The 142,941-nt window shown below is 41.5% G+C and overlaps 8 protein-coding genes and 2 long non-coding RNA genes across 18 annotated transcripts in view; 3 read left to right on the top strand and 7 right to left on the bottom strand.

Moving 5' to 3' along the window:
- The window catches only part of tbx6 (T-box transcription factor 6), a 6,705-nt gene extending 6,006 nt beyond the window's left edge, over positions 1–699 (top strand). The window contains exon 8 of the mRNA XM_077000734.1: positions 1–699. This exon is cut by the window's left edge and continues 1,146 nt beyond it. Within this exon, the coding sequence (XP_076856849.1) occupies positions 1–454 (454 nt within the window). The 3' untranslated portion in view covers positions 455–699.
- Positions 700–705: 6 nt separating this feature from the next.
- prodh2 (proline dehydrogenase 2) lies at positions 706–6,372 on the bottom strand. The gene is made up of 11 exons (XM_077000735.1): positions 5,738–6,372; positions 5,255–5,635; positions 4,838–5,028; positions 4,358–4,484; positions 4,141–4,212; positions 3,947–4,027; positions 3,717–3,860; positions 3,472–3,638; positions 3,270–3,380; positions 2,975–3,063; positions 706–2,860 (listed from the first exon to the last, which is right to left on the bottom strand). Exons 2-11 carry the CDS (start codon positions 5,513–5,515, stop codon positions 2,679–2,681), a joined length of 1,425 nt encoding a protein of 474 aa, XP_076856850.1. The 5' UTR covers positions 5,516–5,635; positions 5,738–6,372; the 3' UTR covers positions 706–2,678.
- A 796-nt stretch (positions 6,373–7,168) lies between these two features.
- On the bottom strand, positions 7,169–19,197 carry eif3c (eukaryotic translation initiation factor 3, subunit C). Its single transcript, XM_077000733.1, has 22 exons — positions 19,040–19,197; positions 18,462–18,580; positions 18,308–18,373; positions 17,939–18,128; positions 17,641–17,766; positions 17,495–17,546; positions 17,226–17,350; positions 15,296–15,423; positions 13,024–13,272; positions 12,691–12,832; positions 12,434–12,559; positions 12,250–12,343; positions 11,640–11,827; positions 10,104–10,328; positions 9,709–9,900; positions 9,287–9,458; positions 8,916–9,075; positions 8,658–8,723; positions 8,471–8,558; positions 8,210–8,375; positions 7,891–7,932; positions 7,169–7,574 (listed from the first exon to the last, which is right to left on the bottom strand). The coding sequence occupies exons 2-22, from the start codon at positions 18,560–18,562 to the stop codon at positions 7,498–7,500; spliced, it is 2,775 nt and encodes a 924-aa protein (XP_076856848.1). The 5' UTR covers positions 18,563–18,580; positions 19,040–19,197; the 3' UTR covers positions 7,169–7,497.
- Positions 19,198–19,653: 456 nt separating this feature from the next.
- Positions 19,654–25,849, bottom strand: ppp4cb (protein phosphatase 4, catalytic subunit b). Its single transcript, XM_077000736.1, has 9 exons — positions 25,693–25,849; positions 24,228–24,486; positions 23,986–24,037; positions 22,666–22,716; positions 22,350–22,451; positions 21,718–21,891; positions 21,400–21,526; positions 20,812–21,001; positions 19,654–20,579 (listed from the first exon to the last, which is right to left on the bottom strand). Exons 2-9 carry the CDS (start codon positions 24,323–24,325, stop codon positions 20,450–20,452), a joined length of 924 nt encoding a protein of 307 aa, XP_076856851.1. The 5' UTR covers positions 24,326–24,486; positions 25,693–25,849; the 3' UTR covers positions 19,654–20,449.
- On the bottom strand, positions 25,693–46,882 carry LOC143510883 (uncharacterized). Of its 3 annotated transcripts, XM_077000732.1 has the most exons (15): positions 46,648–46,882; positions 43,759–44,055; positions 42,913–43,212; positions 42,399–42,704; positions 42,037–42,147; positions 41,621–41,782; positions 37,588–37,884; positions 34,993–35,043; positions 34,633–34,890; positions 34,128–34,460; positions 33,642–33,896; positions 33,098–33,379; positions 32,900–32,913; positions 31,361–31,466; positions 30,138–30,331 (listed from the first exon to the last, which is right to left on the bottom strand). In XM_077000732.1, exons 1-15 carry the CDS (start codon positions 46,697–46,699, stop codon positions 30,279–30,281), a joined length of 2,877 nt encoding a protein of 958 aa, XP_076856847.1. In that variant the 5' UTR covers positions 46,700–46,882; the 3' UTR covers positions 30,138–30,278. The 3 variants fall into 3 exon arrangements, with proteins under 3 accessions (XP_076856846.1, XP_076856845.1, XP_076856847.1); XM_077000731.1 differs by lacking the exons at positions 33,642–33,896; positions 34,128–34,460; positions 34,633–34,890; ... (6 more) ...; positions 43,759–44,055; positions 46,648–46,882 and adding exons at positions 25,693–26,160; positions 26,312–26,397; positions 26,562–26,650; positions 27,205–27,412 and having other exon boundaries at positions 27,506–30,331; positions 33,098–33,191; XM_077000730.1 differs by lacking the exons at positions 32,900–32,913; positions 33,098–33,379; positions 33,642–33,896; ... (8 more) ...; positions 43,759–44,055; positions 46,648–46,882 and adding exons at positions 25,693–26,160; positions 26,312–26,397; positions 26,562–26,650; positions 27,205–27,412; positions 31,582–32,355 and having other exon boundaries at positions 27,506–30,331.
- A 15,345-nt stretch (positions 46,883–62,227) lies between these two features.
- aldoab (aldolase a, fructose-bisphosphate, b) lies at positions 62,228–66,150 on the bottom strand. The gene is made up of 7 exons (XM_077000729.1): positions 65,991–66,150; positions 64,324–64,442; positions 63,763–64,029; positions 63,495–63,655; positions 63,130–63,388; positions 62,794–62,993; positions 62,228–62,632 (listed from the first exon to the last, which is right to left on the bottom strand). The coding sequence occupies exons 2-7, from the start codon at positions 64,433–64,435 to the stop codon at positions 62,537–62,539; spliced, it is 1,095 nt and encodes a 364-aa protein (XP_076856844.1). The 5' UTR covers positions 64,436–64,442; positions 65,991–66,150; the 3' UTR covers positions 62,228–62,536.
- Positions 66,151–70,700: 4,550 nt separating this feature from the next.
- LOC143509793 (uncharacterized) lies at positions 70,701–71,952 on the bottom strand. The gene is made up of 4 exons (XR_013129779.1): positions 71,559–71,952; positions 71,110–71,413; positions 70,909–71,034; positions 70,701–70,799 (listed from the first exon to the last, which is right to left on the bottom strand). It is a non-coding gene; the product is annotated as an uncharacterized LOC143509793 (long non-coding RNA).
- Positions 71,953–84,510: 12,558 nt separating this feature from the next.
- LOC143510880 (integrin alpha-X-like) lies at positions 84,511–123,817 on the top strand. Of its 2 annotated transcripts, XM_077000727.1 has the most exons (30): positions 84,511–84,681; positions 87,725–87,833; positions 88,442–88,545; positions 88,685–88,755; positions 88,990–89,101; positions 89,198–89,331; positions 91,902–92,035; positions 92,251–92,404; positions 92,567–92,717; positions 92,803–92,876; positions 96,308–96,428; positions 97,173–97,306; positions 97,534–97,680; positions 97,804–98,010; positions 98,104–98,237; positions 98,351–98,496; positions 103,382–103,530; positions 106,348–106,479; positions 106,689–106,762; positions 106,958–107,099; positions 109,336–109,434; positions 113,047–113,126; positions 113,574–113,660; positions 113,978–114,056; positions 114,160–114,255; positions 115,102–115,182; positions 115,309–115,419; positions 115,723–115,827; positions 123,259–123,369; positions 123,480–123,817. In XM_077000727.1, the coding sequence occupies exons 1-30, from the start codon at positions 84,642–84,644 to the stop codon at positions 123,591–123,593; spliced, it is 3,432 nt and encodes a 1,143-aa protein (XP_076856842.1). In that variant the 5' UTR covers positions 84,511–84,641; the 3' UTR covers positions 123,594–123,817. The 2 variants fall into 2 exon arrangements, with proteins under 2 accessions (XP_076856842.1, XP_076856843.1); XM_077000728.1 differs by lacking the exons at positions 84,511–84,681; positions 87,725–87,833; positions 88,442–88,545; ... (1 more) ...; positions 88,990–89,101; positions 89,198–89,331 and adding an exon at positions 91,204–91,706 and having other exon boundaries at positions 123,480–123,815.
- On the bottom strand, positions 88,818–91,069 carry LOC143510881 (uncharacterized). Its single transcript, XR_013130100.1, has 2 exons — positions 89,947–91,069; positions 88,818–89,209 (listed from the first exon to the last, which is right to left on the bottom strand). It is a non-coding gene; the product is annotated as an uncharacterized LOC143510881 (long non-coding RNA).
- Positions 123,818–131,500: 7,683 nt separating the features above from the next.
- LOC143510878 (uncharacterized) lies at positions 131,501–140,013 on the top strand. Of its 6 annotated transcripts, XM_077000719.1 has the most exons (21): positions 131,501–131,806; positions 131,961–132,323; positions 134,967–135,057; positions 135,173–135,369; positions 135,683–135,754; positions 135,828–136,061; positions 136,178–136,255; positions 136,329–136,445; positions 136,600–136,758; positions 136,833–137,109; positions 137,276–137,403; positions 137,482–137,601; positions 137,703–137,750; positions 137,841–137,921; positions 138,037–138,293; positions 138,805–138,865; positions 138,987–139,037; positions 139,129–139,173; positions 139,251–139,315; positions 139,413–139,566; positions 139,674–140,013. In XM_077000719.1, the coding sequence occupies exons 6-21, from the start codon at positions 135,987–135,989 to the stop codon at positions 139,944–139,946; spliced, it is 1,989 nt and encodes a 662-aa protein (XP_076856834.1). In that variant the 5' UTR covers positions 131,501–131,806; positions 131,961–132,323; positions 134,967–135,057; positions 135,173–135,369; positions 135,683–135,754; positions 135,828–135,986; the 3' UTR covers positions 139,947–140,013. The 6 variants fall into 6 exon arrangements, with proteins under 6 accessions (XP_076856834.1, XP_076856833.1, XP_076856832.1 ...); XM_077000718.1 differs by having other exon boundaries at positions 135,173–135,754; XM_077000723.1 differs by having other exon boundaries at positions 131,503–131,806; positions 135,173–136,061; positions 138,037–138,117; positions 138,205–138,293.
- Positions 140,014–142,941: the final 2,928 nt, after the last annotated feature.

Below are 142,941 nucleotides of genomic sequence, written 5' to 3'. Positions count from 1 at the left end.
ATCCTCTTTCTCCCATGTCCCTCCCCAGTGTGCCAACCCTTCTCAAAACCCATCACAGCATTTCACTCACATACAGGCTTCTGCAGCTTCCCATCTTCCACATTCTGCCCTCCAAAACCATCCCATTCCCCAAGGCCCATCCCATGCACATTATTCTGCAACCTCCACCAATGCTTACCCTCCTGTTGCTCCATCAGAGATAGGGTCTTTTTCTCAGATTAACCCAGCTGCCCCCTATATACCAGATGTGGTATTGCACCCTCCCCTTCTGCCCATTGATCATTCCACTCCACCCACCCTCTATAACCCTTTTCCTTCCTATCCTCTACGGCTCTGCCAGGACCCCAGATCTTCTTTCCATTTACCGCTCAGACATATTTTTAGACAGAACCAACATGTACACTCGAACAGTCAGGGGTCCTATCTTGACCTTGGAGGAAGAGCTACATTCTGAAGAGGCTTTCAGATCTGTTTAATCGTTTGAAGTATGCATGCATTTTTTAATGCAAAAAAGCACTGAATTTTTTAAGTAGTAGAAATTCTTCATGGTGTCTGCAAATCTGTAAAAACCTCAACTGATCCCAGTCTTAACTCTTTGATTGTTTGATTTTTGATAAATTCAACAATTGTAATTGAGTATGACAAAGTTGTTTATAATCTAGGATTTATGTGGAAAATGGCTAGCGCCACAAAAAAGAAAGTGTGTAGTTTACAAATAAAGTTTATTGTACCGTTCCTTTTTGATTCCTTTTTCATGGCACGGAAGTTGAAGTTGCATTGCAATGGCCTTTCTATTCATACCCAACAGCACAATCTAAATACAACCCAATTTCAAACAAAATATAAATGCCCTAATAATGTTCTCTACTTTTATAAACTCAATTCATTATGAAGAAATTACCATTTTGCACTTATTACATCCATGTTATTATTGTAACTTCAACTTCATTGTAAGATAAAGTGTGTGCAATGTCAGAGGAAGTGAGAAACATGTTGAGGGTAGACAGTCCTTAGTATTCTGACATATACCAACATTCATTAACTAATTTTGGAGACTGTGTGAATCTAGATTGAATTTCACAAAGCAGAAATGAAATATTAACTCAAGAAAATTAAACTTACACCAAATCCATTCACAAAGCAAAATATGGCACATGAATATACTAAATAAGTCATAATTCTTTGACTTTTACCTTGTTCATTTTGCTCATATATGGAATTCACAGCACTCTCTCACATCTTCCATGTTTTAATAATGTGTTTTGTATGTAATAATGCCTATTTTTGTTATTCTGCTGCATGCAAACTACGTGCCCATTTGTTCAATGACAGGTGTTCGATTGGGGTGAACTGGGGGCAGTAGGCGGGTCATTAAACACCTCCTCCTCTCATCATCCAGAGGAGAGAAAAGGGGGGATGAGGTAAACAAAACCATAGGTAGTAAATACTCCTAAGTTTTAAATGACTTAAAACACTTTTGTAGAACCCCAAACACTGAGGTCTGTTATGCTTCATCTTAAAAGTATAATGTATTTCACCGTTTAACTTATTGCAAAGGTTCATATGAAAAGGAAGGAAAATAAGCATGCAGGGTAGGATGCTTAAATCACATGATAGTTTGCAAAGAAAATGGATGTAGTTTTAGTCATTTGGTAAAACATTTGTTAAAGTATAATTTTTTTTCTCCACATTCACTTTCATTTTAGCTCAGTCAGCTTTGAGCCCTAAACTAAATGACAATGGTACTGGCAGTAAGATTAATTAAGAATGAGATTATTCCTATACACGCCCTGATTTGTTTTTAGATTTCAACAACAACACTGGAAATACAGACTCGATGATATGAACAAACAAACTAAACATTACATAGGCTTAGACAGAGAATAACCAGAACTAGAACAGGAACATGACTCAATGACTAAACAAATCAAACTAGAGCTAAACACAAGATACATGCAATTACAGGAAACACAAAGATGTCTGACAACCAGGGAGACTAGTAGGGGTATTCATGGTTGGAAACACAGAGCAAGGAACAGTACAAGAAACCTAGGAATAAAGAAGTATCACATAAGCAGAACCATAAACAAACCATGAACTACAATCATCCATCATTGATCCGCAAGCAATCACTGAAAAACAGAAGGTGCATATACTCAAGCTAATCTAACAGAATAAACTAGGAACACCTGAATGTAATAGCCATGGGTGGAGACACAAACAATAAAGGCGTGGCAAAGTAAACTGACAACAGAAGCACATGGAAAACTAAGATAAAGTCATGACAGGGAGATAATGGATGGGCTAAAGAGAACACCAAACAAGATTGCCAGGTGGGGCGGAGCCAGACGTGACACAATACATTAGTTTGTTTTTCAGGTCACCCACTGTCCTGGCATTCAAGTATAACTTTCTTATCTTTTAATAAATGCATGTTTTTTACTATGGCTAATCCATTTTAAAGGAATGGTCAGAACTAAACCAAAGGTTATTGGGAAAATTTCCTGTACTTAGATCAGAATGGAATTACTGTTGTATTAAAACAAACTTAAGGGCCATTGGTGAATTGTTGGCCATGGTAATTGACCATAGACTACAGATACAATAGAGATTATCTTGGTAAATATTTCTTTAATATTCACAAGGCCAATTCTCAATGTACAGAACTCTCTCTGTTTCTACTTGGATCCGGCGAACTTCTCTCGAATCCTGCGCCAGAGCTCTTGTCGTAGCAGATCTCTCTCCTTACGGATGCCCTGGAGTACACTACGGTTCTCCTGCGCACGGCGTGCCAGGTATGGCAGTGTGTCGTCCACCGAGCCGTACGGCACAGACTTGTACACTAAGAAACCTTGCTGGGCTGGGGAGGGACAGTGTGGACGAACAGAGACAGAGAGATGATACGGATTAGATCAGCATGTCTGGCACACCTGAACCTGAGGAAGTAGACATGAAAGTTTTAGGAGGATTTTACCGAGAGTGAGAGACACGTGGTCACACATCCCCAGCAGCTGGCCAAAACACACTGAGCCCCCATCTTGACTGATTCCTAACTGGACCATTCTGAAAAAGAGACGTGTGCTGTTTTTCATGCACTAATAACAGGGATTATTATGTGACATTAAAAATGCACAGAAGCAATACATATACTTTACTAATACATATACATATACTAATTTAAAATGTAATCGTTCCATCTTATGTCAGGTCATCAAGGACAGGTTAACAGCCCAACAGCTACAGTATTATATATGCTCATAGTGACATACTGTGTTATAGCCATCCTAACAGACTCTTCATTGTGAGTTGCGACAATGATCTTGTACCGGTCTGGATTTTGGGATATGAGATTCAGCAAAATTTCCAGAGAGCCATTGTAGCTGCAGGTAAATGCGCAAAACATGAATATGAAAAATTGTTACATGCAAGTAATTCCTGGATTCTCCTACTCTGACTTCATGATGCTGTCACCTTTTATTTGTGTGCTCCCAGCTTTGGTGGATGGGGTCAGGTCTGCCTTCTTTGTCAGCCAGCTTCCTCTCCTTGTCCATGTAGGCACCTCGGACAAGTTTAATGCCGAGACAGAAAGATTCATCCACAGAAAGGCGGATAGCATTGAGCAAGAGGTCTCTTGATTTCTGGAGGAAGGAGAGAAAGCTCACACCTGCACTTACTCATGATGTATCAAACATAACCAAAACTTGCCAAAAACGAACTTTTAGGTAGCACTGATAAGTGTTCCAGATCCAGGCATCCTCTTGATTGAACTTCTTCATCATTGCCATGGTGATGAGCGAGAGTGCAGGATTCATGTATGTGTACTCAGCATCCACTAGAACTCTCACTTTGTTAATACTGGCCTGGAAACCCACAAAAAGTTTATTTGAATTCTAGTATATTAGCTGATGTAAGAAGTTTTTGATACTGTTTTTGATAAGTTTTCTACCTGTCCTATTTGATTTAGCCTGCGTAGGCCATGCAGAAAGTGCATGTTTTCACTCTCACTGAGGCCAGGAAATGTAACCACCTGTTGGCAAGACACCCCGTCATGCAGCACCAACAAACCTGAATGTTTTTTGATGTTGACAATGTCTCATGAATACTGTATGAATCATAATAATAATAAAATCCTGGTGCTACCTCATTATCCATAGCTCTAACCAAGAGGTTAAGATCAAACTCTTGTTTCTTCAACAAGGAGGTCAGTTTCACCTAAAGAAAAGGCAGTACAGAGCCAATTCAGTTATTTGGGCCGACAATGTGTATTAATAACAGCATTATTGCAGCTTGAACATTTATGGGTGTTTTTGCTAACTTTGATAACAGTGCCATTTGGCTTGGTATATCCATCACTTACACAAAGCTCCGGACTGACCAGTGCTGTGACCTTCAGCTGCATCATGGGATCTTTGCTCCAAGAATTGCTGTGGGACATGCGCACACATTCCAACATGGATGCCAAGTTGTCATCATACCTTTGCTCTCTGTTGACATTGTAACATTAGAAGTTAAAGAATCAGCTGTATGTCAGTTGTGTTCATTATTCTTCCCTGGATACCTACCAGAAACATCTCATGTTCTGCTTTGCACTAGCCCTAATCCTAGCAAACTCCAAGTCAGTAGAGTGTCAGGGAAATTAAATGGTTGAAAATGTTATGTTTTAGCTTAATTTTCTAAAATACACCTTATTGTTCAAACTCACTTTATGAAATTCTTCCTTTTGTGCTTTACAAAATTCCGTGGCTGCTACTTTATTTTCTTGGAAGACCCATAATCTTATAACAAAATATTAGAGAACAGACAGAAGCTTTCTAGACTGGGTTTCTGAATGGTCTACCCAGTGCTCTCTCCGAGGTCCTCCTCAATGGGTACAGCCAACATAGGCTGAAGTCCCAGCAAGCTCATCTTCCTCATGGACTTGGCAATCTCAGGCTCTGTTTCTCCTGCCACAAACTGTGCATACACAACAGGGCGAAGGATCATGCTGAAGCCTCTCTTTCCAAGGATGGTCCGTGCAAAAGTCATGAGCTGTGAGATGTATCAACGAAAATATACATAAACAATTATTTTCATTTTAACAAAAGTTAAACACATCAGTTTACTTTTAGACAAGTATATGGCCCTACATCTACTACAAATATTACAGTGCATTTGTCTTTCCAAGTGACCTTTCTGAGGAAGAGGCAGGTACCTCACTATAGCGGTATCTGTGCCTACAAAACATTTATGTCACATCCGAGTAAATGAATCTTACCTTGCCAAAGTTATTGACCAGCACAGGAAAAGAGCATAGCCTGAAAACGCTGAGTGCTCGTACAAGCTCCCACAAGCTCTTTGCCTGGAATGCCCGTGGATCCTCAAATGTCAGGGGGGTAAGCAGAACTGAGGACCTGAGATCCTGACTCTTGAGTGGGCCAAATCCCGGGCGGTTTGATGTCAGTTTTCGAGGGGCTGTAACCATCAAATGCAAGGACAGGAAGTGGCGTATCCTTTGTGGCTGGAGAACTGAAGACATCCTTGGATCATGTGTTGACTTTTTTTTATGTTTTTTATGTTGGCAAGGTGGCTTCAAACTATTCCAGTTAAGTATTGATCTTGAGTAGATAGGTAGCCGTGTCTTCTCTTTCTCTCTCACCTGTAAGTCAGTATGTAAGTTTAGAAATGAAAACAGTACGACTCCCAGTACAGTATTTCTTATTAACACAATGGTATAAATCTGTTTCATCACAAACTTTACCTGAAGGTTACGCTTGAATCATCTTGCTTGAATCATTTTATATACATGTCTCATATTTTGAAGTGAATCCTTTGCCCTGACTACACTTGTCAAGCAAGTGAATGTGCAATGAAAGAAAAAAATTAAGATGCCAAGATTTTGGACTATGACTGTAGGACTGTGTTGGGTTTTGGGGTTAATTACTGACAAACAGATTGAACTTTGGGTCAGTTCTTAGGGGCGAACACCTCTAGGAATAAACATAGCGTTCACAGTTCTCCAAAACTATGAAAGTCAAGGTGGAGAATAATTAAGAGACAGGAAGCTTATGTTCTTGCATTAGGATTAATAGCACAGTGAGATGACACATTCCTCCCTATAAGAATGTGAAAAGCCATGGACAGAAATTAATAAAGGGGAAAGAAAGAGCAGTACAGTGCAGCTGAGCCATTCTACTGGATGGTTAGAAGGGGTCAGTGACCTGTCCAACAAATAGACTTTGTTCACAAACTGACCCTTCAAGCAAACTAGAGGCCAACAATTAACACACCACATGTAATTTGCATCACAACTTAAAACTGATCATGCTGTGGAATCAGACTTGAATGGCAAGTCCCATAGCTCTTTGATCTAGATATTAGATCAGCTATTATGCTGAATGTTTACTTTTCACACACGTTCTGCAATAAACTACAGTAACTAGATTCTAATATTTCCATAACATCCTGCAAGTCATTCTTTTTAAGCATGCTTCCAGTTTTGGGAGTTGTATCAGGACCTCTTGGTTAACTCATACATCTAATAGACTTATGGGACATCCACATGAGTTTGGGGACATGTGAAAAGATTTGTTGTACATGACTTATGAGTTAACTTTTGAATAGTGCAGTTTCATGCGCTTTAGAATGTAATCATCTACCATGTGTGTACATCACAAACGTGATGTTGTAATATGCTAAATTAAATGGTCTTAAACCATAATTTGCTAATAGGTAATATTGAAGACATCTGAGTGACCCAAAATTATGGAGAATGCTGTTAAAAAAAATCCATTTCAGAAAAATATTTTTACTTGTACATGTGGCCAAGTCACATGCATTACTTAAAAAACATTGTAAGTTGTAATCTGAAGCTATAAGCATGTTGAGGACAGCACAGATCACATTACACTTACATCACTACTTGTAACAAAAAATTCTAGAACAAAAACTTGATTTGATAGGACTGGCTGCAGATACTGATTCAAGTCTGGTTTCTGTATTTAAATACATGTCTAGGTGTTGTATAGACAGAGTTGAAGTGTTTATATACTACTGCAGTATTCTTACACATCTGGGGGTTATATAGATGTGTAAGGGGTATATATACGTTGAAATGTTTATGTACAACTGCAATATTTATTTTGGCGGGAACAGTACTCCACCAACCTGTTGAAGTCTGACAGACACCAGCTTCATCAAACGAATGTTTATTGTTTCATCAAGTTAAACATCTCAAAATCAAGCCACCTTTAACAAGTCTGCCCAACGTCTACGACAAAACCAGCTCCTCCTGTTAATTGACTTCAAACACCTCAACCTCTACTATAAAAAAGAATTATGGAGAAACAACTTCTGTTGATAGGTCCGGATAATAATGTTAGCGCAAGCTATGGAACTTCAAAATATGTTCTGGTACACATGGCTGATTAGCGGTGTTGGATGGTAGAACTGCATGAAGGAGCCAAGTTCTGGTCTTGGAATGAAAGCCAGCCCTCCTCCGACTGGGCGACTGTGCTAGCCTCAGTAATTGCTTTGATTCTGGGACCTGTAGCCTCCCCGCTGGTAGCCCTGTTTCTGCTGATAGCCACCTTTTTGATCTGAGAGTGACAAAAAAATGGAAGGGGAATGCAAGGGGAGATGAAAGAACAGAAAAGAAGGCAAAGTGGCAGTTAGGAATCTGATATGTCTCAAGACCGATTAAGTTCAGCATTCACTGTTCAGCGTACACTTTTAGTATACATAATTATCAACAGACTTCAGAATTACATTAAATCAATGCTACATCAAGTCTTGCCAACATAAAAAAAATGAAATATGTCAATACAGTATTGCTAGTTAAGATACTAGTTAGTGATTATGAGATTAATCAGGTAATTAACTAGACATGCTGTGTAATTTCATCAACAAGCCTACCTCTCTGATAGCCTTGCTTTTGTTGGTAGCCACCTTTCTGATCTGGAGGACGATGACAACAACAAAAATGTGATTAATCCTCCTCATAGTTGTGCCCTGTAATCCCAGCTAAAATATACAAGTGCTTGGAGCTCTAAATTAAACCAGCACTTAAAAGGTGAGACAGCATAGATAGCTACGCAATTGCTATGGTTTATAATATCACAACCAATATGAGATTCAAACTTCCCAGTCGAGTACCAATACGAGAGGTTTGTTTGGCAGCTTCTCTTGCCAATATCACTACACTGTAGACTCAAAGGTCTAGAGGGCTGGTCACCTCTGTTGAAGTAGCCTCCGTAAACGCCCTGCTTGAGGTCAAACACTCGCTCGTTGTTCTCCACCAGGCCACCCAGCTTCTCGGCCAGCTGCAGGGCCATGTTCTGCAGGGACGTGGGCTCTGTCCTGTGCATCACTACCGTCTGGGTTGGCTGATCCAGAGATGCCTGCAAGACAACAATCGGAGCTTTACTGCTTACCTGTAATTTAGTCTCACGTGTGTCCAGCAACAACCAAAACTATCTAGGAATTTTGCTTTTACCATTAGCTCCTCGTTGATGATCATCTTGCTGATGATGCTGTGTACTGTTGGTAACTCCAACTCAAACATCTCAGATAGAGTCTCCATACTGTGGGAAGTAATGAACAAGTATGTGATCGTCCCAGGGGGCCTCAAGATCAAACTATCAAGACAAACACAGGTGATCTGCATTTGCTGGTAGTGGTACCTGATGGAGTCATACACACTGCTGTAGGTGAACAGGTAGGTACGCAGAGACTCCTCTTGAATCTTCCTGCAAATCCATAAGACAATGCATTCAATCAACAAAAGGAAAAACCACATAGCTTTAAAGTGTACCGACTAAACAGAGAGCAGGAAGCAGATCGAACTTTCATACAGCAGTAGCTTGGCCACTACTAGTTTCCCCAAAGCAATAAGAACACTAGTGTCACAAGTATTGTGTTTAGGATGGACGGATGCGAACCTGACGAGCATCTCTCTGACTCTCTGTGCCTCGGGAAACAGGTCCCACACCTTGCTGTTCATTTTCTCGTTAATAATGAAGGAGTGGCACGTGCGCCAGTCGCCCATCTTCATGGCCTTGCTGGCTGCCACCACGTGCTCCCGCATGCTTTCAGGGGGACCTGCAGGAGCGCAGAGAACAGATCTGCAGTTAGTGTTTGCTGAAGGTTAGAGAAGATAGCATTCTAACAAGCTTTGAACGTCTAGATGACCGCGGTTCAAATAACTCCAAAAAGAGTCCGTAAACATACGGCATCGAGTAACAGACTATGAAATGTTCAGACGTCCACACCTACACCCTTCAACAGATGTCGGACCCCTGTGAGCACTCACCCAGAAGCGGCTGTCTCTCACCCACCCGGAGCTGGTGGTGGAACTGCTTGCTAATCATCCTTCGGCGGGCATCAAACTCATGGGCTGCCATGTAGGGGATCTCCAGTAACATGGCTGACACCAGGTACACGCACTCCAGCAGCTCCAAGTTGATGTGCATATGGAAGGGTACCTAGGATTGAAACACCAAGATCATGCAACTGTATCTACAGTGCTTTTCTGAGCTTTGCTTTTGAGCTAGAAAAACTCCACAGTAACTCTTGGCCCACCGAGTACATAACGCATATCGAGACCACCATCCCCTCATACCCCAAAACCGGACACAAGCATTCTTTACTGCATTCTTCTTTTTCAACAAACGTGAACATATGTACACGTGCTGATCTTTCCTTTGTGTGACCTACAGCACTGATGGTCCATACCTGCCGTCTCTTCTCGATCTTCTCCTGCTCAGCGTTCCTCTCCTGCATGTTCCTCATGAGCAGGCCCTGGCCCAGGAGCTCTTTGGCTCTGCCACTTGACTGGATGTCCAGCAGAGCGTTGTGGGCATCTTTGATCATGCCCTGACGAAACGCACAGATGCCCAACTGTACCATGGTCCTATTGTACAGGATCTGAAGGATGGCGACAAACACAGGATCACACAACTAAGCACCTCTCCTAACACGCATAGAAACTAGCTTCTCTTTACACCACAGGAAAGGTTTCTTTAAGTTACATCAAACTGCTTTTTAGTTTTTATACTTTTATTTATTTCAGTGGTGTAGTCCAGTTACACACTGTAGTAAGTATTTTCACAGCATGTGTATGTTCGCACCTGCACAGGTGGGTCAGCATGCTGAATGTTATCCTGCAGGTGACTCATGAGCATGAGGTCACGGGCCTGGTACCAGCGGCTGTGCAGAGCATGGTGATAAATGTGACACAGGATGGCACAGGTGCGGATACGGTCAGTGCGGTCCTTGGCGTAAATGAACTTGCACAGGCGGTCCATGATGATGGCGCTGTCCTCCCCCTCGCTCTCCTCTTGGTCCTGCTCAGACTGTTTGGAAGGGAGCGAGATAATTCAGCTACACTGCAAGTAACAGTTAAAACAGCTAAGTGGCAGGTGTGGAAAAATGTTGCAATGTAAGAATGCATTCCAAAGCAGAAGTTGTCGAATAACTAAATGTAAATCAATGAACAAAACAAATCTGGAGAAAAATAAATAATATTTATTATAATTTGACCATGTGATCATGCTTAAGCTGGATAGCAGTCATAAAAGACAACCCTGACCACGGTGAAGTACCTGAAATGCTGCTAGAAGATGTAAATGCAGCACTATGGATGATCATCACTGAGAACAAGCTCATATGTCAGAGCAAGAGTGATGCCCAACACGTTTGGCTACAAAATGAACATAAAGGAAGTGTCTTCCATGGAGATCGTGGATGGTAGTAAAGAGACTGGGAGAGAAGTCAGACAGAATAAGAACTGCAGAAAGGCTTGAAGAAGGTACCTGAAGTACCACAAGATGTCCGTACCAGAGTCCTTACACACTGTGTGGTTGGACGGTTACAACAAGAAGGAAGTCTGCTAGAAATGAGGGTCATGTCGTAGTACCAGAAGGTAAAATAATATAATGTTAAGGACAGCCACGAGTACCCTGGAACGCCACAGGAAAATGGGGCTCATGAAGAGGCCGCAAAGAAAGTTAAATACCTACAAAGAGTGAGGCCAGCCCTGACAAGTCAGTTGAATGGGAACAAGAGCGTAGGTTGCCAACACCTACACCAATCACCAGATACCCTGCTGGCATAATAAGCTGGCCATTGGAGGAGACAGAAGACATGAGCATCAGAACAACTATCCAGGACGAATCAACCACAATCCAAAAGCTTGCTGTTAAGGTGATCCCAAGTGATGAAGTGATGAGAGAAACACTTTGAGTTGCATATATGTATGAAAGGTGCTATACAAATAAAAATTATTATTAGTAGTAGAACCGCAGTACATTCTGTGTCGTTCAAGAAAAGCTAAAGAAATATCAAGACCTGAGACAAGAGCTGGAAAATATGTGGAAGGTAAAAGCGACAGTGGTTCCTGTGATTACTTGAGTACTACGGAACATGACCGCAAAATGGGAGAATGGCCTCGGCAGACCCCAGGAACAACATCCGAGATCTCTGTTCAGAAGTGTGGGAACGGCTAAGATACTGTGCAAGAACCCTCAAGCTCCCAGGCCTCTTGTTGAAGACGCCAGCTTGAAGGAAAAGACCTCGCAGTTGAGGCAAGTGTCCCCCGAGGAATGAACGAATGAGGAACAACTCCTAGTTCAACCCACGGATCTTCACCAGACAGCCCTGCTCACCTTGCTCTCTCCCTGCAGGCCCAGCATGCGCCGGTGGGCTTTGTAGTCAAACTTGTAGTAGGTGTGCATGATGCGGCGCAGGTAGACCCTGCAGATCTCCTCCGTGCTGCCTTTGTTCTCCAGGTACTGCAGCAGACGGTCGATGATGCCACACACACGACCCTCGTCCTTCAGATTGTCTACGTACTCTGGAATGGCAAATGGTCAACAACAGTGTTGGTAATCCCCGAGGAATGGGCTGGCATCACTGGTTTAAATGCATCTCCCTCAGTTCATCAATGGATCAGCGATAACCTTATGAAACCGGTCACGTGGTACGACCCACTGTCGACCCACCCATTTAATCTCTAAAAAAAGGATTAAATATCTTTGCTGACAATCTAACAACCGCAAACTTATCAAATGAACATAAACTAAATATCATAAATCATTAATATTTCTATTAAGCCACACCTGCATGAAAATATATAATACAAACAGTAAATAGTAAGTTAATGTTTTTAATATGAATTGCAAATTCTATTGCTCTGCTTCATGAGAAATTTGCTAGTAGTGTTTGGCTTTCAACTCATCAGAATGGCAAGTGTGATATCCCCTGTAAAATGCTCACCCTGGGAATGTGGGTCTGTGTTCTGCATGATCTTTGTGAACTCCTCATCCATCCTTTCCACCAAGGTGAGGATACAGCCTCGAACGCGGAAAGGCTGCAACAAAATCAGATGTAAGATTAGGAACATGAACTGTAACAAGAGCTTCTCAGAAAGGTCCTTGAAGACACATACATAGTTCCTGACCTGTTCAGAGATGTTGAGGCTCTCGCTGTCCTCAGCGATATTCTCACCAATAAAGATGTTACTATTGTCAAACAGGATGTCCAGAAGTTCATCAATACAATCCAGACATTTCTTCCACATTTCCGGCTGAAAGAGTGGTAGAAAGTGGAAGCAAGGAAGGAATCCAAGGAATATGAGCAAGTGAATAAAAATTTTATGCGACTACCATTCTGCTAAAATAAGTGTTTTTCCTGAAAACTTATGTGAATGAAACAAACCTTCATGAAGGCAGCCAGATTTGGGTTATAGTCATACAAAGAGGCTATGATGTTGAACTTGATCTTGACCGTGATGCCTTGTCCTAGGTTATTTTCCTCAGAAATTGCAGCAAGAGCGTGCAGGAGTTCGATTTGTGCAGCTCTGACACACACACAAACACACACTTTTAAGATAAGTGATACGAGTCATGCTTTTAGACTAAAAAACATCTGCTGTCATAACACTGGTGATTGCTAGTCAATGTAATAAACTGTTTTCTAACCTTTGTTTAAACCTTCAGGTCAATGAAGTCTACTACCTGCTACACAGAGTTGTATATGGCGAGGACATACCTGTCTGTGCCCTTCTTTCCTCGAGCCTGCAAGATCTCATTCAGCTTCTTCACCACCACGGCAGTGTTGATCTCCGTGCCCTTGGCGAACATCTTGGGCTTCTCTTTGACCATGGGCACCCCACCCTTCACCTCGCTCCACCCGCCTTCGTCGCCCTCGGCATCCTCCTCTGCATCCTCCTCCGCACGCTCCTTTGCCTTGGTCTTCTTGGGGCGTCTGCTGCTGGCCTGTCTGTCTATATCCTGGGTCCTGAGACAGGGAGGTGAAGCCCTTACAATGGCATTCCCCGAGTGTGGCCGGCGTGGCCAGACGTGAGCCCTACCAGACGCTTCATGCTGCAGATGCCAGTATCTCTGCTTTAAGTGAGTTTCAGGGATGACCAAAGTAGTCTACAGGGTTAGTACAAAATCCCATGTAGAAGCATAACAGAATACTATAATGATAGCATGAATCCTTAATACATGATAGTAGGCCTGTGTTGAAAAAATCGATTTTCCGATTCAGAATCGATTCGCATATGATGATCTGATTATCGATTCGTACGTCCAAAGATCGATTTTTTAGTGAACTTTTACCCCCGCCTCGTCACCGAATTCACGCAGGCGTGCTCGGTCTAACTAACTGTAAAACGGCTTGGCGTCGGACAGTGCCGGTAACGACGATAGTCAAATCGGAAATCTAAAAACAGAAGGGCAGTTTATCCAGTGTCAGTGACTATTTACAGTTAGTCCGTGTCACTGACCATTTACCCAGTGTTTTTACAGTTTAAAAAAAGTTTAAAATGTTCTTGTAACATTGGGCGCAAGGCGATGGACGAGACAGAATCCTTTGCACTTTCCAAATCGTTACGTTTATTACATTTACCGAAGCGCAGACAGCGCACATAAAACACGTTTACATAGAACATGTGTGACTCAAACAACGACGAGCACAGGACGCTGCGCGAGCGCAAATTAAATAGACAAACCACATCAACCCCACGTGATTACAAGACGAGCCACAGGTGAAGACTATCACAAGACGCACCCGCACCCACGGAGATACACCGACGTAGACGATTAGACGCAGATGACGTTAACACGTCCAAAACGGAGGGGTCGGGGACCGTAACGTGAGAGTTCTGTTCTTATATTCTCACTTTAAAGAAAAATACACGTTTACATTTTATACTTTCAGTTTATTAAGTGTGAGCACTTTTAAAATAAAAATGCATTTGGTAGCAACAGCTTTTGAGTGAATTCTTAATTATTTCAATCCAGGGTATCTGCACATTTTTAAATCTCAAATTCAATGACTTTTAAGACCTTTTTAATACCTCTCACAAGAAAAAATAATACTATTACTGGGGATGCTGGTGTGTTCCACATCGTTGACGGTGAGGGGGTGGCGAACGAAAATTGTTGACCGGGGGGGGTGTGGTTGGCGAACGAAAATTGTTGACGTTGTTGAGGCCGTATACTCCAATGCTAGGAATCTAGCACTAGGACCCTGAAGCGGTTTTTTCCTGCATTAGCGCTAGATTCGGCAAAGTTCACATTGCGCCAGAACAACTGAACAACACACACTTATAATAATTTAATGCCTCCCCTCATAAAATTCCAGACATTTTAAGACCTTTTTAGGCCTTGAATATGGAAAACTAAATTTAAGACATTTTAAGACTTTTTAAGGACCCGCGGGTACCCTGCAATTATAATAATAATGCACTGGTAATATAATAATAATAATAATAATGCACCAGTAGGAGCCCACTGTTGCAGATATAGACACCTCAAAGATGTCCTCTGTTTATTGTCCTGGATTACCTTTCTTGAAGGTAGATTTAAGATGACCCTTTTCAGCCATGAGTAACTACCAACTACCAGTAACTATTTGCTGATTAATATCGATATAATACTAGTTTTAACATGTTGCTTCTGTACACAGTCAGGAAACAGCTCAAATACATTTTTAATAACACTAAACCCCAAATTGGATCGAATTGGATCGAATCGATTAAATCGGATTAAATCGAAAAAAATTGATTCTTAATCTTCAGAATCGGAATCGGATCGATTCTTGGAATTTGAATCAATACCCAGACCTACATGATAGCATGAATCCTTAATACGACAGGGTTAAAGCAATACCCACAGAACACCAAATTTGCATATTGCCATCTTCTGCAACGTCAATACTGCACAAGCCACAACTGTGTAAACGATTTAAAGATCATGTATTGTGTAACCCTGGGTTAGACCTGAACATTAAACCATGCACGCACTGTACTAACTTTTTGAGGAAGGCTACAGCAAGGGACGCGGTGTTGCCTTCATTGTCCTCACTCTCGCTGCCACTGTCCATCGAGTCTGAGCCCCAATCCTCATCATCATCGTCATCGTCACTCTCGGACTCATCCTCCTATGCCAAAGCAGAAACAATGAGTCTGTCAAACACGAACACCCACCAATGGTAGTCCATTTCTCCTCTTCATTCTACATTTCAGACTGCTACTTGTGCACTACACATGTGATTTAGACAGAACTTTACTGATCATGATGTAAGCTACAGTGCTACAGTGGCAGAAACAAACATGCAAACATCAGTGTGAGAAGACAGTGCAGGCCCGTCTGGGCACGGCAGACATATTGCTTGCTACTTTAATGACTGCAGCACGCACACTAATCCAGCAGAGTGGCGGAAACAGTCTGAGCAGCTCTCCTAATGCTATGTTGCATCATTGAATAGGAGCAAAATGGCATGAATTCACAAATAATATAATTTAATATAATATGGCCAATACTAGGTTTTACTGTGTTATCAGCACAGAACAGTGTTATTATAACATGAATTAAGTGCTTATTTAGCTAGCAGTCTAATCTAACGAGCTTAAGTGACAGCTCATTCCTAATACATAGAGTTCAATATGACGTCGGTCCACCCTTTGCAGCTAGAACAGCTTCAACTCTTCTGGGAAGGTTGTCCACAAGGTTTAGGAGTGTGTTTATGGGGATTTTTGACCATTCTTCCAGAAGCGCATTTGTGAGGTCAAATACTGATGTTGGACGAGAAGGCCTGAGTCTCAGTCTCTGCTCTAATTCATCAAAGGTGTTCTATCAGGTTGAGGTCAGGACTCTGTGCAGGCCAGTCAAGCTCTTCCACACCAGACTCTGCCATCCATGTCTTTATGGACCTTGCTTGATCATGTTGGAAGAGGAAGGGTCCAGCTCCAAAAGGTACAAAACGTCTTGGTATGTTGAAGCATTCAGAGTTCCTTTCACTGGAACTAATGGACCAAGCCCAGCTCCTGAAAAAGAACCCCACACCATAATCCCCTCTTCCAAACTTTACACTTGGCACAATGCAGTCAGACAAGTATCGTTCTCCTGGCAACCACCAAACCCAGACTCCTCCATCAGATTGCCAGATGGAGAAGTGTGATTCGTCACTCCAGAGAACACACCTCCACCGCTCTAGAGTCCAATGGCAGCGTGCTTTACACCACTGCATCCAACGCTTTGCATTGCACTTGGTGATGTATGGCTTGGGTGCAGCTGCTCGGCCATGGAAACCCATTCCATGAAGCTCTCTGTGCACTGTCCTTGAGCTAATCTGAAGGCCACATGAAGTTTGGATGTCTAGTGATTGACCCTGCAGAAAGTTGGCGACCTCTTTGCATTATGCACTTTAGCATCCGCAGACCCTGCTCCGCCTGTTTATGTGGCCTACCACTTCATGGCTGAGTTGCTGTTATTCCAAACAGTTCCATTTTCTTATAATACAGCTGGCAGTTGATTGTGGAATAATTTGGAACGAGGAAACTTCATGATTGGATTTGTTGCACAGGTGGCATCTTATCACAGTTCCAAGTTGGAATTCAGCGACCCATTCTTTCACAAATGTCTGCATGCCTAGGTGCTTAATTTTAAATACGCTTGTGGCCACGGAAGTGATTGGAACACCAGATTCCGTTAATTTGGATGGGTGAGCAAATACTTTTGGCAATATTCAAAATAAAATGTGAGCTAATAATAATAATAATCAGATTAAATAATCTCTCGTGTCATATCTCTCCGGCCTCTCCATTTCCTGGGTATAATGTCTACATCTATATAAATGATGGTGGTAAATGATGTGTTATGGTTAACACTTATTTTGTGTGTGTGTGTTTTTAAAGCATATATAAGGTGCTGAATAAGTTATTATAAGTACTGGGAACTCACAGCTGCTCCTTTCAGGAACTTGCTGGCTTCTGTAGCAGGTTCAGCTGCAGGCTTCTTCTTCATGAAGCTCTTTGCAGTGATGGCACCATCACCACCTGCCTCTCCCTCACTCTCAGAAGACGAACCTTAACATCACAGCCAGCACCAATCAGCCACAATCAAAATATTCATCACATTCATCACATTCATTATGCAATAAAGATTAGGACTAAATGTCCGTTTTCATCAAGTGATTCTTATATTTAATCCTGAATAAACCCAGAGCGTACCAGACTCTGCTTCTTCCTTCTCTTCCTCTTCATCTGCGGACTGTTCTGGGTTCTAAAAAGGCACGTGTGAGAGAAGAATACTTCAGTATTACCCTGTTTCCATAGTTTCCTATGGGTGTTTTAGTCGGGTACAGATCGGGACTGACCTCCTTGTAGTTGGAGATATCAGACTCGAAGTCACGGTTGTATTTGCGGATCTTCTGGCGTAAGGTGCTCAGGGCTTTAGCGTTGTTTTTGTTCATTTTCTTCTTACCCTCTTTGTCTTCCCATAGCTGTCAAAGAAAATTTGTACATGAAAATGCCATTTCCAAACACAAGTTTATAAATGTATCATAAAAGCTCAAAGACCTTTTAGCAACAACCTACGTTAAAGGCCTCTCATTTGCTTTTCTGAAGTGTTAAACAAAACACAGTATTTGAGTGAACTAATTTCATTGCACGTACTTGGTTTAGGTAGTCTTCCAGGTCTGCAAGAAGGCGAATATAAAACTGGGGAACCCCCTCTTTGTCCACTATTGCTTTACTCTTGAGGAATGCTCGACATAACTGCTCAAACTCTTCCAGACATTTTGACATGTCTCTGATCTTCATGGCATTGCGGATGGTTTTGATAAAGTTTGTCAGCTCTTCAAACCTAAGGAAAAGACAAAACCAAATGGTTTTATATTAACATTTCAAGTATGAAACACTGACACTGCTAATTTATAGTTTATATATATATATATATATATATATATATATATATATATATATATATATATATATATATATACACTTGTTCAAAAATTAAGTAGAAGACCAAAATCTCTTCACCTTTTATCTTTGGCACTACGTACAACTCTCTTAGTATCTTCCTCATCGTCACTAAGCAAGAGAGCCCTAAAGAAAAGACAAAAATAAGCACATATAAAATATGTTTGAGCACATGTTTCCGGCAAGAACAAAAACATAAAACCAGACTACTGACTGCTTATTGAAAGTAGTCCCGGCTGCTTTAGGGGTGATCTCATCGGCGGATGAGGACTCCTCCGACTCGCTGTCGGATCCGGTGGCGAAAAAACGAGACATCCCAGGTAGTTGCTGACACTGCAGATGGTGAGTAAATTCATACAAACAATAAGAAGCCAAACAATTCTTCTAAAATCACAGCGTCCGCTCATTTTATCCAGTTAAAAATTAAACCCTCGTCAGTTTCGTAGCTACAACGTCACCTCGCGTCACTGCAACGTCGTGGCTTTAACAGTAGACGGTATGTTAACCAGTGCCATCGCTAGCTATATTACCACCCATCTAACGGTCAAGAAACTGGTCGTGTGTTAACGTCCAGCTAACAACAGCAAAAGAGTGACCACAAAGAAACAGCCATCTTCGTGTCGTTGTGTCCGCTTGAGCGAATAGCGGCGCAGCTACGACGTGACTGTGCGGAGGGGACGCCAGGCGGCTACGCGGCTAGCTCCCTGTCGCCTTCTCCTGGGCACAACGGCAGAACTCACCAATAATCAGCCCGTTTATAACAAAACGTTAAAAGCTGTAACGTGCTCCTACCTGTTATCCAAGAAAAATAACTGATTCTTGTATTATGAGGCTGTTAAGATCCAGATTGCCAGTATTTGTCACCACAAGCTCCAGCGTGCGTCCAAGCCTTTTCGGCTACTTCCGGCGAGAGGGTCGTGTGCGCGCGCACATACCGCCACTGTGGTGCGAACTACTGCCCCCTACTGCCATGGAGTGCGAACTACTGCCCCCTACTGCCATGGAGTGCGAACTACTGCCCCCTACTGCCGTGGAGTGCGAACTACTGCCGTGGAGTGCGCGCGCACGTACATGTAGGGCGGAATACCTGGCGGAATACCTCAACTTTGTCTTTCACTAATGTCAAACGTGACAACAAAAATTCAAATTTTTAAGCTTTGAAAAAGCTAACTTCTTTAAAAGCGCGTTTACACTGGTGAAAAACGGTAGACAGTATGTTTTCAGAATGTAGACCATCACCACCAATTTCCTTATAATCTGTTATTTACACAATAGGTATTTACATGCAGTTAACAATTAAACATCTACAAAATTTCTACTGTTTTCATACCATTGTGATTAGAATATTGTCAAACTGCTATTGCAGCTTTAACATGAAAGCTACATATATACACTACATTTAAGCAGCATACAGCGTTATATTCATACAAAAGTACAGTTTATTGTCACAAATAATAATAAAAATCAACATTTAGACCTATTGATAGAACAGTCAGAAGGAAAAAGCATGTCTAAAAAGACTGGTTTTGTGAGCCGTGTTCTAATTCTTTCCAGTGTAGCTGTTAATCACTGCATTGGTTGCTGGGCAATCTCCGCAGTAATTCCTTCACAAAGTCAAAATCTGTAAGACTATGACTTGAGGGTAGAATAAAAGGGTGTATAAACTATAAAGTGGAAATGTCTCATTTTTCTACACATTTAAAACATAAGGAAATAGAGTATGAAATGATCATTAAAAAAAAGGTAATGCAATAGCCTTTCTTTAAGCCTGCTGTTTAACATAGTTGCAGTGTCTGATCAGATTGTGAAACACTGTACACCAGCTTTCAGAGTCTGCCCAGAATCCATCTTTGCCTCCCTTTCCATAGCACTGTCAACTGCCCATAGTGTCATTCACATCAGTTAGAAATGCTAACAGCTACAGCGAAACTATGAGAGCGGGTGATTTCACAGCAGTTCAAGGGACTAAGACGCCAAGTTGGTGTGTGTTGCGAGAGCACGAAGTCCAGAGGACTGGCAAAGAGTGAATGTGTAGATACAGGGGCCAAAAACAAAGTAGACAAAATCATAATGATACAGAGTTTAGGGGAAGCAGAGTCAGTTAAGACAGCAGGGCAGGGAAAGGGGGACATAGAAATACAAGTAGATACAGGACTCCACTTCCTGCAGAACGTCGATTTGTTTGCTAAGGTCACAGCAGGCTCACAGGAAGTAGTCGGCCACTGGCTTTTTGGAGGGAATGCCTCGTGTTTCCTGTGGAGCAGCTTCAAAAATGATGAACTCTTTCTGGAGGTGCTCATCCAATTCCAAGATGGCTGCCACATTACCACACCTGAGCAAATAGAGAAGATGTCCTAAATAAGCTACCGCATTCAGAATAACCACCTGTACAAATTTAAAAATAACATTTCCTAGCAATTCAGAACAAAATGTGTTTTCTGAAGTTCCAGAGTCAGCAGTTGAGACACTGGTCCATGAAACTAAACCAGAGTAATAGCCTGTCATGAGAGCAAGTAAAATGTGTCAATATTGATGGTTAATTAGGATCTACTTCATTCACACACCTATAGCAATAGTTGGGAGCAGACCACACAGTGAGCACGGTTTCATTGAAGTGCCACTTGTAGCCCTCCATGACGAGTTGATGGGCTCTGCAGATCATATCGATGTCATTGGCAGCATTGAACTGGGCCACAACGTCACTGCCGAAGAGGTAGCCAGCTCCCCTTGGACTAACACCCCATCCTGTGGTATCTACCATTACAAACACAGAGAATTGTTTATCAAATCAGGCTTAAGCCGACAATAAAATGTCAAATGCTCATTCAGTCTGATTGATCCAAGCCTTAAACAGCTGTAGTGTTCCACTACCATGATCTAGTACCATTTTATTAGAAAACAACTGAAGACTTCTTCACTGGAATGTAATTTACATTCAAAATCCTATCCTTGAAAGAAGTAAATGGCTGTGGTGTTACTATGGGGAAGAGGAAGCCAGTAAATTTCTGTAGCAAATTGATGGCCTTTTTAATCATTGTTTCCAGCCACTTTGCTGTAATCTCACAAGGGTGCTGACAGATTAACCTGCAACCTAAACACAAAATGAATAAATAGAAGAAAACACCCCACACTAATGAATGAGTATTGGCTACCTTCAGGGTCAGACCATAACAGATCACACATGGGCCCGTCGTGTGGCACCTCCTGCTTCCTATCAATAGTCCTGATCTGGTCAAGCGTCTGTATGGAGGGGGAGAGGCCACCGTGGACGCAGAAAATCTTTGAAGGGAAATCACACATACACAAATACACAGAGTCAAAAGACCGCATAACTTATCATTGTCCGCTCTGATATCTGGCCCATTTTTGAACAGATGGAGCATATAAACACACATGTATGAACTGAACAATCTTACAATTATAACCTACACTAATTATGAGGTTTATTAAACTTTAGCAGAGCAACTGACCTTGCCGTCGATGATGGCAGAAAGAGACAGGTAGTCGAAGATCTCAGTGCAGTACCTCCACACGGTGACTGAGCCGTATTTCCTCAGACACTCATCATAGAAGCCATACACTTGTGTGATTTGCCTAGATTCATGGTTCCCCCTAATCAGTGTGATTCTGTCTGGGTAACGCACCTAAAATTAGAGGTGAGCAAACTTTAAAGTGGAACATGCACTCAACAATGCAAAATGAATACATTTTTGTGTGGGCTAAAAAACGCACAAAATATTTCTAGTTCACCAACAGCCTTCATTACAAGAATACTGTTTGCTAATCTTTCCCATACAAAAGGAGCCCACCCTTTGTATGCATGCCACTGAGCTGAGAGAGCTGAAGTCCTACTCTTTCTATTACAGCCTGGTCACAGCTTATGTAAGACTCAAGTTGACAAGTTAATGCATTCCTAATGAACACAAAGTTGATCACAACTACTTCCAGGGATCAACAACTCATGTGTAAGGGTCATAAAAGTGACCAAGTAAACAGTTTGTATATGATAAATGTAGAAATACTGTTTGTGTAATAAATGTGTGCTTTAAATATATTTCTCTAGGAAAATCAAGAATAGAGTACAAGTACAGTGACTATGTACCTTAAGAGCAAGAAGCAACAGGAAGGTCTCCACACTGTAGAAACCTCTGTCCACAAAGTCTCCCATGAAGAGGTAGTTTGTTTCAGGCACGTCACCACCCACCTTTGAAAACAAAAAAACACTACAACTACTACCCCAAACACTAGTACTATTGTTTGTAGACTAAGCAAGCACAAAAATTACTTTGGAAACCCTCCAAACATAGAAATCTGACTTGGTACACAAGACTACCAGTAATGTCAATACCTTCTGGTATATAAATGCAGAACAACACATTAAGGTCAGAATGGCACTTGAGTGTAAACTCAAAACTCACTCTGAAAAGCTCCTTCAGGTCATAAAACTGTCCATGGATATCGCCGCACACCTATAAGAGAAATGCATGTCAAGCTTCAACACATATGCGACGCTGGAATCATTCCTTATTCTGTCTGTGCTGAGTACAGTTCCAGAGTGGTGTGTGTGGAAGTCTAGACTATGTTCCAGATTGATGTGGTTTGACGGGTTGAATTCTAGAGTGATTCAGTATATAGTTTTGCAGAACCTCAACCTATAGCCAGTCTCTGTGCCCAGTGCTGTAGATCATCACACATACTGTGATCCTGAAAGGGCTTGTATGCCTTTAATGGTGTTGTCTACTTATTTTTTGCCGTTTTCTATGTTTAATTTGTATGTAGCCTACAGTAGAAAATCATTTTAAAGGGCAGGGAATGAAAATGTGTTTGGGCATAGCTGTTATGTAGGCCTACTGTTAAGGCCTGTATGATATCTAGACAGATAAACCTGACCAATCCTGAGGCAAATTGAGAGACTTGAAATGAAAATGTATAAAAGATAAAAGCAGTTTAAAGTGATGGGAAATTAACTAAATGTTTATATGGGAAATATTAACAGGGAAGTATAAACAAAAATAGATGACTCAAGGGATAGATCTAAAATGACTTCATGTTTTACATTAATTGGTAGCTGTGACTAAGAGTCTACAAAGTAGACTAATATTGTTGCACACTGTGCCTCAGTAAGTTTACAACATTAACAGGCTTTTAGGGACAGGGGCACTGTTCTCGGCAGTAAAACCACTCAAATTCCACATCTCCTTTATCTGCCACTCAAAGTCCAGCTGCAATCAGCTGTGAATTTTTTGGTCTAGCACAGCAGCAGTATGACAAATCTTTGACTAGTCAGTGTTAGTTCTGCCTCTAGTCAGACGAAAGTCTTATAGTTAGGTCATTAATGTGCTGGACCAGCTGCAGCTGGTGAATGTAGCCAACCAGTTCTGCACAAAAACACATTTCCATTTTAAAACATGGGCTAAATACTAAAAACCATGTGAGTGGATTTGTTTTTGCTTCCCAGCAAATATTAGTTAAATGATATTTCATACAATAATATTGATTCAGATGATATAATTTCACAACACTTAGATATCACAACCCTAACCCTAGATTGTAAAAAACATAGCATTATGACTCAGTATTGGTACCAGTGAACAACCAACATTATTGGCACAGCTATATTAATATAACCCAAAGGGCAGTTGTTCACTGTATACAGCATTTACCAGGCCCACCTTCCCAAAAGTGGTGTTAAAACCTTAAATCTCATCTAAACAAACCCAATGACAAACATTACTTACTGTAACTGGTGAGTCCACTCTCTGCACGTTACTCTCCTCCACAAGAATCTCTCTAGAACACAAATAAGAACCACTAATCAAGACGGATTCAAATGGGTCACTACCATCCTTACTGAATACAGAACTCCAACGCTGAACAAAGTTCAGAGACCATTCCCAGCCATTAACTCAACTTTGCCAAGGGCCTTTTAAATGCTCGCTTGTTAACCATGCAAGAACACTGTGGGTTAGGTGTTTATTACCTGGCTTTGGCACACAATGCTTTGACCTCATTCTCCTTGATGAGCTCACACCTCCTTAGCTGGTCGATCTGTCGGTCCAGATCACTGATGTCACCCATGATAAATTTCAGAAAAGAGGTCCGACCTAAGCCTGTTACTACTGGCACAGTCTCTCTCAGTGCTTCACACACACACACTCATGCACACACACACACCACACACTCACACAGACTAACTGGAGAAGCAGCTGGGATGGCAGGGCGACTGCACGTAAAGACACCTGTCAAACAGAAAAAAAACAACGCTGAGCTACTTCGTTATGGGATACATGTAATCTTAATTGTATAAGAACATCGCAGGGTACTGACTGGTAATATAATACTGACAGTATATTTATAAGAAACAACACTGTTACAAAAACAAACCGGCACGTAACGTAAAAACGTCAATAAAAGTGTTAGTGTACACTATAACAAGGCACAAGTCGGAATTCGGCTTCAAAGACGCCCCCAGATTGAAGAATTTAATACAGCCAGCCAACTAATAGCTACTCACTGAGGAGAATCCAAGACATTTTTAACTGCGGGTCGTCTTTAAAAGAAAGCGACTGAACGATTTTTAAGCACATACAAACAAAAAACACCATTTTGTCAAGTTATCTGATTGAGCAGATCTATACAGGAGAACTTTACACAGAGATAAAGCGACCGAGTGCTTTTCAACCCGCTCTTGGTTCTTGGTGGTCTGGCAAAACAATCTAGCTACCCAGGCAGATAACTCGACCCCGTAAAACTCGTATAAATATGATCCCAACACACTCACCGAGTGAAAAGCACAACGGAAAGACTGTGTGAACCGGGGCTCTCGCCGGTTCTAGCGGGTTTCGTTAGAGAGCTAGCCAGCTAATCCCACCAACTCCACTCCAGCTAGCGGAACCACTCTCACCCAGACGCCAAGCAGGAAAATGGCAAGTTTCAACTCATTTTTTTGTTTGTTCTAAACCCAAAAAGGAGTCGTGTAATTAGACATAACGGAAAACACACCGATCACGCCAAATATCAAGGCTGTTAACGAGGCTAGTTAGCCTGCCGTGCGCCGCGCTAGCGCGTTACCAACGTGACGGGGAGGGGGGGGTGACGGGGAAGGGGGGGGGGGTTGAATTAGCTAGAAAGCTACATAACTTTTCCGAAGTCGTGTGGATTCGGATTATTACTAACCGCACAATATCTCAATTAATATGTGTGCCTTTGGGCAAATATTTCGACTAATACTAACCCTATCCGCGTAGCTATGCGGTTAACTGGCGAACAATAACGCCGATGATGGTTGGACAGGTAGCCGCCTAGCCAGTGTGATATTAGCTTAGCGCTTAGCTCAAGGGCCTCTGCGTTTTGGATGGCAGTAACACACAAACCTTAAGCTAGTTGTCGGCACCGAACTCGGCACAATTACAATAAAACCCACGAAAATAACTAAAGTCGTTTACCTGAAGCACTCGAGTCGAAAAAGAAAACCCAAATTATGAAGCCGGACTAACTTAAGATTCGTTTTCCTTTCACCCGGCTCGTCGTTGTGTTCCTCCAACACCATGGACCGGGGCTTAGCGCCTCCCTTTGACTCATCACCCGACACTCGCACGGACTGCTACCATTCCTGAGAGTGCAAGTACCGAACGGAGACGCTTCCGCCGCCTGAAGGCCGACATAATAACAGTCCCATTTATTGGAGAAAATCGTCCATATTTTTTTTTATCAGCACATGTATTTATTTACATAAATTAATATTAATGACAATTTAACACATTCATTGTAGCAGATGAAAAAAGAAAATTGTAGAAAGTAGAAAAAATGATAGAAATAGAATTTCTCTTTGGGGCAAATCCCTTCATTCTTTTTCATTCTTGTTCTTTTTTAGTTTATTCTTCAGTTCCAGCATCATCTGTTGGTTGCCCATCCTACAAATGTGAAGACATGTACAAGAGAACAAAAAAAATCATTTGTGGAGAAAAGGTGTGTATTTGGTCTGGTTTTAAACAGTGATGTACAACCTGAGCACTTTGTTCATGCAAATTATAAATAGGGAGAGTAATGCAACATTGGCTGTACCCAGGGTGTCTTGCCGGTGTTGACTTTGGTTTGTCATGCAGTTTATCTTGCTTTGCATAACACTCTGCTGGATCTGTGCCAAATTTCTGCAGGGTAGCAAGATAGTGCTGATAAACCATAACTGAACAAGTACTTGTAATTCAGGGGTGTGTTATTGTTATATATTCATGCAGTTCAGTCACTGTTTGTATACATGCCATACATTTTTTATATGAAACATTTAGTGGTTCAGTCATTTGTTGTCCTGTACCTGTGACGTCACACACTGTGCCTCCTCCCCATGCTTCATCTTTCTGCCAGCTTCAGTTTGTCTCAGTGCAGGAAGACCAGAACCAAGACCTGAATGACAATGACAGGCACACAGCTGACACAACGACAATTACTTAAAGCTACAAACGACCGATATTCTCAACTAGAATATCAACTAGACTTTATTGGTCCTGAAGGAAATTAGGGTCTCTCAGTAGCATGTAAGTGCGATGGATATATATATATATACAGTAGAAAGATGCACACAGTATAAAATATAGAAAATGCAATAGAAAGTATAATAGAAAAAAAGTAATAAGTGGAACGATATCCGAGCAGCCAGATGTATACACAGATGAACTAGACAATGGATATATTTTTAGGTATATACACCATCCATACAGACTATGGATTTAAGATTAAGATACTAAGATACTAAGTAGTCATTAAATATAAATGCTACAATGGTAAAGTGGCACAGTACAATAATACAGTAAGGTATATAAAGTGACGGTATTACCAAAAATACAGACAAGAGTGACTGATGACACAGTTAAAATGAAAAATACGCACATATTTAAAATCTACTATAATAATCCTTTGATTCATTAAAGTTTTCCTTCACATTTCATTTTCTAGCTTACCAGGCAGTTTGAATCCAAGTACTCCTTTGCCTGGTGATACCCCTTCTGTTGGACTCTTTCTCAGAGGCCTGGGCCCTGGAGGACAAGGGGGAGTCAGTGGCTCTACTGATGTCATGTTTATGAGTGTTCGAGGGTCTTTAGGTGGTCGAATCAGGGGGTTTTTCACAGCTATTTTTGATTTCTGTGCTGTGAAATCCAACGTTGAGACCTTTAACAGCAAGAACAGACAATTTTAAATTCAACATAATTTTCCAAAAATAATCAGGAATTGTTCCATATAAGGTCATCATAAACATTTCACCTGTGCAAATAGAAGATCTGTCACTGCCCAGTCCTTTGACTCAGATGGTTCCTCCTTCTCCTCTCCTCTTTCTATTTTTTCAAACCCTCTCTTCAGTCCAGGTCGGTTTCTTTTTTGAAAGTTCTCATTATTGTCATCAACTTTGTCTTCATGATCTTTTTTGTCAAGAAGTGTTGTGTCCGATACAGATGCTTGTTTATGGGGCATATTGCTTTTTCCTTCTTCAGTAAGCTGTACATTAAGTTCTATCTCACAACTTGTATACTGAGCCATTTTTTCCACTTCAAACTGCCTACAAGCCTCACTTCCAGTATCCACAGTTTCTCCTTGTAAATCTTTCATATACTCCTCTATGTCATTTAGTAATTCAATCATCTCACATTCTGTTTCTGTTATCCTATCATCTGGAGATTCTATTTGTCTGGATAAGTCACTCTGCATCTCTATAGATTCCTTTGTCAGGCCACTCATTACTTCCTCCAATACTTCCATGGCCTTTATTTCATATGGTAATCCAGATGTCGTTTCCATGGTGCTATCTTCTTCCAGGTCTTTCTGTGAATTCCTCCACATTTCCAGGGTTTTTAGTGGTGATTCCCAGTCTGGCAGGTCTAAAGTCTCAGAAGATCCATGCTTTGACCCATAGGATTCAGTTTTACTAGATTTATCTTGTGCCATGCACTCACTATAATTTTGTTCATCTCTTAATATGTTCAGAGTCTTGGACATATCATGCAAAACTGGAGCCTGCGCCTTAGCTGATGTTTCAGATGTGGCCTCTGTGGTTGCTATAAATGATTCACTTTCTGTTTTTGAAGTGTCAGTTTCGAATTCAGCTTGTTGACCTTTTTCTTCGGTTGTGACAGGCTTGCATGCATCTGCTACTTCATTGTGTTTAACAAGCAGTAATTTCTGTTCTATAGACACAGTCTTTGTTTCAACAATCAGCTCAGTTGTTGAACCAACACTCATTTCAACGGAGCACTGTGTTTTATCCAGTTCCTGCAGTGAAGGGCTTAACATTTCATCAGTAGACTTAATTGCAGTTTCATCTGGTTGCCCTACAAAATTACACTCCGGCCCCCTTAGGTCTTTTAACATTTCAGAAAATGGTGCTTCAAGTAGCCCACTTTCATTTATTTTTCCATTAGCTGGTTCTTCTTTTCCAGGGTCTTGCTCAAGTGAGCATTGGTATACAGTTTCCTGTATAGTCTCTTCTCGATCTGTGAAGTGCTCATGTAAGATTGTCTCTACCATTGCTGATTTCATTACATCCTCTGATGAAACTTCTGCTTTGGTGTCCTGTTTACATTTTGACTTAAGATCTTCAGTTTGGTTTTGGTGTCCAGCTTCCACCTCTGTTGTTGCAATGACGGACTCAATGCTTTGAATAATCCCCACTTCTAATCTTTGTGAACCACTAATACAGTCTGTGTCCTCTAGCTGCATCACTTCTGTTTTTAGGGTTGTCTCTGATAGGTTTGTTACTTCTATATCTTCTTTGAGTTGTTTTAATTGAACTGTTTCCATTGTATTAGTATCGAGACCCGAAGTAATGTCTGCAAATGTCTGCAATGTCGCTTTTTTTAGTCCCATATTGCTGCAGGGTTCCGTTTCCTTTGTGTTTATGTCTGCATTTTCCATCTGTGCTGCCCCAAACTCCATTAGTTCACATGCCACCTCAATTTTGTTGTCATTATGTTCAGTTTCAGCTTCATGTTTCTTTGACCCATAGACTTCCTGTTTGTCAAATATTTCAGTACCTGTAAATTTGCATAGCTGTTGAGCTACAGAGGCTGTGAGGTCTTTGACTTGTCCAAGCTTTATTTTTCCCATGGTTGCTTGTTCTGTTTCCATATTGGTGATGGCTTGACTTTCTGCCTTATTTGTACTCACTTCCTCCTTGTATATTACTTCTTTATTTGTGGGAGTATTTAAAAGGTTTCCAGTGTCACTTTTTGGATGGATTAGCAAGGATAAATCCTCATCTTCCATTTGTGATTTGTGATTCTTGTCTTCATTATTAGATTTTTCTACATTTTTATACTGATTATTAGCATAATCTATTGCATTTTCCACTGAGGCTTCGTTGGTGTATTCTTTATCTCCTTTATGACACCCGTTTACCTGTTCATGTTCAAAACCTTGATCAACATCCTCACCGTCTGTTCTTTCTATTCCACCTACAACACACTCCCTCATGTAATCAGATATTTCCTTTTCTGAATTTCCTCTCTGTTCCGGATTGTTCCCAAGCACATTAGCATCTACACCTGGGTTCTCGCCTCCAGAACCCTCACATTCTTGGCACTCTGTGTTTACATTAGTGATCACAGATGGACTAACTTCATGGTCTTGTTTCACCAAATCTGTGCTCAATATTATTTTGGCCTCGTGATTAATATTCACGTTGTAGTCCAGAGTTTCATTACACCTCAGCTCCTCTACTCTTCTCTCTGCGTTCTCTGAACTTCGGTCTTCAGTGCTCCTTGCAGTACTACTGCAGGTGTGTTTGCTTGTGCCACTATCTTCATCATGGTCACCATCACCACCAGCATGCCCTTTCATGCTGACCTCCCACTGGGCAGCAGCGGTACGCACTCTTACCCCAGAATGCTGTAAACCTGCCACCTCTCTCATCTTCCTTTCATGTTGGTTCCATGTTTTTGTCTCACTTCTTTCTATTTCCTCTTCCTTTTCTTTTAACTCTCTGTAGCTCTTGTTGATTGTCCCGATCACAGGCTCTCTCTCAGAGTGTGTGTTTGGATTCGGTTCATTTGTGACTTCTGGTCTGAGATATCTTCCCACAGCCCCTGTAAGGTAACCCTGTGTAAGCACAACGTTGAAACAAATTGGTCAGTATGTAAAAGTAATTGTTATAGAATGTGGTCTTACTTCAGTGTGAGCAAGAGAAAGAACTGATTAAAAATGTAATGTAGCATTTATGTTGAAAAACACATAAAATGTATAATATTCAGGAATCATTTTTCAAAAGGATAATCTACTCTGCATTGGTTTTCAGGTACAATTCCCATGATAAAATGGACACGCACAGAACAGGAAGGTGGTGTCTGTATATTTACAGTGCTCTTTGGCTCAGCCTCTGTGGAACACTGCAACAGGAGATGCCATCATCTTAGAAAAGTGTGCCAAACCCTCTTCATAGGATTTTTCACATGACATGAGTGTCATGCATTAATATTTTATAATACAACAGCAAAATGATATTCTTCAATGCCTTATTTAGATTAGAATAGACCTGTTAGCAGTTGTAACCAGCAGTTACAGAAATGTGTTTCCAAGCTGAGTCAGAGACATTCTGACAGGACTGATATTATTAGCAGTAGTATAAGACTATAGATAGCTCTGGGAGTTATATACAGGCTGCTAAAATGAAAAACATTTTTTTTCTAGCTTTACCTCACCATGAAGACCAGGAACCAGGAGTACCACTCCTGCTGTACAGATCTTTAACCATATGCTACATGAAAACCTCTCAACAACAATGTTGGGAAACAATTGACTGGCCGGTGTAAGTTTTCATGGTTTTCTAGTTATCTCACTGAAACCACAGACATCCGATTGTCCAGAGTAATGAAAAAGGCAGTGTAATTTGTTACAATTACCAAATAACGGAAGCACTTATGAAAATGGTCATAGCCTAAATAAATGAAAGCTGTACCCCTAAATATGTGCTTCCCAGTCAAGTTTACCATTAATCTATCCTTGATCTGATTCCGTGAGATAGCGTAAGCACTTAATATGTAGGGCCGATATACACAGTCTGAAAATATTTGATAGCCTATATAAATAGTAGGAAACACATACAAACTGCAAACACATATGTGCACTCACCCAAACAGTCCACACAGTTCGCCCAATACGCGTCAATGAACTTTCGGATTCTTCCATCGCTGATTAAGTTCAAAATCAACGTGCAGGTTAGATACCGCACTGCGAACTGTTCAAAGGGTAGAGTAAACTACTAATTAAGCTCAATAGCGTGTAGTTTCAAGTCAAATACGTAAAAATATCGAGTATATAAGTAGAAGTAAAGTAGCCGTTTATGCGTTCACCGTCGATGAACTGGTCAAATTTGCGCAGGTTGTAGTTCTCCAGTTCCTGATCGTGACACATCACATTGGGTATTTTTAAAGGAACAAGTAGAACGGTCAGTGGTTTGAAGACGCACCCACTGGAGAGTAGAGGACGAGTGTTTGTGGCTTAAAAAACGTAGACACCTACAAGACCTGTTGCTTCCGACCACGTACCACTTTGTTGAGCTCTTTTCTAAAAACAAAGTTATTGCACCACGGAGCTGCATGTGATCTATTTCCCGTAACGTTATTATTATTGTTATGAAATGTAAAAATGTGAATCGTTTGGACAGAGAAACATAGTGTGTGACGTTTTGTAAATTGTACACATTCTCTCTGACAAAGACAAGTATATATATTTTATATATTAAATATATTTTAATCAACAATGCACATGTTTCTAATTCTGGTGAAGTAAGGGTGTTAGCAGGGCTCTCAAGTCTCACGCATTGAGCGTGTGACACACGCATTTGACCGTCTTCACACGCTCACACGCCACACTTCCGATTTCATACGGCGAGAAAAAAAAATCTAGTTTATTTACCTCCGATCCATATCTATGTCGCCCTCCACTGGCGATCGATCGCGATATACAAACCCAAATATATGAACTTAATGTGTCTAGTTCAATTTTATTAAAATGAATTGTGTGAACTATATTGTGTTGCATCTGTAAGTGGAACACTTTTGGCTGGCTAAATCAATCATTTGCCCTTAACTTCATCAAACATGAATTTCACACGTACAGACAGAAGGTTAGAATGGCCACAGCAGATCATGACCAAGGAAGATCACACAGCATCTGCAGAGTGATCAGGTGATCTGTAATCTGAGGCATAATGCGATTTTCATGCTTTGCAATATAGATGTATTTATAGACACACATAAAGCTGATATTTTGAATGTCATTAATTTCACATCTGGAGTGCTTCCACTATTTGACATTACTGTACAGATACCCAGGACTACACATACCAAAAAGGGAGAAGCATAAAACAGTGACACAAATGCCAGTGGATGCCTTCAGCATGTTCTTACATGCTCCTGTCTTGTAGGTGCTTATTTGAAGCATATAATATGTTATAACATTCAAGATTTAAACCAACAACCTTCCAGGGGTTTCCGATGCATTTACTCCCTTTCCTTTGTAAGACAAGTGAAATTAATCACATTTTATTGACAATGAAATGAAACTGATTAATGCTGACATCCTCTCTGTTTTGGATAAGTGATGTAAGTTTTAGGTAACATTTTTATATAAATAAACAATAGCCAATGAATGATGTTAGGACTGTACCTCGTCCCCAGGCTCTGTAAGAAAATGAAAAACCATGAATTATACAGGGACATGCTGAAAATATAGATAGAAAATATATAAATAGAAAGCATGGTTAATTTGTAGACCATAATATATGCAGAAATATGTTGACAATATGTGTGAAAGTGATGCATCATATTAGGAGATTGTGTATTGGTGTATTGGTGTGCTTGTTACCTGTCCAGGTGCGGTAAATGGGCAGACTCAGGGCGGGATGGGCAATCTCCACGGCAACTCTCAGACGCTCTTTTCCCCCACGCCTCCCGTTTTTCTTCTTGCTCACTGTGTTTATATAGGAAGGCTGAAGCTCCTCTACAGGACCAGTTCTGGGCTCACACATGGTGTCTGAGGGCTGTGACGTGTTCCCTGCAGCCCATCTTATGTCCTTTTCCCATCTGTTTTCACTGCTGCTGGTGGTTCTGTCCACAGCTTCATTTTCTAATACAGGAAGCTGAGAACCTGGGATAGAAAACAAAGCTTTTGTTTTTTTTTCTTTTCCACTACATTGTACTATGAAACACGATCTGTTATTAAATATTCCCTGATATAATAATAAATAACATAATACATTGCTCATGTGTAAGCTGCTGCTAACATTTGAGAAAAAAAAAATGGCCCTCTGTTACTAATACTTGGAGTATTGTTTACAGACCACGTTGTCACTGTCAAACACTGTCAATTATTAAGAGTTATTTATTTATTATTCTCATTGCTTACTTACAGTGCAGAGGTTTATTTCTGTCAGGCTCACTTCCTGGTTCAGGAGATATTGCCACAGCACAGATGCTTAGCAGCCCTTTCTGGCCTTCTCCACCAGCCTGCTCCATCTCTCTGGAGACAAGCAGAGAAAGGGTGGTGCTCCCGGCAGCCCACAGCAGCTTGGGGTGTGGCACCCCTCCTGATAGGTACAAGGAGAACACGCCCACACCGTCATCCCTCCAGTCCACGCACAGGGAGAGGGGAACCAAAGGAGCCACTGCATGGTAAGAGGATGAAAGGAAAAAATATTTAGCTGTTTATTATTCATTATCAGAATGTTTATTGATTTCATTTTTTTATTATTTTCCAAACATAATACATACATGCCATGCAGTGAAGTATATATGTATCTTTGTATCACATGCAATAGTTACATAAATCACCACTACTTTTTCTATTTCTATCTTTTGCGGCCATATGACACAATGAGATTGTAAGACTGTAGTACCGAAGTGTGTGTTCCTCCACACTCTCTCCAGGGGCTCCAGGACAGAGCAGTGCTCCACCTTACACACAACCTCCTCAGCTTTCTCCACATCTTTTACCACAGCTGTAGCCTTGAACATCCTCGGGGAGGTCTGAAGTGGCCCCCACACTTCTCCCGCCCCTATGACCACATCCTCCCCTCCGCTTTCGTTTTTGCCTCTTTTCAGCCACTTGACTGTGATGTCCGGTGGGTAAAATCCCGTGATCTCACAGACTAAGTTCAGTGGCTGCTGCAGGGTGGCTGAAGGGGAGACAGTGCCCATGATTTCAGATACGATGGGCTTCTTTATGAATCCTAGGAAGATGGTAAAGCATTATTAATAAATCTTTCATTCACATACATTTTATTTCAGTATTAAATGTCAGTCAGTGCTTCTCTGCGCCTATTTACATGCAATCTAACACTTATCTTGCAGATCATGTTTTACTTCCTGCCCTGCAGCTTCAACACTGTCTTGTCTTCTTACCTACGGTCTTTCGCGTCACAGGCTGTTTCAGTGACATGTGATGGACAGTGACCCACACAGTGGTCTTCCCCCTCTCCAGCTCAACCATGGGCAGCCTGCACTGGCTCATAGCTGAGAAGAAGCCCTGGGCATCAGGCCGTGGGGCAGACAGGGCTAGGGGGGCGGCCAGGGGGCTCAGCTCACCCCCCTCACAGAACCAACGGAATGTGATGACGTCTGGGTGGAAGTGCGATGCCGATACAGTGAGTGTAACGATCCCTGGGGGGTGGAATTTTTATTACTGACCTGACAGTTAGTGCGTGTGCATGTCTGTTATACAGCCACATGTTGATTCAGTGGCTGTGCTGGTGAGTCTTATACCTGTTTCCTCATTTGGTTCTGAAAGCTGGATTTCAGAGACTTCAGGTGGAGCTAAAAAATACAAAATAAAGCAAAAATTTGAAAATTTTACTGTCAAAAGAATGAAAACAGGAAAATTAATAAGATATAAATATAGCAACTGGGGAATGCATCAAGAGCAGTTTTAAACTCAAGCCTTTGAGGGTCAAAATCCAGCATTATGGTGATTCAAACAAACCTGAGGGCTCTTGTAAACAAAGTAGAATTCTTGGGTTAGTGAGCTAACTTTTACAGTAACTCAGGCTCAATTGGATCATGACAGTGGCTCAATATCTCATCAACCACAACAGCACAATAAAACCTGTTAACCAACCAAAAAGGCAAGAAATCACATCAGGTGATTTAGCTTAAAGTAACATTGACTATTGATTTACAATAAGTCATGTTTTTTTTTCTAGTTGGCAAACTCAATTTGTTCACATTAAATTATTACACCTGAATTTTATATTGGAAGTATTTTGAAAAATCATGTTTATAGTTACACTACATAAATATACACCTACCACATGTTGCCTTTATTAATATTTCCCCCCCTAGTCTGGTGCAGTTTTTACAGTTTGGAAAATAAGTATTTAGTCAGTCACCAATTGTGCAAGTTCTCCCACTTAAAAAGATGAGAGGCCGGTAATTGACATCATAGGTAGACCTCAACTATGAGAAACAAAATGTGAAAAAATGTGAGAAAATCATTTTGTCTGACTTTTAAAGAATTTATTTGCAAATAATGGTGGAAAATAAGTATTTGGTCAATAACAAAAGTTCATCTCAATACTTTGTTGTATATCCTCTGTTGGCAATGACAGAGGTCAAACGTTTTCTGTAAGTCACACACTGTTGCTGGTATGTTGGCCCATTCCTCCATGCAGATCTCCTCTAGAGCAGTGATGTTTTGGGGCTGTCGGCAGGCAACACGGACTTTTAACTCCCTCCAAAGGTTTTCGATGGGGTTGAGATCGGGAGACTGGCTAGGCCACTCCAGGACTTTGAAATGTTTCTTACGAAGCCACTCCTTTGTTGCCTTGGCAGTGTGCTTGGGATCATTGTCATGCTGAAAGACCCAGCCACGTTTCATCTTCATTGCCCTTGCTGATGGAAGGAGGTTTGCACCCAAAATCTCACAATACATGGCCCCATTCATTCTTTCATGTACACGGACCAGTCATCCTGGTCCCTTTGCAGAGAAACAGCCCCAAAGCATGATGTTGCCACCCCCATGCTTGAAAGTTGGTATGGTGTTCTTTGGATGCAACTCAGCATTCACTGTCCTCCAAACACGACGAGTTGTGTTTTTACCAAATAGTTCTACTTTGGTTTCATCTGACCATATGACATTCTCCCAATACTCTTCTGGAACATCCAAATGCTCTCTAGCAAACTTCAGACGTGCCTGGCTTAAGCAGGGGGACACGTCTGGCACTGCAAGATCTGAGTCCCTGGCGTCGTAGTGTGTTGCTGATGGTAGCCTTTGTAACGTTGGTCCCAGCTTTCTGCAGGTCATTCACTAGATCCCCTCTTGTGGTTCTGGGATTTTTCCTCACCGTTCTTGTGATCATTTTGACCCCACGGGCTGAGACCTTGCGTGGAGCCCCAGATCGAGGGAGATTAGTAATGGTCTTGTAGGTCTTCCATTTTCTGATTATTGCTCCCACAGTAAATTTCTTCACACCAAGCTGCTTGCCTATTGCAGATTTAGTCTTCCCAGCCTGGTGCAGGTCTACAATTCGGTTTCTGGTGTCCTCCGACAGCTCTTTCGTCTTCACCATAGTGGAGTTTGGAGTGTGACTGAGGTTGTGGGCAGGTGTCTTTTATACTGTTAACGACTTCAAACAGGTGCCATTAATACAGGTAATGAGTGGGGGAAAGAGGAGCCTCTTAAAAAAGAAGTTACAGGTCTGTGACAGCCAGAAATCTTGCTTGTTTGTAGGTGACCAAATACTTATTTTCCACCATTATTTGCAAATAAATTCTTTAAAAGTCAGACAAAATGAATTTCTCAATTTTTTTTCACATTTTGTCTCTCATAGTTGAGGTCTACCTATGATGTCAATTACAGGCCTCTCTCATCTTTTTAAGTGGGAGAACTTGCACAATTGGTGACTGACTAAATACTTATTTTCCCCACTGTATACAAACTGCTCTTATTTAAATGTATTTTTAATTAAACGCAATTTTGTCAAAAGTCAAACAAAATGTATGGAATTATAAATTGAAGCATGATGTTGACATCCTATCAATAAATAGTAAACAGTAATACATGTAAATGTGTGGATGTGACCTGGTCTATTTGCTACTGAAACATTAACAAGCAAAAATAATGCTTAACTTAACTATTCCCAAGCCTCTTCTATGTTATTCATTAAACCTAAATTCAAAGGTTTGGTTAAGTGAAACCAAACAAGTTTGTGAAACTAAGTTAACAAAAGATTCCTTTGTGGTATAGCACTAAATAAACTCCGTAATAACCAGGTTTAGCACGTGTGCTAGAGCAGATGAGTCAGCAAGCCATATTTGCATGCCTTACCAAAAAAACTCTGGCCAAAAATGTTGTTGCCTTACCCAGTATGGTAAACTTATCAGACACCTTCTCCATCACAATATTGTCTTTGCCTTTGTAGGAGATTTGACATTTGAAAACTGCCCCCTTGTGGACAGACAAGTTTGGTGCAAATGTGACAGAGGAGAGGAGCTGTTTGGTGGGTCCAGAGGAGTGGAAGGGTTGCTGTGTGTACAGTTTGTAATATCCCGGAGCTGTGGCCTGCAGCAGAGGGCCCTTCTCTGACGCCACAGATGTACGAGAAATCCTGTGAGAGTGACCATGGCCTTTTGGATAAATAGGGTCATAGCGGTTTTCTTCTGCAAAAGAAGGGGGAGGGGTGATATCTGAATGTCTTGTCTCATGGCATACAGTAATTTATCTGCAGTATACTGTACATTGATAAAGCAACAGGCACTCCTAGAGCTCTGGACCCTGTATAATTGCCCTGTATAATGGTGCAGTCTGTTGTCCATCAGACTGAGTTTTAGAGTCAGTGTGTGTCACATTACTGTACTGCAGGGACTGTACACAATAGGAGGAATCTACAAATATATTTATATTAGTGCTGTCAATTCCAGGTGCCACGATTAAAAGTCCTCACCAGGATTTTGCTCAGGCTTCCTGGATTGTGTTGATTCCACTAATTTTACCTGGATTGCTAATTAGAAAATCTAGCAAGCTTGAGCAAAATCCTGGTGAGGACTTTTAATCGCGGCACCTGGAATTGACAGCACTAATTTATATACACTATTACATATTTCTTGAGGTGGATAGTAACACGGTACAGTTTCTCTGTTGCATTTAACTTTTTGAACAAATTGTTTTTTTAGTCATTTTTTACTTGTAGTTGGTACATTTGTTAGGCCAGTTTACTTGTATGTGTACTTTTACTACGGTATACTTTTACTTTTACTTACTCTTGTTTCTCCCATTACATTACAATTCATTTTTGTACTGTTGCTATAGTTGCTATAAATCATGTCTGTCAGGAGGTTAGTGAAATCCCTAAACATGCCAAAGCTTTGACACTCAGCTCCAGGGAAACGCCCACTCACACTTGCCTCCTGACACACCCTTCTCACCTCATCACCTGTTTATTAATTTTTTTGTTCAGCTGTTGTCTCAGAATTACAGGCCTGCTTAAGCCTCCAGTGCTGTGCATTGTCCTCACTGAGCCAAGGTAGCATTTGTTATCTCCTGCGCCACAGGGAAGGTGAGTATGCACCTGGTGTCCAGCTCCTCTTTGCTGCACACTGGAGTGTGAGACATTGTTATCCATGTCCCGCTGGAATGATTCTGCCTTGGTGGAGGCCTTAATTAGAGGAAGGTGGGGAGAGCTGCAGGTGGAACTCGTCTGCAAGCAGGAGGGGGTCACGTTCAATGACGTTGTTCACCTCGCCATAACTTATGATCATCTTCTGCAGGAGAAGCAGTGCTACAGGTTATCACCTCCATGCCATCATAACCAACCAATGGTACTGGTAGCAGCTGCCAAGGTGCTCATTCAGCTGGGTGGCACAAGGGTCCGCAATAGGGGGAACCAACCCGAGAGGAGAGATGTGAATGGCACAAATTTGGGATTTCACAAAGTTTGCTGCCTCATTTTTTCAGATGTTTATATGGTATAATTCCATTCCATTATTTTTTTTCTATTTTATTTACAAATACATATAGATCCTGGACCCAAAAATTTTGTTTTGTTCACCAAGCCAATTGCTTATCACTTTTGCCTTGTGACATGGTTCTCCATCAAATTGCTTCTGGACCATTGGAAGACGTTGCTCTTGGAAGATGTTTAGATACCATTTCTTATTCATGGCAGTGTCTTTAGGCAACATTTTGAACGAACCAACTCCCCTCGATAAGTAGCAACCACACACATGAATCATCTCAGGATGCTTCACTGTAACACAGGACTCATGGTAGCGCTCACCTTTTCATCTCCGGACAATCATTTTTTCAGATGTCCCAAACGTCTGAAGGGAGTTTCATCAGAGGAAATAACTTTACCCTAGTTCTCTGCAGTCCAATTCCTAAACTTCCTGCAGAATGCTGCTGCCCTTCTTGACACCAAGCCGTCCTCCAAAAGCTTTCGTCTCACTGTGCGTTCAGATGCACTCACACCTGCTCTCTGCCATTCCTGAGTAAGATCTGTATTGGTGTTGAGCAAGCTCTGCATCTTGTAGTTGCATCCTCTTTAGAAGAAGGTCCTGATTGCTTGACTTTCATGGATGCCCTGAAACCTGCTTTAGTGTATTGAACCCCTCTCCATGAAGTCCTTGATGTTTACATAAGTGGTTGATTGGAGTGCTATCTTACAAGCAGCAATGTCCTTTCCCGTGAAACCCTTATGATGCAATGCAATGATGACTATGCTTCTTTGGAGGTAACCATGGTTAACAGAAGAAAACCTAAAAGCACCACTACCCTTTAAAAGCAACAAGTCTGCTCTTCTAATTCATGTAATCATTCTTCACAATGTAGTCTTAACACAAAAAACTGAGGCATCAAACTTTGTGAAAACACAAGTTTGTGCCATTCTTTTGGCCACAACTATAGTTTAGTGTTCAAGTGGCTGCTCCCCTCTTGTTCATGGCCATTACTGACCTGCTCCGTGGGCAGACAACATGGCTACACTGGTCGGGAGAGACAGAGGCCACCTGTCTCTCAAAGCCGTGTTCGCCGGTGCCTGGTACTACAACAGCCTGATCACAACAAGCCTTTCAGCATGGAGTTGGTGCTGTCCCAGTGGGCATGTAATAAAGGCAAAGATTCTTTCCATTGCTTATGATACAGAGTGGAACTATGGAGATGGTGATTGAGAGTTCCTTGCAATGAAGCTTGCATTTAAGTTGTGGAGGCACTGGCTCAGGGGAGCTCAGCACACTTCATGGTGATCAGTGATCATAAGAACCTGGAGTACCTCCAAAACACCAAAGGTCTGAACTCCAGGCAGGCTTGTGGCCTCTTTTGTCACCCAGTTTGTTTCCCATATCATCTGTAGGCCGGGGGAGAAGAATATGAGGGTGAATGTGCTCTCTGGCCAGTTCAGTGCAGAGGCCCACTCAAACTTCACCTGCGCATGAAGACACCGTGCTCACTGACAGCAGGTAAGCCGCTCCCCCTGCGTACTCCACATCAGTCCTGGTCTCACCTTGCTGTCGACTTCATCGCCAATCTTCTTCTGTTGCCTCCTCGCCATGGACCATTTATTGAAGACAATGTGTTTGTGAAGAGTTATAGGAGAAGATTAAGTGCTGTCTTGTTGGCAAAAGGAGGTTGTACAAAGTACTAACACAAGGGGTGCCAATAATTGTGGCACACATGATTTCATTCAAAAGATTTTTTTCTTAATGTGTGATTTCTTTTCCTACCAAATAAAGGAACTTGAATCAAAGCTTAGATTTTTTTAGATGTCTATTTGTTTTGTGCTAGCACAAAAGGTTACACTGATTATACTTGTATACTGATATGTATATTAAGCCTGTGGAAAACCTGTACCCTCCAACCTTTGGTGAAAATCATACGCCTGTAGCAGACTGTCCATATTTGAACTAAAATGACAAGACTTATTTGTGAATAAGTAGTATATACTTACTGTAAAATTCACTAAATGAATGAGAGAAACATCCTTAAATCAGACTTGAATTAAGCATCAAAAGAACTATGAAATCCACGTATTTTAAGTTGTGGACAAAAAGATGTTGCCTAGTGGAATTAAGTGAGATTAAAAAGCTTTTTTTAAAGATGCTTTCTTACTTGAATAATAATTTAAATCATTTTTACTTCTACTTTATTATAGCATTATAGTAATTATTATTTTTTAATTAACAATATTTTTTCCATCCATCCATACATCCATCCGTCCATCCATCCATCGACCTGTATGTCTGGGTCCAAAATTGCTGTCAGTAGAGCTAAAGTTCAGTTATTCCCCAGTTGTAAAGAATTGTCCCAAAGAATGCCAGAAAGATGGTGTTGTGTGGTGGCATAGCATTTGCATACACCTGTGTAGGCTATATGTCTGCAGTAGGCTGGGGTTCCAGGGGTTACCTGTATAGGAGGTGTCTACTATAGGGATGTCATTCAGGAACCAGGTGGTTTGTACCCTGTCTGCTCTTCTGCCCTCTATGCTAATGGTGACTCTGCCTTTCTGCCCCACAACCACCCGCGGGGGCAAGATGATCGCTGATACGTTCAGGCTTTTCTGCTTCTCTACAAAAAGAAAGAAAAATATGGTTCAGTATTGGATAGCTTTTTTCTAAAAGAAAAAAAAATCAAATTAATGTAGCTTTGCATATTTTCACATCATCAGACATTACTGCAGCCTAGGCCAACAAATCTCAAGCTGAGAGACATGTCAGCAGGTACAAATGCTATAAGACAGCACAAAAGCAGTATTTGTCCTTAATGTGTGTGTGTGTGTGTGTGTGTGTGTGTGTGTGTGTGTGTTTTATGCTGTCTCTCACCATCCCTCCTCTTCCAAGAGAAGCCGAAGCAGAGAAGGAAGACGAGTATGAGTGAGATGATCATCATGGCCACGGAGGCTTTTGCTGACTTTGTTAGAACAATGTCCCGTACTAAGAAAGATGAAGAATGATCAGTACTGACAAACTCTTTGTGCGTGTACTGCTCCAGAAAGAGAGAAATAGGTATTTAAAAGTGTTTAAATCATTTCCACAAGGTCAGTACTGGACAGGTTATAAAATATGCTGTCAACATCTTACATGAACTGCGTCTTATGACCATTTTTTGAGAAGATACAGAGGGCAGGAAGTGGTATTGTTTTAGGCCACAAAGAGCAGGAAGTGGTGTTGTTTTAGGACTGTACCAAATGAGCTAGCAGCCAACAGGTCGATGGAACCAGAAACCGGCTGAGAAACACGGGGCTGCTGGGCAATGCAGTGCACCCAACCAGCACGCTCCCTCTCCTCCAGGCTGAGAGTATGGAAGTGCCGGGTTGTATACGTCCCATCACTGTTCAGCCGGGCCTGGGGAGCTTTGGCCATGGTGGTGCCTTGCTGCATCCACACCACGGACACGTTGGAGGGGTAGAAGCCATTGACATCACAGGCGAGAGTGAGGGGAGAGGAGTGAGAGACAGATGGTACAACAGACAGGGAGACCTTGGGGAGGACTGTAAAAGAGGGTGGGATTAGCCTTAGAATTTCTGCTTTTTATATTTTACAGAATATGACTTAAACATACTTCTGAACATATTTCAACTGAACAAACTACAGTTGATTGTTAGCTTTTGTTAATGCATTACCAGAACAGCTTATAAATGTAATCAAAATGTAATCTTTAATGGGAATGCAGACTCAGGAATAATGCTAAACGCTCACTGATGACCGTCATCTTGAACTCTTGTATGAGTGGTTCCTCCAGGGCTTCATGTTGCACCATGCAGCTTAAGCTGTTGTTCTGATCAGCAAGTTCAGGGACCAGCGTCACCCTGCTCACTGCCTCATACAGGCCATCTTGTGTCTGGTTTCCTTCGAACACCTGAGGGGCTTTGAAATTCTTGCCTGCTCGTGTCCATGAAAATGTGATCCAAGGAGGGCTAAAAGCTTTTGCCCAACACTCAACTACACTCTCTCGACCAAGCACCACTGCTGGAGAAGGTATGGACATAGTGGGGGGAGCTGAGAGAGAAGAAGTGGAATATTTAGAGGAACTTGGATTGAATTAATCCAAATGTATCTATTAGGAAATAACACTTGCATCCTACAGTAATACCTGTTTATTATGCATTTTTGCATGCTAAATCCAAATACATTTTTCAACATTTCTCTTGTCACCCATATTTTGTGTTCCAGTATACTAGATGTACATATGTCATGTACAATATGGAAAGTGTAGAAGTATTTTATACACTATACATTATAAATGTAATAATGGACTGGTTATTATGAAATGTGCATATGTTTAAAATACTTAAAAACCAAACATGATACAAACATTCTTAAAACAAATTCGAATCCACCATACAATGGACTGTAAGGTCCACCTGCTTTAGTTTGAGAAGTGAAAAAAGTTTTTGTTGCCCAGTGAAATTAATGGAAAATTATAACAGGATAAAAGCTGAAAAGAATAGTGCATATGCATTATGCTTCTATGTTATGTTTCCTTCATGAGCGTCTTATTGTTTCTATATTTGAAATCTCTCACATTGCACAGATGTAACTCACCCATGACAACCAGTGTGATATTGGTGGAATATTCAGTCCCATTGCAGTTGACGCTGCACTCATACACCCCCTGCTGGTGTGCAGTGGTATTTATTACTGTCAGGTCAAAAGACCCACCCACAATGTCCAAGGGGTTCATGTAAAATCCTCTTTCTACATGCTTTTTTGATGCAACCACCAACCCTTCAAAGGTCCAGGTGATATTAAGGTGATCGTCGGTCAGTGGTGTGGGAAGGCGGAAGGAACAGGGCAGGACGGTGGAGTGGTCGAGCGGCACGTAGACTGCAGCGGGACAGCCTGGGAGGACAACAGGGCCATCGAGAAGGAACAACAACAGATGATTAGACGTGCGCCATATGTATACTGAAAATGAAAAATCAGTTAAAGTTAAAAAATGGAAACTAAAGGAAACTAAACATTGTAATGACTGGTATAATGTTAAGCTGTTGTCAGCTTAACACATATTTTGATGTATCTATCAACTCCCTCTATTTGGTGTGGTTGTTGGGAATATTTTAAGGATTCCAAAGGAACAATGTGATCGGGAACTACTCATGCTTGGCTACAGTGAAAACCTTCTCACACCTTTAAATGAACATCCCTGCACAACTCTGTTGACATAAACCAATTTGTAGCATTCAGTGATCATGCATGTACCCAATATAAGGGCAAACATGAGGTAGTAACATGCAGTAATTAGATGTTTATGAATCTGTGTGATGTTAGTGTGTGAAAAATGATGTATGATGTAATGAGACAAAATGGTTTCAAATAATAAAAGGCCATCACAATCAGTACAAAAACTGTGTTGGCAAGTAAAGAATGTTTTCAAAGAGAACTAGATGGCAATGTTGGTTGCAGTCAGAGAAGTGAACAGGAGAGAAAGAGTATTACTGCATGGGAGTAGCTCCTATTTAAAGATCTTGTAAAAGCATATGAATGTGTGAGGGTAGAGGTTATCAAGGCTAGAGAAGGATTTAAAACATTCATAAATTCTCTTCTCGTTTCATATGTTCTATTGCAATTCTTGGTATATATATGTGGTCATGTAGGAAATATCACAGAAATTGTTTATGACTACCATATATTTACTTACTACTGAGTATTCTTCAGTACTATGGATATACTGATGGATTTATGAAAAAATATACACTTTACTGAAGGATACGTTTAAAGACGTATCAAAGAATTTTATGATTCAGTATGCAATGGAAGGGCATTTTCTTTATCTTGAGGTGTTTGTATACTTGGACTGCATGCTGGGAGCATTGTGATCAGATAATTGGCAGTCCTTAACTTTGACAAGCCTTATAATGGAGTAGTTTTTGCTGAAGGTTAGAAGTAAGAACTGAGGATAAATGAAAATGGAAGCTGGAAATTGGATTAATTTTCTCCAGATTTTCTCCAAAGACATATTAGTGTGTTCAGGTTTTTACATATTAGGTCCATATCCAGAGATCTTATCATGTAGGAAACATGAAGTCAAATCAGTAGATCTTAATACTGTGACGGGCAGGGAGAAATAAAATGGAAGCGAAGTCTCAGGGAAAAAGGATGGTTTAATGGAGAAAGTGTGCAAACCAAAAACCCGTGACTCGATCCAAATTAAGGATACAATGACCAGCAGTCAACTGGTACAAAGACGAGACATATATAGATAAACAAACGACCCTCTGGTGAGACGGATCGCGGGCCCCGCCCACCTGAGGGAACACAACACAACAATAACAAGAGAACTGCCGCTGTGGAGGGAGGCGACCAGTAGGGGGCCCGCCGTACCGTGACAAATACATGCTAATCCCCTGATTAGAACACAATGTATATCCAGCTTTGTGAAGATGAAAGAGCTGTTTTATAAGACACTGATAAGATAATCTATTCAAGGTACACATTGCATTATGCAGTACTCTTATTGAATTGTTGTTATTGCTCTTATTATTTCATTTTATTTTAATTATTGTATTAAAATACAATAATTATGGAAATATATATTTGTATATCTTTCATGATTTGTTATTATAAATATGTCATAATCTAACCATCTTGGTTGTAAAATATTTATTATCCTAGTTATTTATTAAGCTAATCAGAGATGTTGGAGAGATCAGAGAGGTGCACCCTGTGTTAGATGTGTGGCTATTCACTTTGCATTTATTTTGTTGCATAATTTAGTGAATGAAAACTCAAAAAAAAAAAAACTCAGGTGAAACGAGATTTTTTTCCCTTTTGATTAAACCTTTAGAGAACAAAGTTAAGTTAGAGAATAAGTTCAGCAACACTTTTAAAATTATAATAAACTGCTGATTAAATCAATATATTATCTGAACAGCAAACACTAACTGATCATTTGCAGACATATTAACTTCCTAGAAAGCAATATTTAGTAGACTAGTAACATGTCAAACTTTCTAGAAAAATGATCAAAACTTCACCTGTATTAGTAACATTATTTAATCTGTATTAGTGACATTACAGTAACAAAAACACAGATCTTCTGACCTCTGTCAACTCACAGTCATTTGAACATTCACTTCTACAGCACCACTGCTCTAAAGCAAGCAATGTTCTCATCCCTTTGTGTTAGATGAGAGGAAAGAAAGCACAGCTCAGGGAAAATCACATTAGTTTACAATCTCATACATGCAAAAATACAACTCGACAGGTAAACAGATAGACAGACATATAGAAAGACAAACTTTATTGACAGTTCAGTTAGTGTTGAACAGATGCCCTGTTGCATCTGACACTGAGATGAAGGTAAAGTCTTGACTTCAAAGAAACTAACAATCTCACAAAGAGAAAAATCCAGTGAGCCTAATGTTGCCTTACTGATCCCCACTTATTTTTAAATTTTATTTAGAAAGAAGGTCATTGCAATACAATACTCACCTAGTTTTATTGGGCCCAGTAGACACAAAAAGAACAGGACTTTAAACTTCATGGTCTTTAACAGATCTGAGTACACATGCCTTATCAGCACTTATGTTTTCTCTCTTTCTCTCAGATAGTGGCACATACTCTTATATTCATATGCGACTGTGGGCGGGTTCAAATAAGCAAAGAGTCAGGAACCTAAAATAGGGGCGAACATACTGTATATCTACCGATCACTTCCCTGGAGACACAAACAGAGGCAGAGAGATAGAAAAAGGTAGAATGAAAGGAAATAAGGGATTGAAGGAGGGAGAAGGAGGTGTCTGTTTTGGCACAATTAAGACAGTGGTCAATTAAAATTCAACATGGCACTTCTTCAGGGTGTAAGGCTGCTTTATATGCATGCTGTATAGTGACCCAGCTAAAATTGGCTTTCAATGGTAAACTCTGTGCAGACAGACCACATATACAGCCCTGACAGAAGAATAGTCACTGTATTTCCATTCCCAAGTGAGAAAGAGGAGAGTCTTCACACATTTTATTAATTTACTCCTGACTAGTAATATCTCCTTTTCCCCTTCTACAGTGGTGGAACATTAACAACATTGCAATGTTTTGTTTTGTGCGTATATATCATGAAACGGTAAGGGTGCAAAAGAAGAGGGACAGAAAGAGGAAGAGGTCTTGACAGGAAAAAAGAGAACGAGCTAACGATTTGCAGAGCTGAGAGAGACACAGTCCCCTCACAAAGAGGGAGCAAGGAAATCCGCTGATCACACTTAAAATTAATCAACTGAATAAACTATGCACTGGCTCCAAATTAGCTTCGTTATCAACAGAAAAATTAATAATAAAAGGTTGTGTTAGGAAAGTCATGTGAATGGTGTGACTGTGTGCTCGCCAAAACTTTCTGGAACCACTCCTTCACCCCATAGCACCCCCTAGCCCAACTCCAGACTGTTGGTAGGCCATGACAAATGGTTTTATTCATAAGATCTCATTTTATTTATGATTTTTGTTTTAACATTTAAACATCCCACACACTGCACATTTAGAACATTGAAAGAAGTTACAGACATGTCACACTACTCATAGTAGAAATACATAAATGTTATCATTCACAATATTAGTGCCCAAGAGGGCATCAAAGGAACTGTGTACAGTACAGACTGCATGACACTGTTTTTTTTTCTCACAGTCGTACAATGAAAAACAAGAAAGACAGGTCTCAGGTGACATGTGATGCCTCAGATGATGTGAGACAACACAAATAGGAAAGAGGACCTTGCAAGATGGCAGGAGAGGAGATGACCTTCAAGGAGATCTTGAGACTAACCTCATTTAGGCTCACTTGATTTTGTAAGTTTCACTTGTTGTTAGTTTAAATTGTTGTAATACGGGGAACGTGCTAAGCTGACAATGTGCGGGAAAACCAGGGAGAACAAAAGACTCACGAACTGCTCAATGTGATAAAACAAATAACTTCAATAAACAAAGGGGAAGTTGCTGTCACTCTGACTCGAGAGGTAAGTGATGCAAAACCCTTCGCAAAATAACTGAAACCCGACAGAGAAAAATACAGCAAAGGAAAACTTGAGGAAGGCCAAAGAGAGTGGCGCATGAGTGAGAACACTCGAAAGAGCAGGGACTGAGAGATTGCTCCAAACGGAGATACAGTACGGACATGGTGATGAGACACCAAACGCAACACGTTACCAACGAGAGAGACTGGCTGTACGTTCATAGCAAGGTCTACAAACAACTCAGTAGTGATAAACTGCTACTGTCTCTCCTATAGGGGAACAGACAGCTGCAGCTCATCACTGTTGATTGCAGGAGCTGACACGTGGGCTCCCCCCAGTGGCGCCATGTGGAGCGACCCTGGAGCCAGCCATGCCAATTGTAGTGATCATTGCTCATCTTTGTCTGAGTCTGTATCGTGTTATATGTGTTTGCTAAGCACAAGTGCACAGCTATTGCATAACTAAATAAAAGCGTTAAAGTGATGTGGTGATGTGTCGTCTCAGCGTTCTGCCTTACCCCCCCCCCCCCTGCAGAGAAAGATGAGCCTAACAGGATGCCTAAAGGGAAGTGGAAGATCCCCAAAGGTAAGACTGGGGGAAAGAAGAAGGTTCAGCGCAACTGCGTCCTCACTGCTGTGCACCCTGTGTCACAGATACTGCCTTGAAGAGAGAAAAACTGTACTGTATTGGGTTGGGGACATCCCCCCTCGGAAGGATCACTGGAGAGCTTCATAGGACTCTCAACTATTCCTCTCCCTTACAGCCAGGATGTAGCAGGAGAGGGTGGCTACTGGCCAGAGGAGTTTCCCCCCCTCCTCTGATGATGGGGAAGACATAAAGCTTCACTCCTTCTGAGGGTGAGATGAAGGCAGAGGAGGAAGAACTGCCTGGCCCAGCCCCCGATGCCCCTCCCTGGGTATCTCTCCCATCTCCCAACGCTGATGAATGCCCACAGTGGAGTACCGGAGAGATGCAAGCACCCCTTCAGCGCCCAGTGTCGGTGCACGCCCCCTAGTAGCACCTAGAAGAGGTGCAAGTACCCCTACCATGGCCAACGCTGGTGTGTGCCCCCCAGTGGTGCCAAGGAGCAATGCATGTCCCAGAGGGCCGACTGTGGGATGCCAAGGGGCACTGACCGCAGCAGTACCTGCAACCCCTGGACTGCCACCCCCGGACTGTCATCTGATGAGCCCATTTGTTTGTGCCTGTGTCTGTGCCAGTGTGTTTTTCTGTCCCTGTGTTTCTCCCTAACCCTCTATTCTCATTAGTACCTGTTATTTTGAATGTACAGGTGTGTGTATGTTTTGACTGTCCCTGTATGTGTACCTAATGTGTTTACAGTTGTGATCAAATTTATTCAACCCCCACTGAAATAAAGTGTTTTGGCCAGTTTGACATTGATTTTGATCATTTCAGTCATCTTATTTACAATTATATCAAAGAGGCACTTATAAATTAGACAAACATAACATAATATTTATGATGGAATAACCACAAATGTCTTTACTGTGCTCACATCATTATCAGTTTTATTCAACCCCCTAGTGACATTATTTTTTAGTACTTAGTACAACATCCTTTTCCAGTTATGACAGCTTTCAAGCGTGAAGCATAGCTTGACACAAGTGTCTTGCAGCGACCTATGGGTATCTTAGCCCATTCTTCATGGGCAAAAGCCTCCAGTTCAGTCACATTCTTAGGCTTGCGCACTGCAACTGCCTTCTTTAGGTCCCACCAGAGGTTCTCAATTGGATTTAAGTCTGGTGATTGCGATGGCCACTCTAGAATGTTCCAGCCTTTCATGTTCAACCATGCTCTAGTGGACTTGGATGTGTGCTTCGGATCATTGTCCTGTTGGAAGGTCCAACGTCTCCCAAGCCGCAGGTTTGTGACTGACTCCATCACATTTTCCTCCAAGATCTCCTGGTACTGAAGGGAATTCATGGTACCCTGCACACGTTGAAGCTTTCCTGTACCATTAGAAGCAAAACAGCCCCAAAGCATAATTGACCCCCCGCCATGCTTCACAGTAGGCAAGGTGTTCTTTTGTTCATAAGCCTGGTTCTTCCTTCTCCAAACATAGCGCTGGTCCATTGTCCCAAACAGTTCTAATTTAGTTTCATCTGACCACAGTACACTGTCCCAAAACCTTTGTGGCTTGTCCACATGACTTTTGGCATACTGCAGTCGACTTTTCTTGTTCTTTGGAGTCAGCAAGGGGGTGCGTCTGGGCGTTCTGGCATGGAGGTCTTCGTTATGCAGTGCGCGCCTTATTGTCTGAGCTGAAACTTCAGTGCCCACATCTGACAGGTCTTTTTTCAGTTCCTTAGCAGTCACGCGGGGATTTTTCTCCACATTACGCTTCAGGTAGCGCACAGCAGTCGCGGTCAGGATCTTCTTTCTGCCACGACCAGGTAACGTTTCCACTGTGCCCTTTAACTTGAACTTGCGAATGATACTTCCGATAGTGTCTCTTGGAATATTTAACAACTTCGCAATCTTTTTATATCCATTGCCATTCTTGTGAAGAGCAATAACCTCTTCTCTTGTCTTCTGGGACCATTCTCTTGCCTTCACCATGCTTGGAAACACACCAGTAGATGTCTAGAAGGAGCTGAGTATCACAGTCCTTTTAAATCTGCCTAATTGGTGCTTATCATGCTTGATTGCTGCTCGTTGACATCCACAGATGTTTTCAATACCTGATGGAAAACACTGGAATGAACCTCTGTTCTTAGGAGTGGTAGTCGTAAAGGGGTTGAATAATTGTGTCAATGAAGAAATCACAAAAAGGCCATTTAATACTTTATGACAAAAAAAAATTGATGCTATCTTAGTTGCATTTAGTTCTTTAACAAGTCCTTGTAAGATTTCATTATGAACACAATTACAAATGTGCACTGAATTCCATAAAACCCTTCGCAGCATTGGGGGTTGAATAAATTTGATCACAACTGTACATGTATAGTTACAGTAACTTCTAGTAAAGCTTTATTTCAGGCTGATACATTTTTCACATAGTGTTTTTGCAGGACTAGACTACCCCTTGCTGAGGGAAGAAGAAAGCTATCCATCCCAGAACAGAAGGAAACCAAAGCAAGCAATATCAAACTTTTATTACTTCAACAGCACGCTATACAACAACAACAGCATGTCTATATCATACTGTCACTCTTGGCCCCTACAACACTGCACTCATCGTCACTTTCCTCAACAAAGCACAACATACTCATTCTCCATCACTATGAGGATCAGTTGCAGCTTGTTAATAGTGGGTGAGGGGACAATGCCCCCATGAAATTATCCAGAGAATAAATGCTACTTAGACATATAAACTTATGTAAATTTGTTTTTTTTAAATATTACATTTTTTAACAAGAGTTATATCCACTGAATTTCTGTGACATTACATGTATACCATATACACTCAACAGCCACTTTATTTGGTACTCCTTGTTAGTACCGGGTTGGATCTTTGTGCCTTGATCAACTGCCTTGATCCTTCATGGCATAGATTCAACAAGGTACTGGAAACATTCTTCAGAGAGACTGGTTCATATATGAATGAATGAATGAATGTTCGATTTATATAGCGCCTTTTCCAGATTCCCAAGGCGCTTTACAATTTAACACAGGTACAAGTCACAGACAATCAATCACACACACACCGGCGAGAAGCGGCAGCCAATTGCGCACAGCGTACTCTCTACCGGAAGCCACAGCCCCCTGGGGGACTGAATGGGGTGCAGGAAGGGGAGAGAGGACAGACCCTAGTGGCAGAGCACCATCCACCACTGGGCATACAAGCACACACACGCACATACACAGACACAGACACTACTTTTTATTGAACATAGAGACACAGACACACACTCAGGGAGAATTTTTTGTTGACTGCCAATTTACCTAACCTCCATGTTTTTGGACTGTGGGAGGAAACCGGAGATCCCGGAGGAAACCCACGCAAACACAGGGAGAACATGGAAACTCCACTCAGATAGGGACTTGAACCCAAGACCCCAGTGCTGAGAGGCAAACGTGCTAACCACCAAGCCACCATGTTGCCCAACATATAGACATGTTATCATCCATATTGACATGTTGGTCCATATTGACTGGTCCATATTGACATGTTGTCACATCACGCAGATGCTCAAGAATTGGCAGCTGCTCATGATGTGAATGATGTGAATCTCCCGCTCCACCACATCCCAAAGGTGCTCTATCGGATTGAGATCTGGTGACTGTGGAGGCCATTCAAGTACAGTGAACTCATTGTCATGTTCAAGAAACCAGTCTGAGATGATGTGTGCTTTATGACACGGCGGGCGCATTATCTTCCTGGAAGTAGCCATCAGAAGATGGGTACTCTGTGATCATAAAGAGATGGACATGGTCAGCAACAATACTCAGGTAGGCTTTGGCATTGACACAATGCTCAATTGGTACTAATGGGCCCAAAGTGTGCCAGGAAAATATCCCCCACACAATTGCACCACCACCACCACCAGCCTGAACCATTGATACAAGGCAGGATGTTGCTGATGCCAAATTGTGACCATACCATCCGAATATCGCAGCAGAAATTGAGACTCATCAGACCAGGCAATGTTTTTCCAATCTTTATTGTCCAATTTTGGTGAGCCTGTGCAAATTGTAGCCTCAGTTTCTTGTTCTTAGCTGACAGGAGTGGCACCAGGTTGTAACATTGCGGGGGATGCACAATACTGGGGCAGTCACACTTGCTGAAGAGAGCTGGTCTTGGCGCTATCACAGCGAACCTCCTGAGGTAGCCGTAATGTTTGTGTACGTAGAGCACGAGACTTATGAGGCATAACGACAGTTAAACACACTGATGCTAAGAACTGGCTAATCTAAATAACGAGAACAAAAGGGAAGGACTCAGTGGGCATATATTTATAATAAACACAACAGGAAACATGTACAGACAATGTACAACCTTACAAAGGGAAACCAGAGTATTAGCATGACAACACAACACCAAGATAACATGATAACGAACAAGATTAACACAACCAAAAGACACTAACATCCAGGATAACAATACACACAGGGTAAACTGAACATTCGTGAACACGTTAACAGCATAGACAGGAGAAGACGAGGAGATATATAAATACCAGAATACAATCCTAAATGCAACATAACATAAATAATAATATAATAAATATGCAATCCAACCATACTCAAACATTGATCAAACATTACTCAAACATTTCTTGAATATTGACCCACATCAACCCTTAGGAACACAGAGGCTAAATACCACACATAACAAAACAAACATGCAACAGCTGCGACAAGGGGGCATGGTTCCTCGGTGTCCACATCGCAGAGAACCTCATCTGGTCCCTCAACACCAGCTCCATAACCCTTTCGTCCGGTTCCGAAGGTCGTTTCATCCGTCAGTGGGTCCGTTGCCAGAGCGCTTACGAATCCGTAGTAACGGAGCAATATAAACCGGAAATCAGGGGGCAGTAGAGAGTCAGAAGCATCGGAAGTACACCAATTCGGCAAAATCAATGAAGAAGAGTACTGGACTTTAAAAAATGGCGCTCTAGTTAGAAGAGAAATTTTGCGAGTTGGTTAGAGGCTACATTCTGCTACGGTGCCAGGTCATCGCGATAAACAGCGATGCAAAAACAGCTGGGAGGAGATTGCTGGTGCGCCGGTGCTGGAAATTTGACTATACTGCCCTCTAGAGGATGTATTTTAAAAAATCATAACAACGTTGGAACCGGAAAGAGGTATAGTGGCCCCCTACGGAGGCTACGTTTGGTACGGACGGACGAAATTCGTCCGTGTCCGGAGGTATAAAGCAGGCTTAAAGGTTCGGAGTCAAACTACTTGGTGTGTAGTCTGTTTCTGTTCCACTCACTGTCGGTCTACATCAGGTAACATAACATGGTGTCAGAAGTGCGTTAGAGGTGGACGGTAACAATCCGGTCGACTCTAGGGAAAAATAAAAAGTCATAGATTGTGAGGAGAAAGCAGCACGGGAACAACGTGCAAACTAGCCTGAGACGAACCAACGTGCCTAGCTGAGGAGCGAACATGGAGCGGCTACAGATCCCCCCGCCACCAAAATTCGATGTCACGAAGCCAGAGGAATGGCCAAAGTGGAGGAAAAGGTTCGAAAGGTACAGGATAGTATCACGGCTCGACGAACAGCCGTAGGAGAACCAGGTAAATACCTTGATTTACACTATGGGAGAGGACATCGAGGACGTTATAACGTCCCTGGCTTTAACAGAGGAAGAGCTGGACAGTTACGATGTGGTAATTAACCGTCTTGAACGACACTTCGTAGTGAGAAGGAATGTGATACTCGAGCGTGCAAAATTCAACCAAAGACACCAAGAAAACGGAGAGACAGTAGATAGTTTTATCACTGCACTTTATTGTTTGGTGGAACACTGTGGCTATGGCGCCTTACACGATGAGATGATACGGGACAGACTCGTTGTGGGGCTGCGTGACAAAAAGCTATCAGAGCAGCTTCAGATAGACGCGGAGCTAACGCTAGAAAGAGCAATGATGCGTGCTCGGCAAAGCGAGCAAGTCAAAAAACAGCAGGAGCTCATGAAATCGAACTTCAAAGCTGAAAATGACACAAACATAGACAGTGTTCGGTTTTACCAGAAATCATACCTGAAAAACCAGGACAGACTGCGCATGCAGTTTAAAAATAAAACCATTCCTCCAAAGCAACCGCTAGCAATGGAGAATAATGCGTGCTACCGATGCGGCAGAGTACCTGCCCATAGCAAACAACAATGCCCAGCCCGCATATTTGGGCTTAGTCAACTCAGATAACTCAGAAAATGAATGGATTACAGAAGTAATGATCAATGATCATACCACACAGTTGAAAATAGACACGGGAGCAGATGTCACAGCCATTCCAGAAGCAGAATACACTGCATACAAAGCCTTCCCATCATTACAGCAGGCTGACAAGGTATTATATGGGGCAGGTATGAACCGTCTCTCAGTTAAAGGGAAATTCACTGCCACACTGACAGGCAGCCGCCAGAACAACAGTAGCCTGCAAGATGTGTATGTTGTGTCTGGATTGAAGTCGGGATTATTGGGCCGCACTGCAAGTGTAGCACTGGGACTTGTAGCCAGAATTGACGCCACTTTCTGCCCAAAAACTGTTACTGCACAGTTCCCACAGTTGTTCAGAGGTCTAGGAAGAATGGAGGGGGAATACAAAATTGAGCTCAAACCAGACGCGAAGCCATACTCCCTCTCAACACCAAGACGCATACCACTACCACTCATGTCTAAAGTAAAAAAAGAGTTGAAGCGCATGGAAGACCTAGGCGTCATTTCCAAAGTCGAACAACCTACTGACTGGTGTGCAGGTATGGTTCCAGTTCCGAAGGCGAACGATGAGGTCCGCATATGTGCAGACCTGACAAAGCTGAACCAGTCCGTGCAGAGAGAAAAGCACATGCTACCCTCAGTAGAACACACCTTAGGTCAGTTAGAGGGAGCCAGGGTTTTTTCAAAGATGGATGCCAATTCCGGATTTTGGCAGATTCCTCTCTCCGAAGACTCCAGGCTGCTGACCACATTCATTACACCATTCGGACGGTACTGTTATAACCGTCTGTGTTTTGGCATTTCATCCGCACCAGAACACTATCAGCGCAGGATGTCCCGCATACTTGAAGGCTTGGAGGGGGTGGTATGTCAGATGGATGATGTTCTTGTGTATGGAGAGACACAGGAATGTCATGATGAACGCCTGTGGAAGGTGCTGAAGAGACTCGAGGAGAATGGGGTCACATTAAAGGTGGAAAAATGTGAGTTTTCCAGGGACTCAGTTAAATTCCTAGGCCAAATAATTGACGCTGAGGGGGTTCGAGCAGATCCAAACAAAGTTAAAGCTGTGACTGCCATGGAGGAGCCAAAAGATGTCAGCGGGGTGAGACGTTTCCTAGGTATGACAAATCACCTTGGGAAATACGTACCTCAGCTAGCAGCAAAGACACAGCCACTGCGAGATCTCCTGCGGGAGAGAAACATATGGACATGGGGACACGCCCAGCAACAGGCTTTTGACAGCATCAAAAGTGAGTTGAGCACCACACCTGTTATGGCACTGTACAACACACAAGCGCATACTGTTGTGTCTGCAGATTCATCCTCCTATGCACTGGGAGCTGTCCTACTACAGCAGCAGGAGGATGACACACTAAAACCAGTGGCGTACGCTTCACGTGCCCTAAGCGACACAGAAAGAAGATATGCCCAGATCGAAAAGGAGGCGCTAGCTACAACATGGGCATGCGAACGCTTCTCCGACTTCCTGGTGGGCATAGACTTCCACATTGAAACCGATCACAAACCACTGGTTCCCCTGTTAGGGTCAAAAGATTTAAACGAACTACCTCCAAGAATACAAAGACTACGCATGAGGCTGATGCGATACAGATACACAATCTCTCATGTACCTGGGAAAAACATGGCCACGGCAGACGTCCTGTCAAGAGCACCTCAGAAGGATATAAAAGACACCAAACTGGAGACAGAGTTGAACTTGTACGTCAGCATGGTGATGGATAGCTTGCCGGCCACAGAGAAAAGGCTGCAGGAAATAAAAGAACATCAAGACAAAGACGAAATACTGAGACAGATAAAGAAATACTGTCACCAAGGTTGGCCTGACAAGTTTGCACTGGATGGGAGATGCCACCAGTATGCACCCTTCGCTGGAGAGTTAACTGTGGAAAAAGGCCTGCTACTCAGAAATGAAAGACTGGTCATACCCAAAACACTGCAACGTGAGATACTGGAGAAACTGCATGTGGGCCATCTCGTCATCGTGAAGTGTCGCGAGAGAGCTAAACGAGCTGTCTGGTGGCCAGGACTAAGCACTCAGCTCAAGAACCTCGTGGAGTCGTGTGACACCTGTGCAACATCAGCAGCAATCATTAACCACCTCAAATCCATTTTCTCCCGTCATGGGATCCCGTCTACTCGAAGGAGTGACAACGGACCACAGTTTTCCTCTGACCTTTTCAGCCAGTTTGCAAAAGAATGGACATTTGAACACATAACATCAAGCCCAAAGTTTCCCCAAAGCAACGGAGAAGCTGAGCGCGCTGTCAGAACAGTCAAAAGACTACTACAGAAAGAGCCAGACCCATACTTGGCCCTTATGGCCTATCGTGCAACTCCCCTCTCCAATGGGCACAGCCCAGCTGAACTACTCATGAGAAGATGCATACGGACGACGCTCCCTGTCATCCCATCCTCACTTCAACCAGAGTGGACTGACCTGGGGCGACTGAGACTGGAAGAGAAAGAAAACAGAAGAAAACAACAACTGAGCTACAACAGGCAACACAATACTTACCCTCTGCCTCGCCTCCGCGCAGGAGATCATGTCTGGGTGTCAGACACAAAAGAGAGAGGAACAGTGGTAAAACCAGCTAACACACCAAGATCTTACCTGATTGAAACCCCTAGTGGGGTGCTCAGTCGAAACCGATACCATCTCACAAATACACCTGTGGCTCCAGATGCATCGGGAAACTCAACTGAGACCCCACCTAGCCCGACCGCAGCAGAGCCACCGATAGCAGTTCCCAGGCCTGCTGGACCTATTGCGGGGCAGCCTAGCAGTCCTGAGCCAAGAAGATACCCAGCGAGAGAGAGAACAGCGCCAGAGTACCTGAAGGACTTTGTTACTAGTTAGCAGGTACTCCTCGGCGTCTGAGTGGCACAAGGGGCAGAATACCCCCTCACTCAGCTGAAGGATTGGGCAGTCTACCCCACCTTCTTATTAAAAAAAAAATGTAATGTGATTGTCAATTCATGTTAAAGTGTTCATGTTATAGTGTTAAACAACTTCTATGTGTTATTGTCACTGTGAAGCCTAGTTACACGTAAACTTATACAGAGATGATTTTATTAGAAACAGCATGATTGTATCTCATCTTTTAAACAGTTACAATAGTTAAAATTAGCTAAGGGACAGTTCAAAGAGACATGTTAATTTCAGAACTTAAAAAGGGGGATGTTGTGTTAGGAAGTAACCGAGAGGGCGTTACTGCCCTCTAGAGGTTAGAGAAGTCAAGGAGGAGGATGTTGACTTGTAAGGGGCCCGGGCGCGGGAAGTAAAGGTTCGGAGTCAAACTACTTGGTGTGTAGTCTGTTTCTGTTCCACTCACCGTCGGTCTACATCAGGTAACATAACACATGCCACACTAGCATATACTTTAATTAGGCCATATATTATTACGTCAACATGCTTATGAAATAGTTTATAGGCTTACTTATTCTTCGGTTATTACCAGACATGATACATTCTCACTGAGATATATGGCTGGGATGTGTGTGTGTTACCTTTTTTGTGTACTTATGTTTTTGATTTTTCAGTTTGTTTGTGCTCCCCTCAAAACCTTTAGTACCAGCCACTATTGATGACCAATTTATCAATTTCAAAGAATGTTTTTTGATTTGTCACTGCATTTTATTGAGGATTATGCAACTCCAACACCTGACCAAAGTGCATGTTTAAACCCTTTACCTCTTTACTAAAGAGCTTTCAAAAGTACTCTCAACTTTGTACCTTCTAGAGACACTTAAGTTACATTTATATGGACCTCCTAGAATCAGAATAGAGCATACTTTCCCCTATTTGCATTCCTTTGCAGTACACCTGGGCAGTGTTGCGAATAACGCCGTTAAAAATTACGGTAACGGCGTCATTTTGTCAGTAACGGGATAATATAATTAATTATTTTTCCTGTCGTTACAACGCCGTTGACGTTACTGGTCATTAAAAGCGGTGCGTTACTATATATTGATATACTAACAGCAATGCGAGCGGACCGCTGCCCAGGCTAGTGAGGAGTAATGATCTCGATAGGTCACAGTTCTCGGTGTAACACCTGTTTATCTTAACAAGTCAGTAAGCGATTAACTAAGGTAGCGTTATGGTAGCCGATCAGAGGCAGTGTTTTTACACGTGTGCCGAAGCACGCCAGTGACACACAACACGGAGAAGAGGCAGAAATGGCGAGTCAGGAGCAAGCCGAAGAAAAATTAACATTTTCAAGGTGGCGATAGATGTCTATAATAAAATTACATGGTCCCTCCATGCTCACAGTTCTGGATAATCTTTATTTTATTATATTAAATAATGAAAAAGAGCATTTGCCCTGTAAAAAAGAGTAATTCTCAAGTGAAATGTTCTCTTGGCACTCTGTCTTAATGTAAAACTAACTGGCAAGTGAGTGTCTCTCTAGCTCATTTAAGAAAATACTTGAAGTTCTTGAATGTCTACCAGACTGGGTATTTGATTTATTTAATTAAGAATAGAGGTTTAATTGTTAAGTTTACTTCTGTTGTGAACAAACTAGTTGTCTCAGGTTGAGATAATTTAATTTAATTTGATAGATGTAAATGCACTTTATATAGTGTAACTGTTTACTTTTGCTTTTTTTTTTTTTCAAAGATTTGGGATTTTAAAGGATTTTATTCTGCACTGGTCTGTTGATGTGCAATAAATGTCAAAACTTAAACACCTTTATGATCTACTCATTTCAACTGACTGTGAAAACTGCTTTTTCAAAAAATCCTTATTCATTGGCATATAACTTTTTTTTACTGTAATGCAAATAGTTACTTTCTCTGGTAACGAGTTACTTTTATTATAGAGTAATTCAGTTACTAACTCAGTTACTTTTTTGAACAAGTAGTGAGTAACTATAACTAATTACTTTTTAAAGTAACGTTCCCAACACTGCACCTGGGTTATGTTGTAATAGTTTGTGTTTCCTGTTTCCCCAAATATTTTGTGTTTAGTTTGTTAAAAATTATTTCTCACCATATCTTATTAGGGGCTCTGGGCAAAATAAAGAAGAAACACATTTCTCTTGATAAAAACAATATTATCTAAATCATCATGAAATAAAGTTCTTTAAATGAATTAAAATTGACATTAAGATTACTTAATTACAGTAATTAAGATTACTATTTGGAAGTGAATTTAATTAATTGAGTTAATTTAACATAAGAGGTCTTATAATTGTGTAAACATCTGACTTCCTTCATATTAGTACAGACACAAGATACACCAGGGAAACTGTAACGTCGGGTGCGTGGGGAAGGACGAGGCATGAAGTCCGACGCAGTCTCAACGTTACGTTTATTTGAGACAACACAAAAATAGCGAGGATAACGCACACAGGAAACATATACACTCACGTGTAAGACTCAGACAAAGACGAGCACGGGACACTGCGCGAACGCACATTAAATAGACAAATCACATGAACCCGGAGTGATGACGAGACAAACCACAGGTGAGACTAATGAACACATAAGACATATCCACACCCACAAAGCTCCACAGACGCAGACGTCCAGACAAAGGGGAGGGGTCAGGGACTGCACCGTGACAGAAACAGGTCCTTCTGACCCTCCTAAACTGAGTCAAGGTGTTTGTACCATTACTGCCCATCCCAACACCACTGTACAACATGGACAAAGAGAATAGTACTTCAGATATAAATAAGCATTCAAATCAGGTAGATTTAATGCAAAATGTAATGCAATATCTCATTATATCCTTTATATCCCTAAATTATTTATTTTTAAATTGTAAGTGGCTTTAAGGTCTTAGTATTTGGTACATATTCTATTATGGTGGTTGTGCTGAGTTAGATAGCTGAGTTAGTTAGCTGAGGTAGTTATCTGAAATGTATTCTCTTCAGGATTCCACAAGTGTTCAAAGAATTTAATGCAGACAGAAGCATTTTACAACTGACTGAAAACAATCCCATTAATTCCTATCTTCTCTTGTTACAACTGACTCAACACAAGTCTGTAAGCATGAACTCTGCTCTAGCTTCTGTTGGGTATGTAAATGCTACAAGGCTATAACATTTGTCTCTACATCCACTGTGGGTCTTCATCTACAATGTTTAAGTGGTGGAAGAGTTTACCAAGAACCTTCATCTAGAACCAGCATCTTTTGCTGGACATTGATGGAACAAAATAGATATGTTAGAAGTCAATAATACAATTGTGAAGTAAAAAGATGAGCACAAACATTCTGCAAACATTTCTATTTTCTGTCTAATGATTAGTTCATGTGGGTGTTTGGTGTAGGCTTTGACCTTGGACTCAACATTATCATTATCAGGTGTTGATGGTTTAAATTTTCCATTCACTCACTTATTTACATATCCACTTTCTCACTGACCCACTCAACACAATTGTAGCTGTGATTTTATCTGACTTGCAGACACTTTGGTAAGGTCCCTGTCTTGGTTAAGCAGGTGGTGTTCATGCCAGTAGTAGTCAGCAGATGGCAGTGTTATAACAGCTCATATGGTTTTTGCAGGGAGAGAAGAAAAAGTTGTTTGCCAGGTAAGTGGCTATCAGGCATAGCAAATGGAAATGTCAGAAAATCTTGCCAGACCATTTGTCTTGCTATACATTTGGCTTAATGTCTTTTAAATACATTAAAACCTGTTGCCATGTTGTTTTTCATCTGTCCATCACAGCTTTGCTTCTCTTTCTCTCTACAGAGTCACTCTGGAGGTCTGGTGGTATGGAGATCTGGTGGTCTGGAGGTCTGGTGGTCTGGCGGTTTGGAGGTCTGGAGGTCTGCAGTTTTTGGTTTTGGATTTGTCACCTTGTTCACCAGCACTGATGCTGACTGTAACTTCACTTGTAAAACTGACCTGGCAAACATGCTTCACTATTGTGTTGCCACACTGTTGTGTTGCCACACTATTCTGTTGCCACACTGCTCTGTTGCCACACTGAGCTCTCTTCCAGAGTTCTCTTATTATCTCTTTTCTATTTTTGTTCTTTTTCTTTAGCAGAAATTTACTTAAAACTTCCTCTTCTCAACATTTGAGAACATGTGAATGGCACATATGAAGGGCACATTCAGTGATCCTTTTAGTTAAAATACTCATTTATTAATTGCTGGGATTTTGAATATATACTGTATATTATTGCATGATCTAGCAGCCCACATTACAACAGTATCAAAATGGAATAAGACACAGGTTACATATTGGGGAACTAGTTCTTTATTTCCTTGCTTCTTGCAGACATGGAATTTGTGAACATATATGAAAAAAGAAATCTTAAATTGAATTTCATTCTCATTTAATTTATGAGATAACAAAAGGACATGAAGGAAATGTTCAGTGTTTTTTTAGAGGTCTTCTTTAACTACAAAGGGTTTCGGTTTCTGTTTTTCTCTCTCGTCATAGACACCATGAATCCCATGTTACATCCCATGTTACTACAGTTACAGGAGCGATGGACAGCCAGTCTCTTCTGGGAGGAAGAAAGTGTCGGGTGTGCGGATGCATGGTTTAATATGCATGATTTGCCACAAACAAGGACTCTCCTGCTGCTGTTCCTGTGCCTCCAGTAGAACTGTATTTACCAGTGCATGCTGCACTGTTAGCCTGTTAGAAAGATCCAGTACAAAGAGACATCAGGTTATAAGAATTGTAAACTTGTGTTACATGAGCTTGATGTGTTAGACCAAGTCTTGCAGTGTGTAGCTCAATGCTAAATAATGTCAGCACTGATTTTTAGAAACTGAAGAGTGTAGGTGTGTGCGTACCACAGCTCTCTTCACAAACTCCTCCTGGCAGGCTTTGCCATTTTCCTTCTTTCCTCCCCAGGCCTTGAGGGCAGAGGCCTGGAGGGCACGGCCAAAGGAGAAGGTGAGGGCCCAGGGCCTGTGCAGCGGGCACATGTTCATAGCGTTCAGGTTGACTGTGGCCTCCTCCTCACTCTGGCCTCCAGACAGGAAAGTGATGCCTGGGTAGAAAAGGTTACAAAGCAATCAGTGTGCTTTACAGTACTACAGTACTACAGTACTACTTTCATGAGTATGTCAGCAGGATTACATGAAGCATTTAGCATTTGTTAAACTGTTATACTGTGCGTGTCTGACCGGGGACGGCAGCGGGCACGGTGCGGCGCAGGGCCGTGACGGTAGCCATGGCGACCTCTTGGGGTGTGTACTTGTGGGAGCAGGAGTGCCCAGCAGTGACCATGTTGGGCTTGAGCAGAGTGCCCTCAAGATAAACATGGTGTTCAGACAAGGCCTTATAGACAGCTGCCAGAACCTTCTCTGTCACATACTGGCATCTCTTCAGGTCATGATCACCATCAGGAAGGATCTCAGGCTCCACAATTGGGACAATGCCGTGCTGACAGGTGAGATGGAAAATGTATCAGTGAGTAATAGTGCAGTGAAAGCACAGACTTTCATAGTATTTTAGCATGTCTTCATATGTGGCTTGCATAGAATTTCACCATTTGGCAGATGCTAGCATAGCGAGCCAACACATTGGCGTTCTCTTTGATAGCCAGGCTGGATGGAGTGGTGGGCGTGATCTTCAGCACACAGCGCCACTTAGCAAAGTCGGCCCCATCCTTCTTATACTGAGCACAGCGCTCATACAAGCCATCCAGGCCTGATAAGCATACATTTCAGAAAGAAACTGTAAGTAGATGAAATGCTCAAAAATAATTACAACCCAGCTCAAAAACCCATTATACTATAATTGCTCATGAAATGTACCTTGGGTGGTGGTCTCTCCGTTAGTTCCAGCCAGAGGGACCACACCCTTGTCCACTTTGATGCCCACTACAATGCCTCTCTCCTTAATGAGTTGAGGAAAGAGTTTCCCATCATCAGTCTTCTGATAGAGGGTCTCATGGAAGAAGATGACTCCACCGATGCATGGCTTGATGCGGTCATCAGCGGTGAAGAGCAGCTGACGGTAAAACCTCCGGTTTTCCTCAGTGTTCTCAGCATTAATGCTCTGGAAACGCTTGGCTACACTACCTATTTTAAGTGGAAAGAATAATATAATTATTTGACAATAACGAGGCATTTGGGGCCAACTTATAAACTGTAATTTAATGTTCGGTGTAAATTACCATCGAGTTTCATGAATCTGGCCCAAGAAAAGATGCCAGAGGACCCTAGTTTGATTTTATTCATAATTAAACGATTTTGTATATATATATGACTCAATATATATATTTTGTTCAAAAATATGGATTCCATGAATCCCATTGGTAAGATTTCCATGGATGACATGGCTTAAATATTACCAATCATTGTGTACACCTGTACCTGTGGATTCATCAGCAGCAAGGATCCCCTTCCCAGGGGCAACAATCCTCTGAGCAATGTCACTGAGCTCTTTCTTTTGCTCAGGAGTCAGGAATGGATATGCATGAGGCATCGTGACACTGAGTGAGAGAGTGTGTGGGAAATGAGAAATAGCAAAGGCATGGAAACAAACAGACCTCAAAGCCACATGATTAATTCCCAAAATTTAGTAACAACACAAACATTAAATTCACTTGAGAGTGAATGAGTGATGACCATGTAGAGAGGGAGAGAAAAATATGAGAAAGATTGAAAAAAGGTAAGATTGTAATAGATGTGCAAGTCAATGTCAAAGCAACAGAAAAAGGAACAACCCTCAACGTTTGCTTCGTTTCTGTGTGTTCTGTTATGCACAGTCACAGCCCTTTTGTGACACAACATACTGATTCTTATCGGACTACTGAAGTAACACTCTCTGTGGCATCTGATTCCATTGTTTGCTTAATTATAAAATTAAGTTTAAGATATGTAATTTATTTGAGAATTAAATATTTAATGTTTTAGGTTATGGCACTCGTGACATAACTGTGAAACCTCATGAAGAAACATGATTGAGAAGAAATCTGATTGAGAATCGAGTGTGTGACTACTTGTACACAGTGGAGCTGCACTGGCCTATCTCTTGGGATGGTTTTTACAGGCATGTCCATAAACCACTTTTTATCCTTGACCTTTGCCTCAGCCATATTTGACCCCTCCTCCCAGTCCCTGCTTTCTTTTTCCCCCTCTACTTCCCTCTTACTTATCCGATAGGTCAGGCTATATATAAACACTGTCAGCTGCTACTGCTGTAATGACATTGCTCATAATGGCATAAGGGCTCAGGCACATTACATTAGAATAAATTAATACAGTAAACATGTGGCAAGACAAAAACAAATAGATTATGTCAGTTAAGGTCAGCATAATATTACTCAAATTACACGGCCTTAAATCCTTCCTTGAAAAAAATGCACAAGATAACATTCAATGTAAGACAGCTGGTAGTACTGAATGGGATATATCTGTCTCCTCCAGTGATGCCCACATGCCATAGTAGACAGAATTTAACTAGATGAACTGGGCGACCACATTTCCATCATCTTCAAGGGGTAAAACCTTTAGTTTGGTGTTGCATACTAACTTTTTCCATTTCTAGAATGTAGTGTCATGGGTGGAGGCAAAGTTAGAGTGAGATGTGGAGCAATAGAGAATATTCTTTTGTACATTTAGCACATAGCAGATATTTGCTCATTAGGCATTGCAGCAACTGATATAAAGTGCTTAGTCAAGACCTGCTTACAAAGATAGATAGAGAATGCTTTTACAGACCATAGATAGAGAATGCTTTTACAGACCATAGATAGATCATGCTTTCACAGACCATGCTACTAATGTCTGTGTCCCTTAGCAGGTCAGGTTTATTATTATTTGTTGACAATTACTGAACATAACAATTACTGAACATAACAATTGTTAACAATTATTATATTCAGTGGCATGTGATGTTACTTTTGTGACCTTATACCAGTGTAAAAAACTTTTTAGAAATCCATTTTAGAAATCAGTTAGAAAGATTTTAATGTTTTAATTTGTAGCTTAAAGTAAAACACTGCCATCTCATAAATGCGTGAATGTATATATCTTACCTTTATGGCTCAGAGGACGGTTGAGAGAATGGAGGGCCTCTTTGAGAATAAGAGAGAGGGGAAGAGTAAGGGATCTGGCTGTAGCCTGTGACACCCCCCTTGTCTGACTTGCTGCTGTATTTATCCAGCATTATGACCCCTCACATTTCAGCAGGCCAGCTAAAATTAGACCCGGCATGACACTGGAGAAGGGTGCCAACATTCCCCCACATAAAACACACACACACACACACACACACACACACACACACACACACACACACACACACACACACACACACACAGAACACAGGCAAAGAGAACAAGAGTAGAATGTGTAGAACATACAGACATACCTAGAAATAGAATAAGCAACAGAAAATGTTGGGGGTGAAACACAATAGGTATAATTAAGTCAAAGAAAAAAAGATGGAAAGACAAGAACAGAGACACATGACCATGGAGTACAATACACTGCACATTCAAAGGCCTTCACACCATTTTGTGTATGACTCCTGAATAATAAGAAATGCAGATGCAAAGGAAATAGTTGATGTGCATATGTGTCACTTCTCAATGTATCTACTATGTTTACTAAGTGGGGGATCAATTCTTCAATGAACAAGAACTATAAGAAATGTAGGAAACAGTTTTTTGGTTTATTTTTTTATTTTTGAAGAAATCATAGCTTCTAGGAGATGCCCTGTTTCTCTTCTAAAGCTAATGTAAATATGGAAATAAATGTCAATTCCATGCTTGATGCTTTAAAATTGCAATTAAAGAGCAAAAATATAGTTGTATTATCTCACCAGCATAATTTTGTGTGCTCCTACTGCAACATGTATGGCTAAATTTCTGTTAGTAATCCAATGCCTGTCAGAGGATGATCCTTGACCTTTTCTCAAATTTTGGATGGCTTTTGCTTGACCGGAGGAGGTCAGGGGAATAGGGTGGCAAAGGTTTAGACATATGATGTGTCCAAATATTTCAGTATTAGTAAGTGAGTGAGAGGTAGTGCTGTCCACTTTAGCAGCTCCAATAGAAACTCATTGTTTGGTCACCCTCTACATTGATGGAAACTGCTACATGGATATGGAATATGGAAGTAGATTTATATGACCCATAGGGTCGTACAGTGTAGATAAGCTCTTTTTCATTGAGCTTCCAAACTTCAAAGTAACAACAGCAAATATATATGTCATCAGTGAATTAAAATGCCTTGTTTGATAAATCTTTAATATTGATGGTCTGAAGATGTACCTATCACATCTAGCCCTGCCCCCACCTGTCTATTATGTCTCTTGTTTCCTGGTTTCCTTGTTTCGTGTGCTTGTGTTTACTTTTCCCATGTGCTCGTGTTTCCTCTTGTCAATTTTTAACCAAGAAATGCAATAGACAATAGATGCCTGCAGTAATACATAATTGTTGAGGCACACTTCAAGTTTTCCTTTTGTCATCATGCATACCACAGATTTCCTGTACAACTCTGAGTTCTGTCACCGCAATGGGATGTGTCAGTGGTGGACAGGAGTACAGACTACTTTGACTACTTTGTGTGGAATCAACCAACTCCTTTTATACTGTATGTGACCAAGACCAAAGAAGAAGTTTGTGGATTTTAGGAGAACCTGTCATGCATCAAAGACAATTTCCATCCTGGGAGAGGAAGTGTAGGTGGTGGAGAGCTATATATACTTGGGTACTCACCTTAACATCCAGACCCTCCAGAAAGTCGCGAATTCCGTATATACGTTCAAGAGGAGCAGACAGAAAGCAGCATGAGCGACTAAAATAACGGCAAAAAGATCGGGAAAAGCAGTATCCCGGTACACTACATGAAAGCGGGGATAAACTGTCCAGATCCGACCCGCGAATTGATTATCTATGGCCCCCTGGATGATATTTAATTACTATTAGAACCGGCCCGCAGGTCACAGCCGCCCGATGGTGTTTTGCACGCACAAACACTACATTCCCCACAGTGCAACGGTAGCCCGCGAAGTCACTGCAGCGCACGCAAGCGGCGAGGGTCTGAGATAAAGTTTATAAGTTTAAACTTTAAACTGAGATAAAGTTTATTTATCTCTGATCCATATCTATGAGTTACTAGTTCGCTCTGGCGCCAACCACTGGCGATCGATCTCGATATAATACTTAATTTGTGTCCATTTTACAGGCCGCCCGGTAACAACTTACGTTCGCGAACCCCGCCCCCCCCCCCCCGGTCAACAATTAATGTTCGCCACCCCCTCCAGGTTCAAATCTCACTCCAAGCGATCTTGAAAAGTTGGCAACCCTGAATAAATAGGTAAATAGATAAATAAAATGGACTACTAAATAGAGGAAACCATACAACATTTACTCCCTGTTGTAATGTACTCACAAAAAAGCAAAAACACACCGCAACTTCCATCGCAATCTTTTTGAAAAACACCCCTAGCGAGGGTTGTGGACAAAAGGGTGTTGCACAAACTGATTAGAGTAATGGACAACACATCACATCCCTTACATAATCTACTGGACAGCAGTGTGTGTTCAGTCAGGGGCTTCTTCAGCTCCGCTGCAATAAGGTCATATACAACAACTCAATTCTGTCAAAGTCTAATTTATTTATATAGTTGTTTTAACAACATAAGTCCCAGAGGACGTTTGCAGGGAAAACTGCGAACGTCCTCTGGACGTTTTTTTTGTAGGGTCGCCAAAATGTTACAGGGGACGTTCAGTGGACGTTACAAAGGACGTTTGTAGGACCACCTGGAAACATGCAGAGGACAATGAGCGGACGTTTAAGGAACGTCCTTTAAACGTCTCTTATGTGTTAAATTGTTTAGGTCTACTTCTTATGTTACTTCTAAAACAACTTCGATTTAATTGATTTAGTAAATCGAGGTATTGTATATGGAATAAAAATGAACACACAAGAAGTGATAGGCTGTAAACAAGTTACAAGTTTTTATTTGAAATGCAAAAAAAGTGTCTGATGTGCGCATTTTGAACGCAGTTTCAAGCCTCCTTTTCACGCGTTTCTTGGGGTGAAGCCTAAAATAGACAAAGATACACGTTTGTTAACATTTAATTTTGTGACCTCTGGTTATAATAAAGCGTTCGATAAACGAAGTAATTTGAATGTTTTGCCTGAAGAACATCAGCTACAAATCTAACAAATGCTAACCTAGCTAGGTAGCTATAGTTGGCATTAACTTGCTAATAGCGAACACTATCGTTGGCTGTTATCTGTGGCTGAGACCATCAACATCAGTTAACGTTACTATTGAAGTTTTAATGCGGGGATTCATATAACTTTATCATTTGGTAGCGTAGCGTAGTGATAATTTAGCTCTAGCCATAACCATAGAATTAATGTCCAGCCACAGATGGACATCCGTTTTTGGTACACCTGTTTGATTTTGCTGATCGGGTTTTATGATTATCCAGAGGGGTTAGCTGAGGGTTTATTAAAAATCACCTTATACATTAGCCGCAACTCAGAAGATACATTTACTAAGATAAGGTATTTACTAGCTAACCATATTTTACTAAAATGTAGGTGACTCACCTTGAATTTAAAATAACGGCTTCTGTCAGAATATTCATGTTAGCTAACATTCCTACGTCGCGAGAAGACGGCTCGTGCGTTTATGTTCCCGCTTGGTAATCCTCTAGTGCAGGGGTGGCCAACCCGTCATAGACCAAGAGCCACTTTTCTTACTGTGTTACGGCAAAGAGCCACATCGTAACAAGGTAACAAAAATAACGTTATTTCAACGACTATACGGGGACGTCACCGAACGTCCTGTGAATGTGTCTTTGGAAACGTTCCGCCAGGACTTCGAGGGGACCTGCTGGGAACGTCCTATCGCAAACGTTATAAAAAACCTCTAATAAGAACGTCCGCTAACGTCCCCGGGACGTTCGTTGTTTGCTGGGATATAACACTTATTTTTGTGTCCATTTTACGGTCGCCGCCCCCCCGTCAACAACTTACGTTCGACAATTTACACTCGCCACCTCCTCCAGGTTCAAATCTCACTCTGAGCAATCTTCAAAAGTTGGCAACCCTGAGGTAAACGCTTTAACGGCATTCGTTAATTTGATACTCTTATTGGGTGATACAAAAATATCGCCATTAACACTAGGAACCCGACGGCCGCGAAAATTTTCGCAAGGCTTAGTAAGGTCCATGTAGCCCACTCCCCTGCTGTGAAGAGATTAACGCCCATTGTCTTGGTAATGCGGTGGAAGCGTCTCACCCCCAGCTCATACGCCTGCCAAAGCACAAGCGGCTCACCTCCAAGCTCATACAAGGCACCAAACGTGATACTTCACGAAAAACTTGGTTACAAACAAGCAGACTGTATATGTTACCGATCCTACAACAAACAGCGGAAATTTTGTAGACTCGTGTTTCAAAAGATACAATTCAAGCGCACGTAGAGAGTTTCTCAAATGAGTCCCGTCAAACAATAAAAATAAATAAAATTGTCTGAACCTCTTTGTATATTGTTTGAAGCTCTTTGTATATTTACTACACTATATAATATTTGTTACACTTTCTGTTTCCGCGTTTGAATTCGCGTTTGAAAAGCTAAGAAATTATATGGCGCAATTATATATATGGCTGATAAATGTTGTGATCTAAACAGCAGACTGGAAAAGGAGAGGAAAAGACAGGAAGAACAAATTCATGTGCTGTAAAACAACTTTATTTTGATCAAACATGGATGTCTATTCCGGGTTTCTTGAAGTGGAATGTCAAGAAAGTTGAGGGTGTCTTGAAGTTGAGGGTGTACTCGCCAGATGCACTTGCCGCATGCAACACACGCGTTGATGCTGTGGAGAACAATTCAAGGTACACCTTACATTTTGAATAAAATCTTTCAGAAGACAAAAATACGTAACATATGTGGTGTTACGTATGTAGGCCTACTTATCAACGTACCTTCATGTAGTTGTAGCCAACAGTTGCTACACAGCCAGGGTGTACTCGCTGCATGCAACGGGCCACCGGCGTGTTCCTGCGTGCACTGTGTATGCACGCACCTTCATGATGTCTGTCAACGGCGCACTGCAAAGAACAAAGTACATGTTATATTTTGAACGAATTTATTCATGTGTACCAGCCAGGGACCCTCTTTCTTACATTTGCGGCAGGTTCATCGTTCATCGCTGCCAAGGTCAACGGGCCACCGGCGTGTTCCTGCGCGCACTGTGTATGCACGCACAGAAGTACATGTTATATTTAGAACGAATTCATTCATGTATAAATTGATTCTGTGAAAATGTCACAGGCATGGGTCATAACAGAACGGGAATCCAATTCCAGCAACCATGAGAAAAATAACCAGCAACCACGACGAGAAATAAACAGAGGACTAACACGGAAACAGACATGAAATGGCAGGAGATGCGGGGCAGACCGTGACACCGGGTTTCATGATGTGCGACTGTGGAACAGAAAGAGAAGAGATTTTTGGTTATGTTCAAATAATAGTGTGTGTGTATATATATGTGTGTGTGATTGGTTGTCTGTATATATATATAATATATTTATATATATATATATATATATAAATATACTTATCGACGTACCTTCATGTAGTTTTAGGTACACAGTTGCCACACAGCCAGGGACACTCTGCCCTACACTTGCGACAGGTGTACTTGCCGCATGCAGCGCACGGGGTTATGCTGTAGTTCCGGTTGCAGTTTGTCTGCACCTGACACGTAGTCTTCTTTCCAGGAGCAGGCGAAGGACGTGGCGTTCTCTTCAACTCCTTTTCCTGTAGGAAACGAAGACGGAGTTCCTCAGCAAGAGTACACATAAAAACTCTCCTACTCTCTGTGGACCCCGTACATGCCGTGTACAAAACATGCGCGTTCATCGCTGCCAGGTCAAGTATGTTATAAAACACTGCAACGGGCCACCGGCGTGTTCCTGCGCGCACTGTGTATGCACGCGCCTTCTGGTCCATGATGTCAACGGCGCACTGCAAAGAACAAATACAAAGAAGTACATGTTATATTTTGAATAAATTCATTCATGTATGATAAATTGATTTATCAATGCCAACACATGCATACCTTCGTCCGGTTGTAGTCCGTCACAGTGTTTGGCTTCTTTTTGCGGTCGTCTGCAATCTCCACGTGCGTGTGCATAGTGCTCAGAACGCAAACTGTTTTGTTGGGCTTGGAGGCATACACCGTCAGAAGCGCATCATCGGATCTGTACACCTCCGTTGACAACTTCTCACGTCCCTTGGCGTTTTTGGCTTCCAAAGGAACTTCTCGGCGAATCTTGTTCATTGTCCCAAGCAGAGTCGTGTTGCATTCCAGCAGCTTCTTAGCCAGGGAAAGAGATGTGAAAAAATTGTCTGTGGCTACAGTTCTGCCCTTGCCCAGGTATGGCTTCATAAGCTTCATCACCACATTCTCGGACACTCTTTCCCCCTTGGGACGATCGGGGTCCTTTCCAAGGTATGGAATGGCGTTGCACATGTACTTTGTGTTCAACTCAGAAGCAACCCAAAACTTTATTCCAAACTTGTCCGGCTTTGAGGCAATGTACTGGGTGAATGGACAGCGAACCTTGGTCGGAAACAGCTGCTCGTCGACTGTCAGTTCCTTGCCTGGGGTATAGCACAAAATGCAGTTGTTCACAAATCGCTGCCAGATGTCCGAAATCGCAGCAAATCTGTCGCTCTTTGCACGCTCCGCACGGGTGTCCTTATTATCAAAGCGCAAGTACCGCATGATTTCTTGGTAGCGGTCCCGTGCCATTGTCTCCTGGATCGAAGGCACAGCGAACATTGCCGACCAACAGTCCGACATCGCTCCAACTGGACAGAGGACTGCTCGTAGAAATAGGATTGCTACGAATGCCATAAACTCGCTGACCGACAAACTCCAGCTGCTGTCTGTTCTGCGGGCTTCATGGACAGTGCAGTCTGTGATGATTCGCAGCATCTCCATGTCGAGCAAACACAGAAAACTCTGCAGTCTGCTTGTGATCCTACGCTGTATTAGTAAAAGTAAACAAATGACGCTAGGTAAATTACACGTACTAAATATCATTCAAACACAAGCAGAAACACTGGAAAGAAATATGAAGTTACTATACCTTTGCATGCTCTGTAGGCCCGGACGGCTCAACAAATGTTGAATTAGGCGAACAGCTGCTGACACGAGAGCGTGCGATGCCAACCTTCTCCCAAACAGTTCCATCTTTTGCCCGTACGGTTGGTGCAGGTGTGGTGTCAGCCTGTGTCCGTCTCTTCCTTGGAGGGCTCTGTTGTACCTCATCCGATGTACTGCTTCTTTCTTCATCGGATGAATCGCTGGTCAAAAAACAGGAGGGTCCTTCTCCCGCATCGGACTCACAGCAGTCCTCGTTGGTCAGCAAAGCCGCAACTTCTTGACCGGTGAACGTCCTCTGTCTTGCCATGGTGTTTTGCGTCGTCTCCACACAGGATAGTAGTGAAAATGTAAGTCGCCTGCCTTTGGGTTTCAGCTTTTATCATGACTCTGAAGAACACACCCACAACAGCGCATACTAATTATACTTTATTATAATAGGTGGCGCTTCACACATAACGCCGAAACCGAAACCGGGCTAATCCCCTGCATACACGGGAACAATAAAAGTTGATTGGACCCGTGATAATGGTTCACGGCAATCCGTGAATATCAGTCAAACACAAGCATAAACACTGCAAAAAATATTATATTACTATGCTGTATGAGTAAAAATAAATAAATGACGCTAAGTTATTTACACAAACGAAATATCTTATTTACACAAACGAAATATCAGTCAAACACAAGCATAAACACTGCAAAAAATATTATATTACTATGCTGTATGAGTAAAAATAAATAAATGACGCTAAGTTATTTACACAAACGAAATATCTTATTTACACGAACGAAAAAGCAGTCAAACACAAGAAAACACAAAAAATATTATATTACTATGCTGTATGAGTAAAAATAAATAAATGACGCTAAGTTATTTACACAAACGAAATATCTTATTTACACGAACGAAATATCAGTCAAACACAAGCATAAACACTGCAAAAAATATTATATTACTATGCTGTATGAGTAAAAATAAATAAATGACGCTAAGTTATTTACATGAACGAAATATCTTATTTACACAAACGAAATATCAGTCAAACACAAGCATAAACACTGCAAAAAAATATTATGTTACTATGCTGTATGAGTAAAAATAAGTAAATGTACAAATAAATATTACTTTACTATACCTTTATTACTTTGTTGCTGCTATTGAAGTGCATACACAAGAAAATCTGGGACGCTTGCTTCATACATAACGCCAATACCACGCTAATGATAATGTGTTTCACGGGAACAATATGAACCCGTGATAATGGTTGGTTCAGCCATGTAAATGTGTGGCGCTATTGAAGTGCATACACAAGAAAATCTGGGACGTTTGCTTCATACATAACGCCAATACCACGCTAATGATAATGTGTTTCACGGGAACAATATGGACCCGTGATAATGGTTGGTTCAGCCATGTAAATGTGTGGCGCTATTGAAGTGCATGCACAAGAAAATCTGAGACGCTTGCTTCATACATAACGCCAATACCACGCTAATGATAATGGTTCACCGCTCTAAATAATACTTATGTCAATATGTAGCGCTTCACACATAACGCCGAAACAGGGCTAAACTTTATTTATTTATTTTAGACTACAAACTAGACCTGGTGCACACAGACTGCACACAGACTAGACCTGGTGCACCACAGAGCTCCTGCCACAGAGCTCCTGCCTGTCTTTCTGCTCCTGTCTTGCTCTGAAATTAACATATGTATGGTCCTGCTAATTGGGCAGGAGAAGGAGGGGTGATGTCCTCAGAACCTTGAAATCTCAGGAGTTCCAGTGTTAATCTATTCTTAAAGTTGGGTTGGGAGCTGGGTCAAAATAGGTAAGCAAACTATGATGACTTTCACCTTGATAGTTTAGGTCGGGTGTATTCCTAACCAAATTGCACAGTAGGGGGTGAGAACGAATTTTCAAATCTGTGAATTACACCCACAAAAAAAATCGCACGTGTGCTTACATGGATGCAGCCACGAAGTCGCCAGGTTTGCTTCATGGAAAATTCATTTTTAGGAAGCTTCCTAATGGAGGCATTGACAAGACTAAAGTTGTTTGCACCTTATGCAATGCAAAATTAGTTTATTATAGGAGTTCTACTAGTCTGAAGTACCATTTAAATCAGGCCCGTAGCCAGGGGGGATCGAAGGGTTCGTTCGACCCCCCCCTCCTCTAATCTCACTAGTGATTTTGAAAAGTTGGCAACCTTGCTTAAAATTAATAATATGTTTAAATTAGTGGTGGCGTTAACAGTGTTCGTTAATTTGATACTCTTATCGGGCGATATAAAAATTATCGCCGTTAATCTATTCTTAAAGTTGGGTTGAGAACTGTGTCAAAATGGGTAAGCAAACTATGATGACTTTCACAGGCATGAAAATCTGTCACCTTTCGGCGAAATTCACCGTTTTAAAGTTGAAAAGGGTGACCTACGTGAATCGTGTAGATCCTATGAGTTTTGTGTTTGGGGGGGGGGGGGGGGGGTCGGGAGATTATATTTTAATTATCATATTGACTTAATTAGCAAACAGAGCACTTCCGAAATTGGCTATTTCAATGACAGTGGCCAGCAGTTTCCGCCCAGAACCTTCATAGAGGCCAAATAGCGTTTCAATCTTACCAACGTTCTTCATTCATGTTATTCATTTACTGCTAAGCGGGATGAGAAGCAGGACCTAGTGCTACACCGCGGACAAGTCAGAAGAGCGTACATTTACCACTACATTTACCAGATCGTACATTTACCACTACATTTACCACATCGTACATTTACCACTACATTTACCAGATCGTACATTTACCACTACATTTACCAGATCGTACATTTTTAATTGGGTGGATTTAATTGGGTTATTAATGGTTTCAATCGTTTTCATATTTTGCGGTAAAACAAAGTTACTGCCGTTCGCTACAGCGTTGAACACTGTCAGATCTAACCACAAGCTCTTGTGATAATAGGCCCATCTATCTACCTACAGTTGTGATCAAATTTATTCAACCCCCACTGAAATAAAGTGTTTTGGCCAGTTTGACATTGATTTTGATCATTTCAGTCATCTTATTTACAATTATATCAAAGAGGCACTTATAAATTAGACAAACATAACATAATATTTATGATGGAATAACCACAAATGTCTTTACTGTGCTCACATCATTATCAGTTTTATTCAACCCCCTAGTGACATTATTTTTTAGTACTTAGTACAACATCCTTTTCCAGTTATGACAGCTTTCAAGCGTGAAGCATAGCTTGACACAAGTGTCTTGCAGCGACCTATGGGTATCTTAGCCCATTCTTCATGGGCAAAAGCCTCCAGTTCAGTCACATTCTTAGGCTTGCGCACTGCAACTGCCTTCTTTAGGTCCCACCAGAGGTTCTCAATTGGATTTAAGTCTGGTGATTGCGATGGCCACTCTAGAATGTCCCAGCCTTTCATGTTCAACCATGCTCTAGTGGACTTGGATGTGTGCTTCGGATCATTGTCCTGTTGGAAGGTCCAACATCTCCCAAGCCGCAGGTTTGTGACTGACTCCATCACATTTTCCTCCAAGATCTCCTGGTACTGAAGGGAATTCATGGTACCCTGCACACGTTGAAGCTTTCCTGTACCATTAGAAGCAAAACAGCCCCAAAGCATAATTGACCCCCCGCCATGCTTCACAGTAGGCAAGGTGTTCTTTTGTTCATAAGCCTGGTTCTTCCTTCTCCAAACATAGCGCTGGTCCATTGTCCCAAACAGTTCTAATTTAGTTTCATCTGACCACAGTACACTGTTCCAAAACCTTTGTGGCTTGTCCACATGACTTTTGGCATACTGCAGTCGACTTTTCTTGTTCTTTGGAGTCAGCAAGGGGGTGCGTCTGGGCGTTCTGGCATGGAGGTCTTCGTTATGCAGTGCGCGCCTTATTGTCTGAGCTGAAACTTCAGTGCCCACATCTGACAGGTCTTTTTTCAGTTCCTTAGCAGTCACGCGGGGATTTTTCTCCACATTACGCTTCAGGTAGCGCACAGCAGTCGCGGTCAGGATCTTCTTTCTGCCACGACCAGGTAACATTTCCACTGTGCCCTTTAACTTGAACTTGCGAATGATACTTCCGATAGTGTCTCTTGGAATATTTAACAACTTCGCAATCTTTTTATATCCATTGCCATTCTTGTGAAGAGCAATAACCTCTTCTCTTGTCTTCTGGGACCATTCTCTTGCCTTCACCATGCTTGGAAACACACCAGTAGATGTCTAGAAGGAGCTGAGTATCACAGTCCTTTTAAATCTGCCTAATTGGTGCTTATCATGCTTGATTGCTGCTCGTTGACATCCACAGATGTTTTCAATACCTGATGGAAAACACTGGAATGAACCTCTGTTCTTAGGAGTGGTAGTCGTAAAGGGGTTGAATAATTGTGTCAATGAAGAAATCACAAAAAGGCCATTTAATACTTTATGACAAAAAAAATTGATGCTATCTTAGTTGCATTTAGTTCTTTAACAAGTCCTTGTAAGATTTCATTATGAACACAATTACAAATGTGCACTGAATTCCATAAAACCCTTCGCAGCATTGGGGGTTGAATAAATTTGATCACAACTGTATTTAAGTTCGCGTCAACCCTGTGTAGTTAACGGTGACATAAAATAAGAAACAAGATTTTTTTCTAGTGTATCTGTAGTTGTAACTGGTGAATCCAGGGACGTGTGAGGATCACATTCGCACCAGGGCTGAAAAGGTTGAAGATGAAGTTGTAAACTCCTGTCGTTTGAGTCTACCCTGTGTTTTAGCTCATGTTAGAAAATAAAAACACATAAACCTGGTATTTTTACAATAGTTTTCGCTGCTGATATATGTATTGGTTCATTAAGACGTAATGGTTTTGACTGAGCCATCCGGAATGGCGAAAGCGGCTTCTTGCGTTTACGGATTGCGTTTACATTGAATCCATTGACATGACAGTCAAAAAAAATTTTTTTTATGGATTTTACTATATTTTACGGAGCCCGTAAGGTGACATCATGTAAAAAATAAATAAATAACGCGTGGCCACGACTTATTAACGCGTGGGAACGAGATACTAACGTCGCCTTACGAGCTCCGTAATATTTGGCATCACCTGTCGCTGTATCCCCGTACACCAGCATCCTCTGTGATGCGTGGTGGGGCACCTGTATGCATAGAAGACCATTGCACACCTTGAGACGGGGGAATTGGGACCACAGCTTACGAAGGAAGGGTGAAGCAGTTTTAAGTTTCCACAGGGGTGGTCATCGACCATAATCAAACCAGTCAAGCACCACTGCAATATCGGGGTCTTTCCGCTGTTCCTCTGGTAGGTTCCAATCAGCGTGAATGTGAACTAGGTTTGTCGATGTAGGACACAAATTGGAGACCGTTGCATGGCAGTCCCGATCATGGGATGAGTCCTGACCCTGATCTGCAGTTGTCTGAGGCCTGTAGCCAATGAGGATTTCTCAGGGAGTGTTGACAATTCATTGTGAGGGCGGCGAGACATGGCATCGGCATTGAGGTGTTTAGAGCCGTCCTTGTGTATGATTATCCAATCATGAAGGTCCAGTTCGACCGCCCAACGTGCATGTCTACCTGTGGGATCCTGATCTATCGGAAGTTTCTTAAGACCAACTAATGGTTTGTGGTCAGTAATGATGGTGAACTGACGGAAGGCCAAATAGTGGCGAAAATGATGGACAGACCACATGATTGCAAACAGCTCACGGTCAAAGGTGGACCACTTCCTTTCTGAGGTGGAGAGGGTATGACTCGCATATGCCACAACATATACCTTTCCATCTGCCCTTTGGGACAATACACTACCAATAGCCTGAGTGGAGGCTTCAGTGTACAGCAGGAATGGAGCTGTCAGATTAGGGAACGCCATGACAGGCAGGGAGGTTAGGGCACGTTTCAGTACATGAAAGGCCTCATCCATTGTGGGGGACCATTAAAATGGCACACTTTTGTGATTTAGTCGATTGAGTGGCTCTGCAATGTGGGAGAACTGCCTGATAAATCGCCTATAATAGGAACACAAGAATAAGAAGGCTCTCACTTCTGTAGCAGAACAAGGAACAGGCCAGGATGCAACCTTCTCAGTGTTCGCGGGATCAGGCTGAACCCTCTCACTGGAAACATGATGGCCCAAGAAGATGACTGAAGATTGGGCCAGGTGGCACTTGGATGGCTTCAGTTTGAGGCCGGTAGCACGAAACCATTGGAAAACTTCTGTCAAGTGCGCTAGATGTTGCAAAAAGTCTGCACTATACACAATAATATCATCAAGATAAATCAAACAAACATTCCAGTGGAGGCCCAGAAGAACCAACTCCATTAAGCGCTGGAAGCTTGGAGGCGCGTTTGAGATACCCATAGGCATGGTTCGGAACTGAAAGAGACATGCGCCAGTAGAGAATGCAATCTTCTCTTTATCTCGAGGGTGGAGTGGAATCTGCCAATAGACAGCAGTGAGATCAATAGTGCTGAAGATTTGAACACCAGTCAACCTGTCTAAGGTGTCATCAACCCGAGAGAGCGGGTGAGAGTCCTTAACAGTAACTGCATTCAATTTGCGGTAGTCAACGCAAAACCGATGGGTGCCATTCTTCTTGCGAACAAGCACCACCAGTGCGGACCATGGACTATTTGATTCTTCGACTATACCATGTTCCAAGAGCTTGTCCAGTTCCTCATGTAGTAGTGCTTGCATTGCTGGAGACGTGCGATAAGGTCGCATCGCAACTTAATTGGCTTAGCGTTCCCTGTGTCAATGGTGTGGTAGACAAGGTCAGTGCAGCCATAATCATAAGGGTGAGAGCTAAACTCATCTGCAAATTCTGACAAGAGGCTCAGAAACTTGTGAGAGTCTATTCAGTTTACTGTCCGAGTGTTTCAGGTGAGTTAGTTTCAACTCGTGCATTTCAGCTCTAAAGTCAGCAAGTGCCGCAGTCAATTCAGCCATATGAGGCGGTGCACAGGTGTTCGCTTGGGGTAGAACGGTTACAGGAATAATATGCGTGTGCACAGCTATAGTCAGAGCCAACTGGGCTTGTTCACATTGAGTTGCCACTTTCAATGCAGCATCCAGGGTAACTGCTCCATGTTCGTGAATTTTTAGTTGTAGGGAGGGGTCCAAACCTGTCACGAAACGTCAAAAAATGTCACAGCTTTGTGCCTCAACACCATATTGAGGAAAAGCCTTGACCACTAAATTAGTGAGATCAGCGGCATAAACTTCTAAAGGCTCCTGTGGTTTGCGGGGACGAGTGCCCAGATGAGTTTGAAAAGTAGCCAAAAAGGAAGTATGTCCAAAAACAGCACTCAATCGAGCTTTAGCTTGGTCGTAATCGCTTTTCTCCAGCGCGGGCAAACTTTGCCAGTATGCAAATGCGGGACCGCTAAGTCTCGCGGCTAGCAGTCTGTCTTTAGCTAACTGTTCAGTCGAAACATCCAGAGCCACTTCAAAACGCTGTATCCACGAGCTAAAAGGTTCCATGCCTTCGACCGTAAAGGGAGCAGGGAGATCAATTCTAAACGGCATTTGTGAATGCGTTGCAACAGTGGGCAATGACACTGCAGGGGCAGCCTGCTGTTTGTCCGCCATTTCGTGATGTACACGCGACTAGCAAAACGTAGCAGTCCGTAGCATAAACTGATAGGCAGCCTCAAAAAAATGAAAAGGTAAACGAGTCCAAATCCAATAACTTAGTCTTAAAATAGTCTTAAAATCTTAAAATAATTTTTGAGTTTCCTCAAAAACACAAACAACCATGTGTACCAGAAAAAAAATCGCCAACCACCACTGTAAAACTTAAAAATGGGTGAGGTGTGCCTCTATCCCTCTAAAGCTAGCTCACCTCAACCATGGGCTGTGGGAATTCCAAAATGAACGCATATAAATTAATGGCATCTTTCACATCCAGTGAAAGCAAGGACCTTAAAAAGCTAGGTTTATACTTTCGCGAGTGACCGTAGCGCGCGACTCCGCACACCTCACGCGAACCTCTGCGAACGGCGGAAGCGTACTTGCCTCGTCACATTCTTTGCAGTGTGTTGTCTGAAACGATATCTGGTAGTATAAAGAAACATCCCTCAAAAACAGGGGAAGGAACATTTACCTCATGAATTTTAATGTTGCATTGTGTTCCAGGTTTGAAAAGTGCTGGAATTTAGGCTAAAGTACTTGAAAATGCTTGAAACTGTAACTACTTCATTTCACAACAAATAGCTATCTGACTGAACAGTCCTCTTGTATTACGTTAACAAATACGAACCTCTTAATTCCAGGACGAAACATGAGAGAACGTGAAGAGGTTAAATTGGACGTTTTGAAAATAAACAACCATTAAATAATGTGATAAAAAAGTGAATTATTTCGAATCATTTCGAGTATATGTATAAATATTTAACTTAAGTTTAACGTGCTGGGAAATATTGAAATGGACCTTCAAAGTGACGTACAAGTGCTTGAATTCCATCTTGTAAAGGTGTATGAACCCTGCAAACATGACTTTGTTCATTGCGCTGAAGCGCGGTGCACGTGAACTTACAAAATTCGAGATTCGATTACGTCATTTTCGGCGCCATTCGACATTGCACAATTATTCCTCTTATACCACAGAGTGAAAAAAGGGGTCAGTTAGGAAAGGAACTCACATGCCAACTGTTCACCAATGTAAATTAGATTTTGACTACATAGTAAAAAATATAAACTTACATTGAACATTTTAAAAACAAGTCACAAAAAGATTCTGTAATGAGAGGCCCCTTTGATAGGAAACATTGATTGGTAAAATGTATGGTGGTGTCTGTGTCTACCGCAGGAAATTGGAGGGTGTGACAGGCAGGGAGTGCGAAATAAAATGGAAGTGATCACACCAAGTCTTAGGGAAAAAGGATGGTTTAATGGAGAAAGTGCGCAAACCAAAAACCCGTGACATGCTCCGTATTAAAGATACAATGACCAGTGGTCAACTGGTACAAAGACAAGACATATAGGTCATATGTTATGAGGGAGTGATCAGATACTGCCTCACTTTAAGCAATAGCAAGGCGCATATGCTGAGAAGAACGATATTTATTAAGGTCACATCCATCATCCAAGACATAAGAACAGATATACTACATGAAATGACAGCAGAACCCTCTTCCAAGAGGGATGAATCCCATCCTGCTTCAAAAGACCAGGCCTGCTTTCAAAATGGGTCTAGTTTTCTATAAAACCCACATTGTTTTCTGAGCACCATTTGGGCATCCAGCAGTTAAGAGCCCATAACCTGCTGCATGTTTTGACATCATGCTAAATTTGAATGGGGCCAACCTGTTTGACATGCAAACTTGAAATTAATGATGCACAGCCCTATAGCAATACTGCCCAGATGTCACCCATTTGCCCTGCCATCTAAACATGTCATAAAACCAGTTAATTAGCTTGGCAAGTACCTTTCTTTAAAGTAATAATTTAATTTAAATGGCAAAAACTGCCATTGTCTGTGGCTGAATATGCTTCATAAAATAAATTCAGTAAATGAAAATAAGTGTTCCTAGTTACCCCAACATTAAGCTGGTTATCCTCTATTGACAATGTAATTACAACATTTTATTGGAAGTACCAAAAGCCTCAAATCAAATTAGCCATTCTCCAAAATTGTTATACCTCATCACCTCTAAAGTCAATGTTCCCATAAGGGGGTGTGATAGGGAGATGGTGCAGCCAACAATAATAATAATAATAATAATAATACATTTTATTTAAAGCGCCTTTCATAAACACCTAAGGACACTGTACAGAATAAAATGGGAGAAGGGTCAGGTACAGCAGTAAATAATATAAAACAATTAAGAAATATTAAAAGCAGCAATACTGGCTATATTGCCAAATGCTTTCGCTCATCCTTCCAAATCATCAGAATCAGGTGTTCCAATCACTTCCATGGCCACAGGTGTATAAAATTAAGCACATAGGTATGCAGACTGTTTTTACAAACATTTGTGAAGTGAGCTCTCAGGAGCTCAGTGAATTTGAACATGGAAATGTGATAGGATGCCACCAGTCATGAAATATCCTCACTTCTAAATATTCACTTCTAAATATAGACAGTTAACTGTCAGCTGTATTATTCGAAAGTAGAAGTGTTTGGGAACCACAGCAACTCAGCCATGAAGTGGTAAACCACATAAACTGATGGAACAGGGTCAGCGGATGCTGAAGCACATAATGTGCAGATGTCGACAACTTTCTGCAGTCAATGACTACAGACATCCAAACATCATGTGGCCTTAAAATTAGCTCAAGAACAGCACAGAGAGCTACACTAGACTCTAGAGCAGTGGAGACACATTCTCTGGAGTGACTAATCATGCTTCTCCATCTGACAATCTGATGGACGAGTCTGGGTTTGGTGGTTGCCAGGAGATCGGTACTTGTATGACTGCATTGTGCCAAGTGTAAAGTTTGGTGTATGGGGGGGATTATGGTGTGGGGTTGTTTTTCAGGAGCTGGGCTTGGCCCACTAGTTCCAGTAAAAGGAACTGAATGCTTCAGCATACCAAGACATTTTGGACAATTCCATGCTCCCAACTTTGTGGGAACAGTTTGGAGCTGGCCCCTTCCTCTTCCAACAGTGCGCAAAGCAAGGTCCCTAAAGACATGGATGGCAGAGTCTGGTGTGGATGAACTTGACTGACCTCAAACCTGTAGAACACCTTTAGGATGAATTAGAGACTGAGAGCCAGGTCTTCTCGTCTAATATCAGTATGTGACCTCACAAATACACTTATGGACAAATAGTCAAAAATCCCCATAAACACACTCTTAAACCTTGTGGACAGCCTTCCTATAAGAGTTGAAGCTGTAAAGGTTGGGCCAACATCATATACCATTCCTAATTTATAGGGTTCAATGTCACTTGAGCTCACATGTGAGTCAAGGAAGGTGAGCAAATACTTTTGGCAATATAGTGTATATTAGCATAGACAACCGTTGGTAGCAGATGTTGTAAGGAGTAGAAGGAATAAAAAGGAATATTTATGATATGTCTGCATAAATGCCATTTAAACTATAAACGCTGGCTCCAGATAGGTTAGGCCTGGTTCTGCAAAGGGCCAGGAATGTGCAAAGCAACATGTACTCTTACAATAGAGACATGTTTGGGCTTGTAAGGCAGGCAGTTCAAGCCCCATGAGCAGCAGTAGCTGTGGCTGAAGTGTCCTTGAGCAAGGCACCTCACCCCCTGGGTGCAGCAGCCAGCGGTGGTCTGCTTCCCTGCGTATAATCACCCACTAGGTTAAACGCAGAGTGGAATTTCCCTAAAAGCATTCATAAGGGTGCTTCTTCTTCTTCTTCTTTTCTTCTTGAATAACTTTACTTCATGTTCCTCTTGTGGATATGCAGATTCACCACTTCCCACTCTTGTTTCAGTTTGTCATAGGTAACAAATCAACTGTCCAGAGAAGCAAGTAACCCTCACAGTCTCTCTGTATCTGTATCTGTTTTGTTTTGTTTTTACTCTGATTGCCACATAAAAAAATGGACTGGAATTTTCAAGTCTACTTTTTCATATTTTCTGGTAAGAACAAACTTAGCACAGCTATTGTATATGTGACTGGCTTTCTCATTATTAATTAATCATTGAGTCCTCCAAATTCAGTTATCTCTCATCTATAAGAAATGTATATATATATATATATATATATATATATATATATATATATATATACACTGTTTCCTTGATCTTGTCACATGTATAATGTTTTGCATCAGACTCTGTATCTGTTTAATTAACATCTCAATTTCACACCATGTCGTGAGTGATGTCAGCAGCGCAATGCAGATGGCAGTGGTTAGTAGGTGGAATGATGGGTAAAGTTGCATAGGTAATATGGATAAGCCAAATGAGAGGGAATCCAAGGGTGGGACATTTTAGGGAGACTGAATAATATTAATGGATGTCAATGGTCACATGAGTATTCAACTGACAATTGTTTTTTAACCCCCTAAAAAAAATAGCTAGAGAGGTCTGAATAATTCCTAAAAATAGTGATAAAATCGCTTAGTTGCCAACGCTGCTGCCACTTTACCGCCATTCACAAATCGACGTGTCTCATACCAGACCTCATTTAGTGGGCATTGCCCCCCTGGCCTTCCCAAACCTCCACTGTAAAAGTTGGTCATGGTGTGACGGGCGGGGGTGAGCAACAAAAAGGAAGCGATCACGCCAAGTCTCAGGGAAATAGGATGGTTTAATAGAAAGTGTGCAAACCTAAAACCCGTGCAATAGATCCAAATTAAGGATATAATGACCAGCGGTCAACTGGTACAAAGACAAGACATATATAGGCAAACAAACGACCCTCAGGTGAGACGGATCACGGGCTCCGCCCACCTGAGGGACGCACATGACGTCACCAAACAACAACAACAACAACAGCCGCTGTGGACAGAGGCGGCCAGCAGGGGGCCGCCTCACCGTGACAGACCCCCCCACCAAGCCGCACTCCCCTCCACTGGGTGTGTGACACACAGCGGCTGCACACAAAACACAAAGGGGCAGGAAGGCAGAGACAGGCAGGAACACACCTCCTGCCGTCCGGGAGGTGGAACATAAAACACACAACATTAAACAGCTCACCTCCCCGGGCGGGACCCTGGACCGACCGGGCCGTTAACAACATAAAACCACGCCCCAGTCGGTCACAGGGCCCTCACGCCCTAACCGGCTTTCAGCCGGTAAGCCCCACGGGTGTGAGGACGAGGGGCTACGGCTCCTCTCTCGTCCCTCGTGTGTGTGTGTGCGTGCAGGCTACCTCTCCAAGGCGTGGCTACTTCACCTCCTGGACCTACCTCCTCCCAGAGCTGACCCCTGCCTTCTGCTAGGGGTCACCCCAGCCTCCTGGGGAGCCAACCCCTCCCGGGGCCTCTCATCTCAAGGTGGACTCCTCCACCCAACCCAGGAGCGCCAGAGACCGAGGCCCAGAGCACCCCCGACTCGGGCTAGGGAGCAGCCCCAAGGGCCTCCTGGTCACCCCGGGCAGGAGAGAGGATCTCCATCCCGAGCAGGAGCTTTTCAGACCGGAGCCCCATGGTCCCCAAACATCCGGGGGCCCCAGCCCTCTAGGGAGGGGCTCTTCACGACCGGGCTCCGGTCACCCCACAACACAAGGGGGCTCCTGCCAGGTGGAGACCCCCACAAGGTCCAGGAACACTGCCAAGGAGAAGCACCTGCACAAACACAACCTCACACACACACACACACATACAAACACACACATACAAACACAAAACACAAACGCGCCTTACCCCCTCCCTCGGGAGAGACGCCCTCCGTGCCACACCCCATGGCACAGGACCACAGCCGGCCCCCCCCCAAACACACATTCAGGGGGAGGAGCATGCGTGGAATTACACGCAAACAGTTGACAACACGCTGGGACAGAACACACACGCAAAGACTAGACAAACAAAACTGTGTACAAACAACGAACGGAACGGGATTTATACGTGCACGCTCGGTAGACACTGACGCGCCGCTCTGGTTCGCAGTCGCTCCCCCACATTAAACACAAGACGACGGGGGAGCGAGGCGACGGTGATGAGCGGTACCCGCGTCACACATGAAACATTCAACACAAACACAAACGAGCGACGCACACTGACCAACGTTACCATTCATACGTACACAGACACCACACAAGACGAAGAGCATACCCAGGGAGACTGCCCTGGTCCTCGCCGTGCCACACACACACACAACACGGGCACGGCGGAGCTCTTCAAACAAAAAGACAACAAACACAAAGAGTTTTTCCCAGGGCAGACAGCCCTGGTCCTCGCCGTGCCACACACAACACAAAAGCACGGCGGAACTCTTCACAAAACACCACGCAGACAAACACTTACCACGAGACATGACCACGAACGAAGGAGAAAGAAAAAGAGACTCGGCGGCTTCCGAAGGGTGGCTGGTCATTCTGTGACGGGCGGGGGTGAGCAACAAAAAGGAAGCGATCACGCCAAGTCTCAGGGAAAAAGGATGGTTTAATAGAAAGTGTGCAAACCTAAAACCCGTGCAATAGATCCAAATTAAGGATATAATGACCAGCGGTCAACTGGTACAAAGACAAGACATATATAGGCAAACAAACGACCCTCAGGTGAGACGGATCACGGGCTCCGCCCACCTGAGGGACGCACATGACGTCACCAAACAACAACAACAACAACAGCCGCTGTGGACACATGGGCAATTATCCTGAAATGATATGTTCTGTCTTCTTTATCTCTCTCTCTCTCTCTCTCTGTTTAATCTAGGAATATTTTACTAAAAATAAATGTTTAAAGAATACCAGGCTATATGGGAATGGCATTCTGGGAACAGTAAGATTATCAGAATTGGAAATATTATCAGAATCAGTTTTATTTTTTTATTTGCCAAGTATGTTACACAAATAAAATGTGTTTTTATTACACCAAGTATGCCATTTGACGTGCTGGCAGTACAACTTATATGTTGTCTTGTTTAAATGTTTATGGATATTGCATTTGGAAATGATATAAAAAATTGGTTTGGGTGTCCAGGGTCTTAAAATGAATATTTGGCTTTTGATCAATAGGATTTCAGTCAGTGGAAGCTTTCAACATTGAGCCAACTGCTTGGAAGGAATTTTCCCCAAACCAAAACATCATTTTTGGATATAAAGTGGTGCAGAAAGATCCATTAAGGTGAGTAATGAACAGAGTGCTCATTGAAATGCTCATAATTGCACTTTATGCCGATGAAGCAACACTTGACAATACTCATGAGTTCTGCAAGTGTTTTATGCAGTGGGTGAGTGAAGGTGTGAAGAAGTGAGTCCAGTTTCCCTCTCATCCTCCTCTTAGTCTCTGGACTGCCATTCTTGGCCCCACAAAGGTCGTTCTTGACCAGTTTCTTCAGGCTACAGGCTCCTACAGATTCCTGTACTTCTCCTTTCCTTAAACGATGCAGCCTATATCACACAGTCAACTGAGAATGAACAGGGAAGGAGATAGCAAAGTCCCCTGGGATGATCCAGTGCTACACATGAAAAGAAAGACTTTACGGTTTTATCTCTGTAAACTGGCATGGGAGAGAATGCTAATGGTGCCTAATGGTAGTAAATCTGCTCAAGCTTTAGGCTACTACTCTGCTCTTATCGACTGTTCAGGACACCACTCCCTGATTAGTACCCAGCTCCAAAGATGTCAAGGAGCACGTAAATCATTCTGAAAACTAAACAACTTTAATCGTCACAGTGAAATGGACAAATACAAAAATCTAATTTAGCTAACATATTTCTGCCTCTCCTCAGTGTGATTGTGAGTGATCCTTTATTTCAACAAAGTGAGAATAAAAGAGGACAAGTTTACAGCTGTGCAGTAAAAACAGGAAAATGTTCACCATTACAAATAAATGGTATTGTTTCATATTCAGCGTTCATAGTGTAAAAATGTAAAATATTGATACGTGACATGCTAATTCTGACATGACATTTCTTTGGAGGTGTTTTTGGGGAAAATGCAACTTGTTTGTCAATATTCATGCTTTAAAATAGTACCTCCTGAGGCTGTTAATATGTCACTTGGACTTTCAATGACTAGAGGTCTGCAACCTTCTAAGTTATTGGTAAGATTCAAATTCATTCTGCATTTGATTCCTCATTATGAGGATGGATCAGTGCACACATATCCATCTGTCAACATATTTTACTTTTGAATACATCAGTCTAAATTTGAAAATATGTAAATTCTCATCCAATTTTAGGATTATTTTTCCCTTGCTTGGTTAAGGGTGGCATTTATGTAAGCAAGGTCTGTGTTGCAGTTATTTAAGTAAAAGCAAACCCTGTCTCTCTCTCAGGTGTGCGGCCCCACCATTCCCAAGGCATGTAAAGTAACTACTACCTTCAATGGCATGTGTTTTATTCATGAAACCAATGTTCCAGAAAGCCCTATCCCAAGAGCTTTAAGAGGTCATTCACCCACCCCCCAAACAACACCAATCACCAATCTTTCTTTTATTGAATCTGCTCTATTTCTGAAGGTCTTCTTTTGTTCTTCATCCTCAGACTGCCCACGTCCTGCACAAACAGACATTGCCTTTTTATTGGATGCCTCTGGAAGTGTTCTACCTAATCAGTTCAAGCAAATGTTGACTTTTGTTGTAAAACTTATCCAAGGGTTAATCAACCGAGATATTCAGGTACAGCAAGCACAGGGAAGTCTGTAATAAATGTATTGCAATCTCATCCAACTTTTCAAAAACTTTGCATAAGGTGATGCATGCAAATGGCAGCATAGGCAGTGCCATTGTCCAAAGTTCTGGAACCCCATTACAAGAGGTAGGGTGGAAGCTGCTTGCGATGTTTTTTTTAAGTAAGTTGAAAGTAGCAGGAAAGATTAAAGAGCACAGCCTTCCTATGCATTAAGTAAAAAAATACCTGCCAGAACCCATAGCATGAGCTGAAGTATGAACAGAGAATAACAGAATAAAAAGCTTTGGTGTAACTGGTGCAACCAATCAAAACATTTAACAGTACAATTCCACATCAACAAAAAGAATCGGCATTCAAGCCACAAAAATCCAAACCAACACCAACAAGACTCCCATAATATCTATTTGCTGTAACATGAAGCATTAAAGACAACATGGGACTTAAATAGTTTTATTTACATAGCTATACTTAAATAGCTATACTTATATATTGTAGCTATACTTGCATTTCTCTGGAGTGAGTAGTAACTGTAGAGCACTGAAGAGTATGCTGTGCTGTTGCAAGTTAATACTGTATATAAAGTGAAATAACACTGAACTTACACATGCCTTATTAGAAGGGTATGTGGATGATGAAGTAGATTGTCACAGGAGGAGAAAGGGAGATGAAGGTGAGGGTGGCAGAGGAATGTAATGTCCATAGTTCAATATCAAAGAAACAAGAACAAGCGAGAAGTCAAGTCTGATAGGCTCAGCACAGAAAGTAGTGGGAATAGTGATACTCAAGTTTTTAAAGCAAAGGTGATCATCATTCATCCAGGAAGGCTCTTAAATGCGTTGAGAAGGCTAGTCAAGTATATTGTACAGCACTGATGGCAGAGACCTGGCTTAAATCAAGTAAGAGGTGATTGGAAATAAACAGGACAGGTGCAGGTGATGATGAGTGGGCATGACTAATAAGTGGGCAATTGAGATTGAAGGAGTGCTGTGGTGTGAGGGTGAGGTGGTGGATGAGTGGCAGCTTCCCGGTGTGATGGATCCAGCCTCCTGTGGCATGGATGGGAGTCACGGTACGGCGGGCCCCCTACTAGTCGCCTCTGTCCACAGCGGCAGTTGTCCTGTTGTTGTGTTCTTCCCTCAGGTGGGAGGAGCCCGCGTTCCGTCTCACCTGAGGGTCGTTTGTTTGTCTATATATGTCTTGTCTTTGTACCAGTTGACCACTGGTTATTATATCCTTAATTTGGATCAGTTCACGGGTTTTGGTTTGCACACTTTCTCCATTAAACCATCCTTTTTCCCTGAGACTTGGCGCGATCGCTTCCATTTTATTTTGCTCACCCTGCCCGTCACAATGTGTTTTGGTTCAGTCATGTATAATTCTAATGAGGCATATCTTTACTTTCTTGAATGTCTGAAATAAAGTTTGAGTTCCCATAAAATACAAACTCAAACCTTGAATGAGCTGAATCAGGATTTGCATTGAGATTGTAAACTTTCTGACAGTGGAGGCAGGGAGGGAGTAAGAGGAGAGAGTTGCAAAGGAGTTTCATCTTTCTCCATCATATAACTTAACAAAAAGTTACGTGTATCAAGCGTGCAAAAGAATACAAACACTGAAAGCTGATGTGGTGGCAGTAATCCATCTGGCGTGCTGGCTGTAAAGGATTTGGTTAAGCAGGTAGGACGCAGATGCAGATTTGAGGAGTTTACTAAAAGAACTAACACAAAAACAACATACTCATACAAAGAACAGAGGTGACATGAACAGCTAACATGAAAATACATAAGGAGCATGAACCACAAAAGGCATGAACAAAAATTAGTACTCACAACTTACAATAACCGACAACACTAGAGACCAAACACAGGACTTAAATACACTAACTAAACAAGGAACACAACAAGACACACCTGAAAGCGATAACGAGGAGTAGAGAACAAGACAGAGACTATGGATTTCAAATAGGGATTTCAAAATAAGACACTCAAACACACAGAGAACAAAACAAAAGACATGACTGACAGGGGGAGGCAGGACCACGTGATACTGGCAGTAATCCATTTGACATGGTGGCAGTAATCCATTTGGCGTGCTCGCAATAATCCATTCGACGTGCTGGCAATAATACATCTGACGTGCTGGCAGTAATCCATCTGATGTGCTGGTAGTAATCCATTTGACGTGCTGGCAGTAATCCATCTGATGTGCTGGCAATAATACATCTGATGTGCTGGCTGCAATCTATGTGATATGCTGGCAGTAATCCCTCAAAGGGTGACCAGGGTAGCCGAAGGCTCAGATGAGGACAAGATAGGCAGTGCAGTGGCAGCACTGCTGGGAGAAAACTGTGGGCTTTTATTAGGTAGAGACACAAATGATACACTAGAGACTAAGTTAGGTGGGCTGTGTGTGTGTGCGTGTGTGTGAGAGAGAGAGAGAGTCTGTAGGTGTGCTCTGGCAAGGTGCCCAGTGCACCATGACAACCAGCTTTTGGCACAAGGATTACTGCTAAGCTTTTATATCAGCTGTACTTTAATTTCTGAATTTATTTTCACAGTTTGCTGTTGCACAGTTTTCAACTGATTTTACCATAGAAATATCATTCAACGACTTTAGAGACTTCAGTCAAATAATGAACATTAAACAAAAAGGTGGAGGAACCTACACTGCAAGGGCCATCAATAAACTTGTGTAAGTATTATTCAAGTGTATAAATATATTCATACCTTTATGTGCAGTATAGTTGTAAATTATTATATTTTTATAAATTATTATAAGGAAATTTACATTTTGCTTATTTTACTCACAGCCAGTATATTTAGTATGCAATTATTTTATCATCATAAGTAAGGCCAATCTCAAAATGATCCTGAATTTCACGTCCAATTTTATAATTTTTTTCACAGGAATGAACTATTTACCAGCAGGGCAGGGTCCAGGGCAAATGCTAACAGAGTTTTGATTGTTATTACTGATGGTGAATCAAGTTATGGCGATGACAATCTGAAAGAAGCAATTGAAAATGCAAAACGGAACAATATCATTAGATATTCTATAGGGGTAAGAAAATTCTACTTGCAGACATTTTAAGATTAAAGATATTCTAGAACAAAAAGTACTGGTTAAGCAAATGAGATGAGGCACAAGATGATACACAAGTTTCAGAAAACGCACTTAATACCCTTGTTGACAACTCAGCTTCTTCTTTTATTTCTTTGCAAGGTTGGTAAGGCTTTTGATACTGAATCTGCACGGGACGAGTTGAAAACCATTGCATCTGAACCAGATGATGAACATGTGTTCAAGGTGGAAGACTTTGACTTGCTGGACAAAATCCGTGATATCCTGGAAGGCAATATCATTGCGATTGAGGGTATGTTAATAGCTCTTTGATGTCCCAGTCAAATTATTCATTCAAATATTACAATTAAAGTTTTGTTTGTCTTGTTTTGTTTAAGGAACCCAGACTTCAGGAGATTCCAATAAAATGGAATTTGCACAGGAAGGGTTTAACGCAGCATTTACTCCAAATGTAAAGTTACTGTTTTGCATTAGTTATGCATTTCTTTATTGAGAATGTGTGTGGACTTGTGCACACACACACACACACACACACATATATATATATATATATATATATATATATATATATATATATATATATATATATGAGTGAGAGAGAGAGAAAGAGAGTGTGTATTGTCAAAAGTATTCGCTCACCCATCCAAATTATCGGAATCGGGTGTTCCAATCACTTCCATGGCCACAGGTACATAAAATTAACCACATGCAGACTGTTTTTACAAACATTTATGAAAGAATGGGTCGCTCTCAGGAGCTTAGTGAATTCCAGCGTGGAACTGTGATAGGATGCCATCTGTGTAACAAATACAATTGTGAAATTTCCTCATTCCTCATTGCTTAATGGAATGGGTTTCCTGGTCAAGCAGCTGCATCCAAGCCATACATCACCAAGTGCAATGCAAAGACTCTAGAGCAGTGGAGGTGCATTCTCTGGAGTGACAAATCGCTTTTCTCCATCTGGAAATCTGATGGACGAGTCTGGATTTGGCTTTTGCCAGGAGATCGGTACTTGTCTGACTGCTTTGTGCCAAGTGTAAGGTTTGGTGTATGGGGTGATTATGGTGTGGTGCCCCCTAGTTTCAGTGAAAGGAACTCTGAATGCTTCAGCATACCAAGCCATTTTGGACAATTCCATGCTCCCAACTTTGTGGGAACAGTTTGAAGCTGGCCCCTTCCTCTTCCAACATGACTGTGCACCAATGCACAAAGTAAGGTCCATAAGGACATGGAAGGAGACTGGTGTAGATGAACTTGACTGACCTGCACAGAGTCCTGACTTCAACCTGATAGAACACCTTTAGGATGAATTAGAGCAGAGACTGACAATTCCATGCTCCCAACTTTGTGGTAACAGTTTGGAGCTGGCCCCTTCCTCTTCCAACAGTGCGCAAAGCAAGGTCCCTAAAGACATGGATGGCAGAGTCTGGTGTGGATGAACTTGACTGACCTCAAACCTGTAGAACACCTTTAGGATGAATTAGAGACTGAGAGCCAGGCCTTCTCATCTAATATCAGTATGTGACCTCACAAATACACTTATGGACAAATGGTCAAAAATCCCCATAAACACACTCTTAAACCTTGTGGACAGCCTTCCTATAAGAGTTGAAGCTGTAAAGGATGGGCCAACATCATATTTAATCCTATAAATTAGGAATAGGATGTCACTTAAGCACATATGTGAGTCAAGGAAGGTGAGCGAATATTTTGGCAATATAATATATCAAAATATATATATATGTGTGTGTACATATATATATATATATTATATACTAACTTTTTATGCATGAAAGTTAGTGCTCCTTGAGTATTTTAGATTTTTGATTCTGTTATTTTATCATCGGCAGTTTTTTTTATGAAATGTCAGGTTTATGATTACATGAAACATTGAATCAGAGCATGTGCAAAATTTTATTAACAACAGCTGTATTGATAAAAGACTCATGTGAGTTCTCAAGTAATCAATCAAGCAGCCCAATCAAACGAGATGTCATTGGAAAAAGATTTCAAGCACACTGATTAAAAGGGAGTAAAGCACAACAATGCCGAGAGGAAAGGACACGTTTACAACTTGAGATTTGGATGTTCATTTGGATGTTCATCATCAATCATGTGTTGTGAAAAGCGCTATATAAATATATTTGATTTGATTTCATCAGATTATAATTTTTTATTATTATTATTTAAATATGATTTTTTAATGACAATGTTTAGATTGGTCACAAACTTTCAAGCAGCATTATTTATATATATATATATATATATATATATATATATATATATATATATATATATATATATATATATATATACTGTGAGGAGAACAAGTATTTGATACGCTGCCGATTTTGCTAGTTTTCACACTTGCAATGCATGTAGAAATCTATCATTTTTATCATATCACATGCTCTTCAAGTGTGAGTGATGGAATCTAAAAACAAAATCCAGAAAATCACACTGAATGACTTTTAAATCATTAATTTGCATTTTATTGCAGGAAATAAGTATTTGATACCTTACCAAACAGTACGAATTCTGGCTCTCACAGACCTGTTAGTTGCTCAAGAGGCCCTCCTGTTCTCCACTCGTTACCTGTATTAACTGGACCTGTTTGAACTAAATAGAATAAAAAGACACCTGTCCACACTCACACACAAACAAACTCCAACCTCACCACAATGGGCAAGACCAAAGAGCTGTGCAAGGACATCAGGGACAAAATTATAGCCCTGCACAAGGCCGGAATGGGCTACAGGAAGATAGGCAAACAGGTTAATGAGAAGACAACAACTGTAGGCACAATAATCAGAAAATGGAAGAAGACAAAGATAACAGTCAACCTCCCTCCCTTTGCTCCCTGCAAAATCTCACCTCGTGGGGTTGCACTGATACTGAGGAAGGTAAGGAAAGAGCCCAAAACTACTTGGCAGGACCTGGTCAATGACCTGCAGCAAGCTGGAATCACTGTTTTCAAAAAAACTATTAGTAATACATTGTGCTGTCATGGCTTAAAATCCTGCAGTGCACACAAGGTCCCCCTGCTTAAGCCAGCACATCTCCAGGCCCGTCTGAAGTTTGCCTATGACCATATAGATGATCCAGATGAGGTGTGGGAGAAGGTAATGTGGTCAGATGAGACGAAAATAGAGCTTTATGGCCTAAACTCCACTCGCCGTGTTTGGAGGAAAAAGAAGGAAGAGTACAAACCTAAGAACACTATCCCTACAGTGAAACATGGAGGTGGAAGCATCGTGGTTTGGGGATGCTTTTCTGCAAAGGGGACAAGGCGACTGCACTGCATTGAGGGGAGGATGGATGGAGACATGTATCGCGGGATATTGGCCAACAACCTTCTTCCCTCAGTAAGAGCACTGAAGATGGGTTGCGGTACTTCGGGTCACATGACAGTGACCCGAAGTACACCCCCCGGGCAGCTAAGGAGTGGCTACTTAAGAAGCATCTCCAGGTCCTGGAGTGGCCTAACCAGTCTCCAGATCTGATCGAAAATCTCTGGAGAAACCTGAAACTCTGTGTTGCACAGCGACAGCCTAGAAACCTCAAGGATCTGGAGAAGATCTGTATGGAGGAGTGGGCCAAAATCCCTGCTGCAGTGTGTGCAAACCTTGTAAAGAACTACAGGAAACGTCTTACTTCTGTAATCGCAAACAAAGGTTTCTGTACCAAGTATCAAATACTTGTTCACCTCAGTGTGTGTGTGTGTGTGTGAACTGATTCGCAAACTTTCTTCATATGAATCTTTGTGCTGGCATAAGTTGATTCTAACATTAGACATATTACATTACCTTCCTCAGTGACAAGTATATGTTCATGCAATTACGTATTAAGAGTCTGTGATGATGGTGATCTTTATGTCTTTAGGGAAAAATAATACTGAGTGCAGTTGGAGCTTTCCAATGGAAAGGGGGATACCAGGAGTATAATTCACTTGGACAAGCCTCCTCCTCCTTTCAGAACGGCAGTGAGCATGACAGTTACTTAGGTGAGAATCCAGCTATTTTAATAACTATTAGAAGAGGAAAAATGTAAGATGTCACTTATATTTATTTTCCAAAAAGCTACCTGATATAAGATTACAAGAGGAACAGTAATCTTACAAAATAACTACTGAGAACAGAAACAAAAAGCAGTCAAAATATATATAAAAAAATCCTTAAAATTACTTTTTTAAAGAAAATAAATACTTGCTTTGAGACTTGGTCACATAGCTGACTTAGGAACATCTGGGGATCTCTAGAATCTCAGGTAAAAGTGATTCCTTAGCCAATTCCAGTAGGTGGTGTGACGCACAAGGGAAGTGCAAAAATAAGGAAGCAATCATGAATTCTCATACATAATGGAGATGTAATGAATAAAAAGTGCACCAATTCAAAACCCATAACTAATCTAATTTAAGGAACCAATAACCATTATTCAGCTTGTACATAGTTAAGACATACATAGACAGACAAACAACCCTCAGGTGGCGAACCCCCTCAGGTGGCGAACCCTCAGGTGGTGAACCCCGTAGGTGGCGTCACCTGAGGGACCAACACAATGCAACAAGGACTGAAAAGAGATAAATACTGCTGGCCCCTTCCATACTATGACAGGTGGTCATAATTTTTCTCCAAACATGGGAGTTTGAGGTACTGGTTCCCAAACACAGAATCATTTCAGTTGCAGAATATTTGGTGTATTCCTTAGATATATTTAATTCCAAGAATGTATGTGTTCCCATTACCAGGTTATTCAATGGCAGTAGGAAGAACACAGTATGATAGATACGTTATTCTGGGAGCTCCAAGACATGGACACAAAGGAAGAGTGACCATCTCATCACTGACCACAACAAAGCAGCTGCATTTGGATCCTCCAGAGGTTGCACATGTGACAGTTCCTTTACAACCACATACAATACCATACTAACAAGTAAAACAAAAATCAAAGTTTTCAGAACATTACAATAGTTGACAAAAATGCCTTAAACACCAATGCATAAAATTATACTTTTATAGCAATTATGACATGGTCTAAGACCCTGATACTTCAACAGTGGAACTTTCACAGTCCCATTTGAGAACTATGAAAATGTCCCTTTCTCATAGCCTCAAATAGGTGCCTACTATGGAGATGTAGTGGGTGTTGTAGACCTGAACGCTGACTCCTATGCAGATCTACTACTAGTTTCTGCTCCACTGTATATAGATGATGATCAAGAAGGAAAAATCTTTGTCTACTCCTTTTCACACAGGGTAAGGAGAAAGCAGAGCAGCTGCTTAGTTATCATTTACATTTCTCATAAACCAAAAGCCTAGCTCCCTAGTTTTATTTGCATACTTTTCAAGAACTAACTTCTTTTGTATAATTTTCATCAGTCACAATCACAGGTACTATTTGTACAGACACTGGAGGGAATGGTAGGACAAAAAGGTAGGTTTGGATCTTCTGTGGCCAGCCCAGGAGATCTAAATGGGGATAAGTTCACAGATGTAGTGGTAGGAGCTCCTTTGGAGGATGATGGACAGGGAAGCATCTACATCTTTAATGGAAGAGCAGGTGACATCTCTAAAACCTTCTCCCAGGTAAGGGAAAGCAAGAAAGAGATTATGAATGATGCATTTTACAATCATTGACTCTGCCTAAATTGTTGCTTATTCCCCATTTTGTGATGACAGCGAATCAGTGGTTCATCTATACTCAGAGATCAAGGGTTTTTTGGCTTGTCTTTGAGTGAATTTGCTCTGGACCACAGTGGAGATGGTCTACTAGATATTGCTGTTGGAACAAAAGGAACAGTCATATTGTTCAGGTTTGAACAAATGTAGTCAGCAACACACAACTAAGCTTTTGCCACTGTATAAACAAATCATGTTTCAAAGTGTGTATTCATATGTATGTTTATGTTGTGTTTGGGAACTTTAGGTCCAGACCAATTGTGACTTTGGTGACCACAGTGACTTATAATCCATCCAAAATCCCAACCAAAATCACTAATTGTGAAAAGCCTTTAGAAAACACCTTGCATTTGTGTTTCAGGATGAGCTTGTTAAGTTACAGTCAGAAAAAAGGTATGTACAGATGTGCAAAAGTCTTATAAACACCAGGAGATTCTAAACTGTTAATCTGAACAGAAAATGTTTATAGTCAAGTAGTAGGGGAGCTGATCTTGTGATTTGAGGGTTGTAGGTTTCACGTCCCACACTAGGCCATGACTGAAGTGCCCTTGAGCAAGGCACTTAACCACAACTGCTCCCTGGGTGCGGTGGATAGGGCTGCCCAGTGCATACACAGCCATATAGTGTTCACTAGTGTGTGTTCTCACTGCACAGATGGGTTAAAGGTGAAGGAAGAAAGAAGAAATTCTGACTGGGGTGTAAATCACAATTGGAAACTTAAAAACACTTAAATCTGCCTGTAAAGACATACAAGGTGAAATTTGTAGTTGGATAATGTATTAAGGTTGTAACTATGATGAAATACATATATCCAAATTATACATTACATTTACTTTAGAACTCTGAAGGCTCTAATGTTCATAACATTCCAAATTTTGTATGATGTATGTCAATTTATTGCAATGAGGTGGGCATAATTGTACAATAGGGGATATGACGTTTAAAATTTGCTCAGGTGCTGTACCCATTTTTGTTTAAAACAATATTAGTGCTTCTGCTGCTTCAGACTTGCTCTTCTTGCAAATGTAAGAGCAACTTGGTATTTGTGTCTCGTCAAGTAGGCATGTAAAGATTTGTCTAATTTTTCATTACAGTATTTGGACAGTGAATATTTTCACCCTAAAATATATCTCACAATTGCATTTTTGTAAGGGAAAACATTTCTCTTGTGATTATTGTATGCCAGGGCGATAAGAGGGTGGAAACATTCAGAGTAGAGTGAGATTGATTAAGGGAAAATCTTGTGTGAGAATTCTCATTACATTCCAGGGTCAAAAAGCCAGGTAGATGGGAGAGAAATACACGATTTACTAGAATCACAGGGTTAGACATTTCATTGCAATAAACACAATGACCATAGAACCACAAACCATACCACATTGACTTGAAATAGCTGAACATGAAACAAAGACCAGACACTAGTGACCAAACACACAGGGATAAATATGTGTACTAACTAGAAACAAAGCAAGGAACTGCAAGAGCTCGCCCCCGCTGTCTATCACATCCATTGTTTCCCCTTTTGCCTTGTCTTTCCATTCTCTGTGTTTCCTTTTCCCCGCTTCAGTTCAGCCCCTCGTTCTAGTCATGAGTTTCACCTGTGTCATGATTCAGTCTTCACCGTGCATTTAAACCTCTCGTCTCACCCTGTCCTCGTTGGTCATTGTTGGTTGTACTCCAGTAGCTTTTTCCTCTGCTCTACAGTGTCTCTGGACTCCTGCCTACCTGAATTGATTCCCCTTATTGTATTTCCGTTTGGTTTTTTCTCTCCCCTAAACTAGTTTTGTAATCTGTTGTTCACCTCTGTGCCGTTTAGTTTCTACTGCCCTGTTCCCCTTGTGTTCTTTAGCAGGGTCGTTGTATTACGACTTGTTTTCATGCTTGACTTGGCTTAGTTTCGCATGTGTGTCTCGTATTTTTTTCTGGTTTCGGTTTTTCCTTTATCTCAATGTACTTACTTTTAGTCTGTTTCTTTCTGTTTAGTCTGTTATTTAGCCTGCCCTTTAGGTATCCTGCCTGGTGTTTGTTATAATGTTTACTAGTCTTGGCTTATCACCTTGTCTACTGTCTATTTAGTCCAGTCTTGTTCATACTGAAGTTAACTCAGTGTTAATTTTAGCACATCTTTATGTAATTTAAATATTTAGTTGTATCACAGTTTAAGGGAATGAGAGATCTTAATCTAACTGCATGCTGCAAACACAACCACACCCATAGATTCAATATAACTCTATAAACTCTATATAATTTTTTGGTAATGACTCTAATCAGTGCATATGTGCCAGTCCTTTAAACAATGAGAGATATGATATGACCTAACAGTTCTGCTCTGACTGGCCTCCAAGGTTTGATTCTTGGGCCATTTCACTCTTTCAGAAACCTAATTTTCTAATTTCAACAAAATCATTGCTGTCTTGTAGGAACTCAACAATTTTAGGACTGTTTCTAAGCATCAAACCTTCTTCTCAGTTCTACATTTACATTTACGGCATTTAGCAGACGCTCTTATCCAGAGCGACTTACAAAAGTGCTAAGTGTTTCGTCAGAATATGCATCTCTATCTAGTATAACAGGTTTAAGTCCAAATTACTCGAGCTCAAGCACTGCCATAAACAGTTGCCATTGCTGATACCTAGAAAGAAGACAACAAAATATAAGATTAGACACAAAGAGCAATACCTAGCAAGACTAAAATACCTACAAGACTACATGCAGTATGAGTGCAATAATTAGCAAGTGTTCCCAGAGATAAAGTGCAATTATGATTTATACCAATGCTTTAGTAGATTAGTGCTTATAAGTGCTTTACAAAGAGATGGGTCTTCAGACTGCGTTTGAAAACCACGAGAGAGTTTGCTGTTCGGATAGCCAGTGGAAGTTTGTTCCACCATCTGGGAGCTAGGACAGAGAAGCATCTTGTCGCGTGTTTTCCATGAATCTTGAGGGATGGCGGGTCAAGCCGAGCCGTACTTGAAGCGCGAAGGGCTTGAGGTGCGGATCGACTCTTGACCATTGCCATAAGATATGAAGGAGCTGGTCCATTTTTGGCTTTGTAGGCAAGCATCAGAATTTTTAACTATATGCGAGCAGCCACGGGAAGCCAGTGAAGGGAGCGCAGCAGTGGAGTGACATGAGTGAACTTGGGTAGATTGAAGACAAGCCTTGCTGCTGCATTCTGGATCAGTTGCAAGGGCCTGATGGCCTGCAGAGGAAGACCAGCCAGGAGCGAGTTGCAGTAGTCGAGCCTTGAAATGACAAGAGACTGGACAAGCACCTGGGAGGCCTCCTGAGAGAGGAAGTGTCGGATACATCGGATGTTGTAGAGAAAGTATCTGCATGACTGAGTCAGGTTCGTAATATGGGCAGAGAACGACAACTGGTCATCCAGAGTCACCCCAAGGTTTCTTGCATCTTTAGACGGAACAATAAAAGAGTTCTCGAATGAGATGGCAAGATCCTGCTGAGGACCTGTAGCTCCAGGGATGAACAGCAGCTCAGTCTTGGTGGTATTGAGCTTTAGATGATGAGCTGCCATCCATGAAGAGATGTCAGTCAGACATGCAGAGATACGGCTGCAAACCTGATTATCAGATGGTGGGAAGAAAAGAATTAGTTGAGTGTCAACAGCATAGCAGGGGTACGAGAAACAATGAGAGGTAATTACATCACCAAGAGAACGGGTATAGAGGGAAAAGAGGAGAGGACCTAGCACTGAGCCTTGAGAGATACCAGTAAGGATCCTGCAAGGAGCAGATGTAGACCCTCTCCATGTTACCTGGTAAGAACGCCTCTCTAGATAGGACTCAAACCACTTCCATGCAGAGCCCGCGATTCCCAGGTCAGCGAGGACAGATAGGAGGATCTTGTGGTTCACTGTGTCGAAAGCTGCAGAGAGGTCCAGAAGGATCAGAACCGATGACAGTTTGGATGCTCTTGCAGTCTGGAGCTTCTCAGTCACCGCTATGAGGGCCGTTTCTGTTGAGTGTGCTGGTTTGAAGCCTGACTGGTTGGAGTCCTGGAGCAGGTTCTGAGTGAGAAAGAGAGACAGTTGGTTGTATACTGCACGCTCAAGAATTTTTGATAGGTAAGAAAGGAGTGATACCGGTCGGTAGTTGCAGACATCCGAGCTGTCCAGGGTGGTCTTCTTCAGAATTGGGACCACTCTGGCAGTCTTGAATGCAGCTGGGACCTGGCCTGATGACAAGGAGCTGTTCATGATAAACGTGATGAAGGGTAATAGATCCATGGAGACTGTCTGGAAGAGTGTGTATGGAATGGGATCCAGTGGGCAGGTTGTTGGGTTGCTGGAGTAGCTGTAGGACCTCATCTGTGGAAAGAGGAGAAAAGCATGTTATGAATGGCAAGAGGATGAGTATTGGTGAAGGAAGTAGAGAAAGAGGAAAACGACTGACGTATTTTATTAACCTCCACAAAGAAGGTGACAAAATCCTCCGGGGTAAGTGAAGAGGGTGGTGGAGGAGAGGGGGGTTTGAGAAGAGAGGAAAAGATACTAAAGAGCCTGTGTGGATCTGATGCTGATGCTTCCAGTTTCTCCTTGTAGAAGGATGACTTGGCAGCAGTAACCTCTGTTGAGAACTTGTAGAGGAGATGATAGGAGTGTAGATCAGAGTCAAAGTCAAGCTGGGACTTCCTCCACTTCCTCTCTACCAATAAGAATGTTATGGTTTACAGTTCTACAGCAGCAATGTCTGCACTTAGATCAAGCAGTACTACAACTGCCAGCTTCCCAGAATTCGTATTTAAATTAATGTTATTTATATATTGATTAGAGCAGTCTCAGTACTATGAGTAGGAAATGCATACTGAAATTTGTTGACAGCCATTTGTAGATTTACTGTAGATTTCTTTACTGAACATTTATGTTCCACTTATGTGGTGGGTGTTTACCCCCTGCTTTGGCAGAGTTTCAGCTGATTTACTGAAGCTATACTCTTAAGCCTTTGGTTGCTTCTGAATATGTGCTTGTTTACAAAACGTTCAATTTGGTCTTGTAACGATTACAGATATATGTGTATTCTTCTCTGATGAGAAAGAAGGATCTATTTTCAAAAGTTATCAGAAGTTTTTCAGAACATTGCAATTGGGAAGGTTTGATGTTTTTAATGTGCTGTCCATGATGTTAAACATGGTGCTCTGTGTTCAGTACCGAACACATTGTGTTCAGTTCAGAACACATTGAACACACTGAACAGGCTGAGTATTGAATAGCTTTTGAGATATTGCAAATTTTGCAAATGACGTTTTCTCCTTTTTAAAGATTTGTCTGCAAACATTCAATATACCATAAAGCTTGATGCAAAACGACAGAGCAATCGGGCATTCTTTTTAGCAAAAAATCGCGATCTGTCTGGAAATATGACTGTTATCTTGGATGAGGTATGTAAAGATCATCACTTCTGGATAGAGGTGAGTGCCATGCTGGGTTTGTTCTGGCAGATCTTTTAAAACTTGAGTTTATGCAAATTCAGTGATTTAGTTAGGAACAGCTATTTAATTTCACCACCCACTTTTGGAAACACTTAGTTTGCATGTATACTCACTAGCGATCATTTTGGGCACACCTATCTCACAGATGCTTTATACAGGTGTACAGATTATAGATTGCAGCCCATCTGTGGTAAAAAAAAAAAACAATTCATCAGTGTCACGGTCACAGCTCCGGACCCTTCCCTGTGGGCGTGCCGTTACGTTGTCTGCGTGCTGTTATGTCCATATTAGTGCTTCCGTGGGTGTGGGTTGTCTGTGAGCGTGTTCGTAGTCGCACCTGTGCCTTGTCTCAAGATCACGAGGGTTTGTGTTAATCACCTATTTAATGTGCGTTCGCGCAGTGTCTTGTGCTCGTCTTTGTCTAAAGCTACGTGTCAGCGTGAGTGTGTGTGTGTGCTGCTTGCGCTCCGCACAGAGCTTACTTGTGTAGTTGTCAATAAACGTTATATGTTCACCGTAACCGTCTTGGTGCCTGCCTCCTACACCCGGACGTTACAGAAAGACGAGCCTAAGAACAAAGAGAGACATGCCAGGATACGCCACCCGTGCACCAAAGGGGAAGAGAAAGAGCCGGCGTCGCGAATCCCCCGTCACAGAGCAGGCTATGAAGCAGGACCCCTTGTGTGCGTACTTGCTGTGCGCGGCTCGAGAGACGGAGGATAGAGAGATGGCAGAAAGCCTCCGCCAATCCGCGGTGCGCATATGGAGGGAAAAGCACCCTCCCGCGTCCCTAGAGCTGCCACCCATGGCAGAGGGCAGCAGCGTATTGGAGGAGAGGAGAGCACCGCTCCTGGTCTTCCCCGAGGAGGAGGAGACCAGTAAGCCCCTAGTGGTGGGTGCAGGCGCCTTTGCCCTCACCCCTCCCGAATATGAGTTCGGGAGTGAGGACTCCGGAGAGGAGGAGAGTCCCCCCCTCTCCGTGTGTTCTGATGAGGAGAGTGAGGGCGAGGTCAGCTGCCCTTCCCCCACGTCAGCAGCTCCCCAGACGTCAGATGAGGAAGAGGAGACCAGCCCCACTCCACCGATCTATTCCGATGCCCACAAGCACCCGGAGAAGGCGGAGGATGATGTCAGCCCTCCCCCGTCCCTGTACTCTGAGTCCACAGTGTACTACGGAGAGGGGGAGAACGTCAGCCCCCCTCCGTCCCTGTACTCTGAGTCCACAGTGTACTACGGAGAGGGGGAGAACGTCAGTCCCCCTCCGTCCCTGTACGCCGAGTCGACAGGGTGTTACGAGGAGAGGGAGAGCACCGGTCCTTCCCCGTTTGTTTGCTTGGATCCTTCCGGGTTTAACAGTGGGAGTGACGTAGAGGACTGCACGTCGGCGGGCTCGGAGGAGACAGTGAAAAGGGAGAAGGGGTGTCCGCGAGGCGAAGAGGGCTCTCGTGCTCCATCAGTGGGGAGCAGGATGAGCTGGTCACACTGCCCGGCCTCGGGAGAGTCCATGTTCCTGGGGCGGAGTGAAGCGGAGGTGGAACCCATGGAGACCATGACAGAGAAAGCGTCGGTGATCCCGGGAGCACGAGAGGGATTCGGCGTGGTCAGTGGTCCGAGGTGGGGGTCCCGTGCGCCTTTGGGGATGTCACAGAAGCCCGCCGGCGCGGCGCCGAGTATCGGCTCCGGGGGCGCCCAAGAGGAAGTTCGAGGCTCCTCGGGGGAGACTCCCGGGCGAGAGGTCCAAGGGCGCACCGAGAGGTGCAACGCGCGCCGGAGGCGCAGCACCGAGGGCCGAAGGGACTCCGCCACCTGTACCGCCTGCTCCGTCCTTTCCGCCTGTCTTCCCAGGAGGGATAGCGCCACCGCTAGCGCTCTGGCAGGCAGCCCAACCGATAACGTGGCTGCCTGTCCCTGTATGATGTATGTCTATACCCCTGTGTTTCCCTAATCTCCTCTTCCCTCTTGTTCCCTTCGTGTTCAGTGTTCCAGTGTGTGTGATTGTGAACGTGCCCGTGTTTAATGTATTTTCCCCTGTCTTCCCAGGGAGGGTGTACTAGAGCTGTTTGCGGCGGTTCCCACCATCGGGGGAGACGGCTCTCGGAGGCTCGTGATCCCGGTGGCTCCGGGCCTGCCCGTCGGTGTAGGTTCGGGGCTTTCCAGCTGCGCAGGACGCTCCGGGAGTAGCGAGCCCCTGGTGGAGGGTTCTGTCACGGTCACAGCTCCGGACCCTTCCCTGTGGGCGTGCCGTTACGTTGTCTGCATGCTGTTATGTCCATATTAGTGCTTCCGTGGGTGTGGGTTGTCTGTGAGCGTGTTTGTAGTCGCACCTGTGCCTTGTCTCGAGATCACGAGGGTTTGTGTTAATCACCTATTTAATGTGCGTTCGCGCAGTGTCTTGTGCTCGTCTTTGTCTAAAGCTACGTGTCAGCGTGAGTGTGTGTGTGTGCTGCTTGCACTCCGCACAGAGCTTACTTGTGTAGTTGTCAACAAACGTTATATGTTCACCATAACCGTCTTGGTGCCTGCCTCCTACACCCGGACGTTACAATCAGATATAATCTACCCCATCATTGGTCAGTTTGTAATGAGAGCACGACAGCTGGCTGGATACTAATTATCGTTACAAGAAATCCCATATCCACTTTCATATTTTACATCTTCTATACATCAAATTAATCTGAAACTATAGTCAAAATGTCAGTGTTCAGTAAAATCTTGCAAATCAGATTGTTAGGATCAATAATGCTCCCATCTGTTGCTACTTAAGTCTACAATTTTTTGTTGTTTCCTGCCCCACAGGCCTGCCCTGAGGATGCTCTAAACCCACTGTCCAATGAGTTAACATTTACATTTGAGGGCCTCCCTACTAACACAATGGAAAACCTAAGGCCCATCCTACATCCAAGCATAAAGAACACTTCAGATCATAATGTAAGGAAAGACAGAGAGTGAGCCTTTAATCTAAAAGTAACAACAGCCACAGAAATACAGCAACAAAATACAAAATATAAGGAAGCCTGTTTTAATTTAACAAAATCCACCTTAGCTGCATTTATCTACAGTAGTTGCCATCTGAGTAGAATTATAATGAGAACTAAACTTAGTAGCAATGTCATTGACAGTGTAAACTAATTTCACAGCTGGACTTTGAAATAAACTGTGGAAACGATAACGTCTGCACTGACAATCTCAAACTCGATTTCAACTTCTCTGGGTATGGACTTTATTTGTAAAACACAATCATGTAATTATTTGTAAAACACAATCCCAGTAATATACTCATCAGAGGTCACAATGTGGTTACAGTTCATTTACTGTCTGAAGAAAATGTAATGCACCTCAATATTTATCTTTATATTGTTACTTTATTTATTATCTTAGTGTATTGACTTCATATAACTTTTTCCAGATCCTCAGATATACAAGTTGGAATCATGCAAGATTTGAATGTCATGGTGTTTGTGCAGAACAGAGGGGAAAACTCCTACAACAGTCACATAACTCTTTCCTACCCCTTTGGACTGTCATTCAGGAAATTCACCAGAAAACAGGCAAGACCAGTATCGACACACATTTTTTGCTCTACTAGCTTATGCTCTATGGGCCCAAAGTGTGCCAGGAAAACATCCCCCACACCATTACACCACCACCACCACCACCAACAACCTGAACTGTTGACACAAGGCAGGATGTATCCATGCTTTCATGTTGTTAACGCCAAATTCTACCATCTGAGACCAGGCAACATTTTTCCAATCTTCTATTGTCCAATTTTGGTGGGACTGTGCGAATTGCAGGCTCAGTTTCCTGTTTTTAGCTGACAGGAGTGGCACCCGGTGTGGTCTGCTGATGTAGCCCATCTGCCTCACGGTTCAACTTATTGTGCATTCAGAGATGCTCTTCTGCATGCCTCGGTTATTTGAGTTACTGTTGCCGTTCTGTCAGCTCCAACCAGTATGGTCATTCTGCTCTGACCTCTGGCATCAACAAGGCATTTGCACCCACAGAACTTCCGCTCATTGGATATTTTCTCTTTTTTGGATCATTCTCTGTAAACCCTAGACATGGTTGTGCATGAAAATCCCAGTAGATCAGCAGTTTCTGAAATAAGACCAGCCCATCTGGCAACAACCATGCCACGTTCAAAGTCACTTAAATCACCTTACTTCTCCATTCTGATGCTCTGTTTTAACTGCAGCAGATTGTATTGGCCACGTATACATGCCTAAATGCATTGCATTGCTGCCATGTGATTGGCTGATTTGACATTTGCATTAATAAATAAAGTGGCCTGTGAGTGTATATACAGGTTAGTACACATCATTTAGGGCATTTAGTAGATGCTCTTATTTTATCTTAACATACCGCTTGTTACAATAGGCCAGTCCCAGGGCTCAGGGGCGACGCCCATTGCCAGACACACCTCCACAATGACACTTCCCCGCTCAGCCATCCGCCTACTGACACACCTTCCTATTACTCATGCACCTGTTATTATTTTATCCCACCCTATAAACACCTAAAGGTCCCGCGATTCAGTGCTGTGTATTCCTTGAGCCTGTCCAGAAAGAGACAGCATAATCCACAACCTGAATGTGTTGTCTTTTGCTCCTCGAGCATGCCGAGTCAGTTTGGGACTGTATTGCAGGGCCTAGCGCCTTCTTTTCTGTTCTTTGGTGAGCTGTTTTGCATACTTCTCTGTTAACATGGACATTAAAGACTTAACAGCTGCAATCTCGCCTCCTGCTGCTTCTGCCTCGTCACAGTGCTCCATTTCATACTAACAGGAATTGTTGAATCATTGCTATGCAAATGTTTCCTTGGTTACTTTCAACATAATATTAAACCTAAAATAGCTATGCTTGATATTCTACATTGTTTACCTTCTTTTTTGTTTCCAAATGTGGCTAGCTTGTCCCTTTCCATTTTACATTACATTATGGGACAATAGTGTCCATCCAAACCATACTTAAACAACCATGCTTTTTGAGTATACTCACTTTTGACATTTTTAGCTATACTATATACTCTAAAACTAGTATTAATCAGTATTAATAATCAAACATTATTTGAGATGGTGAGGATGTTGCTGAGCCTCATTGTATTTATCATAGATGTTGTGGCTCTTTGTATTTGTCATACATGTTGCTGTGTGTAATGTGCTAGTGCTAGGAGGCAGACACACTCGTAGAGAGCAAGGTCTATCAAGAACTGGGCTGATATCCCTATTTGGGGTAACATTGCCCACACGAAGCACATGTGACCAACGCAGTATCTTAACTAACAGTAAAGCAATGATCACTGATCACTAGAGGGCGATCAGGAGAATCAAAGAAGACACAAACACAAAGGAAGGTACTCATAAATCCTAACAGATATATTTACAGGAAACAGAACACAAGCAGAGTACATTCTACACAGAACTACAAGCTGACAATATAAGTCAAGACTACTAACAACAACCTACATAAAAATATACCTACAAAAGGGAAGCACTAGCTGACAAACTGAGACATGACATATGAACACAGTACAGGGGACGGAAGAAAAAAAAAACTAAGGAAACCAAACTGAAGCCATTAGCATGCACTTGAGAGACAGCCAGAATGTACAAAAGCAAACTAGAATAACATTAATGTGTCATATGTAATCCGGTACCCACATCATGTTTTTGTGTTTGTCTTATTTGTAATTGTAGTTATTGAAGTGTGCTTTGTATCATTTTAAATATGTGTATATCATAAATAATGATAACAAATAATCCTTGTTTTACCTTCTGCCCAATAGGGCAGAGTGGAATGTACATCTTTGGACAGTGATCAAAAGGTTTCTCTGGGAACCACTACCTGTCACATCAGTAAACCCATCTTCAGGGAGAATGACTTGGTGAGTCAAAAACATTTGATCTGCAGTTATATAGTTAGTTGAAAAAAGGGGAATCGATCAAATGGGTCATTGAAAAATATATTCACATATTCAAATTTGTAAATTTTAAAATTTGTGCTGGTCTGTACTATTTAAGAAAACATTAGCTTTTTTTCAACACACACACACACACACACACACACACACACACACACACACACACACACACACACACACACACACACACACACACACGTTGCTTTACACAGCAACATCTGAGAGAGATGTTTATAATAAAAGTCCATAACAATTATGTTACACAACTGAATCTTACCTGCATTTCTCCTTCCTAATGAAGATTGTTTTCATGTTAGAAATGTTGTGTACAAGGTATTACACAACTGCAACAAAAATGTCTTAACTGCGGTCTATCTTTCATATAATTTAACTTGTATTGACATATATTCTTCCCAATCTCCAAGCAAGTCTATTGCTCTCTCTTTTCATTTATTTATTTACTTTTTATGTAGGCTTTGGGCAATTTATACAGTACGTCTGGTGTGGCCATTATGTAATATTAAACCAGTATTAAAGGACCTTAATGAAATGTTTTGAATTAATTTAAATGTGTTGCTTATCTGGTTTTCTTACATTTACCATATTACTTAGTGGTAACTATGGTGGTCAGTTATTTAGTTCAGGTGTATGGCCCAGTTTGACAGCAGCCTTTATGGCCATGAGGACACTTCTATGGGCTCATCCCATTAGCTTTATGGAATCAGAGTGTAAAATATCTAGAACTGACTCAACTGGGTCCAAGAAAACACTGGCAACAGTCTGGAGCATCTCTTTACTCAGAGGCAATAATTCATTGTTAAAGTCTATGGGACAAAGGGGAAGCCTTCAAATCAGCTTGGACTCATGTGGGTCCCATGTCTCTTCATCTACCTTCACTCTCAAGCTCCAATTTCACCACACAGAACACAATGCAAGAAATATAAGCAATGATTAGGAGCTGCTCTGAATGTAGCTTCAGTTTTATGTTGCTTGAAAGTTTTGGTGTTTTGAGTGCCACCTTGTCGTTAAAGCTTATTACATCACATCTTTTGTCTAGTTGTGATTTGTAATTTGATGTAGCCTACCACTTTTTTGCCTGCTTGAGTCAGTGAGCTCAGTGGTTTATAATTCTCTACTCAAAACAATTGACTGAATGAAATCAGATCAAGCTTCAAATTGCCTCTTTTCTAAGCAGACCCTAACAAAATTGTTAAAATTGTTAATAATCTTCTGCGTCCCCCTTCATCTCCTCTGGCCCCTACATCTGATCAATGTAATGCATTTCTTAGTTTTTTCACTAACAAAGTCTCAGTTATCTATCAGGATCTGCTGAAGGATCAATCACATAGTTCTTCTTTCTCCACTTCCTCCCAGATGACTGTCTCGCCCTCTGTCATTCTCCACTTTTTCTTTAGTTAACTCTGATCATATAATTAAATTCCTCGCCAGTTCTAAGTCTACTACCTGCATTCTTGATCCTATACCTACATCTCTGCTTAAACAGGGCGTCTCTTCTCTATCCTCCTCTATTTGTCATCTTGTAAATTTTTCTCTTGTTTCTGACCAAGTTCCATTAGATTTAAATACATCTGCCATCACTCCGGTTATCAAAAAACAGAATCTTGACAATACTGTTCTAAATAATTATTGCCCAATATCTAATCTACCATTTCTCTCAAAGATCCTCAAACATGTGGTGGCCTGGCAAGTACTTCTGTACATGTCTTCAAATAATCTCTTTCCAGTCTGGAGGCAACTCTTGTTTATGTGTTAAATTACCTTATTCTCTACTCTGATAATGGCTATGCTTCTCTTATTTTACTCCTCGATCTCACTGCTGCCTTTGATACAGTCAATTATGCAATACTGTTCTCACGGCTCCGTGATCTTGGTTTTTCTGGTACCGTTATTTCTTGGTTCACTTCATACCTTTCGGATAGACTTGGTCAGGGCTTGGTCCTAAGACCACTGCTCTTTACCATTTATATTCTGCCACTCGGTGAGTTGTTACGGCAGTATGGATTACAAATCCATCTCTATACTGATGACACTCAGCTTAATCTCAGCTTTAAAACTCATGCCCCTTCCCCACCCCCATTCATCACTAAATGTATCTTTGAACTCAACCTGTGGCTGCATGCTAATTTTCTTTTATTAAATGCCCATAAGACTGAGTTTCTTATCATTGGTACTAAGTCTGGGGCCCTTTCGCTTGCCAGTACATCGCTTACTGTTGCTGGTATGCCGGTCAATTCATCATCTTGGCGCTCTGTTTGATCCGACTCTTTCATTTGAACATCATATACGTTCACTCACTAAGTCAGCCTTCCTCCAACTCCGCAATATCTACCGCCTTCATTCATTTCTGTCTCCTACATCTGATGAAACCTTGGTTCATGCTCTCATCACTTCTAAACTAGATTACTGCAACTCTCTGTCATCTGACTCTGGTCCCTGAGTTGTTCCCAGATTCAAGTTGAGCACTATGGGTCGAGCACACTTTTAGTGTGGCGGCTCAGACCCTCTGGAACTCTCTTCCCCTCTCCCTCAGTCTCTTAACATCTCTTAACACTTTCAAGGCTCAACTAAAAACCCATCTATTTAATCGACATTTTCTCACAACTTATTATATTTCTGATCAAATGGGTTGCCTGCTTCACAGTAGCAATATGGCGTCAGACTCCAGTAGTGTTGTCACGATACTAAGAATTACAACTTCGATACGATACTTTAAAAAGTATTGAAATTCGATACGATTTTCGATACCAAAGTCAGATACTGTGCTCATTTCCGTTTTAAAGGCTTTTAATTTATTTTTTATAAACAAATGAATATTGTATTTTGTTTCACAAATGTCAAATAAATAAAAGGTGTAGTCCTTACCACATTAAAACAGAAAAATAAATAATTGCACATTAATATAAATTAACATAAATAATAGTAGTGCACTCTGGAATTCACATTTAGAAGTTAAAAAAGGCTAGTGCAAAAAGTGTATTTTAAGTATACTTTTTTTTTAATTAACACGAGCTGCGAACACACTGCGCTTGTTTTAGCTGCCATTTCAGCATTGCCAACTGTTCTGTGCATTACGGCACCTTGGGTGGGTCAAACGAAAGCGCATTTTATGTAAAAAGAATCGATTGGCTCCTTTGGTTGGTACAGCTTTAAAGCACCGTTTGCAGACCGGTTTTGATGTGTCCACGGGGTTGCCATGACTGTCTGAAATGTATGCAAATAATTCCATATTTCGCTTCGTGCATGTAGTTTTTTAACAAGCTGAGGATGGTCCGCAATATTGCTTGTATTATCAGCCATCGTACACGGTTTCTTCTTATTCTGCAGAGAGGAGGCAAGCGCTGCACTGCTGTACGCGCACACTGCCCCCGTGTGGCACTCTTTGGAAATACTGCTCTTAAATTAAAAAAAAAAAAAAAAAAACGCACTTAGTCCTATAGCACCGATACTAAGCAAACTGGGTATAGTACCGTTTTTAATGACGAAGTATCGCGATACTACTCTAGTATCGGTATACCGTGCAACACTAGACTCCAGATATCCATATTTTTTTTCCAGGCCATATTTGACATTACATATAGCATAAACAAAGACGATGATTTTGACCAGATGGTGACATTTACTGCAACAGCTGACAGGTATGTTCTAATATTCTACTGAATGATGCATTTCACATAATGAGTTGTATTTAAGTGGAACCTTTTCATATTTTGTTAAATGTTTTCAACCAATCACAGCACACTGTAGTTTTGGTCGTCAGTCTAGTGCTTTGTCTTTCCTTTGTCATAATTAATTCCCTGTGTGAATGAAAAGTCATGCCTGAAGTTGTACATAGACAACTCATGTAGCAGAATATATTGTATGGCATATATTTTTTCTCTTGCTCTTTAGTTTCAATACATACAACATTTTGGAAGCATTAAAATTATTAATTTTACAGTACAACTGTTCCAAAACATTGACCTGTCACATTCAGAATGTTTCCATTTAGAACATGAATCATCACAATCAACTGTTTCTGCATCTGTTGTAAAAAGAGTGATATCTACAATAAGCACTTTACCAAAATATACTAAACCTTACAGTGGCAATGACAAGCACTCTGAATACAGCGAGCTCTCCAAAAATAGAACGATAAATGTCAAATATGCCATCTATGTAGCAATGATAAGGTATGTTCTTTTTTCTTCTATGTTAGTTCTTTCATTAATTTTTCCTTTCTACAAATTTAGCCATTTCCAGTTCCCAAAATTGCCATGCCATTTCTGATGAAGGGTAAAAAATAACCCTCATTTCCTATTAAGCCTATGAAAACTGCATATGAAAACACAATATGAAAACACATAGTTAAATCTATTAACATTGTCCTACATCTCAATATACTCAGCATACTGAGAAAACATTTTTTGATCCTGTACACACTAACAAGTTCAACATTTAGGCATCTGTTCAAGTTTTAATAACAATATACTACTGATTTTATGTCAAGGCATGAGAATTCCAGCATACATATTAACTTCACTGCAGGCAAGAACAATCTTCAAAAAACAGTCACACAAATATTCAAGGTAAGAAGAAAAAAATGCTTTTGGCATTATTTGAAAAACAGTTAAGTTTTCATTCAGCAGAGAATGGGTTAAAATACCCCCTCCCCAACCCCCTTTGTGACAGATGGAGAATGACCTAAGGGACCTCAACCTCACTTTTTTTATCAGAGTCCCCATAAAAGTAGGAGATGAAGACATCTGGACCAATAAGAACTTGCAGGTACAGTATATGTAAAAACACACTGCAGTACAGGTAAACACAAGTACAGCAAATGTTATGACTAGTACTGTTTAACTTTACAAAAACAAGTTTTACTGGTACAAAGCATTATAAAGCAGACTGTTTCATAAATATCCAACTATCTTTAGGAGCAGTTGTGAACTTTTTTACCTCCTGTCTTGCCCTACATGTAACTACAGTAACTGGTAAAGCAATATTATTCCAGAAAATTAAACTCTGATCATTCTTTTCAATATAAAAGCTGCATGTTAACTGCAATAGGCTACTAATTATTTTCAGCATAATAAATGTATGTAATGACAGACTTAATATTTTGAGAAACTTCATACACAATACATTTTGTACATGATAAAAGTGCTATATTGGCAAGAGTTCCATTAGGCGTTAGTTGAAAATGTATATAATATCTGATTCATTGACTTAAAGAATGTTGGTATTGTAAATGAACAAGCAAACATGGAAATGCAGATATCAAGTTGAGGACAGATATATAATGGCACTTCTATCATAAAATGACATGGTCCATCCATGCTCACAGTTCTGGATAATCTTTATTTTATTAAATAATGAAAAAGAGCATTTTGACATGTAAAAAATAGTAATTCTCGAGTGAAATGTTCTCTTGGCACTCTGTCACTGGCAAAAGTGTGCCGCTATTAGACGTAAAAGCATTTGCAAGCTATTTGAATACGTTATGCATGTAACTTGAAAGGAGTATGGTTTGAGATTACCTTTTACAGGAAGTTTTGAGTGAAGTGTAGTCCCTGCTCACAAGACAACTTCCTTGAATTACCCCATTATAGATTATTTGTTTGTTTTTCTTAGATTGAAGGTTGCAGTTTTACCAGAGATGAGCAACCCATGAGCTTGGATTTTCTGACAGAATTACAAGGGCACCACAAGTTGGTGAGGAATTGCTAGGATTTTGTTTCATTACTCACAATTCATCAGTAATGCTGACAACTAATTCTAAAAACTATTCATATGTGGTCTTTGTTAAGGCTCTTCTGATCACTAATAACTCTGTTTTAGAATTGCTCCGTGGCTAAGTGCAGACTGTTTACTTGTAACACAAATATCCTGAGAAGAGCTTCAAAATTCTACACTATCTCTGGGAATGTGAGCTCAGGGTGGATCAAACAGGTACATTTCTATGAAAATATATAATTCTATATAAGTAATACTGCCCATTTTCCACTGTAAAACCAGACAGTTCTAAGTACAGATAGTAGCCATTCCGATCACATTTCCACTTGAACACCAATTGTGGCAGTGAGAAACCATCACGGCCACAAATATCTGATTTCCAGCACAAAGTTGTAGAACATGAAACTGTAACTAGTCTGAAAAGTCCAGAAGGATATAGAGTAGCCAGACATGACTATAGTAACTGTGTTGGTCTACAGTAAAAAAGACCCCTCTCTTTGTGTCCCCTCTCTTTTTCAGACTAAACTCAAGTCAGTCATTTTTGAGCTAATTAGTACAGCAACTCTGGAATATGACAAAAGTAAATACATCTTCATTCCTTCCGATTCTGCGCCCATTGTAAAGGTAATGTAACTATTTCTAAATGTTTTTAACACCCTTTTAGGTGCTGCGTATGCACATACACATGTATGTCTGTAAATGACCAATCACATTAAAGTTTGATTTTCATTTTGTCATTTTAATGTACCCTCTCTAACCTTGCCTTTATAGCCACAGTCAGCAGTCAGCTAATGAATTTTGATATGCTAATATAGTATATGTCAAATGCTCATCTGCTTGAATCCATGCTTTTCATATATATTCTTGTCTTGCATACAGTAACTTAATATTTCATTTTCTGGTATGTAAAAACACAATTTGTTTTTGATAATGTTAATCTTGTCAGTTAAAATTTATCAAAAGGAAACATCGCTATGCAGTCCAGAGGGGTATTACACAAAAGCAAGATAAGGGATAGGCCTATGTTGGTTATCCTGGCTGAATTTTGCCTTGAGTTGGTTGCATGAAAGCAGGTTAAATCTGCCCCAGTCAAGTTACTATGGTCGCCACTTCACAGTTCACCTTTCGTGGACTTGGGGATTTCGTGAAATTGTGGATTTTTGCTAATTCATGGGTATTTTGCAGAACTTGATCTGTGGAAAATATATATATATTTGAGTTTTTACATTAAGAAATCCCAAAATGTATAAAAAATATATTTAAATATAATTTTAAAACTTAATTCTAACAATAAAGGAATGTTATAAATTATAAAATATTACACTTTACAGTAATAGTGCATATTTACTAAGTGGATGAATACACACAGAAAACAAGAAGCAACATCGCCAGCCTGAGACGCTACTTGCCTACATGACATTGTAAACAACATCACAATTTATAAAACCTTAAACTTTGATAAATATAGCATCCCTACTTCCCGAATTTTCGTTTATCGCGGGTGGTCCTGGAATGTAACACTCAGGATAAAACGAGGGAACACTATTGCCAAAAGTATTCACTCACCTTCCTTGACTCACACGTGAGCTTAAGTGACATCCCATTCCTAATCTATAGGGTTCAATATGACATTGGTCCACCCTTTGCAGCTAGAACAGCTTCAACTCCTCTGGGAGTTCTCCATCCAGAAGTGCATTTGTGAGGTTACATACTGATGTTGGATGATAAACACTCTCAATAAACGACAAACACCAAATCAGGAGTGGAATACGATGTACTCATTTGACTCTTTTTGCTCTTGCTTTCGTCTCTAACATTGTCATCCTATATCCTACAACGCATGTGCACCTTTCCTTTGTGTCCTATCGTGGTGCGTTAAATATCTTAACATTACTACAGACGTTACAAACAAGAAGGCCTGGCTCTCAGTCTCCGCTCTAATTCATCCCAAAGGAATCTTGCTTTGAATCTTGCTTTGTGCTCTGGTACACAGTCATGTTGGAAGAGGAAGGGGCCAGCTGTTCCCCCAAAGCATGGAATTGTGCAAAATGTCTTGGTATGCTGAACCATTCAGAGTTTCTTTCACTGGAACCAAGGGGCCAAGCCAAGCGCCTGAAAAACAACCCCACATCATAAGCACCCCTCCACCACTTACACTTACACTTAGTACAATGCAGTCAGACAAGTACCGGTCTCCTGGCAACCACCAAACCCAGACTCGTCTATCAGCTTGCCAGATGGAGAAGCGTGATTCGTCACTCCAGAGAACGTGCCTCCACTGCTCTAAAACCCCGTGGTGACATGCTTTACACCACTGCATCCGGCGCTTTGCATTGCACTTAGTGATGTATGGCTTGGATGGAACTTCTTGACTCATTCCATGAAGCTCTCTGTGCACTGTCCTTGAGCTAATCTGAAGACCACATGAAGTTTGGATGTCTGTAGTGGTTGACTCTGCAGAAAGTTGGCGACCTCTTTGCACTATGCGCTTCAGCATCTGCTGACCCTGCTCCATCAGTTTACGTGGTCTACCACTTCATGGCTGAGTTGCTATCTTTCCTAAATACTTCCATTCTCTTCCCCTCCTCTCTTCCATTGAGCTTCCCCTCCTTGAAAGACCAGCATCCACCACTGTTTCATTCTCTTAATATTCATCTGACACTATTTAGGAATATTTAGGAGGAAAATTCACAATTTGTTGCACAGGTGGCATCCTATCACAGTTCCATGGTGGAATTCACTGAGCTCCTGAGAGCAATCCATTCTTTCACAAATGTTTGTCAAAACAGTTTGCATGCCTAGGTGTTTAATTTTATACACCTGTGACCATGGAAGTGATTGGAACACCTGATTCTGATCATTTGGATGGATGAGCGAATACTTTTGGCAATATGGTGTATTTGGGGATTAACATATGAAGATAGGTCTTTATAGGCCTTAAAGCCAGGTTTATATTTAACGTATCGCAACTGGCGCAAGGTTACACACTCCAAAAATGACAGTCGTGGAGGCTCCGCTTTCAAACACTTTCAAACTATAATGCAGCATACGCTGCTGAGCGAGGAGGCGGACACAAATGCTGAGAGCAAGATTTAATGAAGAGAATTCCATATTCGTTGTCGTTGAAACAGGCACGGGTCATAACAGGACGGCAAGCCAAATACGACAGATAAATCGACATGACTAATAATACGGAACTTAAACACACACAGCAGGGAAACACTAAACAGGCAACAGGCATGAAAATGGGTCAGGGGTTAAAAAGGTGAGAAGACCGGGGGGCGGGGCATGTTGTGACGTCATGGGGATACGGCGACGGGGCGTTGACATGTGGGGAGGCGTTGACATGTGACGTCATGGGTATACTGCGACGGGGGGGGGGGGGGGGGGGGGGGGGGTTGGGGGTGGCTGCTGGTGTACGGGGATACAGCGACAGGTGATGCCAAATATTACGGAGCTCGTAAGGTGACATCATGTAAAAAATATAATAACGCGTGGCCACGACTTACTAACGCATGCGAATGACTTACTAACGCATGCGAACAAGATAATTAAGTATTACTTTATATAAAGCCAGGTTTACCTTCCTTGGGCAGTCAGTTCGCGAACATCCCTGGGATCTGCTTGCTTTGCTGTGAAAAAATAAACTTTGTTGCCGCGTGTGAAAGGCGACATTAGTATCTCGTTCCCACGCGTTAATAAGTTGTGGCCACACATTATTTATTTATTTTTTACATGATGTCACTTTACGGGCTCCGTAAAATATAGTAAAATCCATAAAAATTTTTTTTTTGACTGTCATGTCAATGGATTCAATGTAAACGCAATCCGTAAATGCAAGAAGCCGCTTTCGCCATTCCGGATGGCTCAGTCAAAACCATTACGTCTTAATGAACCAATAAATACATCAGCGGCGAAAATTATTGTAAAAATACCAGGGTTCACGTGTTTTTATTTTATAACATGAGCTAAAGCACAGGGTAGACTCAAACGACAAGAGTTTACAACTTCATCTTCAACCTTTTCAGCCCTGGTGCGAATGTGATCCTCACACGTCCCTGGATTCACCAGTTACAACTACAGACACACTAGAAAAAAATCTTGATTCTTATTTTATGTCACCGTTAACTACAACAGGGTTGACGCGAACTTAAATAGGTAGATAGATGGGCCTATTATCACAAGAGCTTGTGGTTAGATCTGACAGTGTTCAACGCTTTAGCGAACGGCAGTAACTTTGTTTTACCGCAAAATATGAAAACGATTGACCATTAATAACCCAATTAAATCCACCCAATTAAAATGTACGATCTGGTAAATGTAGTGGTAAATGTACGATGTGGTAAATGTAGTGGTAAATGTACGATCTGGTAAATGTAGTGGTAAATGTACGCTCTTCTGACTTGTCCGCGGTGTAGCACTAGGTCCTGCTTCTCGTCCCGCTTAGCATGAATAACATGAATGAAGAACGTTCGTATGATTGAAACGCTATTTGGCCTCTATGAAGGTTCTGGGCGGAAACTGCTGGCCACTGTCATTGAAATTGCCAATCTCGGAAGTGCTGTTTACTTATTAAGTCAATATGATAATTAAAATATATACATATAATCTCCCGACCCCCCCCCCCCCCCCCCAAACAAAAAACTCATCGGATCTACACGATTCACGTAGGTCACCCTTTTCAACTTCAAAACGGCGAATTTCGCCGAAAGGTGACAGATTTTCATGCCTGAGGCAAGAGCAAAGTAGCTACTAGATAGAACGAAACTCACAATGATCACAAAATCCACAAAATAACTGACTGGGACTATAAATACATAATTAGCAAGACACTGGTGGAAACACTGATGACACGGGCGTGGCAGACGGAGGGAAACTATGGAGGGAAACACTTTCAAGGTCCATTTTCAATATTTTCTAGCACCTTACAGCTGTAGTAAAAGCCCCTTACAGCTGTTTATACAAATACACATATACTCAAAGTGATTAATTCACCTTTCATTACATTAAAAGAGATGGTACCATGTTTGGTAATGGTAGATGTCATGGTAGGCCGGCCCAGATCCTCTGGGGAGACAACCATCTCACGCATCAAGTAAATGCTCCTGCCATCCTGCCTCACAGGTTCACGTGCCAGTTGTCTGTCCAAAATTCATGCAATTTGAAAATTCATGAGGAGTCTCGGGATGTAGCAGCCGTAGATTTTGCAGTATTACTGTGTATTGTCATTTTTCATTCTAGTTGACTAACTGCAAGTTTTTTTTTATTAGGGGTGTCTTCAACTAAGGATTTTCATAGTCAAATCTTATTAGTTAGATTTTCCCTTTAGTCGACTAATAGTCTAATCGGGTTTTTTTAAATCTAGAGCACCTTAAACGGGATCCCGTTCTCATTCAGGACGTTTTTCCACTTCAGAGTAAAAACCTAAAACACTCAGAAAAATGAATAAACATTGGCTTTATTCAGCTTTTATTTATTTATTTACTTTTTTTGTTGTTAATGTTCTCTAACGTTCATAAAAAAAATAGTCACCGTCAGTGCGCAGTGCGCATATTGAACTGTCAGACAGTGTCACGGAACAGCTCCGGACCCTTCTCTGTGGGCGTGTCATTATGTCGTCTGTGTGCAGTTATGTTCATGTTTGTACTTCCGTGGGTGTGGGTTGTTTGTGAGCGTGTTCGTTTGTTACACCTGTGCCTTGTCTCGAGGTCACGTGGGTCTGTGTAATTCACCTATTTAATGTGCGTTCGCGCAGTGTCGTGTGCTCGTCTTTGTCTAAAGCTATGTGTCAGCGTGAGTGAGTGTTTGTGTGCTACTTGCGCTCCGCACCAAGCTATTTCGTGTTGTGTCCAATAAATGTTGATTGTGCACGTGTCTGCCTCCTGCACCCAACGTTACAGACAGGCACTGTGCAAAATGTCAAAAATATTTAAAATAAAATATGCCTGCCTGAAAATATTAAAAAAATTGCCACACAACAGCAAAAAATTATAAGTAAAGGTTCAAGTAATGGGGTTTAAAAAGCAAACAACAACAAAAAAAATGTATAGGCGTACTTGCCGAGACGAGATGACACAACCGAAACGACAAACGGCTGAACTGTTTTTTTTTTTTTTTTTTTTTTTTTTATGGTATGGTTTTAAATGGTATGCCATGTTGGTTGTTGTCGTGTGAAATGAATAGTATTTTCAAAATACTCCCACATTTTTGAAGTTTTTTTTGTAGCCATTATAATCTCGGCAGATGCTGAAGATCCTGTAGCGTGTTCAGCTCCGCTCATTTGGATTGTGCAACTGCAGGGTGTGATTTATTAATGTGTAGTAAGGAAGATGCCTATTGTTAATGTGCACACATAATTTAAAAATATTTATTAATAGAAATTATGATGATTTTATTTGACAAAAGGTTATATATAATGAAAACAAAGACAATTCATAGCAGCATCCTTGGGCACCCCCATGCAGTTGGAATGGTACATTCAAGTATGACGTTCATAGTCGATTGGGGTATAGTCGACTATAGTCGAATCAGCAACTATTGCAGGTCACCCCAACTTTTTATATTCATTCATTTGTGGTAATTGAAATTACAAAATATGGCTGAGGAAGTGGCAAAGGTGGTTTAAATGAAGTCTGTGACAAGGGCAATATATTATATGGTCCAACTCCCGTTGACCTGTTTCCTCTTCATTACTGGATGTACTGGATGAGGAAACCCTCATTCTCAGATGAGCATTTTGGCATGATTAGACTGATTGTGTTCCATGTGCAGTAGTTTTGCTAAATGTACCTTGTATATAGCAGACAGTTTCTGAGGCTGGGACAGATTCAGACTGTCCCTCCCTGGATCTGCTCCATCACTGGCCTCCCATTATTGAAATGGAGCGCCAGCTCCTCTGCTGGGGTCAAATCCTAGTTTGGTGGCTGGCCCCATGTGCCAATTTAATGGACTTGTTTTTTTACTGCTACAATCATACAGACATTCCATATGTCAGCAGACAAATAAATCTATTCACCTCCTTTGTTCATTATTATCTACACTGACCAAGCAGCACTTGTTCAGCTGTCCTGGGATTTCCTTATTCTACTTTTATGCAATAGCACTCAGGACTTCAAAAATTTCATTACAGTGAGTGGGGAGTGAGGGGTGAGGGGGAGGGGGTGTTGCAGAGAGAGTGGTGCAAACGATGTGTAAACGAGAAGTCAAGCCAACAACGGAATGAGACAACAACCAACACAACTGACAGACATGCACACAGCAGACTGTAACTAAGGGTGCCTACACAAGGGGAGTTGTACCTATCCGTTACAATGTTAAAAGGCATTTTTAGATGTTCTCTGATGTTCTCTGAACTTTCACATTACTTCTGTCCCAGTTTTGTGAAATGATGAGAGCTACTTTAACACACCTGTATTAAATTTAAATGAGTAAAAAGATTGATGCATTCAAATTGACAAAGAAATTAAACTACTTCAAGAAATAACAACCTGCAGTGCTAACTGCAAGCATTTTGCATGTGTGTTAAAATGTCATTGTCAAGAGAGTTGAGTTTAATAAATTGAGAAATAGTAACTTACAATTACAAAATACAATACCTGGGCTGTATACAAAAGAAAGACCAGCAAACATACAGAAAATGAAGGAGACTAAACCAGGGACACATGAAATCAATTACAAGGGGCAGGATTACAAAATACCAGGCCAGGCAAACCAGACTGAAAACATGGAACATTACAGACGGGGGGCAGAGCCAGGCTTAACGACTGGTGGTATCTAAAAAAAAATTCTGGATCTTAAATATCAGTGAGTGGATTTTTTGTGAGTAAATTTACCCTTAAAATGTAAATGAACACACCAGCTTGATAATGCTATCTTTGGACATGATGTGCAGCTTGTCAGTCTGAAATCAGATTATTAGCATTAAACTATGTGAAATTCAGTTTGTTAGTCCTGCTTACTATCAGGCTACATTTTGATATTATATTTAATGTATTATTGTTTCTACAAAATTCTGGAACGTTTGCGCCAAAGACATTTGTCGATGTGTGTGTGTAGATTATTACCCAGGTGGAGGTGTATGAGGAGAAAAACATCCTTAAGGAGGTTGTTGGAGGTGCAGTAGGAGGCCTGCTGCTTCTGGCTCTCATCACTGCTGCTCTCTACAAGGTCACTGCAGCTCGCTATATTGAAATTTCCTGAATTCCTGTAATAATACATAAAAATCTGTTCATGTCTTACAGTACATTTTCTTGACTTGATGTGTCATTCTATAACAGGCTGGATTTTTCAAAAGCCGCTATAAGCAAATGTTGGATGATGCAGACACAGGGGCCGAGGGGCCTAAAGAAGAGGTGAAAGCACATGGAGAAGATTCAGCCGCTGCGCAGTGATCACCCTGCCTGAATTTGTCGAGCTGCCAATGTTGCAATCTGCCAATGTCAGTCGCTCAGTTCCCTTATAAAACATATATCTGCCAGCTGTTTCATGCATTTAAAAGCTTTAATTGCAAACTAGCTCAAAACTGAAAGTCGCTCTATATACACGTGTATATTTGTTATTACACTGTCTAAGATGTTTCTGGATACAAAACCCAATTTTGTGTTAATAATAAATTATTTCAAATGATTAAACAAACTGAAATAATTGACAATCATTTATGAACCTAATATTTATAATTGAGTATGAAGCCCAGAAGACAGCTTCTATGGACAAAATCGACATACTGGATGTGTTTGTAAACCAAACCCCCCTCCTGTTGCAATGTCAGACACTGACACAGTGGTGAGGCTGAAATGGATGCTGTCAGTCTGCTACAATCTAGGCAGGTGGTTGTGACAATGTGCATATAGTGAATGAAAGACAGAAAAAACACAAACTTTTCCTTGCTCCACACTTGCACAGCTGATGAAGGACCTCTCCCTAAAATTTCTCTGGAAACTTGTGTGTATGTGTACATTTTAGACTCAGGGGGTATGGACGTGCAATAAAGAGCAATATTTATTTACAAAATAAAGACACCAACACTAGGAGACCGAGGATGACATGGCCTTAGGACAAGATGTATGAACTAGAAGAAAGGATCAATGACAACAATAATGCAAGGGAATCTAGAGAGAACAAATTACAACAACGTCAGGAGACGCATGCACTACACTTCAGTAAACATGTATATTGTAGAACACGTAGAACTAGATTTGCATTTCCTGAAAGAAATACGAGAGACCTTGAAAGGTGTGCCCTGTTCTGACTAAGGTTATGGCTAATACCCTTGAGTGAGGAAGTATAATGTCAGTGTCCTGCCTGGGACCAAGATTTGAGTAGTGTGTGTATATTAAGCTGTGTATGGTCTGTGGGAATGTATCTGGTGTGTAGTGTTTATGTTGTATATGGTGTGTATTATGTATGCAGGTGTGTAGTGTGTATTGTGTTTATGATGTGTATGAAGGTGTGTACTGTAGTGTGTATGGTGTGTGTGTGTGAGAGAGAAAGAGAGAGAGAGAGAATGATGGTGAGTATACGGTAGTGCTGGGCGGTATGACCAAAATTCTATATCACAGTATTTTTCAAAATTATATCGGTTTCACGGTATTTGATGGTTTTTCCCCCCATGCATGATTTGTTAACCACATTGATTACAAAAAGAATTACTGCAGTAAAGTGGTTAAGAGTACCCTATTCCACTGTTAGAAAAATGTCTCCTCCTCTTGTATTACGTTGTAATTCCAGGACGAAACATGAGAGAATGTGAAGAAGTTAAGATTGGGCATTTTGAAAATAAACAACCATTAAATAATGTGAAAAAAAGCGACTTATTTCGAATCATTTCGAGTATACGTATAAATATTTAACTTAATTAAGTTTAACGTGCTGGGAAATATTGAAATGGACCTTTAAAGTGATGAACAAGTGCTTGAATTCCACCTTGTAGGCTAAAGGTGGATGAACCCTGTAAACGGAACGCGACCTCGACACAGCGGAGCCCCTGCGATTGCTACCCGTATTTTCCAGATTATAAACCCCTACTTATTCCCTCAGGCTTTGAACCATGCAGCTTATAATGAGGTGTGACTTTTCTGTAGATGTTTCTTCACCAGTCAGGGGTGGAGCAGAAAGTTAATCAGGTAGGACAAAGTTGTAAATCAAAGAAGAAAGTGCTCATTTTCATTTAGCACATGCAAGCAGCAGGCACGACGGATTTTTTTTTTTTCAAACGAATGTGTTGTGCCAAATTCCGACCCCCCTCATTTGCACAGGCATTAAGACGCTACAGATGATATTCAGGATATACAGTGATTATAACTTAGTTCATTGAGCACTCTAGTTTTGTCCTAACTAGATATTTAGACATAATACTGCTGTAATACTGCAAAGTCATGTGGTCAGATGTGGTCATGTGGTCAGATACACACTGGCTATAACTTCGGTATAGCCAGTGTGTATTTTATTTCAAATAATTAACACCCTTGAGCCAGTGTATCTTTGGACATAGATAATGCAGTTTGCTGTGATGGATAATTAAAGTTTAGCTCTTATTTATGCATAGAAACGTAAATCGACAATATAATCTGTAGCGTCTTTATGCGGATAAACGATAGTAGTCGGAATTTGCCACAACACCGGCTGAAAGCTAAAACGCACATGAAATACTACAGAAGTTCAGAAACTGGTCCTTTTTTTCTTTGGCAAAAGTTCCTTTGGGGCATCATATTTTACTTCAAAGTTTGGTAGAATTTGTAGTGTGGCTGGTTTATGAAAAATTCTTATGATAACAAAAATAAACACCGGTTTTCGGTGTGAACCGGTATACCGCCCAGCACTAGTATATGGCATAAAGCAGACCTGGGCAAACTACGGCCCGCGGGCCACATCCGGCCCGTTGTGCGTTCCTGTCTGGCCCGCGAGAGGCCAATCATAAATGAAACAAATATCTATGTCGTGCGTGCAATACAACTGTGACGCTTTTATTTTGAAAGCGCTACGTTTGTGTTAATTCCGTGTGGACGTACCTGCGTGTGTGTGTGAGCTGTGCGAGAACACTGTAGGTGATCAGCGACAAGTTAAGGCTGAATTTAAACTTTCGGGAGTGAACGTTGCACCTCGCGTGAACCTCCGCAAACGGCGGAAAATTTACGTGAGGAATGTTAATTGTGCATTGTGTTCCAGGTTTGAAAAGTGCTGGAATTTAGGCTAAAGTACTTGAAAATGCTTAACTGTATTTCGATTCACAACAAATAGCTGACTGAACAGGGGGGTATTCCAGAAAGCGGGTAAGTAAACTCAGAGTTAACGAAAGCTCAGGTTTTCCATTCCAGAAACCGAGCTTAGAGAGAACCTGAGTCAGCTGGGAAATATTGAAATGGACCTGGAAAGTGCCGTAGAAGTGCTTTAAAGCTAGGTTTAAGCCTGGTTTATACTTGACGCGAGCACTCACGTGAGCTTGGGTTGATACCCACGTGAGCACTTTGAAACAATAATCCATGCATTTATTACATCACGGCTGGATTACTGTAATGCACTTTATTTTGGAGTTAGCCAGTCCTCCCTCAAGCGACTCCAGTTGGTACAGAATGCTGCTGCCAGACTGCTGACTGGAGTGTGTAAGAGGGAGCACATAACTCCTGTTCTGGCCTCCCTCCACTGGCTGCCCGTGCAATTTAGAATTCATTTTAAGATTCTTTTATTTGTTTTTAAGGCATTAAATTGCCCCTCCTTACCTCTCTGAGCTTCTACATCCACACGCTCCCACTCGGTGCCTCAGGTCAGCTGATCAGTTGCTCCTGAAGGTGCCGAGGGCAAAGCGCAAGCTCAGAGGGGATCGAGCCTTTTCAACTGCTGCACCTAAACTGTGGAACGACCTACCTATCCATGTTAGACAGGCCCCATCTCTCACTGTTTTTAAAACTCGTCTTAAAACACATTTTTATTCCTTGGCTTTTAACTCCACATGAGACTTGAGTATTTTATGAGGTGTTGTTTTAAATAGTATGTATTAGAATATTTATAGTGGTCTGTGTTTTTATTGTATTTTGCTCTTCTTGTTTTTTAACTAATTGCACACTCTGTAAAGCACTTTGGTTCGGCTGATGCTGTTTTGTAAAGTGCTATATAAATAAAGTTGAGTTGAGTTGAGTTGAGTTGACACGGTGCGAGGGTCCGCGCAGCGAAAATGACTTAATTAAGCCTGGTTTAAGCCTGGTTTATACATGACGCGCCGCGAGTGGCGCGAGGGTCCGCGTGGCGAAAATGACGTAATCGCTGTGGCTCCGCCCGTGCGCGTGGGCCTCACGCGCTGTTCGCGAGGTCGTGCACCTCTCGAATTTTGTAACTTCGCGCGCGCGCCGCGCTTCAGCGCGATGGACAAAGTCATGTTTGCCGGGTTCATACACCTATACAAGGTGGAATTAAAGCACTTGTACGTCACTTTAAAGGTCCATTTCAGTATTTCCCAGCACGGTAAACTTAATCGAATTTTGTAACTTCGCGCACGCGCCGCGCTTCAGCGCAATGAACAAAGTCATGTTTGCAGGGTTCATACACCTTTACAAGGTGGAATATACGTCACTTTCAAGGTCCATTTCAATATTTCCCAGCACGTTAAACTTAATTAAGTTAAATATTTATACATGTATTCGAAATGATCCTAAATAATTCGCTTTTTTATCACATTATTTTATTGTTGTTTATTTTCAAAACGCCCAATCTTAACGTCTTCACGTTCTCTCATGTTTCGTCCTGGAATTACAAGAGGCTCGTATTTGTTAATGTAATACAAGAAAACTGTTCATTCAGATGGCTATTTGTTGTGAAACAAAGTAGTTACAATTTCAAAAATTTTCAAGTATTTAGCCTAAATTCCAGCACTTTTCAAATCTGAAACAAAAAGCAACATTAAAATTGGTCAGGTAAATGTTCCTTCCCCTGTTTTTGAGGGGTGTTTCTTTATACCAACACACATCGTTTTGGAGAACACTGCACAGAATGTGACGCGGCAAGTATAAACGCCTCCGCCGTTCGCGGAAGTTTGCGTGAGGTGGGCGGAGCCACTGTGATGATGTCATTATTGTTTGTGTGGCCCTCTGACACAATTCAGGTTTCTCAAGTGGCCCCTTGTAAAAATTAATTGCCCACCCCTGGCATAAAGGAAGGTGAGTGGGTGGGTGTACAACGGTGTGTGTATAAAGGTGTATATGTAGGTATGCTGACGAACCAACGTTCGATGCGAAAAATTCTGGCTCAGTAATGTGTTCCAAACTACGTTGTACTTTTGTAAGGGTGTCATATAACATCACTCCTCACCGCCTAGCAGGTGTATGTTTTTTTCCTGAATAATACTGTGAGTTCGTTAAGCACAACCCAGCCAATCATCAGGCACTATTTATAGTCAACTCTGAGGCGATTTCAGGTCGGGAGACCAGCGATAAGATACTTTGTTGTTTTCAAGCGGTCTGTTTTCTTCATCAACGCTCCGGACACCATCGAAATATATGTGGACCTAAAAATACAGCTTTTATCTCAATACTGACCAAATTTTATCGAAATCCGTGCAGGCGAAAGTATTTTACTAGACCGCGGAAAATAAGTAGTCATGATTGACATTGGTGTATCGAACGTCACGGTAGCTAGCAACTTTAGGCTAAAAGCGGTGTCTCGGTTTAACTCGTTCCCACAGTGTTTTCTTGAAATCGGTACTGATACCAGTGTTATGTAGTTTAATCTCATTGTTTTCTGATATAACTTGTTGTTAAATGGTAATATAGTTAACATCACTTCGAATTAGATTATGATTAATTAATAATTATGATTAATTAGAATTAGATTATGTGAATTTCAGTCCCACGACTTCTATTGTAATTAATGTATTATATTTTAATGTGATACATGATATTATAAATATCATAACTTTATATCATTATATAAATATCATTACTTTATCAATTCTAAACCAATTTTAAAAATTCAGGTATCATTTTAAAGGTCTATTTCAGCTCTGTCTAGATATGTGATTCTTTTTAAGCTTGGGGCTGTTTGAAAATTTGAACGAAAGTTGCGTGTGCGAGTGTCAATTGCTAAGCGGGAAGACCGCTAGCAACCGCGGACAATCTATAATAGTAGCAAAAACATAAAGGATGCAGCGCTTTGGTGCATGGCACTATAGTGAGCTATTTTTAAAACAAGCCCGCGGGCGACTCATGACGTGGGTGACCCCTGGTTTATTCAATATTGACGGCAGCCTAACTTTTTGATTGACAGCTAATTGAGCAATAGAACACGAGAGGGAGTGTGTTATCGTGAATATATGTACATGCCGTTACTTGACAACGCGTCCGCGGAGTGATACAGAGAACGAGAATACCGTGCTGTTACACACATAACTGCAGGGTTAGAACACTTCTCAACCAGTCGGATTGTGAACGAACGGTTGTATGATTGGCGAATGATCATTTAGTGTTAGAAGGGGAGGGACAACTGTGAATTTTGATTGGACATAAATTTAAGTAGATTTCTCGATGGGACCAATTAGGTTTACAAATTTATATGTAATTCATTGGCCCTTTGGCGAGCTACTTGGAAAGGGGTGGCGAGCTACTGGTAGCTCGCGAGCGACGTGTTGGAGACCCCTGGTGTACATGTTGCATATGTTGTGTCTATGAAGGTTTGCAGTGTGTATTGTGTGTATGACAACACATCCTTAGGTATGTGTGTGCATGTTTGGAGAGAAACATTCAATATCAGTTTTATTCAATGAGTAAAAAAAACCAATAAGTTATTCAGCGACCTGCTATGAGACCAGGTTCTGAGGCAGTAATAATAATCTTTATTTGTATAGCACTTTTCAGACATACATGCAACTCAAAGTGTTTTACAGAATAAATAAAAAGAAACATTAAAAGGAAGCAAAGAAGACAAAAATAAAATATTAAGAAATTAAAGATAAAAAGGAAACAAACACAATAAAATTATGAAATAAAGTGACAAATTATAAAATAATAGACAACATAATGTAATAAAGTAAATAAGATTGAGAGTTTCTTAACTAAAAGCAGATCTAAACAGGAAGGTTTTGAGACTCTTCTTGAAACAATGCAGGGATGAAATGCCTCTGAGCTCTTCAGGAAGAGAGTTCCAGAGCTTTGGGCCATAGTGGCTAAAAGCACCCTCGCCAATCTTTAATTGGCTTTTAGGAATCACCAGTAGATTACTGTTTAAAGACCCGAGAGACCTGACTGGAACATATCTAACCATCATTTCACTGAGGTAAAGAGGAGCAAGACCATGAAGACATTTAAAAACCATGACTAGAACCTTAAAATCTATTCTAAAGCTGACAGGTAACCAGTGAGTGGAGTGCAGGTGTAATATGATCTCTCTTTCTCCTGTGGGTCAGAACCCTTGCAGTCGTGTTCTGAACTCGCTGTAGTTGAGAAATATAGAGCTCTTGGAAGAGCAGATAGAACAGCGTTACAATAATCTAGCAGCCTGCCACCTGCTAAATCTGGTCTCCACAGTGAATGCCGATAAGGCAACTTCAAATGATTCGTACAAACGGCTGTCAAGATCAACATTTTCAAAATGTTATGCACTGTGGAATAAGTGCGGACGAGCTACAACTGCTGCAGAGATGGTGGAAGATGTGTGCAAAATTCAGCTAATCCATCCCAATGCAACAAGGTGGAATTCATTGCTTCTTGCAGTCGAGAGAATCCTGGGCATTGTGAAAGATCAGGGAGAGGGAGCTCTGAGGACCCTATTCACTGCACTCAAGTTGCCCATGTAAGTACTATTTTTGGACATTCTGCATGCTTTCTCTGCTTCAAATGTATTTTTGTTTGTGAAATTCTTCATAATCTGTAAGAATTGTGCTACACCAGTAAAGTTATTATTATAAACATTATTACAGACTTGAAGCCCACAAGAAAGACATCACATACTACATCTATACATAACATTACAGTATAATAGACATATATTTTTAAAGGAAGGCTGATATGCACTCATACCAGTGTTCCCCTGATCATAGACGAATAAGCTTCTGAACATTAAGTTAATTTCGAGAGCGGTCCAGCTTGCTCATGAACTTGCAAGGTTCCTCAGCTGGGCCATAAAAATGGTTAAATTTGGAGTATGTATCAATCCCAACATTGCATGGAGATCATCTATGATTCTATGATGGGCCTAAAAGCTAAAAGTTGTAACCCATGCATACAGCACAGTACTTTGAGACACACACACACACACACACAGTTAAACATGTGACCCCATTAATTGATGTTGTCGTTGTCTTTTAGATTGAGCTCAGTTGAAATTGCCTTTCTGGAGGAGTATGCCAGAACCATGGGACCAGTCAGCAAAGCCCTCAACATTCTTCAAGGAGAAAGTGATGTTCAGATGGGATGGCTCCTGCCTACTTTGACGCTCCTCATCACAAAGCTCGACAAAATCCGCATCACTAGCAGATACTGCAAGCCATTGGTGGATGCCGTTCAAGAGGGCCTGCAGCACCGCTTTGCAGACATGCTTGTGGAACTGGAATTCATTGCTGCTGCCATCCTTGTCCCAAAGTTTAAGACATCATGGACGTGTGACGAAGACCTCATACAACGAGGCAAGTCAACATTTAATTATCCTTTTTTATGCCAGAAAAGGAGTAATGTTAGTCTCACACGCACACACACACACACACACACACACACACACACACACACACACACACACACACAGATTAATAATCTAATTATTTATTGACATGTCTATTTCAGGCATGGATTACATCAAGGGCCATCTGGAAGAAGACTCTGCCCACCTGTCCCCAGCTAATGGTTCCAGTGAATCGGATGATGAGGACTTCTTTGCTAGCTTCAAGAAGTCTGCTGGTCAAGAAGGTGTGAAGCAATTGGAGGGTTACCTTGCCTCAAAGATTGACCACAAGGATGTACTGAAGTCGTACCCTGCTGTATGCAGGCTGTCTTTGAAGCTTAACACGGCCTTGCCTGCATCAGCAGCGTGTGAGCGCCTGTTCAGTACAGCAGGGCTCATTTTCAGTCCTAGGCGAGCACGGCTAGATGCAAAAAACTTTGAAAACCAGCTCTTACTGAAGAGGAATAGAACGTTTTTGAGTTGAGGTTGGTCAATTTCTATGTAGCCATGTAAGTACACCCCTCACATTTTTGCAGATTTGTAAGTCTATCTTTTCATGGGACAACATGGCTGTAATTAGTGAAATTTCAGTGAAAAATTAATTGAAGCGGTTATATAAGTTGCATGATGGCTACTGTTAACTTTAATGTTGTCCCATAAAAAGATAAACTTACAAATCTGCGGAAATGTAAGGGGTGGGTGTACTTCTGTGACACGCTGTATGCAGCCCATCCATCCACATATTCAGTTTACCCAAACATGCCTACAACCCTTCCACACACACACACACACACACACACACACACTTAAGTGTTTTGTTATTAGTTTTTTGACAACTGAAAAATGAAAAACAAAATAATGAAACTTGAATGAATGCTTTTTTTTGTTGTTGCTCCAAAAGCACTTGGTCTTACTTAAAAATAATATCGTTTTGAGTATTTTGTGTTTGCTAGGCAAATGTAAGGCACTGTTTCGTTGTTCACCTGTTGATCGAGTAGACCTAGGGGTTTTGATGTGACACTAAGAAAAAATGTTTTACTTTTATTACTTAAGTATTTTTGAAGGCAGATACTTTTGTACTTCTACTCAAGTAAACAATTGAGGTGAATACTTTTACTTGAGTAATATTCAATGCAAGGTAACTGTACTTTTACTCAAGTACATAATTGGTGTACTTCGTCCACCACTGCCTGTTCTAGAGAAATATAAAGTTGAGTGTCATCTGCATATTGATGATAACTAATACCATGTTTATTAATTATATGTGGTAATGGAAGCAAATATAGGTTGAATAGTAACGGCCCAAGAATTGATCCTTGGGGGATGCCACAAGTTATTTCTTGACGTGTGGAGGAAGAGGTACCTAATGCTACATAGTAATCATGCCCAGTCTAAGACTAAGCCACTAAGGCCTACCCAACTCTGTAGTCGATCAAGAAGTATTTCATGATCAACGGTGTCAAAAGCGGTGCTTAAATCTAGCAGAAAAAGGACTGAGAGTTTGCCTGCATCCTTATTCAATCTCAAGTCATTTACTACCTTAACTAGGGCTGTTTCAGTGCTGTGGAGAGCTCTGAAACCAGATTGAAAAGTGTCATTTATTTGATTTACTTTGACAATCATTCAACTGGATTGTAGGATCAAGATTTCTGTTCTTTAATAGTGGTTTAACCATTGCAGTTTTAAAAATGTTAGGGAATTCTCCCAATTGCAGAGACTGATTAACAATTGTTAGAACTTCATTAACTAATGAGCTCAGAACCTGCTTGAAAAAGCATGTTGGTAAAGGGTCCAGTTCACAAGTAGAGGATTTTAGTGATGAAATCACATCAAGTAGTGTTACCATGTCAACTTCTTGGAAATAAGACATATTGAAGTTAGGCTGAGTAACTGATATAAGGGTTGATAGTCTATTAGTGCTTGTTGCTATGTTCTGCCTTACACTAGTAATCTTGTCCCTAAAAAATATTGCAAAGTCATCACATTTTTCAACTGAAACAGGAGGAGGTGGGGTTTACTAGCTGATCTATACTTCTGAACAAGACAGCTGAGTTATTACTGGATGAATTGACACTCTCACCCACATTCCCCTTCCCATCTCTTTGCCCTAAGTAAACATTGCTCTGGCTACCTAGATCTCTCTGTGTGTCTCTCTCTCACACAAACACACACACCTTTATACCTACATGTATGTATAGTTTCTATGTATGCTTATGTATGTACAGTGATGTCAGTAACGCGTTACTTAGTAATCTTACCACTTTTTTCGGTAACGAGTAATATAACGCGCTACTATTTCCAGTCCAGTAATCAGATTAAAGTTACTTATCCAAATAACTGTGCGTTACTATTTTTATTTTCCCTAGTAAAAATATATATATTTGCTTTCTTCTTGGCTCAGTTCTACGGTAGCACTCGACTCCGCGCGCTGTGCGCGATCCTGTGAGAGCGTGAGCGCATTTTACAAGTCATTCTGTGCAGTGTTGTCCATAACGATATGTGGTAGTATAAAGAAACACCCCTCAAAAACAGGGAAAGGAACATTTACCTGACGAATTTTAATGTTGCACTGTGTTCCACGTTTGAAAAGTGCTGGAATTTTGACTAACATCGCCTACTTTAAAATGCTTGAAATTGTAATGGTATTTCGTTTCACAAGCTGTCTGACTGAACAGTTCGCTTGTATTACGTTTACAAATAAATTTACAAATAATACCGCGCAGCTACACAAATGTAATGTCAGGAAATACTGTAGCGACTACTACTCGTCACGGTGAATTACCTAACGGACAGACACTTGACCACTCAATGTGTCCTAGCCCTTTAAGTGACACTGGGGGGGCTGCGCACGCCAGGGGTGCAGCATGTCGCTACCCAATCCAAACCGGAAACCCAATTTTGACTGCGCATGCGCGGAATTTATCCAATTTATCCCGCCCTTTCCGTTTTACGACGCTCTTCTTTGAGAGTGTTGGAAAGTAGTTGGCTAGGTGGTCGTGGTTGTCTTGTTATCTGCGACAATGAAAACATTCGAATTTTATCGTGCCGTTCAGGTAAAATAGTTAATACAGTTATTTATCCGTGCAGGCTAATCAGTTATTAAATATGTTTGCTATTTGGTTTTGCAGGATTATTTCCTGAAAGGTGAGTTTGCTTCCACCGTGGGGAGCAGAGACCGGGTGAGAATACGGTTAGCAGCTTCCAGCTTCATGCTTAAAGGCAGGTTTAAGTTACCTATACTTGTTTTCCACAAATGAACCTTTATACATAGTTCTAACCGCAAATGCTTTTTATTTAAACAGAAATGTGTTCATTACTTAATTTTTTTCTACAGAGAACAGACTTTTCTACACAGGCCAGAGCAGGCGTTACATGCGCTTGGTCGTGCTGTCGGAGGACGAGAAAAGATCTGTTCTGATGGAGTGCCACAATAACCCTGGTACTGGAAACCATAATGGCGTCAGGGGTACCAGAAACAGGGTCATTGCTGGCTATTACTGGTCTACGCTAAATAAAGATGTCACTGATTGGGTAATGTATTGCAGCTATTATGTTTTAGTACTTACACTTGCAATCCAAGTGTTTCAATTTGGCAAACAGTTTTCTATCTGTATTAAGTTCTCTGTGAACATTTAGTGAACATCTTCATTAACTTAATTGTTAGTAAGTAAATTAAGTGTAAATGCTGATCATTACATAAGAGGTATTTGCTCAGTAAGCAAAAAAGGTTATTTTTTGTTTTAGTAATCAATAGATCATAGGACTATTGCAATATTTTGATTATATTGCACTCCCTTATTAAAGATGCATTTTAAAAACCACTTGTTCTGCATTTTGTTTTTAGGTCAAATGTTGCCATCGCTGCCAGATGAATGATCCCATTAAAACTGTTGTCCCTGTTTTACATTCTATTAAGGTGCTGTTTACAACATCATTGCAGTCAAGGTTTTACAATTATTTAAATAGGCTAAACACTCATATTTGTATAGGTGAAGGAAGCCTGGGAGGTACTTGGCTTGGATTTAATTGGACCACTACCCAAAACTGCACATGGCAACATTTATGCTTTGACCATGACTGACCTATATACAAAATGGGTTATTGCTGAGCCTCTGCAATAAAAAACAGCGAGTGAGGTGTCCTTGGTGATGATTAACAAGTTGTACATGTTTGGTATGCCCAGGAAAATTATCACAGACCAAGGCAAAGAGTTTGTCAATGGGGTAAGGACTTTGTCACACTTTAAATATAAATTGTTTTCCTTTACCTGTATTGTCTTTGCTTTACATGCAGTGCAATGTTTAAATCTGAAAATATATTAAATCTAATTTGTCCACAGCTCAATGACCAAATATTCACAATGATGAATATTAAACACGCTGTGTCCAGTGCCTATCATCCTCAGACCAATGGCCAGGTAACTTGTACTATATTTGTGTGCTTTTTATGTATTGTTGCTACAGTGTTTACTCACAGATTAATATGTACAGGATGAACGGACAAACCAAAACATCAAACGTGCTCTGAGAAAATATGTAAATGAGAATCACAATGACTGGGACATTCACCTACCAGCTGTGGTATATGGCATCAACACTGCCAAGCAGGTTTGCATACATAAAATTATGTCTATAATATCAACCTAAAAGGATGGAATGATTATAAGTCTGTGAATTAAAAGTTAATTATTATAGCAAATAACAGTGTAAACTTTTTTGTTTTTTTTTTTTCTTTCTTTTTTTATTGCAATTTTATTTCCAGAGCTCTACCAGGTACAGCCCCTATTTTCTGATGTTTCACCGGCACCCTCGTCTGCCTGAAGTCATCAATGCCTCTCCTATGGGAGATGACTTTGAGGTTGCTGACCCAGAAGATGACATTAATGGGAAAGTTACAGAAATGAAGATCCTTAATGAAAAGGTTTGCATGAAAACTTTACCATAATCTTTGTTACTGTTGTACATGTGTTGTTTTATGAGTGATTATTTTTGTAGGTCCTTAGCAATATAGAGGCAGCGCAGAGGAAGCAGCAAAAGACCTTTGGAGACCGGAAGCAAAAGTCTGCCAAGGTATTTGCAGCCAACACTGGGGACGAGGTTCTTATTTCCCACGACTCTAAGAAGCGCCGCACTGGAGACAGTCTTGGAAGTCTGCACCAAGGACCATATACTGTGTTGGACGTTTCAAAAGGTGTAGCCACTCTGCAAAAGGGTGTCTCTTCGGTCCAGAAGGTCAACATATCTAGACTTCGACCATATAAAAGATTAACAAGTAAGTGTTAGAAATACAAAATGAAAATTTTATGGAAAAAATATGAATAGTGTATATTACAAAACAAGATGAGAGTTAAGACATTATTAAATACAGAACCATTCCATTGACTGATTATCTTGCATGAGGCAACATGGATACACAGTGTCACTTTTCGTACTATCAGATGTACCGACTGAGAGGACATATTTGCGGGACCATTGCTATCCTCAGCTGGAATGGCAGGTGGAACACCCATATGCTCTCTCGGGTCTGCATTGGGAGAAAGACCTGAACCCTCTTCAAGATGAGCTGGTTAGCAGTGTGTCCATTCTGCAGTGTTACATTTTATTGTCATGTTGATGACTTACAGTTGTTGATCTTGATATTTAGCTTCACTATGTCCTGGATATTAACCGTCCATCAAATGAACTGATCGTGAAGGATGGTGTTACCTGTCTGACACATGAGGACTTTTGGAGCCTGGGATTGAGTCGGTGCATGGAGTCAAATGTGAGCATTTTAAATGTGACACATCTTGGTGTATTACATTATAAATTTATCCTATACACATGACTTGTATCATCAAAACTGTTGTCTGTGATAATTTCCAGATTGGAAATGCATGCCTTAGGATTGTGGAAGAAGCAGCACGGAAACACGTAACTGCTTGTCCTATTTTTAATACTGAGGCTCCCTAAATATCTCTTTATTTTGCATTTGGACATATTTGTAATCTTTGTACTGTATAGGGAAAAGATGTTTATATTTCGGACCTCTACGTTGTTGCTACATGGAAAGACAAACATGCAGACCCACAGCTCAGTTTGCCGGTAGGTTTAGTTGCGGTATTTCTTTTACTACTAATGAGAGCTATTTTTAGGATAAGATGTGTATGCAGTGTTGCATCTGACCGTGCCAATGTTTGTACTTTCTCTTTACTACCAGGAAAGCATCAGGTCAAAAGATGCCATTCTTTTTCCTTCCTGGAGTAGGCAGCAGGATCAAGCAGATCACTATTTACTCTGTGTTGAGTGCAGTTTTGAAACATTGATTTTAGCTTTCGTTGGAAGTTGGTTTATTGTTTTATATTTATTTTGGAAATATGAATTTCAGGTGATATTAGTACCACAGAGGGAAATTTTTTTTCTTGATTCTCTTCGTCCAAATGGCTTTGGAGATGATGTCTACAAAACAGTATTTAGGTTGAAATTAAGAATAACTGTTTTGACTTTGTCCTAAGGCAGTGTTTTTCATATTTTTGCCCAAAAAGTGACATTAAAGGAGGGAGGGGGGTGGGGGGGTCAGGTGGGGAAAAAAAATTTAAACATTAATTAACCAATATTTAAAAGCATCTTACAGAAATTGCTAGTTAGCGAGAAGCTAGTAGCTCAACAGCTATGCAGTGAAAAAACACTGTTTTGGAGACAAACTTGTTCGTGTGTCTAAGGTTTTGCGAGAGCCTCGTTCTCAGGCTCCGAGTTTTAGGTGGTTCTTGTTCCGCGTTTCAAGCAGAGCCTCATTCTTAGGAAACAGATTTCAGACAGAGCCTTGTTCTTAGGCTCTAGGTTTATGTGCAGCCTTGTTCTCAGGCATTAGGTTTCGAGCACAGCCTTGTTCAAACGCTACAGCATTCATGCAAAGCCTCGTTCTTAGGCTTCCACAATGATCATTTATTTACAGATAAAATGATTGTGTTTTTTTCTGTATTGCCAGAACAATTGCAAGCTTAATTGATCCTAACCCCTGGACTGAGAAAACAGGAAAAGACATTAAAGTAAGTTTTAATGTGTATAACTGTGGAAATCATGTGGTTACACATTTCTTATTTCATCCATTTTATTACTTAATGCTGTAGCTTTAACTAACTCATATAAAAGCGACATCCATTTCTCCAGAACTTTCCACGACAGACTGGACCAGATTCCTGTGGCATCTTTATGTTGATGGTAAAAATGTGTAATTTTTCTACACTTTCATGTATAAAAGTTACTGTTTACCGTTACTGTAAATTTATTGGGTTTTTTTAATGTATATTAGTATGCACTGTGCCTCTGCACCTCTGCCCCATGTACCTTCACAGAGGTAAGTCTAAGCACATTTAACCAACTCCGTAATCAAACTACTAATAAATTTGACTGTTGCCATGCTTTTGTTTAAAGAGTGATATGCCACTAATCCGTCGATGGTGGTGTGTTCAGCTAATGGAGAGATTTTCCATCGAGGGGTATGAATTACATTAGTGGTAATGTTTTTAGTATTTATGTAAGTTTTTATTTATGTAAATTTTTGGTTGTTTAAAATGATGTTAATTTTACTCCAAGACATGGACAGAGGTTTGCCTACTGGGCAGAAGAAGCCCCTCTTTTACTAAAGGGGAACTTGGAGCCTCTCTTCAGGGTGCCAAGGTCCACTGTTGGTCCACTTCAGTCAGATGGACTAGCTGAAAGTGACAGCACTGCAAAAAATAACAGCAACGTAAGTTATGTTTTATTTGACGTATTGAATATAAAAGTATATAAAAGTCACCTACCAAATATTCTTTTTAACGTATTGCTTTTGGGGATTTTCTTTATTTCATATAGCAACCACGCATCATGAGGGACCTCAAAAGAGCTTTGTGTTGGATTCACAGCCACACAGAACTCTTTGCTGGGAAGGTGACTGAGCCTGCTGTGATGAAAATGAGTGCTGAGGATCAACAGAATGCTCTTGAGGCTTTGAGTGAGCTTGAGAATGGATGTGAGGAGTCAAGGGATCCATTTACCTTTACTTTTGAACTCCAGGAGGACATGGAAACGTTTCTTTGTAATTGTGCTGATCTAATGGGCCTTAAGGTTAATTCAATGTTTTTGTAGTTGTATTTTGTTGTTGTTTTCAAAAAGCTTTTTTGTTTTATTATAAAGTCGTGGCTTCTTTTTTTTTTAACCCCACTGTCACGGTACGGCAGGCCCCCTACTGGTCGCCCCCATCTACAGCGGCAGCTGTCCTGTAATCGTTGTGTTGTGTGCGTCCCTCAGGTGGGCGGAGCCCGTGATCCGTCCCACCTGGGGGTCGTTTGTTCGTCTATATATGTCTTGTCTTTGTACCAGTTGACCGCTGGTTATTATATCCTTAATTCGGATCCAAGTCACGGGTTTTTGGTTTGCGCACTTTCTTCATTAAACCATACTTTTTCCCTGACACTTGGCGTGATCGCTTCCATTTTATTTCGCTCACCCTGCCCGTCACACCAACATAAATGCCAATTTTTTTCTCCAAAACACATTGCAGTTACACATGTATTGTTATACAAGTTAATAGATTAAACACAGTTGTACACTGCTCAATAAAAAACAAGTCAAAATGAGGCTCAGTATTGTGTGTGGCCTCCACGTGCCTGTATGACCTCCCTACAACGCCTGGGCATGCTCCTGATGAGGTGGCGGATGGTCTCCTGAGGGATCTCCTCCCAGACCTGGACTAAAGCATCCGCCCACTCCTGGACAGTCTGTGGTGCAACGTGACGTTGGTGGATGGAGCGAGACATGATGTCCCAGATGTGCTCAATCGGATTCAGGTCTGGGGAACGGGCGGGCCAGTCCATAGCTTCAATGCCTTCATCTTGCAGGAACTGCTGACACACTCCAGCCACATGAGGTCTAGCATTGTCCTGCATTAGGAGGAACCCAGGGCCAACCGCACCAGCACATGGTCTCACAAGGGGTCTGAGGATCTCATCTCGGTACCTAATGGCAGTCAGGCTACCTCTGGTGAGCATATGGAGGGCTGTGCGTCCCTCCAAAGAAATGCCACTCCACACCATTACTGACCCACTGACAAACCGGTCATGCTGAAGGATGTTGCAGGCAGCAGATCGCTCTCCACGGCGTCTCCAGACTGTCACGTCTGTCACATGTGCTCATTGTGAACCTGCTTTCATCTGTGAAGAGCAAAAGGCGCCAGTGGAGAATTTGCCAATCCTGGTGTTCTCTGGCAAATGCCAAGCGTCCTGCACGGTGTTGGGCTGTGAGCACAACCCCCATCTGTGGACGTCAGGCCCTCATACCATCCTCATGGAGTCGGTTTCTAACTGTTTGTGCAGACACATGCACATTTGTGGCCTGCTGGAGGTCATTTTGCAGGGCTCTGGCAGTGCTCCTCCTGTTCCTTCTTGCACAAAGGCGGAGGTAGCGGTCCTGCTGCTGGGTTGTTGCCCTCCTACGGCCTCCCCCACGTCTCCTGGTGTACTGGCCTGTCTCCTGGTAGCGCCTCCAGCCTCTGGCCACTACGCTGACAGACACAGCACACCTTCTTGCCACAGCTCGCATTGATGTGCCATCCTGGATGAGCTGCACTACCTGAGCCACTTGTGTGGGTTGTAGAGTCTGTCTCATGCTTCATGTGAAAGGACCACCAACATTCAAAAGTGACCAAAACATCAGCCAGAAAGCATAGGTACTGAGAAGTGGTCTGTGTTCCCCACCTGCAGAACCACTCCTTTATAGGGGGGGGGGGGGGGGGGGGGGGGGGGGGGGGCTTGCTAATTGCCTCTCATTTCTACCTGTTGTCTATTCCATTTGCACAACAGCAGTTGAAATTGATTCACAATCAGTGTTGCTTCCTAACTGAACAGGTTGGTTTCACAGAAGTGTGGTTGACTTGGAGTTATATTGTGTTGTTTAAGTGTTCTCTTTATTTTTTTGAGCAGTGTATTACATATGATGGACTTCTGTGACAATAAACACTTTTGAATCCTGAATGAGCTTTTAAACTACACACACACACACACACACACACACACACACAATATCTAAATGTTAATAAGGTACTGTCTGTTTTTTTTGTATTGTTCCCTAGTGACCAAACACTCCTCCTGATACAGATTATACTTTTTTAGTATAGATGTTTAGGACATGCTTTAGGTTAAATTAGTGGCCATTAATAGTGATGTTAAATGAAACCAAATAAACAAACAAACTCTTTTAGTAAGCATGAATAAACAAAGCTAAATATGCAACATTTCTGTAGCTTTGGGTAGTATAGGTTATGATTTATGGTATTTAATCTAGAAATAATGTCAAATTATTGAGAAGCACGCTCTCAATGGGTTAAAGCAGGGGTCGACAACCTTTGAGACATGGCGTGCCAACTTTAACATGTCTAGTCAATGAGTGTGCCACTGTGGCGGCGAATTGAAATTGTTGACCCGGGGGGGGGGGGGGGGGGGGGGGGGGGTGTAAATGGACACAAATTAAGCATTATATCGCGATCGATCGCCAAGTATAAATGCCTCCGCCGTTCGCGCGAGGTGTGCGTGCGGAGTCGCGCGCTACGGTCACTCGCGAAAGTATAATCCATTAATATAATAATTTATATTAATTTATCATTTTTTTGCTGATGCTGGTCCAGCGTGCTGCGTGCCAGTGATTATGCCTCGGCGTGCCAACGGTGGCACGCGTGCCATAGGTTGCCGACCCCTGGGTTAAAGCAACAAAATTATTACAAAATTATTTGGAATGCTGATTTTATAAGTACTTAAAAATATATATTTAAAACTTTTAAAATATTTTTAAAACTAAGTTAATAATTATAACGAATGCACATATAAGCATTTATCATAGCATTGGTTTTCACGCGTTTTTATTGTAAAATATTCCAATTCAAGTGTCTAGTTTGACGCGCATGCGTAGTCCAAATTGGGTATGCCGTATTCGTGCAGCAGTAGCCGTAAGACTTATCGGAAATGACGTACAATTCCGCGCATGCGCAGTCAAAATTGGGTTTCCGGTTTGGATTGGGTAGCGACAAGTGGGGAAGAGGGGAGAGAGCGAACAGTGCTGTTGTTCAGTTGCGTTATCAATAAAGTTTCCC

The sequence above is a fragment of the Brachyhypopomus gauderio genome, chromosome 3 (genome assembly GCF_052324685.1).
Source record: "Brachyhypopomus gauderio isolate BG-103 chromosome 3, BGAUD_0.2, whole genome shotgun sequence".
NCBI classification, from domain to species: domain Eukaryota; kingdom Metazoa; phylum Chordata; class Actinopteri; order Gymnotiformes; family Hypopomidae; genus Brachyhypopomus; species Brachyhypopomus gauderio.
This window is presented reverse-complemented; position numbering and strand designations above follow the sequence as displayed.

Excerpts from the sequence above, each read along its gene's own strand:
- prodh2 (XM_077000735.1), bottom strand. The coding sequence starts at position 5,515 with ATGTCTTCAGTTCTCCAGCCACAAAGGATACGCCACTTCCTGTCCTTG. Across the intron at positions 5,029-5,254 it reads TGGTCAATAACTTTGGCAAG|CTCATGACTTTTGCACGGAC; the intron begins GTAAGATTCATT and ends TACATCTCACAG. Across the intron at positions 3,381-3,471 it reads TGGGAGCACACAAATAAAAG|CTACAATGGCTCTCTGGAAA; the intron begins GTGACAGCATCA and ends ATTTACCTGCAG.
- LOC143510878 (XM_077000717.1), top strand. The coding sequence starts at position 135,987 with ATGATTAACAAGTTGTACATGTTTGGTATGCCCAGGAAAATTATCACA. Across the intron at positions 137,404-137,481 it reads ACCCTCTTCAAGATGAGCTG|CTTCACTATGTCCTGGATAT; the intron begins GTTAGCAGTGTG and ends CTTGATATTTAG. Across the intron at positions 139,174-139,250 it reads CCCCATGTACCTTCACAGAG|AGTGATATGCCACTAATCCG; the intron begins GTAAGTCTAAGC and ends TTTTGTTTAAAG.
- LOC143510880 (XM_077000727.1), top strand. The coding sequence starts at position 84,642 with ATGGACTGGAATTTTCAAGTCTACTTTTTCATATTTTCTG. Across the intron at positions 88,756-88,989 it reads TGCAACCTTCTAAGTTATTG|GTGTGCGGCCCCACCATTCC; the intron begins GTAAGATTCAAA and ends TCTCTCTCTCAG. Across the intron at positions 106,480-106,688 it reads AGAACACTTCAGATCATAAT|CTGGACTTTGAAATAAACTG; the intron begins GTAAGGAAAGAC and ends CTAATTTCACAG.
- eif3c (XM_077000733.1), bottom strand. The coding sequence starts at position 18,562 with ATGTCTCGTTTTTTCGCCACCGGATCCGACAGCGAGTCGGAGGAGTCC. Across the intron at positions 12,560-12,690 it reads ATCTGGCTGCCTTCATGAAG|CCGGAAATGTGGAAGAAATG; the intron begins GTTTGTTTCATT and ends CCACTCTTTCAG. Across the intron at positions 8,376-8,470 it reads TCATCAACGAGGAGCTAATG|GCATCTCTGGATCAGCCAAC; the intron begins GTAAAAGCAAAA and ends GTTGTCTTGCAG.
- LOC143510883 (XM_077000731.1), bottom strand. The coding sequence starts at position 31,417 with ATGGAAGAATCCGAAAGTTCATTGACGCGTATTGGGCGAACTGTGTGG. Across the intron at positions 27,413-27,505 it reads CAGATCTTCTATTTGCACAG|GTCTCAACGTTGGATTTCAC; the intron begins GTGAAATGTTTA and ends TTGCTGTTAAAG. Across the intron at positions 26,398-26,561 it reads CACAGTGTGTGACGTCACAG|AAATTTGGCACAGATCCAGC; the intron begins GTACAGGACAAC and ends GCTACCCTGCAG.
- ppp4cb (XM_077000736.1), bottom strand. The coding sequence starts at position 24,325 with ATGGGTGACATCAGTGATCTGGACCGACAGATCGACCAGCTAAGGAGG. Across the intron at positions 24,038-24,227 it reads GCATTGTGTGCCAAAGCCAG|AGAGATTCTTGTGGAGGAGA; the intron begins GTAATAAACACC and ends TTTGTGTTCTAG. Across the intron at positions 22,452-22,665 it reads ACCTGAAGGAGCTTTTCAGA|GTGGGTGGTGACGTGCCTGA; the intron begins GTGAGTTTTGAG and ends TTGTTTTCAAAG.
- aldoab (XM_077000729.1), bottom strand. The coding sequence starts at position 64,435 with ATGCCTCATGCATATCCATTCCTGACTCCTGAGCAAAAGAAAGAGCTC. Across the intron at positions 64,030-64,323 it reads TGCTGCTGATGAATCCACAG|GTAGTGTAGCCAAGCGTTTC; the intron begins GTACAGGTGTAC and ends CACTTAAAATAG. Across the intron at positions 62,994-63,129 it reads CGTGCCCGCTGCCGTCCCCG|GCATCACTTTCCTGTCTGGA; the intron begins GTCAGACACGCA and ends TTTTCTACCCAG.